The 144,179-nt window shown below is 45.6% G+C and overlaps 2 protein-coding genes across 2 annotated transcripts; one reads left to right on the top strand and one right to left on the bottom strand.

Moving 5' to 3' along the window:
- Positions 1-137: 137 nt before the first annotated feature.
- LOC311239398 (cerebellin-1-like) lies at positions 138-4,748 on the top strand (the record flags this gene model as incomplete). Its single annotated transcript, XM_084327704.1, has 3 exons — positions 138-443; positions 2,223-2,342; positions 4,551-4,748. 3 exons carry the CDS (start codon positions 138-140, stop codon positions 4,746-4,748), a joined length of 624 nt encoding a protein of 207 aa, XP_084183830.1.
- Positions 4,749-65,671: 60,923 nt separating this feature from the next.
- Positions 65,672-140,147, bottom strand: ripk3 (receptor-interacting serine-threonine kinase 3). The gene is made up of 14 exons (XM_084327236.1): positions 140,019-140,147; positions 106,551-106,714; positions 96,088-96,265; positions 89,075-89,230; positions 88,546-88,691; positions 88,409-88,458; positions 87,975-88,130; positions 86,908-86,990; positions 86,669-86,738; positions 81,174-81,226; positions 71,059-71,110; positions 68,332-68,415; positions 67,878-68,059; positions 65,672-66,488 (listed from the first exon to the last, which is right to left on the bottom strand). The coding sequence occupies exons 2-14, from the start codon at positions 106,706-106,708 to the stop codon at positions 66,273-66,275; spliced, it is 1,584 nt and encodes a 527-aa protein (XP_084183362.1). The 5' UTR covers positions 106,709-106,714; positions 140,019-140,147; the 3' UTR covers positions 65,672-66,272.
- Positions 140,148-144,179: the final 4,032 nt, after the last annotated feature.

Here is a 144,179-nt window from a genome sequence, read left to right as displayed (position 1 = left end):
GCCAAGTTGTCGTTGAGGGATTTCTACCTTATCTGACAGCCAACAGTTCCAACCTTGCGGCAGCATTGAAAGAGAGAATACCAACAAATCCCCCCCAGAAAAACACTAAACACAGAGCTGCCATCATCTGGAACACTATGGCACGCCCACATTCCTCCCACTCAACCCTCCCAGCTTTTAGCCCCGCCCTGTTCCTGGGACTGATCCTTCTCCTCCAGTGGGGGCCCCCGAGGGTCAGGGGTCAGAATGACACAGAGCCAATCGTGTTGGAGGGAAAGTGCCTGGTGGTGTGCGACTCCACCCCCTCCTCAGAGCCGTCGGGTAACGCCCTGGGCATGTCGGTGAGGTCGGGCACCGGACGGGTGGCCTTCTCGGCCATCCGCAACACCAACCATGAACCATCTGAGATGAGCAACCGCACCATGACCATCTACTTTGACCAAGTGGGTTTCTTTTGTGCAATCTGTTAATAAAACTTTCATTCAATCAATCAATCTGCACAGTGATTGATTGAATGGACATTTTATTAACAGATTACAGAATGGGTACAATACAGTACGGCTCAATACACACAATTGTTAAGGGGATGCAGACCAGGGAAAGACTTTCGTCTTGTTTACATCAGGGTCCCCCATTTTCAATTCATAATGAATTGTAAGTAAGGGTGCAACTTGCTCTGTGCAATCCATTCTTTGTGGATCTAGCCCTGTGTGTGTGTGTGTGTGTGTGTGTGTGTGTGTGTGTGTGTGTGTGTGTGTGTGTGTGTGTGTGTGTGTGTGTGTGTGTGTGTGTGTGTGTGTGTGTGTGTGTGTGTGTGTGTGTGTGTGTGTGTGTGTGTGTGTGTGTGTGTGCGTGCGCGTGTGCGTGTGTGTGTGTATGGGTAGGGGCCCTCGATAGCGATATCACGATACACAATATCTGCGATATTCAATATATTGCAAGAAATTTCATCTATGATACATCACAATATCTGTGTAACTTAAGAAGAAAAAGTACCCATAAAAAGGCAAAAAGCTGGAATTATGTATTCATTCACAGAATTGACATGAATGCGGATCAGATTATTTAGTGTGGATCACAAACTGTCCAATTGTACATGGAATAATGTACAACTAATTGCACAGTGCCTCTTTAACACACAATGACCGCAAATGTACTATTATTATTAACTATTTATTATGTCCCCAACGGAAAACATTGTTACTGTAACCGAGTGGATTTGACAATGGGACCATAGGATCCACAGGCGGCCACACTAACCAGCTGAGCTAAAGGATCTGACCCGTTAGCAGGCGCTGGTTGACTGGGACCGACTCATCTGTCGTTTACAGTCGTCTTCCCTCTGAGAAGTGCATCCTTGCGTCCACATGTGCACTTTCCCAGGGTTAAGGCACTGAGATCCCACCCCCATTGCTATGTAAACCTGGATACAGATTCACAGGGCAGTAAGATCCCACCACCGCCACCAATGTAACCGAGTGGATTTGAACCCAGGACTAGGGATGCTCGATATTGGCTTTTTTACCGATACCGATATACCGATATTGTCCAACTCTTAATTTCCGATACCGATATCAACCGATACCGATATATGCAGGGTCTCCCCCCCCCCCCCCCCCCAAAAACGGAATAATTTCAGGTAATTAACATTACATATCTCTTGTTGTGGAATTAACACAACATTATGCATACTTTTGACAATAAATAAAATCAGAATTTGTTCTTACTTGCTTGCCTGGGTAAATAAATGTTATAGAAATGTAAAAAAAAAAAAAATAATAATAATATTGGTAGGCCAATAATATCGGACATCCCTACCCAGGACCATAGGATCCACAGGCGGTCGCACTAACCAGCTGAACTAATGGATCCAGCCTGTTAGCAGGTGCTGGTTGACTGCGACCGACTCATCAGTAGTTTACATTCCCATCTGCAATACAAATATATTTATTTCTCTTTTATCTAATACGTCTGTTCACCTCATTCCAATAGTTTTTATTGCAGTCAAATGGAATTGTCAAACAAAAATAAAGTATTTTTTCTTTTTATTCAAGTATCGATAACGTGTCACAAGAGAAAGTACGGCGATATATTGCAGTACCGATCCCTTGTCCCACCCCTAGGAAACTGTCTCTTTGAGTAGAAAGGCTATGATGCTCATGATCTGATTGGAGATCTGCTTGCACACACGCCTATATCTCTCGGTCTCTCGCTCATCCCAGATCCTGGTGAACGTGGGCAGCCACTTTGACCCGGCCAGGAGTGTCTTCGTGGCCCCCAGGAAAGGGGTCTACAGCTTCAGCTTCCACGTGGTCAAGGTTTACAACCGGCAGACGATACAAGTAAGAGAAATGTGAATACGATGCTGAGGTTTGTCAATCATTTAATTTCATTTAATATATTCGTTTATTTGGAAGGGACAACATGTATTAATGGACAATACATATAATGCACTGTAAATACACAGGATTTAGCAAGAGATGCCAATTTTCATCCTCAGTCCCCAAACATAAAACAAATAAAATACAAAAACAGAGCAATACAAAAACAAAAGAACAATAATTTACAAAAACATGGCTACAAAGCTAAAAGTACAGAGACCATAAAGGTCCTATATATGGTCACATGCTTGGTGTTCTAGAAACCAAAAGTAAGTTAAAAGTAGTAAGTTAAAGTTAAAAGTAGTAAAGGTTAGACATTCTCGAATGGTGGTAGGTAAACTGTTCCACAACATACTTCCCTGCACTGACAAGACATTCTGACCGAAAGTGGTGCGTCAGCGCTGCACCTCGCAATCCTCTCTAGAGGTCGACCTAGTCCTATGACCACTATCAGACTTCTTTTTAATGAATTCTCCCAGGGGGGGGGGGGGGGGGGGGGGGACAGAGTCCATGTAATGTTTTGCAAATAATACAGACATGTGACAGAGAGTTAATATTTTTAAGAGGCTTTTGGTCGAGAACCTTGAGGGCTATTTTGAAGATTTGTTTTATGGGGTTGAGGATTGTGACACCTGTAAAAGACAGAGACGGCTTTAAATTGTTAAACAGTAATCCAGAACTATTTTATTGCACTGTAAAAAACAGTGATTTTATATGTCTGCACTTTATATGTGCTCATTTTATGTCTATTCTATTCTACTATTTTATTGCACTGCACTATTGCACAATTTTTTTACCAAAAAAAAAGGGGTGCTTAATGTCTGATTTAACTTAAATCATCATTAACACTTTGATCGCCGGGGTTAAATTCATAATTTACCATCCCTCGCCAGCCCTATTTAACATGGAGAAGTTCCCCTTCTTTGCAGGGCTATAACTTTTTAAATTGTATTGCTAAATTGACATTACTATGGCCCATTCAACGTCCTATATCTATTGTTCAGGGTGTAGCAACGTTATACTTTTTCATTCACATATTCATACTAAAATACGGTCTAAAGTATAAGTATGTTTTTATCGTTTTCTGCAGCTTTCTCCAGAACTTGATTTATAGCCCTAAATGCATTATATTGATGATCAAATACAGTTTGGTAGGAATCTGTGCGAGATAAAACATTTCAACTGGACGTGCTTCTAGGAGTTACTACGTATGATCTGATGATGACCGGATGGGGGGGGGGGTCGTTTATAATTCCGTGGGCAACGTTATATCATTCATCTAGTGTGGGTTATATGATCATTAGAGCAGTTAGTATCGAAGATGTTAGAAAATAACGCTGAAACTCACCATAGCTTCCTCGCGCCGTTGGGAGATTAGCGTGGAACAGAAATGTTTCTATTATGGGATGTCGAAATATCCGATCCATTTCCAGGTTGTATAATAGTATATACGTCCAAATCATGTTGTTTATCGAGTTATTGGTAACTGATCGACATCCATTGTGTCAAGATGGAGTCCTGCTAATGATAGCAAGTGCCCGGACGAAATATGGGTGAGCACCACTTCATCCGCATCACTTCCTGTTTGGGCGAGCGGCCGATCGGCCACCAGATGGCGCTCTTGAACCGTTTGAGAATTGAGAGGGGCTCACCAGTACATATAATGTCTCCGCGGGAGAAATATGATTTCGATCACAGATTTTTGAAATATTGATATCAAAGACGCTGTCCAGCGTCTTCGGCAGAATAAGCATGGCGGGGAAAGACGCTGAACAGTGTCTTCGGCGATTAAAGTGTTAAGCACCTCCAAATGGATTTGATTTCTTATTTATTTTTCTGCATTCGACTGAAAGATTGGCAGTCGATTACGGCTCCTTTTGATCAATTAGTCGACTATTCGACTAGTCAAGGTCAGCCCTACTAAACTCTAAAATCTCCAATCTAAACATCTGACCCAATGTTTCTCACAGCTTTATTTAAGGCAGCCCACCACAATATGAGATGAGCCCACCGCCATCACATTTCCCAAAGCCATACAATAATGTATTAAAAACATACTTAAAGACATGTGTGTCTTTACTCTTCGTGGCCAAATGATACCTGTGTGGGAACACTCTCCCGCCCCACCCCACTAACCCCTCCTACTTTTCAACCCCCCTCTCCTCCCAGGTGAGCTTGGTCCTGAACGCCTGGCCGGTGATCTCGGCCTTCGCCGGCGACCAGGACGTGACCAGGGAGGCCGCCACCAACGCGGGCCTGGTGACCATGGAGAGGGGGGACAAGGCCTACCTCAAGCTGGAGAGAGGCAACCTGATGGGAGGCTGGAAGTACTCCACCTTCTCTGGCTTCCTGGTCTTCCCTTTGTAGGGTCGATGGGAAGTGGAACGATGGAGGGAGGGAGGGAGGGAGGGAGGGAGGGAGGGAGGGAGGGAGGGAGGTAGGGAGGGAGGGAGGGAGGGAGGGAGGGCAGAAAGGAACTCCTTACAGAAAAGTTACATGAATGTCACACTTGAAAAGTCACATGCGCTTTTCCCCCCGACTGTGTCTTATTAACATGGCGTGATTTAAATGAATATGAATTGTGCGCTCAACAATCTTTGTTAAGACGCTTCCATGTGTGTAATTTTAACAGTGTGAAACTTCGAGACCTTCGAGACACGCCCGTAACTGTGTGTGTCTGTCTGTGCGTAACTGTGTGTGTCAGTCTGTACATAACTGTGTGTGTCTGTCTGTGCGTAACTGTGTGTGTCTGTCTGTGTGTAACTGTGTGTGTCTGTCTGTCTGTATGTGGCTGTGTGTGTCTGTCTGTAACTGTGTGTGTTGTCTGTACGTAACCGTGTGTCTGTCTGTGTGTAACTGTGTGTCTGTCTGTACGTAACTGTGTGTGTCTGTCTGTGCGTAACTGTGTATGTCTGTCTGTGCATAACTGTGTGTGTCTGTCTGTGTGTAACTGTGTGTGTCTGTCTGTCTGTACGTGGCTGTGTGTCTGTCTGTAACTGTGTGAGTTGTCTGTACGTAACCGTGTGTCTGTCTGTGTGTAACTGTGTGTGTCTGTCTGTGTGTAACTGTGTGTGTCTGTCTGTGCGTAACTGTGTGTGTCTGTCTGTGCGTAACTGTGTGTGTCTGTCTGTGCGTAACTGTGTGTTGGGATTACAGATTGCAGAATGGGTACAATACAGTACGGCTCAATACACACAATTGTTAAGGGGATGCAGACCTGAGAAAGACGTTTGTCTTGTTTACATCAGGGTCCCCCATTTTCAATTCATATAGAATGACTACGCCGTAACGAATAATAAAAAAAAGATACCGTTAACTGGAATATGTTGTGCCTTTACACATATGTTGGATTATGTAATTGGTTTGTCATGACAAACCAATAAAACATCGCATCGCCGGCTGTCTCTGGCTTGCTCCAGCGGACACCAGAGCTCAGCCAGCGGCGAGAATATGCTGCCGCGAGCGGCATCGCTGAGCATATTCTCGCCGCTGGCTGAGCTCTGGTGTCCGCTGGAGCAAGCCAGAGACAGCCGGCGATGCGATATTTTATTGGTTTGTCATGACAAACCAATTACATAATCCAACATATGTGTAAAGGCACAACATATTCCAGTTAACGGTATCTTTTTTTTATTATTCGTTACGGCACAATCAATACTTCCATGCATTCGGGACCTCCATGTTTTGGGGGTATTCATCAGACAAATCGGATCCGGGGATTCGGCTCCCATCAGTCGGGCAAGAACTGCGGGTTTTCAGCCTCTCTCCTCTCTCGCGGAGCTTAAGGGGGAGCTTAGTATTCCTGCCTCTGAGGAGGTGGCTACAACCATAGATATCTATAGAACACTAGATAGCTTAAGGCGGAGTCACCAGCGTCACTGAACCGCCGCCATCTTGCTCCAGTTAGCCTTGAGTGAGAGTGAGTGAGCTGCACAGACAAAAATACTCATAACTCGCTGAAATATTGACGGATTTACAAACGGGTTGGTTTGCTATAAACATCAAAGATGTAGTTATGATACTACATACTTATAAAAAAAAATGTAAGATGTTTTTTTTTTTTACAAACCGCTTGAATCATAGCCACGTTAATAATGCTTGTAATAAACCAAACCGTTTGTAAATCCGTCAATATTTCAGCGAGTTATGAGTATTTTTGTCTGTGCAGCTCACTCACTCTCACTCAAGGCTAACTGGAGCAAGATGGCGGCGGTTCAGTGACGTCGCTCTCCATTGGCCGGCAGCGCGGGCAAGCTATCTAGTGTTCTATATATATCTATGGCTACAACAACTACATGCAGTCACTGTGTGTTGTTGTAGCCAGCGGGTAAATCGCGATTTTTTTTATTTGTTTGTCATGACAAACCAATTGCATAATCCAACATATGTGTAAAGGCACAACATATTCCAGTTAACGGTATCTTTTTTTAATTATTCGTTACGGCGTAGTCAATACTTCCATGCGTATAAATTGAGGAAGGCAGGGACCTCTGCCGCTAGAGCGTGGATAAGGGGGCGGGTCACGTGGGGGTCGCGGCCAATCAGAGGAACCCGGAAACCGAACTCCTGCGGAAAGTATAGACGCCCCCGGTTCGTCCCACATAGATAATTTATGGGGTACATTTTTAAGAAACACGCCAATATTTTGGGAAATTTGCTTACCGTCGAGAGAGAGAGAGACAAGAAGATAGATACCAGTTTCCTCGCTGTGTGTTCAGTAGAAAGCTATCTGGCTGCACGTTAGCCTAGCTTAGCACAATGAATGGAAGCGGTCATGTCCATGTGCACAGGGGCGTCATTTTGGTATGGCAAGGTATGGCACTCGCCATACCTTGGCAAATTAAAAATAATTTTTTTTTTTTTTTTATAATTACAATTTTTTTATGTTGATTTAGAATTCGAATGTCAACATTATGAACGAATCTTCGAACTATTCGGTACAGCCCTAGCATGTTTTGATATTGTCAATTATCTCACTTTTACTAGGTGACTTTTACTACTAACTCAAATATGCCAAAAAAAAAAAGGAAAATGGACATACAGACGTTTTTTAATCAAAGGGCAGCAGAGACAAGTGATACAGGGACACAGGTAAGGTCTTACAATGGCTTAGTGATTATAACAGTGCAGTTCAGCATTCAGTAACCCATACTTTTTGTGAACGTGTTTTTGATATACATTCTGTTGAACACACACCTCAAAACCGTACCTAAGGAAAATTGGCTCAATTGCAAGAAAAATAATAGACAGTTATGATATTACATTCTGCATAAATTGTATGCAAAATATTGTGGTTCCCTGCTTTAGTCTGTTGACACATTTCTATACTAAAAATGCTTGTGTAGTCCTGTGTCATACCTAAATGTCATATAAGTGAATTGTATAGAAACAACTCACCAAAAGTGACTATTGCGCAACTGGGAAACCCCCCCTTCACCCCCCCCCCTCCCTAATTGCCATACCTTGGCTTTTACTGAAATGACGCCACTGCATGTGCATATACACAACACAAGACAAAAAGAGAGCAACACGGCATGCGGCACAATAATAGTTTTATCTCGATTATCTTGTTTTCATGATCGTGGGAAGACAAAAAACATAATTGAAATTGAAACTCGATTAATTACCCGGCCCTACCATATGGTCAAATTAAATCACAGATTGAGATTACGCCTTTAATCCATCAAAGTATCAGGACATGATGTTGGAATAAGAACACTATCAGAAGCCATCGCAAGTTCTGATGGCCTCCTCCAAACCACCCCTACGAACAACCTTCAGTACATCCACACCTGGCCAGTGCCGGCTACGGCTGACAGCTGTTGAACAGCCCCGCTGAGCCGAGATGCATTCAAGGAAAGGTGGCGGGTTTACACTACAAGATTATGACCAGATTAAACTCCAATTAAGCCACCCACATTCAAATCAGGTTGAAAATAACCAAGGTGATTTTTATTTATTCTCAAAGAATTTTTGAGCGAACCCTTGAAAGCGTGTCTGGGACGCATTACACATCGGCGCTGCGGCCCGGTGGCGTCTCTCTGCGGTGGATCCGGCGGCAGATGGGAGAGTTGGCAAGAGAAGGAGGGGAAGCCGGTGCCAAGGCCGCCTGCCGGGATCAACACCGGACCGCCACAACCGACTAGCCTCAGCGCCACTCCACCGCACAGCAGAGGCCTAGCGATGTTAGCACTTTGGAAACGAGTGTTTGTACCATGAGAACCCACGTGCCTGGGTTTACCGGGTGACATGACGCCATTTGACCCTTTCGGGTGGACAGTTTCTTTTTATGTTTTAGATATATATATTTTATTTTTACTTCTAATGGCCGATTGCCATTGGGACGTCATCATTTGAATGTTCGGTTCTCACAAGTCTGTGAGGTCAAACGTGTGAAGTTTCATGTGAGGCTCAAAAGACGGTGTGGTGTGTAAATAATGCCACCATTTATTGATTTATCAAGTAATAAAAAACATTTGCAAAATAAAAGGAATATAGATATTTTTTTCTTTAAATACACAAAATCTAAATTCCTTCCAAAAGTACAGTACATAACATTTGATATTCTCCCTTTCCAAATGAAGTGCAAATCTTATACAGACGTCAAATCAGTGTTCCAAATGTCAACAAAGGGGTAGCCATACATTTTGTATTCTCTAGTCGGTTAACTCAGGTCTTGATACAGGAGTTACACTAAACAATAGTTTTGTAATTGTATTTTCTGCATTTTGTAGCTGTAAAATGTTTATTTATGTTTGTAATGTAAACTATATATTTAATATTTCATTTTATGGTGAGAAAGCTTCCATCTACAGGTAAAAAGAATATATATAAATGTACATATGAATTTGATTTGTTGTTCTTATTATTTCTGGCATTTCCTCAGAGTAGCTGGCATTAACACTATAGTGTTGAATTTCTTGGTGCATTGGTCAAAATGTCATTTTACGCAGGGGAAAGACAAACAAGAGAAACAAGACTACAGTAGGTGAGCCTAGTTAAAGGGGCACTTCACCAAAAAACAATGCAGATTTTGTGTACATAATGTCAGTAATTGAGTTTGAATATGGCTACCGGTGATGTCATCTGGGACATTAATCCTTGTTTAAGTAATGTTAATTACAGCACCATGAAATCAAATCAAATCAAAGAGGGGGGGGGGGGGGAAGAGTTAGAGAGTTCCCATGTTTGTGGTGCTGTAAAGGAGCAGACATGTAGTACCCTGTAGTGCCATGTAGTACCATGTAGTACCCTGTAGTGCCATGTAGTACCCTATAGTACCCCGTAGTGCCATGTAGTACCCCGTAGTACCCTGTAGTACCCTGTAGTGCCATGTAGTACCCTGTAGTGCCCTGTGGTACCATGTAGTACCCTGTAGTGCCATGTAGTGCCATGTAGTGCCATGTAGAGCCATGTAGAGCCATGTAGTACCCTGTAGTGCCATGCAGTACCATGTAGTACTCTGTGGTACCATGTAGTACCCTGTACCCTAACTAAACTACCCTATAGTAAACTACCCAGTGGTACCATGTAGTACCCTGTACCCATGGCCGTAGCCAGCTATGAGGTCACCGAGGTCCGGACCTCGGTAACTATTTGTAACTATAAAAAAAAAAAAAAAAAAAAAAAAAAAAAAAAAAAAAAAAAATTATACTTTTTTTTTTTTTTTTTTTTTTGTCAACGACCGGCCCACTACTAGGCTGAGACATTGGCCCATTGGTACTGACTGACACTGGGCTGGCCCAATCACATCTCTTACTAAGCACCCCCCCCCCCGCCAGTCATGCAGGTATATGACTGAGAGGGGGGCTGGTACATGACTGAGATGGGGCTGTGGTACATGACTGAGAGGGGGCTGGTACATGACTGAGAGGGGCTGGTACATGACTGAGAGGGGGCTGTGGTACATGACTGAGAGGGGGCTGTGGTATATGACTGAGAGGGGGCTGTGGTACATGACTGAGAGGGGGCTGGCTGGTACATGACTGAGAGGGGGCTGGTACATGACTGAGAGGGGGCTGGTATACATGACTGAGAGGGGGGCTGGTATACATGACAGAGGGGGCTGTGGTACATTACTGAGATGGGGCTATGGTACATGACTGAGATGGGGCTGTGGTACATGACTGAGAGGAGGCTGGTACATGACTGAGAGGGGGCTGGTACATGACTGAGAGGGGGCTGGTACATGCCTGAGAGGGGGCTGGTACATGACTGAGAGGGGGCTGGTACATGACTGAGAGGGGGCTGGTACATGACTGAGAGGGGGCTGGTACATGACTGAGAGGGGGCTGGTACATGACTCAGATGGGGCTGTGGTACATGACTGAGAGGGGGCTGTGGTACATTACTGAGATGGGGCTATGGTACATGACTGAGATGGGGCTGTGGTACATGACTGAGAGGAGGCTGGTACATGACTGAGAGGGGGCTGGTACATGACTGAGAGGGGGCTGGTACATGACTGAGAGGGGGCTGGTACATGACTGAGAGGGGGCTGGTACATGACTGAGAGGGGGCTGGTACATGACTGAGAGGGGGCTGGTACATGACTGAGAGGGGGCTGGTACATGACTGAGAGGGGGCTGGTACATGACTCAGATGGGGCTGTGGTACATGACTGAGAGGGGGCTGGTAGATGACAGAGGGGGCTGGTATACATGACTGAGAGAGGGCTGGTACATGACTGAGAGGGGCTGGCTGGTACATGACTGAGAGGGGCTGGTACATGGCTGAGAGGGGGCTGGTACCATGTATTGGGCATCATTGTAGGTCAAACCATTAAAAAGTTAATTTCCACGGCAGCCATTTTGGATTTTGGTCTCTCACAAATTTCCCCCGCCTTTTTAAAAAATCCATTGAGAAACGAAGTGCCACAGATGACCCAACTACTAGGTCCATATCGTATCATCATAATATTATTTTTTAAATCATTAGGATAAGGGTTCCCTTGATAAAGATGCATGAAAAGGCTGTATAATATACAACACCAGTAGCTCAACTGCAAAAACTGCTTTTTTATTTTATTAGATTTATTTGGAAATTAAAAACACATCATAAAAACAAATGATCTTGACCAATTTGTATTCCTGAGGATATCACCTAAAAGCATTCATTAACAAGCATTAACACTTATTTCCAAGGTGGTCCTCGATGGAAGACATAAAAACACAGCACATTATAGCCTACTCAACTGCAAATTTTTCCTCAACTGCAAAAATGTATGCCTACTTATGTATTAGCCTACAGGGAAAAACACATTCACAACAGGCAGCAAAGTTTGTTTTCAGCCAAGTATGGTAATAAGGTAACTATTAGGATATATATGGTATGGATTACTTACTCTTAATAACTTATTACTATCTGTGGTAGCTCTAGTCTCCACCTACACAAATTGTTTTTGTGCTGTCCATTAATCATGCACCTTCACGTGGTAGGCACATAGGTCAAACTCCCCAAACAAACACACCATTGATTTAATTGCCATATAAGATGAATATAAAACAAGAAGGTGATCTATTAACTGTGTAAACCTTATGCAATATTCATCATTGATATTTGAATACTTGAAATCTGTATGAACTGAGTAGTTAGTATCAAATGAAATAAGATGGAACTGCTCCATGCATTCATTGAATAAACAACTATTTTCTCATTACCAGTATGGTATTGTTTAAATTGTACAGCTTTTTGCACATCTTTGTCAGGGGATTCCAACAATTCTGGACCTGAATGTACCAGTTAATTGTAATCATCTCTTTCTCCTTATGTCTAGTCAAGCCAGGTTGTGGAGAGAGACAGGGATGAACAGGCTATAGACTACATTGCCCATCCTGAGCCTGCTATGATGCAGGTGTTTTTACATCACCACCCAAAACAAGATTCAGCCAAGAGCGAGTGAGTACACTGGTCCACTTGTCCATGGCACTTACTACCCAGCTTTGTAATGGGTTGGGGGGGGGAATAGTACAGTAGGTACGCATATTTAAGGGGACCGTAAGGATGGTGTACTGGTGGGTGGTGTCCGACCGATTATAGTGGGCCGGTCTGGGCCAAAAAAATAAATGGACCTCCCTAATTTCTAAACCCTGGCTACGGCCCTGCCTGTACCATAACTAAACTACACAGATTAATCTAAAGGTCAGTCCCCGACCAGGTGAGATCAAGGTAGGTTGAAGGAGAGAGAGAAAAGATGAGTCTTAAGCAGGGATTTAAAAGCTTCGACATGAAATGATAAGGTAGCAGTCCCTATAAGACGAGGTATTGCTATTTTTTAACGCAACGCAAGGATTCAATACCCCCAGATGGCATCATATTCAAACTAATTTACTCTCAATAACTGTCAAATGAATGTGTGCAAAAGGGTTTTCGGATGTGTGTGTGAGATTATGTGCAAAATAAATCAGCGTTGTTTGCCCCTTTAAGCCTGACCCGGATACATGCCAGCTCGAGACCCACACATGCACGTTTCAACAATGGGGAGTCAGTTAGGGTCCGTGTACGTTTTGATAGTTCATTTTTTGTTTCAAACGGAAATACGAAAAAACGAAAAGAAAAAAAAATGAAATACGAGGTGTTTTCCTATTTCCGTTTGAAACCAAAAACAGGGGAAACTGGAAATTTGATAGTTCGTTTTTCGTTTTTGATGTGAAGAATGGAGAACGGAACCATGTGACAAGTACATTTTTCAATGTAAAAGCCATGCACGATCTAACGTTAACGAATATGTATAACGTTATGCATAAATACATAAATACATGCATACAGATCTATACCAGGGTAATGTTATGATACATACTTTTTTTGTTTTGTGCATTTCATTTAGACATGATATTTTATGTAATTTAAGTAATAGCCTAATAATATGGAAATAGCCTGTGTGGTCTGTCCGAAATAGTGTTGTCTAAACGCACGTTATACAGATATCCTAGTTCAGTGGTCGGCAATAGGCGGCCCGCAGGCCGAAATAGGTCCGCCAGCAATAATATCTGCCCGTCAGATTATTTTGAGAATATGATTTGTGATGAAGACTCGCTTTATTGTATTGGAATCGGGAGACTTAGGTAAAGTTAGAAAGATATTCACAGATTCGAATTTCCGCTGTCAATAATTCTTAAGCGAAATGTTTTTAAAAGGACACCTCTTTCCTAGACAATGAGCTACAACCTTATTTTCACCTAAACGAGGCGAGCCGGCCTCGGCGCTGTACATTTAATAATAATAATAATAATATTGATCTATATGTCCAGTCGGCCTTGAGGCAAGTGTGCAGCCAGGGACCGTCTAAAAAGTGCAACACCGAAAAGAGACACTACAAAAAGATTCAATAACTTCACTGTCATACAGTGTTACGACAGGGTATGGTGGTGAGGGGGGAACCCAAGGCAGCAGGACGAAAGTGAGCAGGGATATGAGGCAGGAGACGACGGTCACGATTTTAAGAACTTTTACTTAGCCACGACAAAGGTACACAAGGCACAAAATAATAGGCACAGTCGCACTGGCTCTAAATACAAACAACACCTAACCAGAAGACGGACTGAACACACGAAAACAAAAGAGCAACAAACAGAAAACTAACATACACTTACTTTAGACAGAACACAACTACAGGGCAAGGACGACGTTTGACAAAGACATCACAGGAACAGGTAAAGAGGAGGAATGACTCCACAAGCAACTCAACAAACCACAGACCATAAATACTGACACTAATTAACACTAATTAATAATGGACGACAGCTGGGGGAAGAAAGGCATAAGAACTAGAACTAATACAAATACAACACAACAGGGACAAGGCTATACAACACAGAATCAGAGATACAAACACAGAGAACAACCTAAACAGATAACAATTGTAACATCAACAATAAATGCACCGACAAAAAACTGTTTAGGAGGTTTATCACCACAGCATGCATCATCTGTAAAATATCACTAGATGGCGCCATGATACCACTATTCACATCTTTCATACTGTCTGTTCCTTGTGTGGGAAAGCGAGACCCATTGTTCACACTATGACTGTGGTGTTGACTCTCCCAGCCTTGGGCAGGTCTGGGAGTGTAACATATAGTAGGTGTAGTGTCACCAAAATCACTGCACACATCATCAGTGGTATCCTATTGGTTATACTACAACACTTAAATTTGAAAAAAATGCTTTTTCATAATTCTGGGGATTTTGTATTGGAAAAAAACATTAAATATCTTCACTCTTATCACCAAACTCACTTAACAGATCAATATCTTACTGGTTATACTACAACACTTAGATAGAAAAAGAAAAAGAAAAAAATAATAGTATATATATACATGGCCGCCTAGTTATAGTTGAAAGTGGGGGTGCAAGATTATTAAGTGACAGGCTTAGTGGTTTGGAGGGGGTCCGGCACACCCCCCTCTATGGCAGATTTTTTTTTATTTAATGAACACCTGTACGTGCAATTTCCTGCAATATAGAGCCTTCAATCTTGACCAATAAAGCTGCTCTTTTCACTATAAAACTCAGTTTATATTGCAGTATGACAGCCAATTACTATAATAATAATAATAATAATAATAATAATAATAATAATAATAATAATAATAATAATAATAATAATAATAATAATAATAATAATAATAATAATAATAATAATAATAATAATAATATATTAATATATATATACTGTATATATACTGTATATTGATTCTTCGCTCTTTTATTTGTATTATATCAATCTCCTTTCAAATAGGCCAAGTTTTTAATAAGAAAGAGAAAAAAGATATATTTCCATTACCTGTAACTCTTGTGTCTCTTTCTCTCCTTCTCTGCCTCCTCCCTGAGTCCAGGCCCGGACTGGCCATCGGGAGCACCGGGAGTTTTCCCGGTAGCCTGGCCTGCACAGATAAAAAAAAAAATAATAATTATATAAAAAAATATATATATATATTTAATTTTTTTATATATATATTTAATTTTTTTGCCAGGCCATTGTTTCTAGTTGTGGCCGCGGCGTGGCGCGATAGTTAGATAACCTAGGTGGGTGGGGAACAACCAGGATTTCACTGTCTGTGACAGAGTTGGAGAACTATCTGACTCTCTCTCTCTCCCTCACGCGGATCACACACATAGTCTATCAGTGAGCTGGATGCAATCCTACCTGGAGGGGAGAGAACAGATGGTGGAGGTAAACGGTACCCTATCCCCCCCCCCCTCACAGTGAGCTGTGGTGTTCCACAAGGAAGCATACTAGGACCGCTACTGTTCCTAATTTATGCAAATGACATGTCGTCAGCTTGTGACTGCAACTTCTTGTTCCTGTTTGCGGACGACTCAGCCCTGCTGGTCTCTGACAAGAACAAGTTACAGGTTGAAAAAACCCTCAGCTCAGAACTAGGCAAAATCTGCATATGGCTCGCTGATAACAAACTATCATTACACATGGGCAAAACAGAGTCCATTCTCTTCGGTTCAAATAACAAACTCAGCAAGACCGACGGCTTCTCAGTTACAGTGGGTGACAATATTGTCACAAGGAAAGAAGAAATTACCTACCTGGGTTCCATCCTAGAGGCAAATCTTTCCTGTGACAAAATGGCATCCAATGTAATAAAAAAAAGTCAACCAACAAACTCGATTCTTGTACCGGATCTCCTGACTGGTAAACAAGACCCTGAAGACTCTGGCAAGAGCACTCATTCAAGGGTACTACGACTATGCTTGCACCTCATGGTACGAAAGCACCTCAAAGGCGCTAAAAACTGTCAGGATGGAGGTAGGTGAGTTCCAATTGTTGTAGGCAATCACAGAGACGGAGAAGGTATACTCTTGAACAGGTTCGACTTTAATAGTAAAGAACACAAAGAGTAATACTAGGATACTATGCCAAAGGCAAGGAAACGAGAGAATAGATAATGGAGCTTAGTGGTGCGTCCAGAACTGGAACCGGCCGCGTTATCTCCGAACGCCTATAGTGAAGACCTGACGAATGACAAGCAGAGGAAAGGAATGTTAAATAGCCACCAAATACCAACATTCCACACACACCCCCGTGACAGCCAATCAGAAGCCAACCCCTAAGTGACAGCACTAAATGACAGGGAAAAACAAGTGACAGCAATCAGGTGACAGATGACAGAGAAGGTGGGTGGTTCCCGACCGTAGTCAAGAACCAGAATCGTAACAGTACCCTCCCCCGACGAACGGCACCAGACGTTCACCTGGGGGCCTCTGGATTCAGCCGCCGGAAATCAACGATCAGGCTGGGATCTATAATATCCCTTTGAGGCACCCAAGAACGCTCTTCTATCCCGTACCCCTTCCAATCCACCAAGAACTGAAACCCCCTACCCCTCCGCCTACAACCCAGTATCCTCCGCACCGTGTAAATGGGCTGACCACCCATAAACCGAGGCGGAGGAACCGTAGGCAGTGGCGGGGCCAAGGGCGATGAGAGGAACGGCTTCAACAGGGACACATGAAACGTCGGATGAACCCTAATAGAGCTCGGAAGCCGTAGCCTGTAAGCCACAGGATTCACCCGACGTACCACTTTAAAGGGCCCTATAAAGCGAGGAGCCAGCTTCCTGGATTCCACCCGGAGAGGGAGATCCCGGGTGGAAAGCCAAACCCGCTGCCCAGGATGGTAAACTGGAGCCGGACGACGCTTGCGGTTAGCCTGCCGCTGGGTAGTAACCGAAACCTTCTGCAGCGCCGCCCGGACCCGCTTCCACGTCCTGCGGCAGCGAGCCACATCCTCCGCCTCCAGCTCCTGCTCGGGAAACAGAGGAGGTTGAAAACCATACTGACACTGAAAGGGAGACATACCGGTAGAGGAGGAGAGGAGGGTATTATGCGCGTACTCAGCCCATGCCAACCTCCTACTCCACGTTGCCGGGCAACCGGCAACGTAACATCTCAAGACCCCCTCCAGGTCCTGGTTGACGCGGCGGCAAACGCCTTCCAGAACCTGGAAGCAAACTGAGGACCCCGGTCCGACACGATATCCACCGGAAGCCCGTGGACCCCAAAGACATGCTGTATCACCAGATCAGCAGTCTCTCGGGCCGATGGAAGCTTGGGGAGAGGAACAAAGTGAGCCGCCTTCGAGAACCGGTCCACCACCACCAAAATGGCGGTGAACCCGTCAGAAAGGGGGAGGCCAGAAATAAAGTCCAGGGCCCTCATTCATCAACCCGACTTACGCACAGATTTGTGCTTAACCTGTGCGTACGACCATTTCTAAGCAAAGAGTGGGATTCATCAATTTCAACTTGAACTTGACTCCGTGCTTATGTGTACGCACAGCTCGGAGCACACTTAGCTGACGCCCAGTGGTAGAACATCGTTACTACGGCATAAGCGCTCCTCAGTTCTGCATTAGTTTCAAGGCGGAAATAAGCTTCCGTGCATTAGTGTTCAACTTCTGTATGACCCGTAATTCATTATAGTTCATTATAAAATAGCGACAGTAGTGTAATTATAACGGGCTCACACGCGAACAAGAGGTTGGCCTGCTTGTTTGGCACGGGGGGGCAGATGCAAAACACCAACCTCCAAACGCGATTAAATATTGTTTCAAATAAAAAGCGAATTATTTTGTGTTTCATGTTTCCAAATAAGATTGGTCACGAAATGCTTTCTACTTCAATTTGTTGGTTAGAATAGATGACCTCCGTTGAAACTTCACTGAGACTAACAGTCTATTTGTGAGCTCCCGCTCAGATGTGATAATAATAACAATAATAATAATAGCTTCATTTTATATAGCGCCTTTCAAGAGACCCAAGGTCGCTTTACATAGATAGGGGGGGGGAATAACAAAGTAACAGACATAGTGGACAGACACACAACATATAAATATGATGATGGAATTCATTCAATATCCTCTCCACCCTCGGGTCTTTGCCACCGGCACGGTCCATCGTGATATTGGAGATGGATCGAGCAATAGACTGTTACTGTAGCTGTCAAAGCTCCATCACAAATGCAGTTATGTGAATAGAAAGGGATTCCACTAAGTCAATGTTGCGATGCGCATTTGCCTGATACATGTTGTTGCTGCATGCCGGGAGGAAGGCGATGCTGAATGTTTTCAATTCATTAAATAAAACGGATACTTTTTGCAAGGGTTTACTGACTGTCATACAAATAATCAACCAACTACATACTGTAACTTTTCAGTGCACGTTCTTATTTACATTGTGACAACAGCCTTGTGAGTTCCCGCAGTGACCCGCACACAGACATGATGGAATTCAAGTTCAAGTTTGTATTGACATGGCGTATAGCTACATCATTGGCAGTGAGATTCATTGTTCTTGTATATGCTCTCGTATTATTGTTTATATACAGTAGGCTACCCAATACTGACATCAAAATAGATTGTATGACTCTAGAAATCATATGCAGCAGGTAGAAAATTGACGGAAAATCCGTCGCGATTTGGAATAAAATTGAGGAGAACTTTAATCCCTGGGTATTAATCAAACAAAACGGGAAAAGGCAGTCATATTCCAGCACAGTCTTTATTAGTGTTTGCGCTGCCCAGGCAGCAATGGTTAATAGATATCATATCCGACATCACCGTACGTGTACACGTCTGTCAGCCTGTCACATAACACGCTTCCCTCGGCTTAGTCCATTTTTCCACATTTCATGGGGGTATTACATTACCGTATATGGTTAATCGGGGCGGTTCTGGTATGCAAATACTTAAAACAGTGCACGAGCTCAAACGTAGAATCAAAGTCATATTTATCAAGACAGGTGTGCGTAGAACCTGCGTACGCACGTGTGGTAAATCCCGTTTTCTTTGTGCGTGCACTGATTCTAAATTCTGTGCTTACGTGTGGAAATAGAACATTTTCTACGCCACGTTGATGAATGAGGGCCCAGGGATATGTGCGACCAGGGCCGTTTAGGAATAGGAAGTGGCCGGAGGAGACCTGCCGGTGCATGGCGAGAGGTCTTACTGCGCGCACACATCGGGCAGGCCGCCACAAAGGAACGCGTATCCCCCTCCACTGTCGGCCACCAGAACCTCCTACGGATAAATTCCAGGGTCCTGGTGGCCCCAGGGTGGCTGGTGAGGGATGAGGCATATGTGCCCACTGCAGCAAACGTGAGCGTGCCGCCTTGGGCACATACGACCGCCCCGGAGGGCCCCCGCCAGGGTCGGGCTCCCGCGTCAGCGCCGACCTTACCACCTTATCTATGCCCCAAGACACGGGTGCCAAAATCAAGGCCGGTGGAATAATGGGATGGGGCTGCTCCTCCCGGCCAGGAAGATCAAACTGGCGCGATAATGCGTCGGGTTTGATATTCTTGGACCCGGGCCTATAGGAGATGGTAAATCGAAATCGTGTGAAGAATAATGCCCACCTGGCCTGGCGAGCGTTAAGGCGTTTAGCCCCTTGGATGTAAGCCAAGTTCTTATGATCGGTCCAAACAATGAAAGGATGTGACGCACCCTCCAACCAATATCTCCATTCCTCCAGTGCCAATTTGATAGCCAACAACTCCCGATTACCCACGTCGTAGTTGTGCTCGGCTGGTGGCAGATGGCGAGAAAAAAAAGCACACGGGTGCACTTTCCCATCCTTTAAGCACCTCTGAGAGAGCACCCCCCCCCCCACGCGATGTCAGAGGCATCCACCTCCACAATGAACGGAACCTCCGCATCGTGGCGGATCAATACAGGAGCGGATGTAAACCGTCGTTTGAGATCGCAGAAGGCCGACTCTGCCCTAGGCGACCATTCAAAGCCAGGAAGAGAGGCTTTAGTGAGAGCTGTTAACGGATTGGCTAAGGCGCTAAAGTTGCGAATAAAGCGCCTGTAAAAATTTGCAAAGCCCAAAAAACTTTGTAACCCCTTGAGCGACGAAGGCCGTGGCCAGTCCAAGACTGCACTCACCTTGGCCGAATCCATGCGTAGATCACCCTTTGTCAACACAAAGCCCAGGAAGGAAACGGTATCAGTGTGAAACACACACTTCTCGGCCTTAACGAATAGTTGATGCTTTAGGAGACGGTCTAGCACCTCCCGAACATGCAGTTGGTGTTGCACCATATCGCGAGAAAAAATTAGGATATCATCTAGGTCAGGGGTCAGCAACCTTTTTGACATGGAGTGCCTGTTTGAAATATAGTTGTAACTAGTGTGCCTCAACAATATTCCATGCATCGTAATTTTTTTCCCTCATAATCAGGTATTTTTAATGATAATTTTTACATTATTACATCATTATTGTTATTGTTATTATTAACAATATTATTATGATGGTTGTATCAACCATAAATCTGAGTTGGGGGGGGGGGATGCAATGCAGACAAACAGCTGCATACAGTGCATCACATTTGCCCATTCATTTTTGGACGTGTGTGTACTGTACGTGTGCTGTCATAGCTCCACCTACAGGCCTAATGGAGAACACCAGGAGAACACCAGGATGTGAATGGAGGGTGAATGTGAGGTATATCGTGTAAATAAGTTTTGATTGATCGCAAGACTACACTGTAAAAAATAAAATAATAATAAGTTACTAGAACTTAAAAATATTGAGTTCAGTTACTGTGCATTAAGATTTTCAGTTTTCAAACCATAATAAGTTAACAGAAAAATAAGTACACAACCACATTATTTCAACCGAATAAAACTATGTTTATTGTCATTGTTTTAAGAACACAAGTTGACTTGGTAATACTCACACATTCTGAGTAAAAAAAATTGCTTTGTTGCAATGTTCAATGAAATAGAAAAATAAATAATACAATTTGTTGATTAATCCCACTGGTCACAATGGTGACTGTTGTGAAGGGCCAGATTAAACCGAATATATATATTTATTATATATATATATTTAATTGTATTTGTATATTCTCTAATATTCCCTGATATCCCTTGTATATTCCTTGTACAATATGCATTGAATATCCATTCTAGCCTACTGAACATCCCATAATAGTCTCCATTCTACTATTGGTCGAGACCTTGGTGCCAGGCTGCCATACCCCCCAGACCCAGTTCAAACGTACCGCTCAACATGTACGAACAAGTCCTAGTTCCGCGTAGGAATCTGGCTACCGCACCACTAATGGGACTATTTGTTCATAGTGCGTATATATACTGCGCTACTAAAGTAGGACTTCCTTTTCAGTCCAGTTTCTTACCCTCCAATAGAGTCACAGACGTAAAGCCTCCCCGCGACGCCACGTGTGGGAGTAAGGCCAAGTTCGGCCTACCATCGGTATTGAGACATCGTGTATATTAATATTTGAATAGTCATATTTGGCACTATATCGTCGAGTTGGACGTAGTCTATTAAGCTAATAATAGTCTGTTAATATATAGTGCTTCGTACGGTGAGAATACTACCGTAGTCAGCACCCCATCGTTTCGGGCAGAAAACTGGCTGTTTATCCAGGATGATCGACCCCATGTGAGATTGCACCCGAGGAGCCCCAGAGCCGACGAGCGAGTGGACCTGTATACCGGATTATTCTACCGACGACAGCCCGCCTTCCCAGGCACGGATTATGCTTTGTATACGTTGATTATTCCATGGATAAAGACCCCCGACACTGCCGTGTGTTGGAACCCCCCCCCCTGGAGAGGACGCAAGGTGAGGAGACGCTCTGCAAGACGAGGTCGCTTCACGTCTCTCCCCCGTGGACCGGAGAGAGCCGGCCCACAGAGAGTCCACCTGCTTTCATCTGTGGTCCAAGGATCGCCGGCGCATTGAACGGCACTACAGTGGGTTCACCTGGGATACCCTTGGCCGGATGAGGCAGCCGGATTCTACCCCCCCCCCTTCCTACTCCTGTCGGCTTACAAGCGACCGGATTAACCCCCCCCTAGTGTGTCCAGTCTATAATCATTGAAGTATCATTGCTGTTATTCCTTAACTATTCCAGGTCGTATATGTACCACCTGCGCCTTCAGAGATTGGACATTCTCTATTGATATACCGACGAATACTCTTGCCATAAAAGTGCATACTAATTCCCATTCATAAATGTGATTGATTTGATTAAGTGCTTGCTCTACACACCATCGCTGTGTAGAAATAAAGACCTATTTCTAATTCGTACATTTGTGTTGGATCCGTTTCATCTACGTGACAGTGTTCATCATAATATATTTATGCCGAGTACTGGGTGGCCGAATATTAAGTACAAAGGTAGTGGTAGTAAGTATCATATCTAGTAATACAGTCAGGGAATTGTACCCCTCAGTTACAATTGGTCCTTCGAGCCGGATGGTAATTAGTGTAATATTAATATAGTGTTATTAATATTGAAATGGCCTATGATGAACACTCCACGAAACGATCCTCCTAACCAACGCCCGCAGCGCGAACGACGGCTCCCTCAGTACTTAGAGGCTTACGCTGTCAGTCAACAACCTAGTCTTCTACTAACAGTAAACGCGGTAAAACTAGAAAGTAAAAGTATGTCTAACCCCAACGCCCAGACTACCCCGACCATAGAGGCCCCTACGGGTTCTAATGTAACTGACCAAGTTCACGGTGGGGACCAGTGGGAACCAGACATGACTTCACACCCCGCCAGTACTGAAGAAGTAGTCCCCGATGAGTCCCGGGAGGAATACAACGCTACCGAGAGAGAACTCGGCACGGAAGAAGACGGGGAGAGCACCGTGGAGATAGAGCTCCAAGGCTCCGCAAGGAGTACCCCGAGGGAAGGCTCCCCTATACAACCGCCTTCTCCCAGCGAGGCAGAGAGGACCCTACAGCAGGCCTTCCTCATCAGCCTGAACGCCGCTGCTGAACGCGACCGACTGCAGACCCAGCAGCGGAGCGAAGAAGAGCATATACGTCTAGAAATAAGACGCATTCAGAGGGAAGAGAATGTGGCCCGAGACCGAGCAGACAGCCAGCGAGCAGCTGCTGGTGCTCTACGGGACGCAGAGCGCGACAGACAGCAAGCGCAACTAATAGAACAGCTGATCAGACGGACAACACCCTCTCCCTCCGCCAGAGGCTCCAGGAACTCGTCTAGACACACCTCCAGGGCGGCATCCCCTAGCCGAGTAAACAACCCTGAACTTGACCAACAGACGAGGTCTATACCCCCCACAGACCACCTCCCCCCACCGGTCCAAGCGAGACCTAGCAACCGGGAAGGAGCAGCATATCCTGTGGAGAGGCTAAACCAGAGACTACAAGCACTGGATGACCTAACTGAAGACGAAGAGGAAGAGGAGGAGAACCACGCCCGACGACAGCACAGTACTCTACCGGACCAGGAGGTCCGGTACAGCCCAGGCTATACTCCCGCGGAGCTGCGCTACAGACCCCCGACTCTATACCCGGGTGAGCACGACGCACGACCCGCACCGAGGAACAGCACCTGGACAAGCGGGCCATGGTACACTGCCGGTACCAGCCCATACCAAGGAGCGGGAGGAGACTCGCCTAGGAGGCCTCTCCCCCAACGCTCGCCGATGTATCCACAGTCAGCGTCATACATTGGCACGCCTATGGTACCCGACTTCACCCAAGAGAACCGGGCCCAGTATACAGAACTCCGCATGTGTCTGGAGACCATGTTGGTGGATGTATTGGATGAACGCCACAAATACGCCATCCTACTGAAGCACTTAAAGGTACCCCGCGCACATAATATAGCGCTCGCCTACGCGACTTCCACCACCCCATACACAGCAGCGCTGGTAGCATTGGACCAGAGGTATGGGCGCATATGGGATTACGTGATCCAGGAGATCCGACACATCGACCGCTTACCCCCAGCAATAGACAATCGAGCACTGGACGACCTGTCCATCAGAGTGCAGTCCCTGGTAGGGATGTTGGGAGCGCAGAGAGAGAAGGGGAGGCATGAACTTTACGCCAACTCAAATGTGGAAAGGATCTTGGAGAAGCTGCCGCCCGCTCGACAGGAGCGTTTTAGGCGGCAGAGAGACCACCGAGACCCGAATGGCCCCGAACCGAACCTCCTCGATCTAGCAGACTTCCTGGCGAGAGAAGTCAGCAGCCTACGGCTAGATACATTCGGACGGAGCACCCCTGGCTCCAGAGAAGGAACCAGACGACTAAATGATGGAAGAAGATCGGTGACTGTGATGCACCAATCGGAGTCAGTACCGAGCAGCAGGAGCCACAGTACCCCCTCCAGAACGGAGAAGTGGAAGATAGTGTGCCCCTACTGTGAGAAAGAACACTGGCTAGCGCAATGTGACTCCTTCCCCAAGCTGAACGCGGAGGAAGCAAGTCAATGGATAAAGTCCAACAAGCGCTGTTTTCGCTGTGCGCGCTCACACATGGCAGCCGAATGCCGCTTAAAGAAAAGGTGCACCAAGTGCGATGGAGCCCATCTGGACATACTTCACGACAGTAACAGACGGCGCCCTTCACCCGCACCATCCAGCAGCAAAGCGAGCGTCATGTACATCGATCCCGCCAGCAGCAGTGGAGCCCGAGTACTCCTAAAAGTAGTGCGTGTGACACTAAGCTACCAGAATAAAGTCCTGGACACTTACGCCGTCCTCGATGACGGGTCAGAGAAGACCCTTCTGCTCGCCTCCGCTGCGGCCCAGCTAGGGCTGCGGGGAAGCGAAACCCAAATGACAATTCGGACAATAAGACGAGATTTGAAGACGATAAAGGGCGAGAATGTCTCATTCTCTATCGCAGCAAGCGGCCAGCCTGAGCGACGGTACCAGATTACAGACGCTTTCACCAGCCAAGAAATAGGACTGTTGCGGTACACATACCCCGTCGCCAAGCTGATGGAGAAATATGCACATCTGCGCAAGTTACCGATCCCGCTCATAGACAATGCTATGCCGACCCTGTTGATAGGCTCCGACCATGCAGACCTCATTGTCCCGATAGACCGGGTTCATACCGGACCCCGACGCTGTCCTGCAGCAGTCGAGACCCGTTTGGGATGGACTCTCCAAGGCCCGCTCGCCAAATCTCTCAACCGAAGTACAGCCACTAGATGTCTCCACTCCCGAGTCACGGAGGGAGAAACCGCACTCCTGCAACACGTAGAGCGGCTATGGACCTTGGAACAAATGCCCTTTAAGAACGGAAGGAAAGACATTCGCTCTAAAGATGACATTTACGCCATTCACCTCCTCGAGACAGGGACCAAGAGAGTCCCGGTCAACGGCGTGTTGAGATACGCCACGCCACTCCTGCGGCGAGAAGGAATGCCTACTTTCCACGCCAAGACAGACGCCACAGAACGGTACCTGCTGAACACGGAGCGGCGCTTAGCCAAGAACCCCGCCCAAGAGAGTGTATACCGCGCTGAGATTGAGAAGCTCATCACAGCGGGACACGTCACAAAGATGGACATTAAAGAGGCTGACCAGACCACTGAATCGTGGTACGTGCCTCACCACAAGGTCCATCACAACGGTAAAGACCGCATAGTATTTAACTGCAGCTACCAGATCGGATCCCAAAATCTGAATAAAGAGTTACTGCCCGGTCCCACACTCGGCCCCTCCCTACTCGGCGTTCTACTCCGCTTCCGCCAGGAAAAGGTGGCCATCAGCGGGGACATTAAAGGAATGTTCCTGCAGGTGAGATTAGTAGAGGAGGACAAGCCCCTGTTACGGTTCCTATGGAGAGAGAAGCCAGGAGATGAGCACCCAGCCATCTACCAATGGGAAGTCCTCCCCTTCGGAACGACGTGCAGCCCCTGCTGTGCTACATTTGCACTACAGAAACATGTAGCAGAGGACCCAGCAGCGGACGAAGAGGTCCGACACAGCGTAAAGAACAGCTTCTACGTAGACAACTGTCTACAAAGCCTTTCAACCCAGGAAGAAGCCGAGGCTCTCCTGATTAAACTCCGCGCCTCATTGATCAAAGGCGGCTTTGATCTCAGGCAGTGGGCCAGCAGCGATCCGCAAGTACTGCGCAGCTTCTCCTCCGAGGACAAGGCAGCCAGCAGCGAGACCTGGATGGCTACAATCCCGGGAGAAGCCCAGGAGATGACCCTGGGATTGGTGTGGCGATTCAAAACAGATTCGCTTCACTACAGACACAAGCCCCTGACTACGGAGCAGGGAAGGCCGGCGGCGGCGCCGACCACCAGACGGAGTGTGTACACAACACTCGCCCGACAATATGACCCGCTAGGATGTATTCTACCGTACACCACCAGGGCAAAAATGATTGTACGAGCATTGTGGGACAAGGACCAGGGCTGGGACGACCCCATTCCCGCACACCTTGCATCCACCTGGAGAGAGTGGGAGATGGAGCTCCACTCACTCCCAGGCGTTAATATGCGCCGAAGCTACTTCCCACCCACGGTGAGGCCAGAGACATGTAAAATGGACTTACACGTCTTCAGTGACGCCTCAGAGGTCGCATACGGATCAGTAGCCTACTTGCGGGCCCAAGAAAAGGGGGGAGAGATCTACACAGCATTTGTCCTCGCCCGCTCGAGAATAGCCCCACGCAAGCAACAATCTATCCCACGTCTAGAGCTCTGCGCAGCCCTAGCCGGAGCGCACCTAGCCACGCTCATCCAACGTGAGCTCACCATACCGGTGTCTAGAACAATCCTGTGGTCAGATTCCACGACAGTACTCGCCTGGATCAAATCGGACTCATGCAAGTACAAAGTCTTTGTGGGAGTCAGAGTCACCGAGATTCAAGACTTAACCGAAGAGTTAACCGGAGAAACAGAAACTAGATGACCTCACCCGTCACAATGCTTACAGTGACGGCCCCGCATTCCTAAGACTCCCGGAAGGACAGTGGCCCATGCCTATCCCGAGGGAAGCAAGTCCAGAGGAGGTGGAAAATAAGAAGTCTGTGTTCTGTGGATTGAGCACCGTAGCCTCCACCGACCCTAACATAGACGATTGCACGTCCATAGAGAGTGCACAACAAAGGACATTCCTGCGGCACCACCCGGAGTGCAAGTCCCCCGCTGATATGTCAGCAGCTAACTACGAGGAAGCAGAATTGCTTCTACTGCAGCGAGCCCAGAGAGACTCGTTCCCCGATGAATTGGCCTGTCTACAGGGAGGAAAGCCCGTCCCATCCGACAGCAGATTAATTCATCTGGCCCCCGAGAGCGCCGCTCATACCCTCATCAGAGTGGGTGGTCGCCTACGCAGAGCCCCCAATCTACCGGATGACATTAAATACCCGATCGTATTGAACAGCCGACACAAGGTCACAGAGCTGATTATAAAGAAATACGATGAGGATGTACATCACGCAGGAGCAGAAAGAGTCTTCGCGGAAATCAGACGTCGTTACTGGATCCTACAAGGAAGAGAGGCGGTACGACGCTTCCAGCGAACATGTCTAGACTGCCGCAAGTGGCGCGCGCAGCCCAGCATACCAAGGATGGCTGACCTTCCTCCATGTCGCCTCCGAATCGGTGACAAGCCATTCCACTCAACGGGTATGGACTGCTTTGGCCCGCTGCACATAAAGAAAGGAAGAGGAACCGAGAAGCGGTGGGGTATTGTATTCAAATGCATGACCACCAGAACGATACACATCGAGCTTCTCCCGACCATGAGCACAGACTCATTCCTTATGGCCTTCCGTAGATTCACATCACGGAAAGGAAGACCGTCTACCCTATTGTCCGATCATGGGACAAACTTCAAAGGCGGCGAAAGAGAGCTGAGAGAGAGCTTCCAAGCTATGGGCCCAGAACTTAAGACCCACCTCGCTCCAGCACAGGTTGATTTCCAATTCAACCCCCCAAACGCACCCCACTTCGGTGGCACTTGGGAACGAGAAGTGCGCTCCATAAAGACAGCCCTGTACGCAGTACTTGGGGCCCAGACTGTGGCGGAAGAAGTCCTAATGACAGTCCTCACGGAGATTGAGGGAGTACTTAACTCGAAGCCCCTCGGATATGTCTCCAGTGATGTGGCGGATATCGACCCAGTTACCCCCAACACACTCCTGATGGGGCGGCTAGATCCTGCATTACCCCAGACAATGTACCGGCCTGAAGAAGCGAACGGCCGACGAATGTGGAGGTACAGCCAAGTATTAGCCGACAAGTTTTGGAGCAGTTTCCTACTGCACTACCTACCGTCCCTACAGACCCGCCAGAAGTGGGTAAAGGAGAGAGACAATTTGACAGAAGGAACAGTCGTCATGATCATTGATCAATCACTGCCCAGAGCTATGTGGCCGGCCGGCCGCGTAAGCAAAGTGATCACCGGTGCCGACGGCAAGGTCCGAGCAGCTGAAGTGCTTGTCCAGGGTCGCACTTACACCCGTCCCGTGGCGAGGCTCATAGAACTGCCCCGACTCCCAGACACAATCGATGATGACCATGACCCTATAACCCTATGACTTTGTGAAGTTGACTGACCCCTACAGCAAACCCTTATGTGTAAATAGACAACGCGATTAATCTGTCTCTGCTTAACTGATTAGGTCTGGGACCAATCAGGGGGTGGCTGTTGTGAAGGGCCAGATTAAACCGAATATATATATTTATTATATATATATATTTAATTGTATTTGTATATTCTCTAATATTCCCTGATATCCCTTGTATATTCCTTGTACAATATGCATTGAATATCCATTCTAGCCTACTGAACATCCCATAATAGTCTCCATTCTACTATTGGTCGAGACCTTGGTGCCAGGCTGCCATACCCCCCAGACCCAGTTCAAACGTACCGCTCAACATGTACGAACAAGTCCTAGTTCCGCGTAGGAATCTGGCTACCGCACCACTAATGGGACTATTTGTTCATAGTGCGTATATATACTGCGCTACTAAAGTAGGACTTCCTTTTCAGTCCAGTTTCTTACCCTCCAATAGAGTCACAGACGTAAAGCCTCCCCGCGACGCCACGTGTGGGAGTAAGGCCAAGTTCGGCCTACCATCGGTATTGAGACATCGTGTATATTAATATTTGAATAGTCATATTTGGCACTATATCGTCGAGTTGGACGTAGTCTATTAAGCTAATAATAGTCTGTTAATATATAGTGCTTCGTACGGTGAGAATACTACCGTAGTCAGCACCCCATCGTTTCGGGCAGAAAACTGGCTGTTTATCCAGGATGATCGACCCCATGTGAGATTGCACCCGAGGAGCCCCAGAGCCGACGAGCGAGTGGACCTGTATACCGGATTATTCTACCGACGACAGCCCGCCTTCCCAGGCACGGATTATGCTTTGTATACGTTGATTATTCCATGGATAAAGACCCCCGACACTGCCGTGTGTTGGAACCCCCCCCCCTGGAGAGGACGCAAGGTGAGGAGACGCTCTGCAAGACGAGGTCGCTTCACGTCTCTCCCCCGTGGACCGGAGAGAGCCGGCCCACAGAGAGTCCACCTGCTTTCATCTGTGGTCCAAGGATCGCCGGCGCATTGAACGGCACTACAGTGGGTTCACCTGGGATACCCTTGGCCGGATGAGGCAGCCGGATTCTACCCCCCCCCCCTTCCTACTCCTGTCGGCTTACAAGCGACCGGATTAACCCCCCCCTAGTGTGTCCAGTCTATAATCATTGAAGTATCATTGCTGTTATTCCTTAACTATTCCAGGTCGTATATGTACCACCTGCGCCTTCAGAGATTGGACATTCTCTATTGATATACCGACGAATACTCTTGCCATAAAAGTGCATACTAATTCCCATTCATAAATGTGATTGATTTGATTAAGTGCTTGCTCTACACACCATCGCTGTGTAGAAATAAAGACCTATTTCTAATTCGTACATTTGTGTTGGATCCGTTTCATCTACGTGACAGTGTTCATCATAATATATTTATGCCGAGTACTGGGTGGCCGAATATTAAGTACAAAGGTAGTGGTAGTAAGTATCATATCTAGTAATACAGTCAGGGAATTGTACCCCTCAGTTACAGTGACCGTAATAATGTTTTTGTTATAAGGCTCTGCAAATGTTACTGAATGATGTAGCAATGTATTTCCAGCTAAATTGAAATAATAAACAAATAAAGGGTCTCAATTAAATATGTGATAGTAAAAAGAACCTGTGGGAGGATTTCAACAAGATAAATGCGACAACAGTGCAAAATATTTCACTATAATATTTTATAATATATATATATATTTTTTTACTGTTGCCCCCTGTGCCTATGAAAATGCCCCCGCGTGCCTATGCAGGCACGCGTGCCTAGGGTTGCCTACCCCTGATCTAGGTAAACAAACACCGACACCCCAATCAAGTCTCGCAGCACGTCGTTAACCAGGGCTTGGAAGACTGCCGGAGCATTAGCCAAACCAAAGGGCATGACCAAATACTCATAGTGACCATTGGGCGTATTAAATGCAGTCTTCCACTAGTCTCCTTCTCTAATCCTGACCAGATTGTATGCATTACGTAAATCAAGTTTAGAAAAGACCTGCGGCCCCTGTAAGCACTCAAAGGCTGTGTCCATGAGAGGTAAAGGATATCGGTTCTTGATGGAAACGTCATTCAATCCCCTATAATCAATGCACGGATGCTGATCCCCATCTTTTTTATCAACAAAGAAGAAACCAGCGCCGGCCGGGGATGTGGAGGGACGTATGTGCCCCGCAAGCAATGCCTCCTCAATGTAGGTGTTCATGGCCAAGGTCTCGGGGCGTGAGAGAGAGAACATTCGCCCGCAAGGCGGGGAGGTACCGGGTAGGAGATTAATGGGACAGTCGTATGATCTATGAGGCGGTAGTGCTTTAGCACGCGTCTTGCTAAAAACGTCCGCCAGGTCCCAATAGATCTCAGGAACCCCTATCAAATCGGGATTAGAGGGTGGAACAGAATCTGCGACGCTCCCCACCATCCTGGAGAGAGAAGAAGGAGAAAAAAGAGAAGAGGGGAAGGGAGACAAGGGAGTGGACAAACTCTCGCCGACGACCGACTTCACGTCGACCTCCGTTGAGAGCTTGCCCGTGCTCCAATTAATATTCCGTACACATGAAGACAACCAGGGATGACCCAACACCATTACAGAATAGGGGGAGACAATGACAAATAATTGAACCCACTCCCACCCCCCACCCGCCACCCGGATGTGTATAGGAACAGTGCGTTGAGTGACGCTCCCACTGCCCAGGGGCTGACCGTCCAGGGCGTAGACCGGAATGGGAACCCCCAACTCTTCTACCGGGATTCCCCATTCTCTCACCAACCCCAAGTGAATGAAATTGCCCGCCGCCCCTGAGTCAATGAGAGCCTTTGTTCCCCTAACGTTACCCCCACAGTTAACCGCCACCTCCAGAAATGTACGTGAGTCAGATGGTAGTGCTGGGGTGAGCCCACCTGCTGGCGCCCTCTCGAGGCCCGGCGGAGCACCTCCTCTTCCCGACTGGCGCCGAGTTGAGCCAGCCTGTTCCCGACAGCTGCCGAAACGATGACCGGTGCGGCCGCGCCGGAAGCAGCGTCGCTCCTCGATGAAGCGATGCCGCTCGTCGTCTGAGAGCGACAGTTCCCCAAGCTGCATGGATTCATCACCCAGTGGCCCACTCGTGTAATGCGGGAAGATATCAACAATGGGAGGAGAAAGGACACGCGCCTGGGTAGTATCTTCACGCTCCCTCTCTCTCTCCCGATGTCGGTTGTCCATCCGTATGGCGGTGTTGATGAGCGTTTCCATCTGCTCAGGGATCTCACGCACGGAGAACTCGTCCCTCATCCGTGCGGAGAGTCCCTTGAGGAACAGGACCACACAAGGAATCTCCGGCCAAGCTGCCTCCCGAGCCACGATCCGAAATTCGATGGCGTATTCTGAGACCGTGCGGAGGCCCTGTCGGCAGGCGAGAAGCCGCCCACCGGCCTCGAAGATCGAGAGTACTTGGGAAGTGTCGAATACCCTTCTCAACTCCCCGGTGAAGTCGTCCACACAGTCGCAGATAGACGAACCGCTCTCTAATTCGGCCGTAGCCCAGGAGTGCTTGACCGGTGAGGAGGGTGATAATATATGCGACTTGTGCTCTGGAAGAGGGAAATGAGCGTGGCTGCAGCTGGAACACGAGTGAGCACTGGGTGATGAACTCCCTGCATCCCTCCGGTGCTCCCGCGTAGCGGCCTGGTGCGGGTAGCCGTGGCTCCTGGTTCCGATCCTGGTGCCCAAGAGCTCCCCGACTCTCCTCGGTGTTGAACGTGGTGTTGAAAGCCGCCTCTCCTGCCGCCGTCTCTCCCACCGTCGTCCTTACCCCCGCCACCTCGACTTGTGCCTGCTGGGCTGTGAGGAGCACCGACTGCGCCGTCTCCTGCGACGCGCTGACGATCCCGCCCAGCCGAACCAACTCGGCGCTGACCAGATGTTGGTGTTCCTCCATGATTTCGCAATTATGCCACATCAATGTGGAATGCCCTACCCAAAGCTGTAAAGGAATGTGAATCACTACCCACTAAACCACTCTCAAAGAACACCTACGGAAGACTGCAATTCGAAACTGGACCCTGTAAATGTCCTAACACAACCCCCTCCAATGTACAGTAAATTACCAAGTATGGTTTTGTCAATATGCCAATGTACAGTTTTGCTTGTACAGTTGTACAGTGTGTGTCGCACGCCCACCCCTCCTACCCAACCCATCCCCCCACCCCACCAACCACCTCCAATGTACAGTCCCCCCCCCCCACCTACCCAACCTCCTCCAATGTACAGTTTCTACGTCAAATGTATATACTCTCTTTTCTGGACTATTTTTATATCACAAACAGTAATGTATTTGCAAGTCTGGTATGTCATAAATGTATAGATGTAGCAGTACTGTCTATCTGTATGTCATGTATGTCATATATGTTATGATGAATTGAAAATGGGGGACCCTGATGTAAACAAGACGAAAGTCTTTCTCTGGTCTGCATCCCCTTAACAATTGTATGTATTGAGCTGTACTGTACTGTACCCATTCTGCAATCTGTTAATAAAGTTTTCAATCAATTCAATCAATCAATCAAACAATGGAGCCGTGCTGCCGCTTGTGATTGGTGGAAGCGGGACCAGGCGATACAACTGATTGACAGCGGAGGCGGCGAATGGAATGGCAGATGAATGAATGAATGAAAACTTTATTTAACAGATTGCAGAATGGGTACAATACTAGATGGCACTCAGATGCAGAATAACAGCCAGGCACTGAGCCAGGTAGTGAGGGACTCGGGAGAGATACAGTAGAGCGAAAGTCAATTAACGTTGATGTCAAGATGGACAGTGGAAGAAAGAGAAAGGGTGGAGGAGAGAGGGATAAAACAAAGAAAAAGAGAGATGCTGCTGAATCCGGCAACATTTATCAAATGTTTTCTTGCACCAAGGTCAAGGAACCAGCAGGTTAGTCAGTGATAAAACATAAACATGTAGCTAACGTTACCATGCAATGCATCATCTCCCCTGTCAAAAGCCCAATGTTAAATCTGCCAAGAAACAAATAAATAATTGAACCCTTGTGTCTGAAAACTAAAGTGTTATACTCTTACCATATTAGGGGACTAAATTGAAAAACGCCATAAAAAGATTATATGTTGAAATAATTTCCCACTTTCTTTCCCATAAATATTTTATTCAACTTCAGATTAAAAATGAAATACTCCCACTTTTCTGAAAGGAGTTGTTAAATCTGACATTACAAAAAACAATATGTGGTGAGAGAGAGTATTAGTACCCGCATCCTGTCTCATTATGCAAAACACGCCCATTTTAGTTTGATTGATTGAAGCCACGCCCCCTTTGGGATGATTTATGACCCTAAGCCCTGCCCCATTTTCTGATTGGTCGAGGGGCTCAAGGAGGCGGGACTTCCGGTTTAGGAAGGGGCGGGGCTATAGGAGGAGGGACATCCGGAGACGGGACAAAATGGAGACGGGATTTTCAGAATAAATCAGCCGAAAACTTCTGTCAGTACCAGGGTAAGTGTAGATTTATGACCCTGTGTGTGTATGTGTGTATGTGTGTGTGTGTGTGTGTGTGTGTGTGTGTGTGTGTGTGTGTGTGTGTGTGTGTGTGTGTGTGTGTGTGTGTGTGTGTGTGTGTTTCTTGGAGAATGTCACAATCTTTAGACAAGTATCTTGTAGATATCTTTTTTATGGATTATAATGTATATGTGTAAATAAAGAAATACACAAATGTATGTTTCGTAGAAACCTGTGTGATTCCCCTCTGAAGGCTGTCAAAGTGCACCTTCTCAGTAGACTGGATGACTCTCTGTCAAACTGAGTCCCCTTCGCTGTGACAGTCACACTAGGAGGAGGGGGCATTAGGAGGCAGTACAAATGGAAGAGGATAGCAAATCAGGGAAGTCTAAAGCTTCTGTCAATACCAGGGTAAGTGTTGATTTATGACCTTGTATGTGTGGGTGGGTGTGTGTGTGTGTATGTGTGTGTGTGTGTGTGTGTGTGTGTCTGTTTGTGTGTGTGTGTGTGTGTGTATGTGTTGAATGTCGGATATTGCGTATTGGCTAGACATCATAACCTGGACTATACAGTATAGAGAGAAGGAATAAAACGCTGAGAGACAGAATCCGTGTATCAAGGAAGCAACATTTTTATTTGTGAAGGTCGCTCTTATATATACACACACTCAGCTGGTATTAATGAGTCCATCACTCAGCTGGTGTCAATTCAATCACTATGAATGGATGATGGGAGAGCACACTCATTATTGTCAACACCCCACACTTGCTATCTACTGACCTATCTAAACTGGAGAAAGAAAAATAATAACAAAAAAAAACTATTTAATAACAATCAGTTATTGTAACACTTTTACATTCCATTAATCAAACGAAGGCTGTCATTGATATGGTTCCTCTCCTGAGTGAAACAAGAACATAAATCATTAGATTTCATTATTTACACAGTATTTACCACTTGGTCACTACTCACACTGATGTGGTTTCTCTCCCAAACATAACCTTTGTGAACCTATTTAGTTTGTCCTTAGTTGCTGGTTTGGTAAATACATCAGCCACCATTTGATCTGTGGGACAGTATCGCAAACAGATCTGTCCATTTAGTACTGTAGATCTGATAAAATGGTACTTTATGTCTATGTGTTTGCATCTTTGTCTGCGGACTGGGTTCTTAGTTAATGCTATGGTTCCCCGATTGTCCTCATGGACAATGGGTGGTGCATACTTACATGCATCCATATGTGTCAGCAGTTGTACCAGGTGTAAACACTCTTGGGTGGTTGCAGCTAGTGCCATGTACTCTGCTTCACATGTGGACAATGCCACCGTCTGTTGCTTTTTGGTCTTCCATGAGACCAATGGACCAGTCTCATGTAGACTAACACAGTACCCTGTTGTGCTGCGTCGGTCTGTGACATCTGCTGTCCAGTCCGCATCACTGTAAGCCTGTAACCTCAAATCAGAATTACACTTCTTGTAACACAACATTTTATCACTGGTGCCCTTTAAGAACCTCAATACATGTTTGACAGTAGCCCAATGTTCCTCAGTTGGTTTGTTAAAATACTGAGACAGTTTACTCACTATGAAACACAGATCTGGCCTAGTACACATAGTAAGATAGATTAGGCTACCGACCACCTCTCTGTACCGGGTGACATCATTCATTAGTCCTGCCCCTTCAGTGTAATCGAGTGCCCGCTCACATGGTGTTGATCTGGGTTTACAGTCCTGCATGTCAAACCTCTCTAGCATGTTCTTTACACACTGCTTCTGTGACATTGTCACACATCCATCGCACTGTTCAAAGTCGATTCCTAGGAAGTGTGTCAATCTGCCCATATCCTTCATCTGAAATTTCCTTGTGAGCATCTCTTTTACAGCCTTCATTGCATTCTCATTACTGGCTGCAAGAACCAAATCATCAACCCATATAATCATGATTACCTTCTCATGCTCAGTTTCTCTTGTATATACACAGTGATCAGCAGGGTTTTGCACAAATTCATTCACAATTAGATAGTCATGTAACATGTTGTTCCAATTCCGGCCAGACTGTTTTAGACCATACAGTGACTTCTCTAGTTTACACACCAATGTCTCTGTGCCAGATGTCTGTTCATAACCCTCTGGCTGTTCCATGTATATCTCATAATCTATCGGTGCATGTAGGTAGGCAGTTTTAACGTCCATCTGATTTAAAATCAAAATTTCTTGTGCAGCTTTCTGCATCAGCACTCTGACACTTGTCAGGTCGGCTGTGGGAGAAAAAGTCTCTCCATAGTCAACACCCCTTCTCTGACTGTAGCCTTTAGCAACATATCGTGCCTTGTATTTATCTATACCATATATATACCACTATATCTTGATAGCATACACCCATCGACCCCCCACTGCAACTTTGCCCTGTGGCAAGTTGGTCAAAGTAAATGTACCGTTCTCTCTCAGTGATTGCATTTCATCCTCCATGGCACTGACCCATTCCTTTGATTCGGGTGACTTCACTGCATCACTGTAAGTTAAAGGTATGTTACACAACATTTTGTAACAATAATCAACATTAACCTGTGTCTGGTCTTGACTTACTTCATATACACTATCACCAAAATAATCTGGCTTCTTCCGGTCCCTAGAAGGATAGCGTGGAGACTCCTGTTTGACCTCCTGTTCCTCTCTAGCCTGATCCTGGCTGTTCTCTGGCCTGGTCACAGGAATCTGCTGTTTAGCAGTCTCTGGACTAGCATCCATTTGTTTGCTTGTGCTAGCCCTAAGTGGCCCACCAAAATCCTCATCATCTATGGATATCTCAGTCTGTGTCTGCTGCTCACCTACTGTTTTTGGCATAAATCTGACCAGCCTGTGCTTCCTCACCTTTCCACTGTCTGGGTAGAAAACCAGGTAAACTGGGCTCTTCTTGTCATGCCCGACAAAGAAGCCCTTCTCACTCCTAGGGTCTAACTTTTTCTTGTGCTGTCTGTAGGCATAACACAGAGTTCCAAACTTCTGCATCCTAGACATATTAGGATGTTTCCCTGTCAGCAGCATGTGAGGTGTCTGTTTAGTGCGATTGTTAAAACATCTATTCCTTACTTGAGATGCAGTCTGTACTGCATAAGGCCATAATGCTTTTGGGAGCTTGCTCTCTAATAGCATGCATCTAGCCATGTCGAAAAGAGTCCTAAACTGGCGTTCTGCAGTACCATTCTGATGTGGCGAATATGGTGATGACGTCTCATGCTTTATACCATTTTTCCTCAGTAGCCCTTGGTACTCTTTACCAGTGTATTCTGTACCATTATCAGACCGGATGCGTCTGATCCTCCCATATGAGGCGGTGTCAGCTATGAACTGCTCTGTTGCTTGCACAGTATCACTCTTATGCTTCAGATGATAGATAAACACAGTACTTGAGTAGTCGTCAGTAAATGTAAGTGTAAATCTATGCCCATCTATGGACACTGGGTCAATAGGACCCGCTAGGTCTGTGTGCACCAACTCTAGAACCTTTTTGGCTCTCACATCAGGCTTCCTGTTGAAGCTTTGTACAAACTTTCCCTGAGTGCACACTTCACAGTTCAGTTTAGACTTGTCAATTTTCCCTTTAATAGTCATACCATCAACAATAGGCTGGAGTTTCTCAACATCAGCATAATTGCAGTGTCCTAGAATTTCATGCCATGTCTGTATATCAAAACAGCCCTTGCTCTGATCACATTGGTCATCTACTATGGGCAAATAATACAGCCTATTATGCTCATGGATGTGAAATTCAGTACTGTCTCTGTGCTGTAGGACGTCTTCTCCTTGTCTGAAGATCACAGTGGCTCCAGTGTCAGTGGTGGCTGCTCTCACAGAGAAGATGTCCTGCGGGAATGAGGGGATGTACAGCGCCCCTCTCAGTGTTGTAGTCAGTCGCCTCCCTCTGCTGTCAATCAAGCACACCTCTGCGTCCCCTCTGCGCTCTGCGACCCCGTTGCTCCTCGTGCCGTCAGCCAACTCCACGCAGTGAGACTCGGCCTGGAATCCGTCATCGAACACTTTGAACTTGGCCAGGTCGGTGATTATATGCGCAGTCGCACCGGTGTCCACCATCAGGCCCTTCTTCTTAACACCGCGTCCTGGATCGCCTTCCCTCGTCAGAAACGCATATGTGTTGTTGTCATGACAACTCACTTGCACAGACACGCCTCGCGCATCGTTCTGCTCCGGTCTCCGTCTGCAGGTCGCCCCTTGATGTGTGGAGCTCCTACAGTGGTGACACCACAGCTTGCGTCGACAGGTCCTTCTCATATGCCCACTTTGGCCACATCTGTAGCATATAATGTCTGTATGCTGTGCGCTCTGAATGCGCGCGCTCTGGGCATTCTGGGCATTGTTATTATTATTACCCCGGTCAGACAGGGCTTGGGCTCGCATAACATTGTCATCCGATGCGGTAACGCGCATTTTCTCAGTGTCCTCAAAACTCCTGAGCTTAGTCTTAAACTCAGAAAACACTATAGTCTCATCACTCTGTGTGACATGTATCGCAAAGGGTTTAAATGCCTCGGGCAGTCCTTTTAATACCATAGCCACGAGTAGACTCAAAGTCTCATTTGCGTTTCTCAGTGCAGTTATTGCCCTTTCTGCCCGAATTACATAGTCAGTCACCGTTTCACTGCTAGACTTGTGCAGTGTAGTCAGCTCTATATAGAGACTGATAATCCTTGGCTTCCCTGAACCCGCATAATAATTGCGCAATATTCCGATGGCTTTCCGTCCATCATCAGACGCTTCTCGCATTACCAGCGATAAACTCTTATCGTCCAGAAACTGGATGAGCTCTGCGTATATCAATGCGTTTTTCTCACCATCTTCTCTCAACTCGTCAGCAGACGCCTCGTCAGGGAGATCCGTTTCGAGAGTGTCCTTTAGTCTCCGTAGCCGGAGATGGCCCATGAACTTAGTCTCCCACAGTTCATACTTTTGTTCATCTCCGTCAAACGCTAGACGAGACCAACGCGAACTCCCTTCCGATTGTCTGGTCGTCATGATTCTAGCGCTCTGGGCCCATAACCTGTTGAATGTCGGATATTGCGTATTGGCTAGACATCATAACCTGGACTATACAGTATAGAGAGAAGGAATAAAACGCTGAGAGACAGAATCCGTGTATCAAGGAAGCAAACATTTTATTTGTGAAGGTCGCTCTTATATATACACACACTCAGCTGGTATTAATGAGTCCATCACTCAGCTGGTGTCAATTCAATCACTTTGAATGGATGACGGGAGAGCACACTCATTATTGTCAACAGTATGTGTGTGTGTGTGCAGGGGTTATTTTTAAGAGAAATACAAATGGTCTATAATGTGGCTTCATGGAGAATGTCACAATCTTTAGACAATTATCCTGCACATATCTTTTATGTATTATATTGTATATGTGTAGATAAAGAGACAAAAGTATCATAGAAACCTGTTTGGCTGTCAAAGTGAAACATCTCAGTAGGCTGGATGTCTCTCTGTCAAACTGTGCCCCTATGCTGCTTTCAGCACAGGAGACGTTACAAATGGATGAGGACGGCGAATCAGGGAAGTCGAAAGCTTCTGTCAATACCAGGGTAAGTATTGATTTACGACCCTAAGCTGTGTACATTGGTCTTCTGTAGAGGAACGGTCTGAAACCTGAACTTTTGAGGTGTGACTTCCCTTTTCTGAGGAAAACAGAAAGCTTATGTCACTGAGCCTATAAGGGGCATAGTTCTTGAATAATGTATGGCCCCTAAACTGTGTGTGGGTGTGTGTGTAAAGGGTAGGATTATTTTTGTTATATTGATGTAATATGTCTATAATTTTGATTCTTGGAGAATATCACAATCTTTAGGTACTTCTCCTTCACATTTCTTTGTGGATTATATTGTATTATATATATACTTGTTTTTTTATATGTGTAAATAAAAGAAAATACAATTGGCTTCAATACTATAAGCCTTAGGCACCAAGTGCTCACACTCCATAAGACAGATTAAAGTGCTGCCCACGTCTGGGCTAGTATCAATACCAATACCCTCCCTTAAGGGTTTACATATATTGTATTATTGTTCACATTAAATTATTACAGTTAAAGATATGAATAGGTATAAAAGTTATACGTGATAGTTTCGAGTTGTGCTGAAAATATAAAGTTCAGAAAATATGTGTCTGTGAGGGTCTGTGTGTGTGTGGGGGTGTGTGAATTGGGGCCCCCTTTAGGTGTTAAAACACCCCATGGTGGCGTGAAGTTTAACAGTTTAGGGGACATGCAGAGTTAGAGCAAAACTCTGTAGAACATTATAGTCATATCATAATTTTAGTTCACACAATGGATGGGTTCACATGAACACAATTTAAACCAGGTACTAAAAATGTACGGATTAGATTCCAAGTCCAGTGTAACCTCAGACCTACTCATAATGGCTAAGGATAATAAAACATTCTATTATTCTAACCTATATGGGCTGATGTAACCCTAACTAACCTTACAGTCATGCATTTGTCCTAATAAACTAACCTACACTATAACATGTAACACTTTGATGAATATTGTTACACAGGTGATAGAGTTGTATTCTCCTATCGTACAGAACTTGTAAGTAGTTTTGGATAAAAGCGTCAGCTAAATGACTAAATGTAAATGTAAATGGTATCCAGGGCTAGGGGTGTCTGTCTGTTGACAGTTTGGGACACAGTGGTGACCATGCAATAGAGATAACTGTAGTTATTATTTCTTATTTCCTATTTCGTAAAAAGGAATACATTGTATTAAGATATAAATGTACCCTATATTAGAGTCTTTTGACAAGGTTAAGAGAATACATACCATAGAAAGACTTTTGTCTTGTTTACATCAGAGACCCCCATTTTCAATTCACCAGGACATATATGACATACATGACATACAGATAGACAGTACTGCTACATCCATACATTTAGGACATACCAGATTGCAAATACACCAGTGTTTGTGATACAAAACAAAAGAAAAAAGAGTGGTAACTTGTAAGTGTGTGTCTGTGTGTGTGTGTATGTATGTGTCTGTCCAAGCTGTTTTAACTGTTTCAATAGGGTATTTCATATGTCTTAAATTAATAAATTAAGACTTATTTCTGGATATAGATCACATCAAAGCACTCTGTATGCTAAAGTTAACTAGCTATCCATGACTGACCCTAGACTGGTTCAATGGTACACCTGTATTTATAAAGCATTTATAGGTCAACTACCGTTTTTACCACGGTTCAAACCTCACCATCACATCAAACCCAATTTATATGTCTCAATACCCCTGAAAATAGCACAGAGTTTGGGGAAAAGGCCTACATGTTCTCTGCTAGCTATGTCTGTAAAGGATTTTAAAAAAAAACTTTGAAACTGCATCCCTTCACCACCCTATCTGATTCTAAAGTTCAAATTAACACTTTGAGTGCCACGCCAGGTTTTCCTTTTTACCCCCTTGATGCCACCATCCACTTCAATGTTAACGTTAATATCGCCTAATCTATGTTTTAAATTATGGCTATGTGTCTAATCTGCCCGTCGCTTATCAAAGACTATTTTCCAGTCAGTGCTGTCAAGGCAGATTGGTTTTTTATATCTTCATTTCCGTTTCAGAGCATTTAGAAAAGCACCCGTTTTGAGATAAAAAACAGTTAATTCTGGACCATTCTATGAAAATCGTCTTTTACTGGAATATTCCACAACGTTGATATTCGTCGGCCTATTTATGAATCGTTTTCAAATAAACGCTAGATGATCAATATTATACGTGCACGCAAGCACATTCGGGCCGCGCACGGATAATCGCCGCGTTGATTTCCTCTTGGACTTTTACAGTGAAACCGAAAGAGCCCATTTCACAAAACAGCTTATAACTTCATCAAAATTAGTCTGATTATCCTAACACTGATAACATAGATTCCTTACCTGACATCAGATGGTATCCAACTGGTATATTCCAATTCCTGATCACCATTCGAAAAAATCGATAAGTGTATAGATCCACCGTGTGTACAGTGCAGTATATGATTCCGCGCGTCTCATAGGCTCCAGAATTTTTTCCACATATGATCGCCGGCGGTGCTCGGGTATACTCGGGTAGGCTCACGTGATGCAATATGATTTCAGATTGCTAAAAAAAAAAAAAAAATCCGAGAAATCTTGTGAGTGGCTTTCAACCACATATTAATAAACCCGAGATATCTCATGTGTGGCAGTTAAAGTGTTAAGGGCATTTAAAGAATGAGAAGGGTTAATGTCCCTGCTTCACTGCATAACGTGGTTATATTTTATATTTATGACCTGACCATCTCTCCCATACCAACCTCCTGCAAATCATTACGTTCCATCCTCTTTTTACCCCCGAAAAACCCATTCAATATAGTTTGCTGTACCTCAAATGTAACCCCAGGGCCCACTTTGCCTTTTGTATGTCTCAGTCTGCGTTCTGTGTATTTTTAGGTCTTTGTTGTTGCTGTCATTTGGAGCCAGGTCTAGCTAAGAAAGGGGTCAAGGATCTCAAATGACTACCTGGTAAAAGGTATAGCATCTTTCATGCAGGAATTGCAACTCTAACTCTAAACAGAGTATTACAAAATCTTTTTATCTACTATAGACAATTTGCAGTTATATCATTGTCACCTGAAAACATGTTGCAGGATATTTAGTAGAAACTACAATGGTAAATGTAAAAAACATGAGTTTCAAGTTTCTTTAATAGTTGTCATACAGAAGTACAGAATACTTTTATACAAAATGCTTCTTTCTGCTACGCTCCAGAGACTGTGCTAGGCAAGAGATAAGTATGAAATAAAATAGTATAGCATGTAAAATAGAAGTAAAACTAGAAGTCACGTATATACATATGTACAATGTTCGATGCAGAATAGAAGTAACTGAGTTACCATACAATATACAATATACTATGCAATACTAATATACAATACTATATAGTGCAAAGCAGAAATGGGGGTGAGGTACAATTTAGGCACAATTTACAGTAAGGTGTACACAGGTATGGGGTGTAGTGTAAATCCATTACCAATAAATATAAAGTGTGTTTAGGTGTTCTAAAGTGTGGAGAGTGGGTGCTGCAGTGTGTTGTTTGTTTAAAGTGAGTGTGTGCATTTGGATGTGTGTGTTGTGAGTGCATTTGATGGTTGTTGCATAGTGTTATTGTTTGTTATGTGATAACACATAATCCTATTGAATTCTGAATTTTTGTTTATTGGTTGAGTGTCAATTATACACATAAATTATAAACATATCAAATCATGAAACAGGTTGATACATGTAAAATAGACGTTTACACAATGATAAGAAAAAAGGTTAAATAAAAAAAGTGTTTCATTACAGATGTATTTTAGAAGTTTAGTAAGATCAAGCCCCAAAGATCTCCTACATCTTTTCTTTAAGCTGTTCTAAGATACAGTATACAACAAATACATTTCTGAAGTACTTTACAGAACAGCGTCTAGTTAAAATAGTTTTTTCAGGTGCAATAAGAAAGCCCCTGCAACTTTAAGCTCTCAATATTTTGGACCTGTATTACAAACTACAGTTACACACAGCATGAAATATTCAATCAACACAAAAGTGACAGTCGACGGAAACTCAAGATATTGTATGAGGTGTTTTTAAAAGGGCGAATTAACTATTTATACTAGATTGAATCAATAGTCAGAAGGATCTCTGCATGTAGGAGGATAATGCTAATTTGTCAGGGGTTGACATATATCAACCCCCCATGACACCTCCCTCCTTTGTAAAACAAGCAGCCTGGTGTTGTAATTACAGTGATTACACTCGTTTGCCTGTTTCCATTTTTATCAGGATGTATGGGGATACAAAATCTATATAATAATAAGCTGTATATGTATACCAACTGTCATGCAAGAATTGCAACTCTAAAGTGCTACACAGGAGTAAAACAGACTATTTGCAAACAGTATTGTTCTAAACAGAGCAATGTAAAAACCTTTTATCTTTTTATCCAGTATAGACAATTTGTATTTATATCTTTGTTATATGAAAACATGGATGCATCAGATTTAGCAGAAACTACTTGTAAAAAACATGATATCACATAATCTGTGAGGTTTTGTCCGCTGCCCACCCACTCGCTCCGTTCCTTTAAGGTATTTTGTTAATTAATTGCATTCCGCGCCTCACGCTTCTTTCCTGTAAGATGCCGTTTGATTGGTGCTCTCCCAACCACACGCTTCTGGAGCAATGATCAATTTCATCCTGCAGCTGTCACAGCTTGTCATTTAGCGCCCCGTGGCTTTAAATACCCTGATCTCCCTAATACCGATGTTGGATCGTTTTGAATATTCCCTGCATCTGCCTTTCTTTCCCGTTCGCTGTCTGTTGCTCTCCAGGACTCTCGTGAAGTATCCCTTGGAGAACCTGATTTCCCGTACGAAGCTACGCCTCGTTTATCTGCCCGCTTTACGCGTTGCGCTTTGGTGAGTTTTTGAAACAGTCTTTTTGGATCACCAGTTTTTTGTGTGTTTGTGAAACACCGAAGAGATCCCGTTTTTGTTATACTGTTCTCACCTATTTTTTGTTGTTGGATTTACTCTTTGGATTACCGTATTGTTTTTTCTCTGGACTCTGCTAACTGTGTGTATCACACCGAAGATCAAGTCACTTGGATATTAATTGGGATCAGTCACCTCTCTGTTATCTGTTGTGCGCTGAGCTAACTGGGATTCTCTCTCTCCCTCCGTGTTCCATCTGGAGTGTATGCTGGGGGGATCTGCAGAGCGTCTCAGACGTCACAAGCAAATTCCTCACCAACACCGTCTGGGAGAATCTGCAGAGCCGCAAGACATTCTTCACATGCCAGATTCCCCGTTTGTTCTGTTTTCCACCTAATTCAATCTTGTGACTCTGAGAATATACACGCCCTTGTTTTTGGCTAACTCTGAAAACAACTCTCTCTGTGCCGTTGCGTTTGGGGTCGGTTACAAACCATAACATTACGATCCAACCATGACGACCCCAGCCGACACAGAGAGAGTCAGAACAGCATTGGCAGTCCAGATAGAGTTAACCAAGGAACACAGCCAACAGCTAGACAGGGCTGCGGCTGCTGTACAGGAACTCCGAGAGCAGGTCCTGCCTATTCAGGGCCCCCCTGGGCGCTCTGGCTAGCCAGCAGTCAAGTATTCTCCTCCACTTACACACGCTGAGTGACACCGTTAACACCTTGCTTGTAACCCCACTTCCTTCAGGAGCCTTGGCCGGAGCATCACCCGCAGCCCTGGCAGGCCCCGCGCCTCCCGATCCCGCACCTCGGGAGCCCCGTCTCTCCGAACCACGGCTGTTCGACGGTAACTTCGAGGATTGTGCCACATTCATCATGCAATGTGAGTTGGTTTTTCGTCATCAACCCAGTCGTTTCACTTCAAGGGGAGCCCAAGTGGCCTACATGACTAACTTGCTCTCAGGCCGGGCAGCCCAGTGGGTCACTGCCTCCTGGGCAATGGAGGCAGACTTCTGTTTCTCCTACCCAGACTTCGTGGCTGAGCTCCGCAGGGTTTTCCACCATCCAGCCCGTGGTCTGGACCCTGGAGCCCGGTTGGGTACCTTCCGGCAGGGCAGCGGCGGGGTTACCGACTACGTGCTGGAGTTCAGACTGGCGGCTACGGAGAGCGGTTGGAACGACCAAGCACTTCGTCTTACCCTCATGAGGGGGCTCACCGACGCAGTCAGGGACCAGCTCGCGACCCGTGAGGAACCTGAGTCCCTCGAGGACCCGTTCAGCCTCGCCATTCGCATCGACGGACGCCTCCAGGAGAGAAGACGTGAGAGAACCCGACAGGGACCTCCAGAGGTACTCCGGACCCCCCGTACTCGTGACGGTACTGCTGGTCGCCCTGCTCCCAACACGACTGGTGGTTTTTTTCCCTCCCGTTCGGTACCCGAGGAGGAACCCATGCAGCTGGGACATTCTCATCTGAGCCAAGCTGAACGGGAGGCGAGGTTCAGGTCCGGCCTTTGCCTCTACTGCGGTCGGGAGGGACACCGTATCGCCAACTGCCCCACCCGGCCAAAAGACCAGGCTCGCCGGGACCCCGGGAGATCCTGGTGAGCCGTTTTTCTCGTTCCCAGAGCCGTGCACCACCTGGCCATCTGATGAGCGTCACCCTGGCCTGGGCGGACCAACGGGCCACGGTGGAGGCACTCATTGACTCGGGGGCAGACGAGAGTTTCCTAGACTTCGAGTTTGCTACCCGGGCCAACATTCCACTTGAGGACCTAGTGAGGCCATTGGAGGTATTCGCATTGGACCAACACCGCCTGGCTGACATCACTCAACGCACCTGCCCTGTCCTGCTGACCATTGCTGGTAACCACGTTGAGAGACTCCAGTTCCTTATCACCAGATCCCCTCTTGTCCCAGTAGTCCTGGGCCGGCCCTGGCTCGTGCTGCACGAGCCCCACATCGCCTGGTCCTCCGGTACCATCAAGGGCTGGAGCTCCTCCTGTCATGCCCAGTGTCTTCAGGCGGCGTCCTGTCCCCCGCCCCGGAGATCCGTTGGTGAGCCGCCTCCGGACCTTTCGACCATACCCCCCGAGTACCACGACCTCATGGAGGTTTTCAGTAAGTCCAGGGCTCAGACCCTTCCGCCCCACTGGCCTTACGACTGTGCCATCGACCTCCGCTCAGGGGCTCCCCTTCCCGGCAGCCGCCTCTACAGTCTGACCGTCCCGGAGAAGGCGGCGATGGATCAATACATCTCTGAGTCCTTGGAAGCAGGACTCATTCGGCCTTCCTCCTCTCCTGTGGCGGCCGGTTTCTTCTTTGTTGGGAAGAAGGACGGGGACCTTCGACCCTGCATCGACTATCGCCAGCTCAACGAGATCACCATTAAGAACAAGTATCCTCTACCTCTCATGAACTCCACTTTCGAGCCTCTCACCCAGGCTACCGTCTTTACCAAGCTGGACCTCCGGAGTGCCTACCATCTAGTCCGTATCCGTGAGGGCGATGAATGGAAGACCGCCTTCAAGACTCCCAGGGGCCACTACGAGTACCTGGTGATGCCGTTCGGCCTCACCAACGCTCCGGCGGTATTCCAGGCGCTCATGAACGACGTCCTTCGTGACATGCTGGAGGAGTTTGTGGTAGTGTACCTAGACGACATCCTCATCTTCTCCAAGACCCTCGAGGAACACATCCAGCATGTCCGCCGTGTGCTGGAGCGCCTCCTCCACAATCGGCTCTTCGTCAAGGCGGAGAAGTGCCGATTCCACTCCGACTCCGTCGATTACCTGGGCTTCATCGTGGAGAAGGGCTTGACCCGAGCTGATCCTCGCAAGATACAGGCCGTGGAGGAATGGCCTGAACCCACCTCTCGGAAGGAGTTACAGAGCTTCCTCGGGTTCGCCAACTTCTACCGAAGGTTCATCCGGAACTACAGTCAAGTGGCGGAACCGCTTACCAGACTGACCTCTCCCGCCCTGCCGTTCGACTGGTCCCCAGCGGCGTGTGCTGCGTTCCGCTCCCTCAAGAAGAGGTTCACTTCCGCCCCGATCTTGCTCCATCCAGACCCCAAGAGACAGTTCATCGTTGAGGTGGACGCCTCGGATACTGGACTGGGAGCTATCTTATCCCAGCGGTCGGCAACGGACCAGAAGGTACATCCGTGCGCCCTCTACTCACGTCGGTTCCTCCCTGCCGAGAGGAACTATGACATCGGCAATCGGGAGCTGCTGGCGGTTGTGGCTGCCTTGGAGGAGTGGCGTCATTGGCTAGAGGGGGCCGAGGAGCCGTTTACCATTTGGACGGACCACAAGAATCTGACGTACATCCGTGCTTCCAAGCGCCTCAACGGCCGGCAGGCAAGATGGGCCAGCTTCCTCAGTCGGTTCGACTTCTCGCTGACGTTTCGCCCTGGTTCCCGCAACACGAAGGCCGACTCCCTGTCCCGGTTACACTCCAAGGGGGCTCCAACCACTGAGGACCCAACTCCCATCCTCCCGGAGGCCAGGGTGGTAGGAGTCGTCACCTTGGGCATCAAGGGGGTGGTAAGGCGTGCCCTACGCTTCCATCGCGCTCCAGGCAATGTACCGGTTCATCGTCTCTTCGTCCCCGACTCAGTCCGGTCCCGGGTCCTCCAGTGGGGCCATACCAGCCGGTTCGCCTGCCACCCGGGCGTTCATCGCACGTTCTCCTTCCTGGCTCGTCGATTCTGGTGGCCCACCATGAGGAAAGACGTCAAGGAGTTCGTACTGGCCTGCGCGGTCTGCGCCCGCAGCAAGGCCTCCCACCAGGCACCCTCCGGGCTATTACAGCCGCTTCCCATTCCGAGCCGTCCTTGGTCACATGTGGCGCTGGACTTCGTCACAGGTCTTCCCTCCTCCCAGGGGAACACGTGCCTTCTGACCGTGGTGGATCGGTTCAGCAAGGGGGTTCACCTCGTGGCCCTTCCCAAACTTCCCTCTGCGGCCGAGACGGCGGACCTCCTGACACACCACGTGTTTCGCCTCCATGGTTTTCCCCAGGACGTTGTCTCGGACCGGGGGCCCCAGTTCACTTCCCAGGTATGGCGGGCTTTTTGCAAGGGATTGGGGGCAACGGTCAGTCTTTCCTCTGGTTATCATCCCCAGACTAACGGACAAACGGAGAGGATGAACCAGAGCGTGGAGTCTGCTCTTCGGTGTGTGGCTGCCGAGAGACCAGCTTCTTGGAGCCGTTTCCTTCCCTGGGTCGAGTACTCCATCAACTCCATGGTCAGTTCCGCCACCGGCCTCTCACCCTTTGAGGTATCCCTGGGCTACCAACCCCCTCTTTTCCCTGCACAGGAGACGGAGGTGGCAGTTCCCTCCGTGCAGGACCACCTCGACCGGTGCCGTCGGGTCTGGGAGATCGCCAGGACCGCGCTGCTCCGGTCATCAGAGCGCGCCTGTCGTGGGGCTGACCGGCGCCGGGTTCCTGCGCCGACGTACCACCCTGGGCAGAGGGTGTGGCTTTCCGCGAGGGACCTCCCACTTCGGTCCTTGGCCAAGAGACTTAACCCCCGGTTTGTCGGGCCTTTCGAGGTTCTGAAGGTACTCAGTCCGGCGGCGGTGCGTCTTAAGCTTCCTGCGTCCATGCACATTCACCCCGTTTTCCATGTGTCCCGGGTTAAGCCTGTCTCTCTCAGTCCCCTGATGCCTCCTGCTCCGGATCCACCTCCTCCCAAGATGGTGGACGGTCACCCCCAGTGGCAGGTCCGCCGGTTGATGGGCGTTCGACGGCAGGGTCGGGGGTTCCAGTACCTGGTGGACTGGGAGGGGTACGGCCCGGAGGAACGGAGCTGGGTCTCCCGCCAGCTCATCGTGGATCCCGGCCTGATCACCGACTTCCATCGTGCCCATCCGGGCGAGCCGGGTCGGCCTGGTCGCCGGGTGGCTCCCGTGGAGGGGGGGGTACTGTGAGGTTTTGTCCGCTGCCCACCCACTCGCTCCGTTCCTTTAAGGTATTTTGTTAATTAATTGCATTCCGCGCCTCACGCTTCTTTCCTGTAAGATGCCGTTTGATTGGTGCTATCCCAACCACACGCTTCTGGAGCAATGATCAATTTCATCCCGCAGCTGTCACAGCTTGTCATTTAGCGCCCCGTGGCTTTAAATACCCTGATCTCCCTAATACCGATGTTGGATCGTTTTGAATATTCCCTGCATCTGCCTTTCTTTCCCGTTCGCTGTCTGTTGCTCTCCAGGACTCTCGTGAAGTATCCCTTGGAGAACCTGATTTCCCGTACGAAGCTACGCCTCGTTTATCTGCCCGCTTTACGCATTGCGCTTTGGTGAGTTTTTGAAACAGTCTTTTTGGATCACCAGTTTTTTGTGTGTTTGTGAAACACCGAAGAGATCCCGTTTTTGTTATACTGTTCTCACCTATTTTTTGTTGTTGGATTTACTCTTTGGATTACCGTATTGTTTTTTCTCTGGACTCTGCTAACTGTGTGTATCACACCGAAGATCAAGTCACTTGGCTATTCATTTGGATCAGTCACCTCTCTGTTATCTGTTGTGCGCTGAGCTAACTGGGATTCTGGGAGTGTATGCTGGGGGGATCTGCAGAGCGGCTCAGACGTCACAAGCAAATTCCTCACCAACACCGTCTGGGAGAATCTGCAGAGCCGCAAGACATTCTTCACATGCCAGATTCCCCGTTTGTTCTGTTCTCCACCTAATTTAATCTTGTGACTCTGAGAATAAACACGCCCTTGTTTTTGGCTAACTCTGAAAACAACTCTCTCTGTGCCGTTGCGTTTGGGGTCGGTTACAAACCATAACATTATCCTAGTGAATTCTGAATTTTTTGTTGATTGTTTGAGTGTCAATGATACATTTAAAACAGACATGTCAACCTAGTTTTTTACCTGTTTACACAATGATAATAAAATGGTCAAATAAAAAAGTGTTTCAATACAGATCTACTTTTAGAAGTTTAGTACGATCAAGCCCCAAAGGTCTCTCTCATATGACTGATCTAAGGTATATTATACAACTAGCACATTTCTGAATTACTATGCAGAACAGCATCTAGTTAAAATTGTTTTTTAGCCACAATAAATAATAAGAAAGCCCCCTGAGTACTATTTTATACTCTCAATATTTCGATATGCATTAAATCCTACAGTTACACATGATAGGATATATTCAAACAGCTCAAAGATGACAGTTCTAAGGCAAATAAAAATGTAACTCACCATAGCTGAGTTAGTGTGTAGTATGGTTAACATGTATGAAAGTAACATAAAGCCGTTATTAGAGTTGTTGATGTGTAACAATACTTCACATACCAATAAAATATTTATTAATTTTGCAGAAAAAAGCAAAATGCAGAGTATTACCAGAGGAGGTTGTTTTATCCTTGACCGCAGATGATTGAAGGAAATTCACTTTAAGAACCATTTAGCATGAAACACCTTAAAACAAAGATGAGTTTTATTCATTATAACCAGGAAAATAATACAATGTTAGGTGTTGTCATGATTATAGTGTTCACAGATAGGAATGTATCCAGGAGGGGGTCCTTTATACATCAGTAACCATGGACAGAGTTGTGAAGACAGAGACCATGATGTATCATTCACATTAATTTATCCAAATATACAGGATGTGTCAGATGCGTGTGCGAAATTTACCAGCACTATGCAGGGTTTTACATAGGCTACTAACAAAAAATGTCATATTGTTTCAGTGATGGCCTGGTTGATAGGTCTATTGTTGACTTGTCTTATTTGTACCTGAAAGTTTTGCTTCGTTCACACAATAAAGATGCTGTTTGTGTAAAAATAATGTATAATATCTGGACTGATTCACTGTGCCCCAGGTATCGAAACACTGTACCCCGTTACAGGGGGTATAGTGGATCGATTATATTTTGTATGAAACACCTTAAAACAATGAGGCATTTCATTTATAATATCAAAACATAGAACTCTTATGTAGAATGATGTAAAAAAAGTTCTACTAATATATTTCACTTTAAAAACGTGTACAGAAAGATAAATATCCGACCCTGGAGCCCCGTCTGAGTGTAAACAGGTTTTGTACAGTATACCACATGAAATCCCATATGGTCTAGCGGTAAGGATTCCCTGGTTTCAACAGGGCGGCACGGGTTCGACTCCTGCTATGGGAATTACACCTTTCTATACATAACAAATGTGATGGTATGTTTTATTGTAATTGTTTGACTGTTTGGTTGTTTTAGTGCAACACTGCTGTCAGCATCATCTAAGAAGGGAGACCCCCTTGAAAGGGTCTTGGTTATCTCCTCAACACTAGGTCTGAGGTGCATTTTCTTCCTATTGATAGGTTTTTACATACCTTTGCAAGGATATGTATGACTGTGTTGCATTCATTTATTTTAAATGTGTTGTACTTTATGGTATTTTTGTCTTATTCATGATTTATTGTGATACATCTTCTTGAAGTGTTTAAAGAAGATGTGTTTGTCCCAAGGGGACATCATTGTGTGTTGCAGGGTCTTACAAATAAATATGATCTGATTTGATCATGGTCCTAACAAATGTTAAAATGTTTGCATGCATTACATTTAACAGACAGTGGTGACATTTCGAAGTTTTAAAGGGACCCCATTCATAGAGCTGAAGATAGTTACACAACTGGATAATATTTCTATTATTACTAGGATGAACTTAAAATCATACAAAGCTATTATTACACCTTGAGGTAGAAAAAACGCAGTTGGGTATATTATAAAAATGTATTAAAGAATATTGCAGATCATGCTGTAAACTTTTTTATCTATAATATAAGCATGCATAACATCAATAATATGGTTAATATCTAAAGTTTCTAAACACTTATGATTTTTTAGTTTAAAAGCCGTAACATCCACTATTACAGTGTATAAGCATAACAGGTGTGCTTAAAATTACCCATCATATGATCTAAATAGAAATAAGTCTTAATTTAGTAATTTAAGACATATGAAATACCCTATTGAAACAGTTAAAACAGCTTGGACAGACACATACATACACACACACACAGACACACACTTACAAGTTACCACTCTTTTTTCTTTTGTTTTGGTGTATTTGCAATCTGGTATGTCCTAAATGTATGGATGTAGCAGTACTGTCTATCTGTATGTCATGTATGTCATATATGTCCTGGTGAATTGAAAATGGGGGTCTCTGATGTAAACAAGACAAAAGTCTTTCTATGGTATGTATTCTCTTAACCTTGTCAAAAGACTCTAATATAGGGTACATTTATATCTTAATACATTGTATTCGTTTTACGAAATAGGAAATAAGAAATAATAACTACAGTTATCTCTATTGCATGGTCACCACTGTGTCCCAAACTGTCAACAGACACACACCCCTAGCCCTGGATACCATTTACATTTACATTTAGTCATTTAGCTGACGCTTTTATCCAAAACTACTTACAAGTTCTGTACGATAGGTGATCAGGGAGAATACAACTCTATCACCTGTGTAACAATATTCATCAAAGTGTTACATGTTATAGTGTAGGTTAGTTTATTAGGACAAATGCATGACTGTAAGGTTAGTTAGGGTTACATCAGCCCATATAGGTTAGAATAATAGAATGTTTTATTATCCTTAGCCATTATGAGTAGGTCTGAGGTTACACTGGACTTGGAATCTAATCCGTACATTTTTAGTACCTGGTTTAAATTGTGTTCATGTGAACCCATCCATTGTGTGAACTAAAATTATGATATGACTATAATGTTCTACAGAGTTTTGCTCTAACTCTGCATGTCCCCTAAACTGTTAAACTTCACGCCACCATGGGGTGTTTTAACACCTAAAGGGGGCCCCAATTCACCCCCCCCCACACACACACAGACCCTCACAGACACATATTTTCTGAACTTTATATTTTCAGCACAACTCTAAACTATCACGTATAACTTTTATACCTATTCATATCTTTAACTGTAATAATTTAATGTGAACAATAATACAATATATGTAAACCCTTAAGGGAGGGTATTGGTATTGATACTAGCCCAGACGTGGGCAGCACTTTAATCTGTCTTATGGAGTGTGAGCACTTGGTGCCTAAGGCTTATAGCATTGAAGCCAATTGTATTTTCTTTTATTTACACATATAAAAAAAACAAGTATATATATAATACAATATAATCCACAAAGAAATGTGAAGGAGAAGTGCCTAAAGATTGTGACATTCTCCAAGAATTACAATTATAGACATATTACATCAATATAACAAAAATAATCCTAACCTTTACACACACAGACACACACACACACACCCACACACACACACCCACACACAGCTTAGGGGCCATAAATCATTCAAGAACTATGCCCCTTATAGGCTCAGTGACATAAGCTTTCTGTTTTCCTCAGAAAAGGGAAGTCACACCTCAAAAGTTCAGGTTTCAGACCGTTCCTCTACAGAAGACCAATGTACACAGCTTAGGGTCGTAAATCAATACTTACCCTGGTATTGACAGAAGCTTTCGACTTCCCTGATTCGCCGTCCTCATCCATTTGTAACGCCTCCTGTGCTGAAAGCAGCATAGGGGCACAGTTTGACAGAGAGACATCCAGCCTACTGAGATGTTTCACTTTGACAGCCAAACAGGTTTCTATGATACTTTTTTCTCTTTATCTACACATATACAATATAATACATAAAAGATATGTGCAGGATAATTGTCTAAAGATTGTGACATTCTCCATGAAGCCACATTATAGACCATTTGTATTTTTCTTAAAAATAACCCCTGCACACACACACATACACACACACAGACACACACACACACATACACACACACACACACGCACCCACACATACAAGGTCATAAATCAACACTTACCCTGGTATTGACAGAAGCTTTAGAGTTCCCTGATTTGCTATCCTCTTCCATTTGTACCGCCTCCTAATGCCCCCTCCTCCTAGTGTGACTGTCACAGCGAAGGGGACTCAGTTTGACAGAGAGTCATCCAGTCTACTGAGAAGGTGCACTTTGACAGCCTTCAGAGGGGAATCACACAGGTTTCTACGAAACATACATTTGTTTATTTCTTTATTTACACATATACATTATAATCCATAAAAAGATATCTACAAGATACTTGTCTAAAGATTGTGACATTCTCCAAGAAAACACACACACACACACACACAGACACACACACACACACACAGGGTCATAAATCTACACTTACCCTGGTACTGACAGAAGTTTTCGGCAGATTTATTCTGAAAATCCCACTTCCATTTTGTCCCGCCTCCGGATGTCCCTCCTCCTATAGCCCCGCCCCTTCCTAAACCGGAAGATGAATAAATCATCTCAAATGGGGGGCGTGGCTTCAATCAATCAAACTAAAGGGGGCGTCTTTTGCATAATGAGACAGGATGCGGGTACTAATACTCTCTCTGTGGTGGTTATGATTGGGGCTGAAGTTGAATAAACAATTTATGAAAGAGAAAGTCAAAATAATTCCAAGATCATTCAAAGATTACACACCTTTGCCACATATATTGGCTACAAACATAATCACTGCAAAGTTATCAAAAAATAAGAATCTGATCAGACACAAGGGTTAAGTTGTTGTTCCCTTTCTAATTTCCTCAAAAACATCTAGTCTAGTTAATGTGATCAATATTATTTGACAATTGATGCTTTTTGTTGGAAATTTCAGTCAGTGAGCTCATACTTTGAGCTCATTTTATAGTTAAAATGATTGAGACAATGCAATCTTCTGTCTTCGTTGTGCATGCATGCGTGTGCTCACCACACACGATATATGTATTCTGGCAGTGGCTACTGTTATTATAGTATTGTAATGAAAGGTCTGTTATTTAATGTTTGTGTATGGGGTAAGGGCTATTTTAACTGTTGATGGGTAGTGCATCAGTAAAGTGAATATGGTATTGTGCTCTTGCTCTGTTTGAATAGGGGGAGAGAGTGGTTAACTGTATTATAATAGTAAATAGAAAAATATGTTATGCTCTTGCTTTTTCTTTTTGAAGGTGGAGAGAGTAGCATAGTTTTATTTGATGTTCATAACAGTACATTGTACTAAGCAATTGTTGGCTCATTCGTTTGTGATTCACATGCACTAAAATTCACCAGAATGCAGCAAATTAAGTCTTTGTAACAAAAAATTTCCTGGTGGGGGACCCCCAGACCCCTGCTTAAAAAGTGGCCTGATTGGGGCTATATTTCGCGCTATATCTCCCGGTATGAATTATTTCCCCAGTCCGGCCCTGCCTGAGTCTGCACAGTCACCATATCATTCTACATTAAGGAGAGCAATACACTTATGAATAGACTGAACTGGTTTGAATACACAATCTACTACAGCTACTCTGTAAAGAAAGGAAGAGAGGGGGGGGATATATGATCCAAGTATTTGTGTCTTAATTTGTTATGTTATCCTACACTTTAAGCTGACTGTCTGATATTTCCATTATCTGTAACTCTTGTGTCTCTTTCTCTCCTTCCTGAGTCTGCACAGTCACCATATCATTCTACATTAAGGAGAGCAATACACTTATGAATACACTGAACATCATTATGAAACATTTCTATTAGCATTTCACCTCTTTCTTATGAACATTTTTCAACTAGTCTAAGGGCGGGATCCACAAAGAATGGATTGCACGGTGCTTATTGCACCCTTACTTACATGAAAATGGGGGAACCTGATGTAAACAAGACGAAAGTCTTTCTCTGGTCTGCATCCCCTTAACAATCATGTGTATATTATCCTGTCTCAAGATGCACAATGAGATCTTCTTCTTTCTTTTTGGAATTTCCGGCAGTGTAGACGCATCGTGGCGTATTACTGCCCTCCGCAATTCTTTTGATGGGCTCTTCTTCTTCTTCTTCTTTTCCCGCAGTCTACTGGAACCCGTCATCCCCTACATTGTCCATTGGAGTGCAGCTAATGCTGCTACTTCCTGTCTGAGCCCCCCTCCGCGGGACCCTCCTTGCCCCCTGCGATCTTATTCTGGGCTGCTTGGTCCCTCTCAGCCCCCTCACACAATGAGATCTTCTTCTTCTTCTTCTTTAGAATTTCCGGCAGTGTAGACGCATCGTGGCGTATTACTGCCCTCCGCAGTTCTTTTGATGAGCTCTTCTTCTTCTTTCTTCTTTTGAATTTCCCGCAGGCGTATTACTGCCCTCCTCAGTTCTTATACTACGCTAGTGGTGTGCCATAGTTAGGCCTCTGGTAAACCAACTTTTGATTGTTTACCCTCTTCTTCTTCTCATCTTCAAAACACATTACTATCAACTCTATCTCCTTCTTCTCTGCTCCTCTTGCCTGTCCAATACTAATAAATACACTAACGCTATATCCTCTGGTACAACTCTGAAGCATGCAGAAATGTCAGCACTGCCTCTGTGATCAGCCGATGGTTCTCATTATCCATGCCAAAGAAAGATTTAAGAGAGAAGGAGGAGACTCCCAACTCTACCAGACATTTATAAAAGATTTCCCTCTCTTTCCTATACCTTTCACATTCTAGGAAAACATGCCCGACAGTTTCAGTCTCTCCACATTCACACCGCCCATCTGGCTGTTTTCCCACAATGCACAAGGTACTGTTCAACCCAGTGTCCCAGCCTCAATCTACACATCTTCACCCTATCACTCCTAGACCCATATCCATCCACCTTGATTTTGACCCGAGGCTGCAGAGAGAAATAGTGCCTTCCCTTGGTCCCCCTTTCCCACTCAGCCTGCCACTCAGCCTCAACTTCTACTCTTCCCATTGAAATGCCTATCTCTTCCTCCCTTCCCAGGCTCTGTTTGGCAAGGGAGTCAGCCATCTCATTTCCCGCAATCCCAGCATGCCCCGGAACCCAACAAAACTCCACTGACCAGCCTGCCTTCGCAATCCTGAGAATTGTTGAATTGGTACAATGGGACAGACATTTGTTTTATACAGCTATAACCTGCATTCTTTCAAAATATATCATTAATCAATAAAACAGATATTGGAATACATAAATAAAGGTTTTCAATTCAATAACTGAAATATACATTATTCAGACTAGTAGTTATATTACTACTACAATAGAAAATGTTTGATTTTGTATCTGATCTGTCAGAATGGCTGTCACAGCACTTAATTATGTTAATACTATTCAGGGGAGAGGTGTGGCTGGGAGGTATTGTTTACGCCCAGCAGAATCCTGGCAAAAGGTGTCAAATCTTTAAGAGCTGTTTTCTCTGCTTAGGTCTTTGGGGAAAAAAGACTGCTACAAGATTTAAAATTAGCACATCACAATAATAACATTCTCAGATTTCAAAGTATGACACATCATTTGAAAGCTTACATTCTGTACTTTCACAATCTGGAAAAATCTGGAAAATGAAAAAATAGACATGTAGGCTATAGCACTGGTCGGGGTCACATATATAGAACACAAATGTTCTAGAATGTGCTATTATGTCATCATACTGTGACATCACAAATGGTCTATTATGACATCATACTGTGCCATCACAAATGTTCTAGAATGTTTGATTATGACATCATACTGTCACATACAAATGTTCTAGAATGGTCTATTATGACATCATACTGTGACATCACAAATGTTCTAGAATGTACTATTATGACATCATACTGTGACATCACAAATGTTCTAGACTGTTCTATTATGACATCATATGGTGACATCACAAATGTTCTAGAATGTTTGATTATGACATCATACTGTGACATCACAAATGTTCTAGAATGTTTGATTATGACATCATACTGTGACATCACAAATGTTCTAGAATGTTCTATTATGACATCATATGGTGACATCACAAATGTTCTAGAATGTACTATTATGACATCATACTGTGACATCACAAATGTTCTAGAATGTTCTATTATGACATCATATGGTGACATCACAAATGTTCTAGAATGTTTGATTATGACATCATACTGTGTCATCACAAATGTTCTAGAATGGTTTATTATGACATCATACTGTGACATCACAAATGTTCTAGAATGTACTATTATGACATCATACTGTGACATCACAAATGTTCTAGAATGTTCTATTATGACATACTGTGACATCACAAATGTTCTAGTGTTCTATTATGACATCATACTGTGACATCACAAATGTTCTAGAATGTTCTATTATGACATACTGTGACATCACAAATGTTCTAGAATGTGCTATTATGACATCATACTATGACATCACAAATGTTCTAGAATGTTCTATTATGACATCATACTGTGACATCACAAATGTTCTAGAATGGTCTATTATGACATCATACTGTGACATCACAAATGTTCTAGAATGTTCTATTATGACATACTGTGACATCACAAATGTTCTAGAATGTGCTATTATGACATCATACTATGACATCACAAATGTTCTAGAATGTTCTATTATGACATCATACTGTGACATCACAACGGAACATGTTTGAGTTTCATTTGAATAATATAAATAATATGTTTGGTAAGGCTGTCCCCGAAGCCTGTCTTTGGGATTCAAACTTCGTCAGGGTTCTTCGAACGGACGTTCAAACCTTCGTTTTTAATAAAAAAAAAAGAAAAAAAAAAAAGAAAAATTAAAAAAAAAAAAGTATTATTATTATATATCCTCAAACAAAATCCTCAATTTGAATAAAGTGATTCAAACTTCGTCAGGGTTTTTCGAACGGACGTTCGAACCTTAGTTTTTAATGAACATTTTAAAATTAAAAAATATTATTCTCATTTTATTTTATACATTTTTTTTTATCCTCAAACTAAATCCTCAATTTGAATAAAGTGATTAATCTGATTAAATTAGTATTTTTTCTTTTATTATTTTGTCAGTGACGTAATAAAAAATAAAACGATAATATACGATTGGTAAACACTCTGATTAACCAAAACACTTTAAAGAAAACTGGATGAATTATTATAATAATATGTGGTTGGCACTTATTTATCGTTGCTATTCTAGATAACTGTGGCAATTCTAGCATGTAAATTTTTTTATTCATTGATAACCCAAAAAAAACATTATCTACTTGAGGAGAATGTGTATATCTGTGTTTTAACTTTGTGTACACACTTACCGCCCATAATGGGAGTAGGTATGTGTTACTCATAAATTGTTTCTGCTTGGGGAGAAGTCTTGGTTTTGGGGAGAGTAATACTTAGGGTTTCCAACCTGCTCTACTTCTAGAAACAAAACAGTGAACAAAATGTGTATTTTAGCAGCTTTAGGGGCTACAGGCGTGTAGTTCACCAGTTTGATAAGAATCTATTATTTTGGAAACAGAAAATACTCTGTTACACTATAACCACTTGTAGGGCTGGGCGATATGGCCAAAAATGATATCGCGATAACGATATTGATAACAATATCATATCACGCGATATCCATAATTATCGATATTGTTATAAGTATTAAAAAACATATATATATTTCTTTTTTAAACAACAGATGTATGTTTATTTTGCAGCAATTCTTTGTCGTTGCCGCCATCTTTAGTGTTACAGCCCCTCACACTCCAGTTCTCTGCTCGTTTCTTTTCTATCTTTTGGCGTTTTTTGGTGGACAAACCACTGCACATGTGCACCGTGACTCGTGACTGGAGACTAGCTCTGCTAGCACACATAGCCTACTCTGTGTACAGACGGTTTCTAACTGTATTTTACATTAGAAAGCAAACAAAATAAATGGACAAGAGAAAAATAAATCTCAATTTGGTCAGTATTGTCATTTGGACAAGCAAAGCCATTACTTTAAGTTGCAGGCAAGAAAGACAAGTCTGTCCACTGTCTCTGGGTTTAACGAAAAAAATATAAAAAAATCTAAAAAAAAATTCCGATATCGATTATTAAAATATATTGTGATCATTATCGTTATCGTTATATCGCCCAGCCCACTTGAATGTGTAAACACCATGTCTTATGCCTCACCATAGTGTGAACAATATGTATATATAATATATACCATCTTATATATCTTACATATTGTTTTCAAAGGCATTTTTTTTGGTCTCACGAGTGTTTTACAAAGATGTGAGAGAGAGAGAGAGAGAGAGAGAGAGAGAGAGAGAGAGAGAGAGAGAGAGAGAGAGAGAGAAACAGACACGATAGACAAATGATCAACCATATAACCTTTGCTATTTTAAGCAGTAGCGGCTGGTAGTATTGGAGCCTTGTGGGTCGCAGTTCACGTTAGGTCGAGTTGAAAATGTAATGCTCTGAGATGCTCTGGAGCATCTCAGCATGCTCCAGAGCATCTGAGATGCTCTGGAGCTCTGTCTCTCGGATCATTCCAATAAAATAATTAACACATGTATGTTGTCATTTTAAACAACTCACCATTCATTCATTATGCATCAGCAGCAGCTAAATTAATGTTATAGTTCACAACACAGCAGCGCGTTTTGAATCGCTAGCCTATTATCGTCTCAGCAAGCACAGTCAATACTTTTTTCCGTAGCCGCATTCCGCGGAGACAGCTGTGTAGCGAGAGCGAGAGAGAGAGAGAGCGAGAGAGAGAGAGACTCACTGTTTAGTTGAAACGTCCAGGGCAGGAGGGCTTGATAAAGTGTATAATCCACTGTTGATGTATTCCAGACCACTGTCCACTGTCCAGACTGCATCCGCCATATAGCTTGTTAGCCAAGTGTTAGCTGTTAGCAGTTAGCACCACACAACACAAGTACTTAATTTCTTTGTCCATTTCCGCGTCGAACAGACTGCAAACTACCTGGCGTTCTATCGCCATGCTCTAAGACAAACTCTAACCTTAACCAACTTTGAAAGAGTGCCTAAGCTTAACCGTCTAAAGAACTTGCAGTCACGCTCTAAGACAAACAGCTGCATCTCACAACAACAACAACTATCTACCACCAATCTAGAATAAGCTAGAATTGGAACGTTAGAAAGTGGATTCGGCCAATCAGAGATCGTCTCCGCGAAATGCTGCTACGGAAAAAAATACTGGCGTCGGCCAATCAGAGAGCGTCTCCGCGAAATGCGGCTACAGAAATTTTTGACGCTGCTGCCTAGACCGCTTCAAATCGTGCCCGGATTCCAACATAATAGTCATATTTCAACGCACAACGCGTTACGCACTGATTGGCTGCGACGGATACAGCGATCAACCAGTGACGCGCACTCAGAGCGCAATTGCGTCTAGCCCGGGCAGAGAAATACAAAAAAATAAAAAAAATTAAAAAAGGTATGTCACTTCCTGTTCAGGAAAACGAGTATTTTTTATTTTAGATATTAACGTTATATTGTGCATTGGAAACACAAACATACTTAAAATGAGTAAATATTATTCATTTTAAACATGTTTATATTATTTATAGGGCTATAAAACAAAAAACAAAAAAGTTTTTTTTTCTTCTTCTCTCATGGGTCTCAGGTGGGTCGGCGCCCTAGGGCCCCCGGTGGCGAGCCGCCACTGATTTTAAGCTTGTTCTAAAAGATAAAAGATCATGTCTAAATGAAATGCACAAAACAAAAAATTTATATCATAACGTTACCCTGGTATAGATCTGTATGCATGTATTTATTCATAACGTTATACATATTCGTTAACGTTAGATCGTGCATGGCTATTACATTGAAAAACATTACATTTGGTTCCGTTCTCCATTCTTCACATCAAAAACGAAAAACGAACTATCAAAACGTACATGGACCAAAATCGGCTCATTATTTACTCCTTTTTTTCATTTGATTCTGACACCAAAATACGAAAAACAGCTCCGTATTTCAGTTTTTCCCCTGTTTTTTTCGATTTTGGTTCCAAACGGAAATAGGAAAACACCTCGTATTTCCGCTTTCTTTCTTCGTTTTTTCGTATTTCCGTTTGAAACGAAAAACGAACTATCAAAACGTACACGGACCCAAAACGTACACGGACCCAGTTAGTCAGTAACCAACATCCTTGTACAGGGACGGCACCTTCCGGATCTGGACATAAAAAGGGAACTTACCCAATAGACTACACTGGCAAAATGTGATTTCCATGCTTGACAAAAGGGGAAATAACTCAAAAGTAACAAAACACTTCTGACTGAGAGCTTGTATTCTCATATTCTGCATTCACATTCACATCAACATTGTTCCACAAGAAATACTTAATTAATCTAATCTCTAATATCCTTTTAATCCCTTTCTTGCTTTTTGAACAGTACACATACTCTCAAATCATATTTCCTGTATTGAAAAAAACCTTTGCACACTGTCCGGGCGTAACTTTGCTTTAGCTCTATACTTCGCATTATTTATTTATAATAAACCAAATCATTACATTTCATAACATGATACTTTATAAACAGTGGATTTGTGTGGTCATAGTAATCAGCCGTATTAATGCTCTGAATGGCCCGCTTTTGCAGTAAGACTATTGGATATGGATACCCCCATACTTCACAGCATCACACTATGATATAAGGAAGTATAAGTGAGCATCTACAAAAATAACACATTTGAACAGTTCGATAACATCAATCAATCAAATCATATCCTTTATTTAACCAGATAAGCATAATTGAGATTAAAATCTCTTTTCAAGAGCGATCTGGCCAAGCAAGGCAGCAGAGAGTTTCAACATAAAAAAGAACATCACAATAAAATACAGATAAAACATTCACAGCAAGCTCCAATTTCAGGCAAGTTATCAAACAGGCAAATGATCAAACACAGTTGCACTTCGTAGGATTTTAAAATGGCTTTGAATTCTCCGAGGGTGACCACTGACCAGTCCTGGTAAGTTTAGGTCCTCCTGTATCTTGTTCCAGGATGAAGGAGCAGCATATTTAAAAGCCCTTTTTCCCAATTCAGTTCTCATATGGGGAACTTCCAGTGTTAGAGCAGCTTGAGAACAAAGGGCATACTTATATTGCTTCGTGCACAGAAGCACACTTAGGTACGAGGGAACCAGTTTAAGCAGAGCTTTGTGCACAAGAGAGAGCCATCGAGAAAATTGCCTTATTTGTAGAGATGGGTAACTTGCAATGGTATATAGGGTGCAATGGTGCACTCGATTTCCACATCCTGTGACAAAGCGTAAGGCAGAATGGTACACAGTATCATTGTATCATTGTGTATGTAACATTGCAAATATCATTCATATAAAGTATAAAAGGTTTTGGACCTATCACCGATCCCTGGGGTACAAGTGGCCTTCCTAAATCGTGACACAGTGTCATAGATTTGCACACATTGCTGTCTGAAGTAGCTCTTCAGCCAAGAGTTAACTATACCTTGTATCCCATACTTTTCCAATTTTCTCACTAATATGCTGTGATCTATAGTATCAAACGCCTTCTGCAGGTCAATAGAAATACCAATAGAACACTCACCATTTCAACCATCTCCATTACTACATAGGTAGTAGTTATATTTTCCCTAAATCCATACTGGTGTTCACCCAATATTTTACATTTGATAATGAAAAGATCCAGTTGTTTCAAAAATAAGTTATATTTTGGAATTTTAGTAAGGACACTCGTCTATAATTGTCCATTTGATTCTTATCTCCATTGTTTAATATTGGAATTACCTTTGCCGATTTCACATTATTAGGAAAAACACCTCTTTGAAAAGACAGATTTCATATATAGGTCAAAGGTTTTACAATAGAATCTATTACTTCTTTAATAATTACCATATCAATGAAGTTTATATCAGTTGTTGTTTTGTCTTTGAATTTTCGTACAATACACGTTTAAATGCGTGAACACTCCAAACTCATCCTGCCTGATAGTAGTTCCTATCATTATTCCTGCAGTACGTCAGGTGAATGCAGCATTATCAGGACAGTTTAAAAAAATAAAACGATTCTATTTATTTTTGGGCTTTCTGTATTTTTCACCCATCCCAATTTAGTCATTATGCCAATTCCCTTCCTGGTCGTTGCGTGCATTGCGCCACTGTCTGGCCTGGGGAGTAAAAAACTGCTCTATCTCCACTATGGTATCGGTTAGGTTTACGGTAAGGGTTAGGATTACAAACTAAAGTTAGACTTTTTGCGCCATGGCAACAACACATGCCTAGGAACATTTTGCACCACTTCCGTCCATACCTAGCCATATACATTCTAGCCGTGACCCTTCAGGACGCGTTATTTTTTTCCGTAGACGCATTTCTGGCAAGCCGCTCTCTGATTGGCCAATGCCTGTTTCTACACTGGTTAAGCTTAGGCACTCTTTTGAAGTTGGTTAAGGTTAGAGTTTGTCTTAGAGCGTGACGGCAAGTTCTTTCGACGGTTAAGCTTAGGCACTCTTTCGAAGTTGGTTAAGGTTAGAGTTTGTCTTAGAGCATGGCGATAGAACGCCAGGTAGTTTGCAGGCTGTTCGACGCGGAAATGGGCAAAGACACAGCTCGTCACGTGATTGGGCAAACATGTCAGTGGCCAATCAGAGAGCGTCAGTCAGTGACAAATCAGAGAGCGTCTGCCAGAAATGCGGCTACGGAAAAAAATAACGCCTTCAGGACGCGTGAATACTTTTGGCAACCAACATGCCCTTCCGCGTTGCTCTGATTGGCCATCGATAATGCGCATGCACGCGTTACCGGCGTAGGGGGAAAACGAGCGTAGAGGGCTGGCCGATCGCTGGCCAATCAGAGCAACGCGAAAGGCATGTTGTGGTACCAGAAAAGTCATGTGAAACACTGCAGACCACTGATTGGTCAGAAGAGAGACGCGTCACTCGTTGGAGGCTCTCCACAAAAACAGAAAGCCGCCATCTTTAATGTCTCGCATAGGATTTCATTTGCAGCAGGAACAATTGCAATAAACAAAAAAGGATACAGTCACTGTTTATTCTGCCTCATTTATTGATGAAACAAAACCGACATCAACACAATTTGCCACCGAGCGGAGAGTTTAGTCTCACAAAAAGATCGCTGACTTGTTAAGCTTGTTGTTAGGTTAGGTGCTAATGTTGTGCTAGCGTTTTAGCATGGCTATCGTACATAGCGTGATCAATATAACTCGCTATTGATTGTTTGTACTAGTAACTAATGGTTAATGCTAGTAGAATAGACACAACGTGAGGTAATCACCATCCATTTTAAACCGGTCATTACCTAATGCTAACGTTAGCAGATAGACGCGAGACTGGTGCCGTTACAGCTTGTTAGCCTAATGCTAATGCTAACGTTAACGTTAGCAGATAGACACGAGAGCCTAGGTAACGTTAAAGCAATGAGAGGTAGCGTTAGCAGAATAGACACAATGAGAGTCTCATTAATGTTATTATTGATTGATTGATTGATTGATTGATTGAAAACTGTGTTTTACTCTGGCTTGCGCCTAGCTCGCGGACATAGCTATGCTGGAGCTCTCAGCTGTACACCAGCGGCCCCCGCCTCCCCACAGGGAGACAAGTACGAAATGCGCATGCACGCGTTACCGGCGTAGGGGGAAAACGAGCGTAGAGGGCTGGCCGATCGCTGACCAATCAGAGCAACGCGGAAGGGCATGTTGGTTGCCGAAAGTATTCACGCCTTCAGGATTTGTCCCTGTGACTTCCTGATTGTGGAGGTGGGAGCTTAACACTAGGTGGCGCTGTGGGGTGGCGTCTCCTCTCGTGGCTGTCGGTGGTGTGGATGTACATGTGGTTGTTGTCACCGATCTGCAGTCCCGTCACGTTACTCATGGTTATGGTAAACCCGGCAGGAGGGTGGGAGCGTTGGGGGAAGGCCTTTGGCGCCGAAAACTGATGCTAAAAAAAATAAAAACAGCATTAAAATAATAAATAACAATATCATTCAACCTATCTGAGGGTATTTGTGGGAAGGGAGAAAGGGACATGTTTCCTGATGGATTCAAATAGGGTCCTTTTTCCAGTGATATACTATTGTTAAAGTGTCCATCTTCAGTCAAACTTTTTTTTACCCTTAAACTACTACTCCTCTTTGATAGATTTGAATACGCTCATGTTACTGATTTACAGTTCAAGTTCAAGTTTTGTTTTATTTGTCACACATAAGGTACATGTACATTACAGTGAAATGATTGGTTCTGTATGACCCTCATGAAACTGTGCTTCATACAGTAAAAAAAAAAGTTAAAGAATAAAGACAAACACTATACAAAATATACAATATACAAAACTAAAGTACAAAGCCTTTTGGTACTAGCTAGTATGAATGATAGCCTCAACCTCTGGCACATACTGTACTATATTAGCTAGTATGAATAATAGCTTCAACCCCTGGCACATACTGTACTATATTAGCTAGTATGAATAATAGCTTCAACCCCTGGCACATATTATATTAGCTAGTATGAATAATAGCTTCAACCCCTGGCACATATATTAGCTAGTATGAATGATAGTTCAGATCTATCTATTTAAGATTATAAAAAATCTATATAAATCAGTATCTTCCTTTTGAATAAAATAGGCTTTTTTTTCCTGCATCACGATTGTTAAAGATAATTAGCCTAATCCATGTTAAAAGAATATTTCAGATAGTTTTTATAGTGTAACGTTTGACTACTTAAAAACATTGAACGTATATATATAAAGAGAGACAGAGGGAGGCCTGTAGAGCCGATGTATGGGAAACAATGTATTATAATAATACTAGTGCTGTCAGGCGATTAAAAAAAGTTATCTAATTAATTACAGGATCTAATTAATCGCATAACCATTTTAGGCCTGATATTTTATATTCTATAATCATATTTCATGTGTCATGTGTCCGGATGGCAGAATTCAGTACTGTATCTACAATTCCCTTTATTCATTTGCTTAGATTTTTCAGGTCTGGTAAATTTTAGCATGGTGTTATTCACAGTCAAAATTTTTTTTAATTGATATTCTCATTTGGCTCATTACAATTTTCTCAAGCCTAGTAACAGACACAGTATTTCTGACACTGGGAATACATTCCCTGAGATCCATAGATGTCCCTAGAATCAGATACCAAGAACATGCAAATGTTCTTGGTCAAATTAAAAAACATTAAAAAAATTGTTATAATTTTTTTTGTTAATACATTTTGAGTAAATTTTCATAATGCGATAATATGCTGTGTAATTAATTAATCTAATTAACGCAATAAACTAACAGCCCTAAATAATACATAACACTACAACTACTAACCTGGTACAGTCCAAACTGGTTTTGAGTGACATGGGGAGGCTGTTTCTTCTTTGTCTCAGATGAAGAAGACGGCATCATTGGCTTCCGCTCTGGTTTGGGGAAACTGGAGGGCACCTCCGTCTTATAACTGGCCGATGCTTGGACAGGATCTGTGTAGGTCCTTGGCCGAGGAGAGGGCTGACCTGTGAGGGGACAAGCACCACAACATACTACAACATCACCGTGGAGCCACAGTGGCGTAGTGGTAACACTGTCGCCTCACAGCAAGAAGGTCCAGTGTTCGATTCCCGCTTGGGGACCAGGTTTCCGTGATGCCAGGTACCCAGGTGGGTGATCTCCCAGGCCTTTCTGTGTGGAGTTTGCATGTTCTCCCCGTGCTCGCAAGGGTCCCCCCCCCCCTCCCCCCGATAAGAGAAACCCAATGGAAAAACATGCACAACAACAGATCACTAACGCTGTCGTGTCCGTGATGAAGACGGGCAGGAGCACTTGGATGGTCCCCGGGCGCGGCTCAGGCCCTCGTCTGCTCCCGGCGACCCTTGGGGGGAAGGACGACGGAATGGGTTAAGCGCAGAGTAGTATCGCATCGGCGATCCTAAAGAGACAATGCATGATGCGTGTGTGTTCCGGTGTGTGTGCTAAAAACTAACCGCTGTGTGCCACTAAAAACATTGAGTGTCGTTGCATGCAGAATAAAGACCTCTGCAACAGGTCCTGCATTATTAATTATTATATTAAGATGATGGAGGAGTCTATATGGGACATGGGAAATATCAAATTTTGTTTATTTAAACCAGTATGAATATTACTTGTACCAGTGTGTACACATCAAAATAAAACAAATACAGAACTGGGTATTCATCTACTAATCCTATGGATTAATTTATTATTAACACTTCACTGCACCAGATCCCCAGTGGTGCTTAGCTCATGGTCACCCAAAGGATGGCTGGTAAGACTTGGCTCCTGCTCTTTCCATGAATGCAGTGATTCTACCAGCGTGGATACCAGGATTGATGGTAAGTTGCTAAATGGTGAAAATGTGATTAAATAAAGATGTTGGTGACATGGTGGAGGCAGTAGCGGCTGCTGGTTCTCTCTCCACTAGGGGCGCTATACCAAAACATTTTGCAAACATGTACAGTACCACGCAACCGACTCATGGCAAGACGTGAGCGATTCGACTCACGCTCACGGCAATGAATCGGCTCTTATGAACGAGTCGCTCAGCTGTTACTACAACAACACACAACCAGTCAAATAAAGTATAGTCTAATTCACAACTTGAAACACAATATATAAATAGAAAAGTTAGAAACAAAACTTGCTCCGTCTCCAAACACACGCAGATCTCTCCCTCTCTCTCCTTCTCTCTCTCACACACAGCGCGACGTGGAATCGATTCGTTACACAATCAGACCTAGTATAATGTAGTATTATATACCAAGAATAACTTCAGTATGAGTACAGGGCTGTACACATATTTTGCATATTGTTAAACGAGCCAAGGCTAGCTATTAAACTATCGATATTAATCGAAAATCTGGGACCCTGATGTAAACAAGACAAACGTCTTTCTCTGGTCTGCATCCCCTTAACAATTGTGTGTATTGAGCCGTACTGTATTGTACCCATTCTGCAATCTGTTAATAAAGTTTTCATTCATTCATTCAAACATAGACGATATTGAACAAGCCATAATCCACGTATTTTCAATCCAAAAGAAAGAGAGAGAGAGAGAAGCGTTATCTGAGTGGCTGAGAGAGAGAGAGAGAGAGAGAGAGAGAGAGAGAGAGAGAGAGAGAGAGAGAGCATTTTAGTAACGTTATATTTTCAACAAGATTGCTGCTATTTAAACACTTCATGGAAACGGGGTAACGTTAACCTTATGTCGACTGTAGTATTGTATGACCTCGACATAACGTTTAAACGTTAACGTTACTCCGTTTCCATGCAGTAATTATAAAAGTGGCCAGTTAGCTAACGGAGCTAACAGCTAGCAGTAGCTAACGTTAGCTGAAAGCTGTAACGTTACAACGAATCAGCTGTTGATATTATGCGGCATCAGTAGACAACGTATCATGTATTAAACTAGAGTTAAGATCGCTAATCTACCTTGTTGTTGGCTTGTTGATAAAGTATATCCACTCCATGGCATTGTCCATCCAGCCTGTGTTGATGTCCATCCATTGTCCATGCATGTCCCTCCACACTGCATCCATAATATAGCTTGTTAATAGCCAACAAGTACTGTGAGTGAGTGCCTTTGTCCATGTCCGCCTCGAACAGCCTGCAAACTACCTGGTGTTCTATCGCCATGCTCTAAGACAAACTCTAACCTTAACCAACTTTGAAAGAGTGCCTAAGCCTAACCGTTGAAAGAACTTGCCATCACGCTCCAAGACAAATATCTGCATCACACAACACAACAACAGCATAAACTCATGTTGCAAACTGCGGTTACGGAAAGTACCGCGTCGGCCAATCAGAGAGCTTTTAGACGCTCGGCTGCTTGCTAGGTCGTTTCAAACCAGCGCCCGAGTTCCATCATAATACATCATATTCAACGCAAAGCGCGTGGCTGCGACGGATACAGCGATGAACCAGTGCACGGCGGGCACGCGCACTCCAGGCGCAATTGCGCCTAGCCCAGAGAGAAATACGGGGAGGAGAAATGCCTGTGGCTACGGTAATGAAAAGGTCTATATCAGACAGAATCGTCACTTCCTGTTCAGGAAAACTATTATTAATCTTTGTAAAATTAAGTTATATTGTGCATTGGAAACACAAACGTACTTAAAATGAGTAAATATTATTCATTTTAAACATGTTTATATTATTTATAGGGCTATAAAACAAAAAACAAAAAAGTATTTTTTTCTTCTTCTCTCATTTAACAGGTGGGTCGGCGCCCTAGCGCCCCCGGTGAGCCGCCACTGGGTGGAGGCTCAGCAGGTGAAGCCGCATAACACACATACTCTGCACTCAAGCCTGTAGCATTCAAGTTCGACACTGTTTTACAAACAATGTTACTTACCCTTAGCTGCCAGAGTTGTACCCTTCCTGCTGACTTGTTGTACAGAACTTGTATGGATAAAAGCGTCAGCTAAATGACTAAATGTAAATGTACATTAAAAAACAAGCAGTCTCTAAGCAACCGCCACTCTGACTTCCTTTTTACCTTTGATGCTTGGTTTGTCTTTTTGATTTGCGGTCAAACCACCAGCCATTTCCTGCAACAAAAAGGAAGTAAAGACATTTGAGTTTTTTTATGATGTATGTACCTCTATACTGTTAGTGACGCGGGAGCCCGTACTTTGAGCACATTATCGTCACGATACTGTCGCTTATTGTACAGTTATACCTGGCTTTGTCTGTTATACTTCTAACTTTACTATCAGAGGATTATGTCTGAAATACGTCTGGTTTTTTTCTCCTTTGAGTCACACAGGCTCAGTCCAGTTTTATAAACACATTGAGAGGAACTAGATTTATATTCCAGACTTGACTGGATAGTTAACACTCTACAGCCATTTACGTTGGTCTAGTCTGAAAGTGCCTGTTCACGCCACTTCTAGAATCAGAATAGTCACAGGCAGAAGACACTATCAGAATAACAAGCTCACGATTACCCGACTCAGATTTAGTTTCACCGCCGTGTTTTTCGTGTTGTTTACATGGAAGTGATTTAGTCATCGGCTCATTGAAATGCGTTCATAACGATCTACGAAAACAAAAATGGTGGCGAGGTGAATAAGGCGAATGCCCCCCCCCCCATTTCAGCACGGACACCAGCACTCGGTGAAAGTAGAATTCACGTGATGTCAATACCATTGTGCAGCTCAGTTTTGACTCGTGAATTTTAACACATTTTATCATTAACCTTTCACTACCACACTACAGAATGTTGGCCCTTTCACTACCACACTACAGAAGGTTAACCTTTCACTACCATAATAGAGAAGGTTAACCCTTTCACTACCACACTAGAGAAGGTTAACCTTTCACTACCACATGACATAAGGTTAACGAAAGGTTATCCTATAACCTAGTTATGAATACTGGCTGAGCGTCTCGCTCTTCGCCATATTGAGATATATCTTTATCTCCAGCACCTACTGTGCTTCATTAACAAAACAATGCACCCATGCACTTGACCAGGCCCCACCCCAGTGTCCTCCTATAAGACACCGAACATGGTCACACTCCCCCTTCCTCTGGAAAAAGATTACATCATAGAAAACCCAAACAAGGGACCTCAGGGCGCTAGGAGCGAGACGCTCAGCCAGTATTCATATAACTAGGTTATAGGATAACCTTTCGTTATATAGCATTACTGGCATCGCGTCTCGCTCTTCGCCATAATGAGATATGGGGCAGAGCAGACGCGTGGCCCGACAAATGTACCCCCTGAGGACCCGCAAGCCCTACCACCAGGGGGGAGGGGAGTCCCGTCCACCCGCCCTTCCTAGTGAAGAGGGAGCGGCAGTCAACTCCACCAAAGTGCGAAAAAAGAGGGAACCAGAGACCCCTAAAAACGCACAGCACAGGCGGGACCACGTGTCACACATCACCCCGTGGCACACACCCACAAACCCCTGCTAACCCACCGACAGGCAGGACGCAGGGGAGGTCCCAGACCTCAGAACCAATTTGGAGACAGAACCCCCAGTCATGTCCATGAGGTAAAACCTAACGAAGGGACCCGGGGAGGACCAGGAGGCCGCAGCACAGATGTCCTCCACCGAGGCCCCCCCTACAAGGCGGCAGAGGCCGCCACACCACGAGTGGAGTGCGCCCTGACACCCCTAGGGGGGGCCAGCCCAGCCAATGTGTAGCAAAGGGCAATGCCCTCGCACAACCAATGTGACAGGCGCTGCTTGGACAGTGCCTTACCAGCGCGAGGGCCACCGTAACAAACAAAGAGCTGATCGGTAGCCCTGAGGTCCAGAGTCCAACTGAGGTAAACCCCCAAAGTCCGGACGGGACATGACAGGTGAAGGCTTGCCTCTAACTCACCAGCGTGAGGAGGCGGATGAAACGCCTGAATCACAATATCCCTGGAGCGAAAAGAGCTCCGGATATTCTTTGGCACGAAGACTGGATTAGGCCTCAGAGTCGCACCGCTATTGGCACGAATAGACAAGCACTCAGGCCGCACCGAGAGAGCACACAGCTCACCCACGCGCTTAGCCGAGGTGATGGCCAGTAGGAACGCAGTCTTGAAGACAGCTGCTCCAACGACGCCTGCACAAGAGGCTCAAACGGGGCCTCAGACAACCGGCCGAGGACCAGTTGGAGGTCCCACTCGGAGACAGAGAACGTTCCACAGGCTTGAGACGCCGAGCGCCAAGCAGGAACGTCCCACGAGGGTGGCTGAACAACGTTTCCGCCCCCACACTCGACCATATGCCACTCCCCAGCGTAAGCCGCGGTAGAGGACAGAGCGTGCGCGTACCGGATAGCGTCAACCACAGAATAGTCAAGACGCATCCCCACCAGATTCACACTGTCAGCAGCCAAGCCCAGAGGCTGCCCCAGAACAGGAAGGCAGAACAGAGTTCTGCGTGCCTGAGAGAGGGCCTGCGGTGACCATGGAACAGGCCACGGCGGGGCCACACAGAGCTGAATCAGGGCCGGGGACCACACAGCTGAGCCCCGGCCCGGCACGACCAGGACCAAGTCCCGCGCTCCCGACGTACCCGCCCCAACAGCTGAGCTATCAGGTGTAACGGGGGGAAAAGCGTACAGAATCCCGGACGGCCACGGAATCGGTCACAGACCTGCCCGACTATGTCTGGACGTAATCCCCACTCGTCAGGGTGAGGACTGCCCCGCAACATCACACCTGCACCCACATTCACCCTGCCGGGGATGTGGAGAGCCCTCAGGCTGCGCAGATGGAGAAACGCCCATAGCCAGAGCTCGACCGATGCCCGGTGCAGATGGGGTAGCGTACTCCTCCCTGTCTGTCGATATACGACACTGACGTCGTGTTGACCGTCCTGATCAAAACATGCTTGCCCACCACAAGGTGGCCGAGCCGTTTGAGGACCAGAAGGACTGCCTTCAATTCCAACACATTGAATGTAGTGCAGACCAGGCAGCATGGTCTTGCCAGCTGCCCCCTACTGTGTTGGCCCGACACGTCCCCCCCCACATGAGGGAGGCGTCGGTGAAGACCGTGACGTGTGACAGCTTGCTTCCCATGGGGACCCCGCTGGTAAGGGCCCCAGGCCCTCCCCAGAGAGCGAGGTCCCCCAGTACTGACATGGGAACCTTCAGTCGCTTCCACTTGCCTCTCACCGGGTCCATTTCCATACTGGAAAACCACCTCTGTATCCTCGTCATGAAGAGGAGGCCAAGAGGGACCACAGAGTGAGCAGATGCCATCATACCGAGCAGGCGCATCACGGACAGCGCCGTAACCATCCTAGGACGGAACCTCCCGAGCGTGCCGAGAACACCCACTCGCCGCCGCTCTGAGAGGGATGCCCATATAGACGTTGAGCTTAGAATAAGCCCAAGTATTCCACCCGTTGACTGGGAAGAGGAGTACTCTACTTCCAGTCTACAGCAAAACCCAGGCTGGTGAGGAATTCCACCACCTGCCTGGTATGAGACCTGACGATCTACCCTGACCGGCCAAGGACCAGAACGTCATCCAGGGCAGAATACACTTCGTAACCCCCGACGACGCAGAGGCCCCAGTGCGGTCTCCACGCACTTGGTGACGATGCGGGGAGCCAGAGAATAGCCGAACTGCAGACTCTGGTACTCATACGCTAAACCCTGCAAAGGAAGCGTAGGTAAGCCCTAGGATGGAAGATCGGGATGCGAATACGCATCCTACAGGTCTATGGAGGAGAACCAGCCCCCCACCTGACAGCGTTCAACAGGTGGGAGTTTTCTCGGGCACCACAGAATACCGGGAGGAAACGCCACGCATTGCGTCCTCCTTTGGGACCACGACGATGGCTTGCTTCGCCCACAGAGATTGGATCTCATTGGCCAGAGCTGTCACTGCTGGTGACCCTGACAATAGGGTCTGTACCAAACCTGAAAACGGGTGGGGTTGTGTAAACACAAGTCCCCGCCTCAGCGTTCTCTCCATCCACCTCGACATATGGCACTGCTGTAGCCATATGTGATGATAATCCCAAGCGCACCTGCCGCCACCCGCCACCCGCCACCGCAGCCCGACACTACCAACGAGGCAATCGCACCCAAGGGGGGACCCCGACAGAAAGGGCCGGTTTGATACGGGGGAAGCTAACATCACACTGGATGACAAAAGCTCCCCCACTGAACACCTCGCCAGCATGGATTGCTGAGGAACTGTTCTACAGCTGGACATGCAAGGTGTGAGGCCCCCACACTGCCCGATAGGTTGGGTTCCTACACACCGTAGCCCTGCAGTGATATTACTACCACCCAAATCACACGCGCCTGCCAGACCACTGCCGGTCTTCCGGGAGTGGGAGGCACTAACGTGATTCCCGGCCTGGCGAAGGCTGTTTGCCTCAAGAGGTCTTGAGCCCCCCTGCTGACAACCTTTGTAGTTGACAGACGTAACACCAGGCTCACCAAACACAGACGCAGAACGTGTGGCGTGGGAGCCGCTTGACAGCACAACATTCTCACGGACAGACCCAGTTTCAGCCATCAACTGGGTGTCAGCCCCTGTCCCCATGAGAAGCGAAACGTGGGGCTGCCTGCGCTTCATTGAAGGCACGCGACCCGCAACCAAAGGAAACAAATCAGAGCCCTTATCCCGCTGATGTTGGGGGGGGGGGGTGACCGGAGAGCGAGCTGGACACAGCTAGACGGCAACGGTTTTTTAGGGCGTGCTCATCTAATGTAGCCGATCCCTCGGCCGCCAAGGCTGTCGGCCTTGCGGTCACCTGTTTTCGTTGTGCCCAGGGTACCTCAGGCGGGGGAAACATGGCCGCTGGTTGAGGGCCTCGCCACAGCCGTTGACGAGGCCGTGTTCTCACCTCTGGCTGCATGGTGTGAGGCGGTGTGGGGCCTAGGTCAAATACCGCCCGCGCTCCTACGGAAAGACCAAAGTCCCTCTGCGGAGAGGGGAGCCCTGAGGAGGGAAAAAACTTCTCACCCCCTCAAGGGGAGACTGATCCAACCAAGATGTCTGTAAACAAGCGTTGACAGCATCCTAGCCCTCCCTGCGGTTATAGCTTGCGGCTAGGTCAAAGCTAATAACGTCAAAACCTTGCGCGATGTTTCGACGTCGGCTGGCCTTCAAGGCCCCGCCACCCGACATCATGTTTGACAGAAAAAACAGCAATTCGAACAATGTTAGTAATCGCTGCTAATTCTATACCGTGGCGGTATAGGCTTAACAGCCCACCAGCCACCTGCCGGGCCGATTCACCTCATGGCGTCGGCCGGGCGGGACACCGTTCCAACATGTCAGAGGCAAAGGACTGATGCCACCTGCTTCACAAGCACGGAGCACCAGTGGTGCTCCGCAAAAGTGGCTCCTTGTCTACTGGCGTGGTGCCCCTGGCCTTTAAATCAGCCGTCATTAAACCACTACTTAAAAAACCGAACCTCGACCCTCTAATCTTGAAAAATTACAGACCTATCTCCAATCTTCCATTCCTATCCAAAGTGTTAGAACGGATCGTCGCAACGCAACTTACTGACCATTTATCAAACAATAATCTTAATGAATCATTTCAATCTGGCTTTAGAGCCTTACACTCCACCAAAACTGCGGTTACCAAAGTCACAAATAACTTACTGCTCTCTCTTGACTCAAACCTCACTTCTGTGCTCTTATTGCTTGATCTCAGTGCAGCCTTTGACACTATCGATCACTCGATTCTTCTAGGTCGGCTTGAGAATCATGTTGGCATTCGGGGTCTCGCACTAGCTTGGTTTAAATCCTATTTAACTGATAGAACACACTGCGTGGTCTATAATGATTTAACATCTGAGACCCTCCCAGTGCAATGTGGTGTCCCACAAGGCTCTGTCCTGGGCCCTTTGCTATTTTCGATTTACATGCTACCCCTCGGCGATATCATACGCAAATTTGGCATAAACTTAAATTTTTACGCTGATGACACCCAATTATATATACCTATTAAGCCAAATGATTCCTCCCAACTACAAAACCTTGAGGCCTGCTTGCTTGCCGTCAAAAAATGGATGTCGCAAAACTTTCTACTCCTTAATGCAGATAAAACTGAGATGTTAATTGTTGGCCCCCCAAACCACAGAGGCCTGTTTCAGGACATCTCCCTCAACTTTGATACCTGTCATGTATCCCAGAGCTCCACCATAAAAAACCTCTGAGTCATTTTTGATTCCTCCCTCTCATTTAATGCACATATAAAAAATGTCACCAAAATTGCATTCTTCCATCTTCGTAATATCGCAAAAATACGCCCCATTTTAACTCTGGCTGATGCTGAAACCCTGATTCATGCTTTTGTCTCATCACGTCTGGACTACTGTAATGCACTTTTTTCAGGCCTACCTAATTCAAGCATCAAAAATCTTCAACTCGTGCAAAATGCGGCTGCACGGATACTAACTAGAACTAGAAAATTTGATCACATCACACCAGTTTTGTCCGCCCTACACTGGCTTCCTATCCAAGCCCGTTCTGACTTTAAAGTGCTACTCCTCACCTACAAAATTTTAAATGGGCTTGCACCGCTCTATCTATCCGATCTCATCTCCCGATACTCGCCCGCTCGTGCTCTGCGCTCACAAAATGCGGGGCTTCTATCGACCCCTAGGGTTAAAAAGAAATCCGCCGGCCACAGAGCCTTTGTCTTCCGCGCTCCCTACCTGTGGAACAAATTACCTGCCGTCATCAGGGGCGCCTGCTCTGTCGAAGCTTTTAAATCCCTGCTTAAGACTCATCTTTTCTCTCTCTCCTTCAACCTACCCTGATCTCACCTGGTCGGGGACTGACCTTTAGATTAATCTGTCTAGTTTAGTTAGGGTACAGGGTACTACATGGTACCACAGAGTACTCCATGGTACTACATGGCACTACAGGGTACTACATGGCTCTACATGGTACTACATGGCACTACATGGCACTACATGGCACTACATGGTACTACATGGTACTACAGGGCACTACAGGGTACTACATGGCACTACAGGGTACTACAGGGTACTACAGGGCACTACAGGGTACTACAGGGTACTACATGGCACTACAGGGACTACATGGTACTACATGGCACTACAGGGTACTACATGTCTGCTCTTTTGCAGCACCACAAACATGGGAACTCTCTAACTCTTCCCCCCCCCCTTTCCCCCCCCCCCCCCCCCCTGCCCTCCCCCTATCTCTCTGAGTGCCCGTCTCCTGGCGCTGACTAAGGTGATGGATGCCTCGGGGTCTTGGCCAAGATTGTAGTGACTGCTCTACATGCACCTCCGAGGCCTTGGATCAGTTATTCACCGTCGTCTGTCCGTGGTCCTGTCAACTGATTAACAGTATTAACAGACTGTTAACAGATTAACAGTCAACGCGGTTTCATTGCTGGGTTAAGTACTTCTATTCTATTCACATAATACGCTTACTTCATATATCTACTCCATTCACATTATATGCTTACCACTTGTATCTATTGCTATGTCCGCCCACTACAATCTCATGAGCTGTCTAACGCCTGTCCCGTCTCCCTGTCCCCCTATGACTTGCTGTCCTGGAGTGCTGACCGGAGTGTCGGACGTCCCGTGATGAAGGCCGGGAGGTTGCGACCCCCTCTGCGTGCCCCCCTGTCTCCGGAGGTCTCGTAGTGGTGACCGGAGTGCCGGATGTCCCGCGATGATGTCCGGGAGTTCGAAACCCTCTGCGCCGCCCCCTATCTCCCTGTCTCCGGCTGTCCCTGAGCAATGACCGGAGTGTTGAATGTCCCGTGACTAAGACGGGGAGGACGTGACCCTCTTTGCGCCGCCCCTGTGCCTCAAATAGATCCGCTATCAGCTCTATCTTTAATCTTTCAAAATGTTCAGTTGCTATCGCTATTAGCTCTATCTTTAATCTTTCAAAATGTTCAGTTGCTATTGCATGCACTCATCTGTGTTTCACTACACACATGAGTGCATGCTTACCAACTGTCCGTCTGCAACACTACTATCACCAACATCTAAGAAGGGAGATCCCCCCTTGAATGGCCCTTCTAAGGTTTCTCTCCTCCACACTGCCTGTGGAGCTTTTTTCCCTATTGTTAGGTTTTAGTGAGTTTTTCCTTACCTTCGCGTGGGGTATGTCTGGGAGTGCTTGCATTCTTTCATTTATTTGCATTCATCTAAAAATGTTTGGACCTTATGGTGTTCTTGTTCTGTTCTTGACTTTTTTTTTATGTTTTCTTCTTGACTTGTTTAAAGAAGACCTGTACGGCCCATGGGGACATTAACGTGTGTTGTCGGGCCTTATAAATAAATTTGATTTGATTTAATTTGATTTGCAACAAAAAACTACTACTAGTGAAGCACTGCCTCACTAGTAGGAATGCAGCAACCTCCACTGTGGTGTGCACCCATGAAGGGGTAAATGAATAAATGAACGAAAACTCCACCAACACACTGAAGAATGGGCTAGCCCATACACACAATGTTAAGGGGATGCAGACCAGAGAAACACCAGTCCTGCACACAATTCATAGATTCACAAAAAGCACACCAGCCCTAGGCCTCAGCCCATCCACCCATGAAATGGTAAACAAGCCCCCGTCAAAACTCCCAACAGTAGACACCGATTGACCGTCAGCATGAATGGTTAAGAGGAGGGAAGACCTTTCTAAAAAGACAGCCCTTGGTGGGGAACAAGAAACGGAGACCCAGCATTGTAGCATAGCATTAGCCGCGCGCACTAGGATAGCTGGGAAAAACACCCATAACAGAGTCATGACGACCATGTTTTCCCAAATATCCTGCCCCTCGCGCCAATACACAACTCGGCTGGTGCCTGGTGGCGCAGGCCCTACCTGTGCGCGACCTAGCCAACAGCTACCCGCCGCGCGACGTCCCTCGATCCGCTGTCAGAAGACGAGGAAACCCCAGGACAGGCCCGATGCGCTGTTAGAATGTGCCGAGAAGATTCCAGGGGCTGGCAAATCTCCGGCGAAAACCCAACATTGTTCAATTTCCTTCTGCACTTCATAACTACTAGTTCATGGCGTGCACTGCAGCGTCCATGATGAAAACAAAAAAGAGGAAGGGGGAGTGTGATCACGTCCGGTGTCTTATAGGAGGACACTGGGGCGGGGCCTGGTCAAGTGCATGGGTGCATTGTTTTGTTAATGAAGCACAGTAGGTGCTGGAGATAAAGATATATCTCAATAGGGCGAAGAGCGAGACGCAATGCCAGTAATGCTATATAACTCTTTCACTACCACACTACAGAAGATTAACCTTTCACTACCACACTACAGAAGGTTAACCTTTCACTACCACACTACAGAAGGTTAACCTTTCACTACCACACTACAGAAGGTTAACCTTTCACTACCACACTACAGAAGGTTAACCCTTTCACTACCACATTACAGAAGGTTAACCATTTCACTACCACACTAGAGAAGGTTAACCTTTCGCTACCACATGACAGAAGGTTAACCCTTTCACTACCACACTACAAAATGTTAACCTTTCACTACCACATGACAGACGGTTAACCCTTTCACTACCACACTACAGAAGGTTAACCTTTCCCTACCACACTACAGAAGGTTAACCTTTCACTACCACATGACAGATGGTTAACCCTTTCACTACCACACTCATCATCATCATCATCAGGTGGCTTCTTTGTTCCGAAGGTTGCCTATCACTCTCCAACCCATTCTGTCATCACTTCTTCTCTCCAACTCCGTGACTCTGCCTCTCACTCTGCTCCAATCACAGACGTCGTCTACCCAGCCTCTTCTTGATCTTCCACTTCCTCTCTTTCCATCCACCTTCCCCATCACCTTCTTGAACATCTCCCCGCTGGATCCTCTCAGCACGTGCCTGCACAACTCCATATTTCTCTTTTTCAACCTCTCCAGCAGCTGTCCTCCTTGCATACCCGCTCTTCTCAGTACCTCCTCATTCTTGATCTTATCCTTCCATGTTATCTTCAGCATCTTCCTCAGCGTCCACATTTTAAAACCCTTTCACTACCACACTGCAGAAGGTTAACCCTTTCACTACCACACCATCTATAGTGTGGTAGTGAAAGGGTTAAGAGTGCTGGTGTCAGTGCTGAAGTGGCTATCGAGTGTTAACTGTCCCGTCAAGGAATATTTCTGTCGTTACTACCTGAACTGGTGGAGGACCGGTCAACATGTTATTAGATACTCTCACAGGTTGGTCTTTGTCAGGGAGAGAGAGAGAGAGAGAGAGAGAGAGAGAGAGAGAGAGAGAGAGAGAGAGAGAGAGAGAGAGAGAGAGAGAGAGAGAGAGAGAGAGAGAGAGAGAGAGAGAGAGGGGGGAGCGAGAAAACATTTTAATCAAAACATTGTTATGTAATACATTGGGTTAAGTAGTATGTACACAAATAAAGTACCAAAGACATGCATTTTCGCTGGAACTTTGCTAACAAAACCATTTCCGGATAAATGCTGCCTTCAAATGGGGTTGTGTTTACCGTGTTCACGAGAAGAGTCCATATGAATGACCCACTGTTGTGGTATTCACAACATTCTACTCTAAATGGAAGTTTTGCCACATTTTTGCGAAAATTTGTGTGTTTGGGAAGTCAGGGGCATTAACTTCCATCCAATTGTCGCAGTGAAAGGGTTAACCCTTTGGTAGTGTGGTAGTGAAAGGGTTAAGGCAACACAGGATGAGCAATATGATATACAAATGATAAAGGTCTGGGGTGAAGTGCTCCTTTAAGAACCATTACGGCGGCTGTACTATCATAGTTATATTACCGTATAGCTTACGCTCTGCTCTCTTGGAACTATCCCTTTATCCAATCTAATAATGAATAATTTTTCTCCACATGCACACACCCATCCGCCTGGCCACACCCACATCCGCTCCTCTACATAAGCGGGGTAGTGGCCACACCAACAGTTTCTCTATTTTCACCACCGTAAAGTGCCTGTATACACCACTTTAAGTGTAGTGCCGAAATAGTTGTTGGAAAGGAGCTACGTTGACATTGTATCTTTGTTCTTTTCTCTCTCGCAAAATTTACGAAAAAAACTACGAGATAATGTCTTCACCATCGGAGGTTCTAGACACTCACAACGTTACCCTCCACCAGCGCTTCACTATCGCAGCGTCCTCCGTGCGCCGTGGGGCGTCTCTGGCTCCGCGGCCGTGGCAGCCAGGTGCGCCTGGGCGGCACCCGGTGGTGAGTTTGCCTCGCAGAGGGGCTGTTGAGCCTCCATCTCCTGTGAGATGGCCGGGTTCTCCTGCCAGTGGACAGTCGGCCGAGAGGCCGACAGCTCCTCTGGTGGCCGAGGATTTGCGTCGCAGACTCTTTGCCTCGGCTCGCTCTTGTCGTAAGGCGGCGAGCAGCAGGGGTGAACGGCCTGGTTTTAGTGTTGTGCTGGAGCCGGACGAGAGTTCTCTTGCCTCTTCTCCATTTCCGATGGAAACTGAGGATTACATGGAGGGGGCGGGAGCTCTCTTGTTCGAAGCCCCAGTAGAGACGTATCACTCTCCCCCTCGGGGAGTGGCAGGGAGTGCTGCGTCTCCTTGGGGTCCCTTGTACTCGAGAGTTGGGTTAGAACCTCCGACCCGAGACAAGATACCCAGCTATCTGCCACGTCGGACGTTGGCGCCCGAGGCAGCCTCCCGTATGTGAGGGACGCGAGTGACGGGGAGGGTGGTATGCAAGGGGAGTTGCTTGCCTTGTTCGCCGAGCTCATGGTGGCCGCCGCAGCCGCTAATGGCGTGGCGTTGCCGCAGCCACTGCCGGCACCTGTTCCTGATGACATGATAGGTCATCTCTGGCAACGTCGTCCTGTGAGAGAGACGGGCGTTGTCTGCCCATTCTTCCCAGCCATTGAGGCCTACGTGGCACAGGGACAGGTAATCTCCTGCATCGTTGGCCTTACCCCCGCCTACATGCCAGTCACAGGGTGGTGGGTTTGGTCCAGGGGCTTAAGGATGGGGTGCCTCGGCTTGATAGGCCGATGGCATCCATACTTTGCCCCGAAATGGTGTGGGAGCCGTTAAGAAAGCCGGTTCCCCAGGGGAAATCGGCTAGGCAGTTGGCAACGTGGAGTGACCAGGTGTACATCGCCTCAACTCAGAGCCTCCAACATTGTGTAGTATTGTGGGGGTGTAGCCTCTGTGGAGTGCTTCAGGGCGGCGTGCCATAGGGGGGAAGAGCCTGCTCTTGGATTGGGCCCTGTCCGATACGCTGGCGAGGTGGGGGGTGGTGTCACTGGTGGGGTCTCGATGCTACGGCATCGTTGGCCTCACCGGGCCCTCTTTTTTCGGGGTGTCCTGGCCCTCGGGCTGTTCCTGGTTCTGGGTCCTCCTCCGCGCTCTGCTGCTACGGCCTTGCCACGGGGTTTGTTTCTTGACCTTTGACCCCGTGATGTTGGGGGCTGTGACGGGGGTGTTTTGCTTCCCGTCCGTCCCCTGGTGGCATGTGGGATGCGCACCTGAGTGGTCGTGGGTCCTTCTGTGTGAAGGTAAGTCCCACGATCTGCTCACCCTGTGTGTTTGAGGTGCTAAACCCTCTTCGCACAGTCGGATCCGATTCCCTCCTGTCCCCCTCTAGGGGGGTCCGGGGGCTCGGGTCCTCCGCGGTTCTGATGGTTGTGGGGGGCCTCAGCAGGTACATCTGTCGAGCTACATCTGGCTGATACATGACTGAGAGGGGGCTGGTAGATGACTGAGAGGGGGCTGGTACATGACAGAGGGGGGCTGGTACATGACTGAGAGGGGGCTGTGGTACATGACTGAGAGGGGGCTGGTAGATGACTGAGAGGGGGCTGGTACATGACAGATGGGGGCTGGTACATGACTGAGATGGGGCTGTGGTACATGACTGAGAGGGGGCTGTGGTACATGACTGAGAGGGGGCTGTGGTACATGACTGAGAGGGGGCTGTGGTACATGACTGAGAGGGGGCTGTGGTACATGACTGAGAGTGGGGCTGTGGTACATGACTGAGAGGGGGCTGTGGTACATGACTGAGAGGGGGCTGGTACATGACTGAGAGGGGGGCTGGTACATGACTGAGAGGGGGCTGGTATACATGACTGAGAGGGGGCTGTGGTACATGACTGAGAGGGGGCTGGTATACATGACTGAGAGGGGGCTGGTATACATGACTGAGAGGAGGCTGGTACATGACTGAGAGGGGGCTGGTATACAGGACTGAGAGGGGGCTGGTATACATGACTGAGAGGAGGCTGGTACATGACTGAGAGGGGGCTGGCTGGTAGATGACTGAGAGGGGGCTGGTACATGACAGAGGGGGGCTGGTACATGACTGAGATGGGGCTGTGGTACATGACTGAGAGGGGGCTGTGGTACATGACTGAGAGGGGGCTGTGGTACATGACTGAGAGGGGGCTGTGGTACATGACTGAGAGTGGGGCTGTGGTACATGACTGAGAGGGGGCTGTGGTACATGACTGAGAGGGGGCTGGTACATGACTGAGAGGGGGGCTGGTACATGACTGAGAGGGGGCTGGTATACATGACTGAGAGGGGGCTGTGGTACATGACTGAGAGGGGGCTGGTATACATGACTGAGAGGGGGCTGGTATACATGACTGAGAGGAGGCTGGTACATGACTGAGAGGGGGCTGGTATACAGGACTGAGAGGGGGCTGGTATACATGACTGAGAGGAGGCTGGTACATGACTGAGAGGGGGCTGGCTGGTACATGACTGAGAGGGGGCTGGTACATGACTGAGAGGGGGCTGGTACCATGTATTGTGCATCATTGTAGGTCAAACCATTAAAATTTTAACTTCCACGGCAGCCATTTTGGATTTTGGTCTCTCACAAATTGTCCCGCTTTTCTTTTTTTTTTTTAAATACACCCAGCTAAATTTGTTTATTAACCCTCCTAGATGACAAATCCATTGAGAAACGAAGTGCCACAGATGACCATATCGTATCATCATAATATTATTTAAAAAATCATTAGGATAAGGGTTCCCTTGATAAAGATGCATGAAAAGGCTGTATAATATACAACACCTGTAGTTCAACTGCAAAAACTGCTTTTTTGATTTGATTTGATTTGTATTTGGAAATTTAAAACACATCATAAAAACAAATTATCTTGACCAATTTGTATTCCTGAGGATATCACCTAAAAGCATTCATTAAAACACTTATTTCCAAGGTGGTCCTCGATGGAAGACATAAAAACACAGCACACACATATAGCCTACTCAACTGCTAATTTTTGTTCAACTGCAAAAATGTATGCCTACTTATGTATTAGCCTACAGGGAAAAACACATTCACAACAGGCAGCAAAGTTTAATTTCAGCCAAGTATGATAATAAGGTAACTATTAGGATATATATGGTATGGATCACTTACTCTTATAACTTATTACTATCTGTGGTAGCTCTAGTCTCCACCTACACAAATAGTTTTTGTGCTGTCCATTGAGCATGCACCTTCACGTGGTAGGCACATTAACTGTAGGTCAAACTCCCGAAACAAACAAACACACCATTGATTTAATTGCTATATAAATCACACATACAAAGATCTAACTATTACTCCTCTCTGAACATGAATATAAAACAAAAAGGTGATCAATTAACTGTGTAAACCTTATGCAATATTCATCATTGATATTTGCATACTTGAAATCTGTATGAACTGAGTAGTTATTATCAAATGAAATAAGATGGAACAGCTCCATACATTAATTGAATAAACAACTATTTGCTCATTACCAGTATGGTATTGCTTAAATTGTACAGCTTTTTCTTTGTCAGGGAATTCCAACAATTCTGGACCTGAATGTACCAGTTAATTGTAATCATCTCTCTCCTTATGTCTAGTCAAGCCAGGTTGTGGAGGAGAGAGACAGGGATGAACAGGCTATAGACTACTTTGCCCATCCTGAGCCTGCTATGATGCAGGTGTTTTACATCACCACCCAAAACAAGATTCAGCCAAGAGCGAGTGAGTACACTGGTCCACTTGCACTGGTCCACTTGTCCATGGCACTTACTACCCAGCTTTGTAGTGGTTTGGGGGACTAGTACAGTAGGTACGCATATTTAAGGGGACCGCAAGGATGGTGTACTGGTGGGTGGTGTCCGACCGATTATGGTGGGCCGGTCTAGGCCAAAAAAATAAATGGACCTCCCTAATTTCTAAACCCTGGCTACGGCCCTGCTCCCTACCATACCTGTGAAGTAACGGGCAAGAGAAAACAGGACATTGGAAAGGGAAAATTGCTGTTACATAAAGGATTTGTGTACTTCTATGTCCTATGCAGTAGGAAAGTATATTTTTGGGGTATACTAAGGAGAATGAAAATGTGTTTGGAAAATATAATTTCAGTGGTCTTAAATATGGGAGAACATTAATGTAATGGGCCTAATAATAATAAGAATAATAACAACAACAACAACAACAACAACAACAACAACAACAACAACAGTAATAATAATAATAATAATAATAATAATAATAATAATAATAATAATAATAATAATAATAATAATAATAATAATAATAATAATAATAATAATAATAATAATAATAATAATAATAATAATAATAATAATAATAATAATAATAATAATAATAATAATAATAATAATAATAATAATAATAATAATAATAGAAAAATATGAACCTGGTGGCCGAGTGATGTGGGCCATTGTAACCCCTTCTGTTATCTTTCTCTCTTCTTCCTTTTTTTGGTCCTGAAAAGAGGAAGATGGAGTGAGAGAGAGAGAGAGAGAGAGAGAGAGAGAGAGAGAGAGAGAGAGAGAGAGAGAGAGAGAGAAGCACAGAGAAAAAGTGTTGCTGCATCACAGATCTTTCTGAATAAATGGTCAAGATGAACATTTTGTTGAACCGTGTATTAATTACCAGTTGTTCAAGGACTCGATGGAGGGTGTTGTTAATCGCAGGCTTATGCATCTCATACAGTGCCTCTGTCACAGCAATGCACTCTTAGGAATTAACACATGAAACACATTACAGTCATGATCAACGCATTCGACTGAGCCATAACCACATGCTCCTGTCCTGTCCTGTCCTGTCCTGTCCTGTCCTGTCCTGTCTGTCCTGTCCTGTCCTGTCCTGTCCTGTCCTGTCCTGTCCTGTCCTGTCCTGTCCTGTCCTGTCCTGTCCTGTCCTGTCCTGTCCTGTCCTGTCCTGTCCTGTCCTGTCCTGTCCTGTCCTGTCCTGTCCTGTCCTGTCCTGTCCTGTCCTGTCCTGTCCTGTCCTGTCCTGTCCTGTCCTGTCCTGTCCTGTCCTGTCCTGTCCTGTCCTGTCCTGTCCTGTCCTGTCCTGTCCTGTCCTGTCCTGTCCTGTCCTGTTATGCTCTGCTCTGCTCTGTTCTGTTCTGTTAATATAATAATAATGGATTGGATTTATATAGCGCTCTTCTCTGACTCAGAGCGCTTCACAGAGTCCATTATTCGTTTATACACAGTCATACCGGTGGTGGTAAGCTACAATTGCAGCCAGAGCTGCCCTGAGGCAGACTCACAGAAGCGTGGCGAATAATCATCGCCTACGGCCCCTCCGACCACCACCAACATTCATTCACATGCATACACATTCATACGAGGCAAGTAGGTTAAGTGTCTTGCCCAAGGACACAACGGCAATGGGATGGACATGGGCTTGAGCGGGATTCAAACCACGAACCCTTCGATCATTGGACGCCCCGCTCTACCCTGAGCCATAGCCGCCCCACTGTTCTGTTCTGTTCTGTTCTGTTCTGTTCTGCTCTGTTCTGTTCTGTTCTGTTCTGTTCTGTTCTGTTCTGTTCTGTTCTGTTCTGTTCTGTTCTGTTCTGTTCTGTTCTGTTCTGTTCTGTTCTGTTTTGTTCCATTCTATTCTGCTCTATACTCGTTTCTAACACAGGACGGTCAATTCCTCCAGTTTCATCCAGGTAATTTCTACCCACCACTGCTGCAGATTCTCACCTAGGAAGTGGGGTCTTTGGTCGGGTAGCGAGACCCAGCACCTTTCCATGAGCTCCACCAGGTCCCCCAGCCCTGGGGTCTGCTCGCGGTCCACCGTATCCAGGGAGGGTCTGTCGCCCTGGGGTATACGGAACCGCACGATACAGGACATGGCATCTACAGTGGAGGAAGAGGGGAGTGAGGAAGGAGAGATTAGGAATGATGGTAGTGGGATTGAGATGGTTTGCAGGCTTGAGGGGTGGGGGAAGGGGGGTGAGGGAAATAGAGAAATAGATAGAGAGAAGGAAATAGAGACAAGGGGAGAGAGAGAAAGAGAGAGAAAGATAGTTAGATAGAGAGATAAAGATAGAGAGAGAAATAACTAGAGACAAGGAGACAGAGAGAGGGAGAGACAAATAGAGAGAGATGTGAGTAGTAACTCAAATATCACTCACTACAATATGGTTGTTCACCCGTGACAATGGACCACAGCAGAATCCCATAGCTAAAGATAAAAGACTGGTGATCAGGAACTGGATCAATCAATCAATCAATCAATCAATCACTTCTCCCATTTCTAGATTTCTCACACCTATAGATGTCAGAGGCACGGGTAGGTTTGTACGATATGGTGAAGGCCTCTGGTGGCATGTAGCTGATCGTACCACCTTCCTCTCCTCTGTCCTTCTTGGTAAGCGTGACGCTGAGAAAATACTTGGCCAGACCAAAATCAGTGAGCTGGGAACAGAGAGAGAGAGAGAGAGAGAGAGAGAGAGAGAGAGAGAGAGAGAGAGAGAGAGAGAGAGAGAGAGAGAGAGAGAGAGAGAGAGAGAGAGAGAGAGAGAGAGAGAGAGAGAGAGGGAGAGAGAGAGAGAGAGAGAGAGAGAGAGAGAGGTGAAGTGAGAGAGGAAGGGGAAGAGAGAGCGGGATATATGATGAAGTGAGAGAGGGAGGGGAAGAGAGAGAGAGAGAGAGCGAGAAAGCAGGAGTGAATGACGTCGCAATTATTCTGTATCTTAGTTCAACAGTAGAGATGCAATGCATATAACCAGTGCACAGCGATAACCTCAGCACAACTCAGGCGTACTAGCAACCCATGTGCCTTATTTCCCAGCGCTCACCTTGGCATTGAGGCTGGTGTCCAGCAGGACGTTGCTGGGCTTCAAGTCGAGGTGGAGGAGGGGAGGCGAGAGGCTGTGGAGGAAGTTCATGCCTAAAGCCACTTGGTGGGCCAGCCTGAATGCCAGGGGCCAGGGTGGGGGGCCCCGGAGGGACTCCTGGAACACGAAAAAGGTGGAAGAGCTTCACGGACCAATGTCGTATTCACCATTTGAAAATAGAATCAAATAAAATGTATTAGTAAAGCCCGCAATCACAGGTTAATGTCCCAATGGGCTGGACAAGTCTTCTTTAAACAAGTCAAGAAGAAACATCACAATAAATCAAGAACAAAGAAAAAACATCATGAAATACAAAACAACACTCCCAGACATACCCCAGCGAAGGTAAGGAAAAACTACAGTAGCAATAGGAAAAAACAAGCACCATAAGCAATGTGGAGGAGTGCTTGTGCAACCTTAGAAGGGCCGTAGAAGTACTAATTTTGGACTGTTTATACAGTACGTCTAGGAAGGGCCGCCTGGGAGAAATGCGAGGCCCTGTGCAAGATTTAAACACGAGCCCCCCCCCCCCCTAAAAGGTAAAAAAAATATATATATATATATAGATATATATATATAATTTTTTTTTTTTTTTTTTTTCATACAGTCAACATATTCTTAAATAATAGCGCTGCCCGAGGCTGGGCATGATACAGTCAACATATAGCAAGAGAGAGAGCGAGAGAGAGCTCCCGTTCTACAGTCAATATACAGTGTTATCGCTGCACAGACCCGGCAATGCCCCTGACCCTCCACCAGAGCAAGGCCAGAGAGAGAGAGATAGAGAGAGAGCATGTCTGTTTGTGTGTGTGTGTTAGAGAGAGAGCATGTATATGTGTGTTAGAAAGAGAGAGAAATATATAGAGAGAGAGCATGTCATTTTGTGTGTTAGAGAGATATAGAGCATCTGTGTGTTAGAAAGAGAGAGAGAGAGAGAGAGAGAGAGAGCATGTGTGTTTGTGTGTTAGAGAGAGAGAGCATGTCTGTGTGTGTGTGTGTTAGAGAGAGAGCATGTATGAGAGAGATAAGCAAAGATGAGCCCCTAAAGGATATTCAACTTTTAATGGAAGAACAAAACAGAAGGAAAAGATAACTTCACAAAGGCAACATGAATATACATAGATCCAAAAGGACAAAGATCAACACTTAAATCCAAAGAGAAGAGGGTCTATACCAGAGAAAACAAAGTAGCAAGGAGCCAATGGCCGACATCAGCTAAATAGGCTAACTGCAAATAGAGTAGCCAGGTACTGACACCAGGCCACACACAGCTTTGGCCAACGCTACCCAAGCTACACAAACGACCAAGACAATTCACACACAGCACATGTCGTATCTCCAAATGTTGTGAAGTAACATATGTTTTGCCTGGAAAAAAACATCGTTATTAACAAAACATTCGGGAGGGGAAGGAAGGAAGAGTGGGGTAATGTCCAATGGACATCTTACCTGCACCAAGGAACGCAGGGCGAAAGGCCGCAACACAGGTCTCCACGTTGACGAAAGGCCTCTCGCTGGCGGGACAAAAAGAAGCTATGGCCGGAGCCTTGTCATGGTGCAGGCCCGACTACATCTTCTGTCAAAGATGATGTCGTAGTCAGAGTGCCATGGCCTGCTATTCTCACGGCTAATGTCAATGGTCGTAGCACAAGCTAACAGCTAACTCTAGGCTAACTGATAGCATCAAGCTAACGTTCCCAGCCGAGCAAAAACGAGCAGCTAACGTCGTAGCTAAACAGCTAACTGGCTAACAGTTAGCTCAACCCGGCTATCGCTAACCACTAGCTAACGCAGAAGCAAGCTATGCGGCTACCACTGAAAAACTGTACAACGTGAGAAAAGCAATACAGGCCAACACTTCAGACAGCCGCTGTGTTTTCCTCTTCTCATCCGAAGAGGGAAGGGAAAAAAGAAGGCAATACACGTCCCACTACAGAGTGGTGTTTACCATAGCGGTGCCGGCAACAAGTCCCTCGCGGACTATAGCCGACTTGAGCATGGAGATATTCTCATAATGAAACACCAAGCTCACCTCCCTCGCACCAGGTGCTGACACCAGGCCACACACCGTTAGCTACTACAACAGCTAGCCGGCCCGTTTGGCTCCCGAGAGAGAGAGAGAGAGATATATATCCACGGCGGGAATAGAATAGAGTGCATTAAAAACTCACCAAACGTCCAAGAGGATGGAGACAACCGCGTGGAGTTGACGAAGTTCATCTGCCGAATGACCGTCCTCTTCATCTTGGCATAACGATGCTGCACGCGCTCTCTCTAGGTTAGCTAACGCTAGTTAGCCTTTAGCTAAGCTAGCTACTAGCCGACATCATCATGGCTATCCCGACTGAACCACACGTTAGCACTCAATATTATAACGTAGCTAAAGCTAACTAGCTGTCCCTGCCTTTAGCCGGGATGGCTAGCCTGACTGAACTGTCTAACATGCAACAACTTTCATCTTCAGTCCATCTGCCGAATGACCGTCCTCTTCGTTTTGGCTGGCATAACTAAGCATAACCTCCAAAGCTGCACGCGCGAAATAGTCAAACGCAGCTGACGCACGCCGGCATACACATGATGTAACCCCTCCCTTCTTGAAACCAATCTGCAGAGCCCCAGAGCTCCAATAGAGAATAGTGCAGAGCCGCAGAACCAGGAACATTCTACAAACGTGTCTAATGTGAAATATATAAGCATATAAGCAAAACTAGATTTTAGGTCTGTGATGAAAAAGGGCCTCGCGGGAAGGGGGGCCTCGCAATAAAAAAATAAAAATAAAAAAAATAGATAGATTTTTTTTTTTTTTTTTTTTTTGCGAGGCCCCCCTTCCCGCGAGGCCCTGTGCGACCGCACTGCTCGCACACCCCCTGAGGCGGCCCTGCGTCTGGGTTCCCCCACAAGAGAATGCCGACAGTATATATAAGAGAACTGTCAGAATATCCGGACAGAACTGATTTGTTACTGTCTCTGAGGCAAAGCGTGTAATCAAGCGGCCCACGATTACACACAGAGAGCAAGGCTCATTTATCTTGCTTACACACACACACACACACACACACACACACACACACACACACACACACACACACACACACACACACACACACACACACACACACACACACACACACACACACACACACACACACACACACGGTCTTGCCTGCACTGCATGCGCACCCGTATACAATAAATATACATTAATTTATTACCTTTAAAGTATTATTTTTACTCATAACGATACATCATCTTATTTACTCATAGGTTACTTAACCAAAAGGATTCCTCGACACCACCTAGCTGTTGATGTCTCACAGAGGATGGGTGAGTTAGTGTCAGAGATATAGAGGGTTATTCATCCAGAATTATAGAGCATGTTCATCTCTGAAAATTGTATTGGCACCAATGGAAACAAGTTTTTCTTGACGGTTGTGTTATATATTATTATGATGCGACTTGGAGGGACTTCTACTTTAAATAAGAATTTAAAAAAGAAAAGAAATAGCTAGAATACTGGGGCAGGTTGTCGGGGACTATGATGGACGGTTCCCCCCCCCACCGGTGTCAGGAGAGCCGGTCTGCCAGTCTCACGCTAGCCCAGTGGGTAGGATCACATAAGATCCTGTAACCATTAGACTGTGACTGGACGAGGACACGATCACTGTGTTATACAGGAGGAGGCCACGGGGGGTGACTAGGGCTGACCCCTATTAGTAGAATAGTCGACTAATCGATCGAAAAGAGCCGTAGTCGATTGCCAACCTCTTAGTCGAATGCAAAAAAACTAAAAAAAAAGATTTTTTATAATATTATTATTATTATTATTATTATTATTATTATTATTATTATTATTATTATTATTATTATTATTATTATTATTATTATTATTATTATTATTATTATTATTATTATTATTATTATTATTATTATTATTATTATTATTATTATTATTATTATTATTATTATTATTATTATTATTATTATTATTATTATTATTATTATTATTATTATTATTATTATTATTATTATTATTATTATTATTATTATTATTATTATTATTATTATTATTATTATTATTATTATTATTATTATTATTATTATTATTATTATATTTTTTTTAAGCAAAGAGGTCTAGACGTGTGGCTAACGCTAATGGCGCACATACCAGCGAGGCTAACTGCATAAGAAAACAGGCACAGAGGCACAGAAAGAGGATTTCACCCATCTAATGAACACACTGACTAGACAATATCAAGATGTATCCATCAGTGGACCAATTGCATGCTTTTGCAGAGGACAAGGGGCCTTCAGTCGACTCCTTCAGACTCCCCCACAGCCCAAATGGAATGATAAAAAAATTATAATTAAAAAGAAAGATTATATATTTTTTGGGGTTCTTTTTCTTTTTTTCTTTTTTTCTTAATGGGGGTAGTCGACTACCAGTCAACTATTGGCACATTTCGGCCAATCAAAGTCGACTATCCAAATGCTTAGTCGGGGAAAGCCCTAGTGGTGACCGGACCAGAACACGATCACGTGTCCATTTGCTCCGTGAGCTCCACAGGCAGTAGATTAATGAACGTGCCGTCGCCTGCGGGCAAGTCTCAGTTTAAGTTGCCGCTTCTGAGAGCGTCCCGCTTTAAGAATAAATTCCTGTCACGTTTAGCAATCGTGGACTCGCATCAGCGCACATTCATTTAGTTTGACAGTTAGGAGGACCTTTAAGAAAGTGAATATCAGGAAGGCAGCAGGACCGGACGGCATCCCCGGCCGCATCCTAAAAGTCACTGCCGACCAACTGGCCCCGGTATTCACTGACATATTTAACCTGTCCTTAGAACAGGCTGTCATCCCCACCTGTCTGAAGAACTCAGGGCAGCTCTGGCTGCAATTGTAGCTTACCACCACCGGTATGACTGTGTATGAACGAATAATGGACTCTGTGAAGCGCTCTGAGTCAGAGCAACAGTCAGTCAGAGAAGAGCGCTATATAAATCCAATCCATTATTATTATTATTATTATCCCTGTACCCAAAAAATCTACGCCTGCTTGCCTCAACGACTACCGCCCTGTAGCTCTCACCTCCATAGCCATGAAGTGCTTTGAGAAGCTAGTGAAGGGCTACATCTGTTCCTCCCTTCCCATCAACCTGGACCCCCTGCAATTTGCATATCACCCCAACAGGTCCACGGAGGACGCCATAGCCCATGTGCTGCACACAGCAGCATCACACCTGGACAAGAGGCAGGGGAACTATGTGAGAATGCTGTTCATCGACTACAGCTCAGCATTCAATACCATAGTCCCCTCCAAACTCATAGCCAAGCTCAGGGACCTGGGCTTGAACTATGACCTCTGCCAGTGGGTCTTGGACTTCCTGACGGGTAGACCCCAGTTGGTGAGAGCAGGCAACTGCACCTACTCATCCATCATGCTCAACATAGGGGCCCCCCAGGGCTGTGTTCTGAGTCCCCTCCTCTACTCGCTGTACACACAGGACTGTGTGGCACAGTGGAACAACAACACAATCATCAAATTTGCTGACGACACAGTAGTGGTGGGCCTGATCTCTGCCAACGATGAGAGCGCCTATCTGGAAGAGGTAAAGAATCTGTCGCAGTGGTGTCAGGAGAACTGCCTCTCCCTGAACGTCAGCAAAACAAAAGAGATGATTGTGGACTTTAGGAGGTCGGGGGTCAGGGACTACAGCCCCCTCAGCATCGACGGGGCACCGGTTGAGAGAGTGAACAGTTTTAAGTACCTCGGAGTCCACATATCCGAGGACTTGACGTGGACCACACACATTGACAGTGTTGTGAAGAAGGCACGGCAACGCCTCTACTTCCTTAGGCGCCTAAGGAAGTTCCAAGTCAGTCAGAAGATCCTTAAGAACTTCTACTCATGCACAATAGAGAGCATCCTGACTGGCAATATCACCTCCTGGTTTGGGAATAGCACGGCACAAGACCGTAGCAGACTACAGAGAGTGGCCCGTTCAGCCGAATGCACAATTGGAGGTGGCCTTCCCACTCTCCAAGACATTTACAACAAGCGGTGCATGGGTAAGGCAAAGACTCCAGCCACTCAAACAACTGCCTCTTTGAACTGCTGCGGTCAGGCAAACGATACCGGAGTCTCATGGCAAGCACAGAGAGACCCAGAAGAAGCTTCTATCCTCAGGCCATCAGGATGCTAAATGACAATAACACTATGTAACAATCATCAAATGCACTCACAGCACACACATCCACATGCACACACTCACTTTAAACAAACAACTCACTGCAGCACCCACTTTACCCACTTTAGACACCTAAACACACTTTATATTTATTGGTAAAGAATTTGCACTACAACCCATACCTCATTATACCTTACTGTATATTGTACCTAAATTGTACCTCATCCCATTTCTGCATTGTACTGTATAGTATATAGTATATTGTATTGTAACTCAGTTACTTTTCTACTCTGCATTGTACATTGTACAGTATGTATATATTGAACACTTTTGTCTACTTACTTGACTTCTATTTTAAACTTACTATACTTATTTTATACTTATCTATTTTGATCTAGCACAATCTCTGGAGCAAAACAGAAAGAAGCATTTTATATAAAAGTATTCTGTACTTCTGCATGACAACTAAGAAAGAAACTTGAAACTTGAAACTTGAGTTATTGAGAGTAAATGAGTGATGTCATCGGGGACATTGAATCCTTGAGTTGTGTTCATTACAGCTCAATGAAATGATAAGGCAACAGTCCCTATAAGACTAGGTATAGCTATTCTTTTTTATCTACATAATTTCATGGTGCTGTAATAATTAACACAACACAAGGGTTCAATGTCCCCGATGACATCACTGGTGGCCATATTCAAACAAATGTACTCTCAATAATTATCAAACTCAATGAGTGTGTGCAAAATCTTTGGAAGTTGGTCTTGGTTAAAGGTTTAGCAATGCGTTACCTGCAGGGAGGCCAGGCAACCTCTCTCCATGAACTCCATGACCAGGCCCAGTTGAATGCCGCAGCTAGATGGGCCACCGGTGGGTGGTCGGCCCTGGTAAACTCCCAGGACCCTGAGGACATGGGGACTGCTTCCTCGGCGCATCAGGTTAGCCTCAACCAGCAAGGAGGAGCTAGAGCTGGTGGGGGGGGGGTTAGTGTGCATTATAATAATAATAATAATAATAATAATAATAATAATAATAATAATAATAATAATAATAATAATAATAATAATAATAATAATAATAATAATAATAATAATAATAATAATAATAATAATAATGATAATGATAATAATGATAGCAATAATAATACTAATAATAATAATAATAATAATAATAATAATAATAATAATAATAATAATAATAATAATAATAATAATAATAATAATGATGATGATGATGATGATGATGATGATGATGATGATGATGATGATGATGATGATGATGATGATTGTTACAAAGGGTCAGATTAAACCGAATATATATATTTATTACTTGAGATATATTGTATAATATTTGTATATCGTCTGATATCCCTTGTATATTCTTTGTACATATACACGGAATATCCCTTTACCTAGGTACAGGCCAGACCATAATATTCGTTCTCCTATTGGACAGCGACCCCTAGGCGCCAACGGCCATACCCCCAATGGCAAGTTCAAAGCTACCGCTAAGACATGTCTCAACATGTCCAGGTTTGCGCAGTAATACGAGACAGAACTGAGGTTGGCACTAGATTATTCACCTTACGTATAAATACGGCGCAGGTGGATACAGCAGCACTTAGCCTTAGTAACTTAGACCAAAACGTTGAAGCCTTCACCACGATACAACGTGCCGTGAAGTGGGCCCTTTTTGCCCCTAAATAGAGCCTTGAGAACCGCGTGCGAATTGATAGCTAAAGTGTCAGAGTTTAACGCTGTATCGTCGAGTTCGACTTATTCTATTGTAAAGTAATAGTCTATTATTTATAGTGTATCGTGCGGCTACCGTTCTACCGTGACCAGCATTACCACCGGTTCGTCGTACCGAGCTAGTGCACTTATCCAGGCTGGGCGGCCTAAACTCGTGCCGCCATCCGAGGAGTCCTAGACGAGAACCGTTGGATATGTACACCGGAGAACCTACACCGACGAATGCAGAGCCTTTTCCGGCTGGATTATATTGCTTTGGTACTGTGGCTGCTGGAGCAGAGAACCGTCTACCCCACGGCTGTGTGGGTTCTACCCTGTGAGGAGCACCGTCGAGCCTACCTCTAGGACCCACAGAGGCTGGCTAGCTTTCATCCATGCTGTTTTGCATACCGGAGTATAGCTGTTGCACTTGCTTTGTCTACGGACCAAAGGATTATTGCACTGTCTCCTGTATCTGGAGTCTCTTTATTCCTTGTTGATCCAGACTTTGCTCCCGACCATTCCTCTCCCCTGCTGGCTTACAACCGGAGGGAACCCCCTTAGTATCTCCAGCTGACTACGAGTGTGCCTTATGTAATTCTTATGCTACAGGTGGTGTCAATTATACCCATCTTAATATGCTCATGGACTTACGCTCTTGACCTACTTAAGTGTTCTTCGCCATATAAGCGCAATTCATAATTCTCAATATTGTAACCTATTGTTGCTGCTCTGATAATAAATACTTCTAAATATAACTTTCTTTGTTAAGCCGTATTCTTGTGTGGGTGTTCACCATATATACCGTGTACTGTATGGCCAGTAATTAAAGTACATAACTAAGTAGTGGTTTAATGATACCATACTCTGAATACAGTCAGGGAATTGTACCCCTCAGTTACAATTGGTCCTTCGAGCCGGAGGAATATCAGTGTAATATCTAAATATAATATTGATATTAACCATGGCCAGCGGTGAACACTCCACAAACGGCTCTCCTAAGCTAGAACGCCCGCAGCGCAGACGTCAGCCACCTCCTTACCTAGAGGACTACGCTGCCAGTCTAATACCTAGCTTTATACAGACGTTAAATGCGGGAAAAGCGGATAGTAAAAGCATGTCAAACCCTACCGACCAGGCGACCTTGCCAGTAGAGACCCTAGTGGGTTCTAACGTAACTGACAAAGCTCACAGGGGGGACCAGGAGGGACATGACATGACTATACCCCCCGACAACGTCAATGGGACGGTCCCCGGAGAGCTCCAGGATAAAGAAAACGCTCCAGGGACGGAACCCGACCCACTACCAGAAGAGAAGCGCGCCCAGGAGATAGACCTCCTCGGAGCGCGCCAGGAGAACGAATCTCCAACGAGCACTGTCAGAAGCCCATCACCTCCATCAGTGTCTTCCCCCAGCGAGGCGGACAAGATGCTGGCGCAGGCATTCATCGCCACCCTGGCAGCCTCCACTGAACGCGATCGACTCCAAGCACAGACGCTTAGCGAGCGCGAACATTCTTCCATGGAACAAGAGCGCCTCCGGGCGCAACAGCTAAGTGAGCGCGAACACTCTACCATGGAAAGAGAACGCCTGCAGGCTCAACAACTGAGTGAGCGCGAACAATCTGCAGACCAAAGAGAGCGCCTTCACGCGCAACTCCAAGCGCAAGCCCTTAGTGAACGCGAACACTCTGCGACCCAGCGAGAGCGCTTCCAGGCGCAGCAAAGGAGTGAAGACGACCGCATACGCCTGGAGACCAGACGCCTCCAGACGGAAGAGAATATTGAAAGAGACCGTGCCGATGCCCAGCGCGCCGCCGCCGATGCACAGCGCGCCGCCGCCAATGCACAGCGCGACGCAGCCCAAGCCCAGCGCGAAGCAGAGCGCGACCTCGCTCACATCAAGCGCGAAGCAGATTGCTTATCATTATTGCTAATCATCAGATTGCGTCATGCTTATCTGATACAAGCGCAGATAATGGAGCAATTGATTGCCAGGGCGACACCCCCTCTCTCCGCACGGAGCTCCAGGGCATCATCAAGACAAGGGTCTAGGGCACCTTCCCCTACCCGACCAAGCGACCCGGAGCCCGGCCAACAGAAAGAGCCTATCCACGTCTCCGAACCCCCTCCCCGACCGGTCCATGCGAGACCCAGCAACCGGGAAGAACCGGCCTATGCCGCCGAGAGACTGAATAGACGACTTCAAGATCTAGAAGATCTAGCAGAGGAAGAAGAAGAGGAGGAAGGTCAAGCCCACCAGCAGCATCGTACTCCACAGGACCAGGAGGTCCAGTACAGCCCAGACTTTACCCCCGAGGCCCTGCGCTACAGACCCCCGACTCAACTCAGGGGTGAGTTTGACGCACAGCCAGCCCCGAGGAACAGCCCCTGGGTAACCGGGCTTTGGTACCCGTCAAGTACCAGCCCACGACCACACGTACGGGGAGACTCGCCCAGGAGGCCTCTCCCCCAACGCTCACCGATGTGCCAGCCACCCATGGCATCGTACCTTGGCACACCGACGTTCCCGGATTTTACGCACGAGGACAGAGCACAGTACACGGAATTACGGATGTGCTTAGAGACTATGATGTCCGACGTCCCTGATGAGTCGTACAAATATGCTATCCTCCTCAAGCACCTGAAGGTGCCCAGAGCGCATAATATAGCGCTGGCATATTCCAACTCAAGTACCCCATACACCGCGGCTCTAGTAGCCCTCGACCAGCGTTATGGACGCATATGGGACTATGTGATACAAGAGATAAGGAATATTGACCGTCTCCCCCCAGCCACAGACAATCGCTCATTGGATGACCTCTCTATCAAGGTACAATCCCTGGTAGGGATGCTGGGGGCCCAAAAGGAAAAGGGTAGACACGAACTGTACGCTAACTCTAATGTAGAAAGGATATTAGAGAAGCTCCCTGCAGCCCGACAAGAGCGATTCAGGCGGCAAAGAGACCACCGTGATCCCGACGGTCCCGAGCCATCCCTCCTAGACCTGGCCGACTTCCTCGCGAGAGAAGTCAGCAGCCTACGACTGGATACGTTCGTGCGGAGTGTACCAAGCCCCAGAGATGGACCTCGGAGATCCAACGATAACCGCAGGCTGGTGACCGTCATGCACCAAGCCGAATCAGTACCGCGGAACAAGAACCACAACACCCCCTCGACGAAAGAGAAGTGGAAGATTGTATGCCAGTACTGCGAGAAAGAACATTGGCTGTCACAATGTGACACGTTCAAGAAGATGACCGCCGAAGAGGTGAGTCAATGGATAAAGTCCAACCGCCGCTGTTACCGCTGTGCGCGCAGCCATATGGCAGCCGAGTGACGCTTGAAGAAGAGGTGCAGCCGGTGTGACGGCGCCCACTTGGACGTCTTGCATGACAGCAACAGGAAGAAACTCGCACCCCCAAGCAGCACCAGAGTAAGCGTCATGTATATTGACCCCGCCAGCAGCGGGAGCTCCCGAGTGCTCTTGAAAGTGGTCCGAGTGACATTAAGCTACGAGGACAAGGTCATGGACACTTACGCCGTCCTTGACGACGGGTCAGAAAAGACTCTCCTCCTCGCATCCGCTGCAGCCCAGCTGGGTCTGCGGGGGAGCGAAGAAACGATGACAATTCGTACTATAAGAAGAGACCTGAAGACAATAAAGGGTGAGAACGTCTCCTTCACTATCGCAGCAAGCGGGCAGCCAGAGAGGCGGTATAGGATCACTAACGCTTTCACCAGCCAAGACATAGGCCTGTCGCGGTACACCTACCCCATCTACAAGCTGATGGAAAAATACGTGCACCTGCGTCAACTACCTATACCGCTCATCGACGGCGCCACCCCGACCCTGCTCATAGGATCCGACCATGCACACCTCATCGTCCCAACGGACCGGGTCCACATTGGGCCCAGAGGCTGTCCAGCAGCAGTCGAGACCCGCCTAGGATGGACACTACAAGGCGCCCTCTCCAGGTCTCCCAACCGACCAGCAGCTACTCGCTGCCTCCACTCCAGAGTGACAGAAGAAGACACCACCCTCTTACAGCACGTCGAGAGGCTATGGACACTAGAGACAATGCCCTTTAAGAACGAAAAGAAACACATTCGTTCCAAGGAAGACATTTATGCCATAGCCCTCCTCGAGCAGAGGACAAAGAGAGTCGAGGTCAATGGAGTGATGAGATACGCAACTCCACTCTTGAGGCGAGAGGGTATGCCCACCTTCCACGCCTCAAAAGAAGCGACGGAGCGATATCTACTGAACACCGAGCGCCGCCTAGCCAGAGACCCCGCTCAAGCCACTGTGTACCGCGCTGAGATTGACAAGCTAATCACAGCGGGACACATAAAGAAAATTGATATTCAAGAGGCCGATCAGACGACCGAATCATGGTACGTGCCCCACCACAAGGTCCACCACAACGGCAAGGATCGTATTGTGTTTAACTGCAGCTACCAGATCGGATTACAAAATCTGAATAAAGAACTCTTGCCCGGCCCAACACTCGGCCCCTCTCTACTAGGCGTGTTGCTACGTTTCCGCCAGAACAAGGTGGCCATCAGCGGCGACATCAAAGGGATGTTCCTGCAGGTGCAACTAGTGGAAGAGGACAAGCCCCTGCTGCGGTTCTTATGGAGAGAGAGGATCGGGGATGAGCAACCATCCATCTATCAATGGGAAGTCCTCCCTTTCGGAACCACATGCAGCCCATGCTGTGCTACGTTCGCACTGCAAAAACATGTCGCAGAGGACCCAGCAGCTGACGAGGAGGTCCGACAAAGTGTAGAGAAGAGTTTCTACGTGGACAACTGTCTGCAAAGCGTCTCGACGCCAGAAGAGGCTGAGGCCCTCCTACTCAAGCTCCGCGCCTCCCTGATCAAAGGCGGCTTTGATCTCCGGCAGTGGGCCAGTAGCGACCCTCAAGTACTGCGCAGCCTCTCCCCAGAGGACAAGGCAGCAAGCAGCGAGACCTGGATGGCGACCATCCCAGGTGAAGCCCAAGAAATGACATTAGGACTAGTCTGGCGCTTCAAAACAGACTCGCTCCATTATAGACACACACCCCTGACCAAGGAGCAGGAAAGGTCGATTTCACTACCGACCACCAGACGGAGTGTATACAGAACACTCGCCAGACAATATGACCCGTTGGGATGTATTCTACCTTACACCACCAGGGCAAAAATGATTGTGCGAGAGCTGTGGGACAAGGACCAGGGCTGGGATGACCCCATACCCGACCACCTTGCTTCCACATGGAGAGAGTGGGAAACAGAACTCAACTCGCTCCCAGGTGTCAACATACGCCGCAGCTACTTCCCACCCACAGTGCGGCTGGAGACGTGTCAGATGGACCTGCACGTCTTCAGCGACGCCTCCGAAGTAGCCTAAGGTTCGGTGGCCTACTTGCGGGCCCGAGAGGAGGGAGGAGAAACACCAACCGCCTTCATCCTGGCTCGTTCAAGGATAGCCCCCCGCAAGCAACAATCGATCCCGCGTCTAGAGCTCTGCGCAGCCCTAGTAGGAGCGCAACTCGCCACGTTAATCCAACGTGAACCCACCATCCCGGTGCAAAGAACAATCCTGTGGTCAGACTCCATGACCGTACTCACATGGATCCAGTCCGATTCGTGTAGATACAAGGTCTTCGTGGGAGTCAGAATCACAGAGATCCAAGATTTAACAGAATCAGCATGCTGGAGGTACGTGGACACAAAACAGAACCCAGCAGACGTCATCACACGGGGAATGTCCCTGAATGACCTCACACGTCACAATATCTACAGTGACGGTCCCGAGTTCCTCAAGCTCCCGGAAGAAGAGTGGCCTAACCCCACCCCACGGGAGGCTAGTCAAGAGGAGGCAGAGATGAAGAAATCTATGTTCTGTGGGTTGACGCACACACCAGTCCCCACAGACCCCAACATAGACGACTGCCCCACCCTTGAGAGTGCACAGTTAAAGACATTCCTGTGGCACCACCCTGAGGTTCCCTCCACTACTGACATTAATGCAGCTAATTACGAAGAAGCAGAACTCCTTCTGCTACAGCGAGCCCAAAGAGACTCGTTCCCCGACGAGCTAGACTGTCTGCAGGGATCAAAGCCAGTCCCGTCAGACAGCAGACTGCTCCACTTGGCCCCTGAGCGCGACGCCCATGATCTCATCAGAGTGGGTGGTCGTCTGAGAAGGGCCCCGGACTTAACGGATGACGTCAAGTTCCCTATAGCTCTCAACAGCCGACACAAGGTCACAGAGCTCATCATAAAGAAATACGACGAGGACGTGCACCACGCTGGGGCAGAGAGAGTCTTCGCTGAGATCAGACGTCGCTATTGGATACTGCAAGGAAGAGAAGCAGTACGACGCTTCCAGCGGACCTGTCTAGACTGTCGCAAGTGGCGAGCACAGCCCAGTATACCCAGGATGGCTGACCTACCCCCCTGTCGCCTCCGACTCAGCGACAAGCCCTTTCACTCCACCGGTATGGACTGCTTCGGCCCGCTGTATGTGAAGAAAGGAAGAGGGATGGAGAAGAGGTGGGGTATTGTATTCAAATGCATGACCACCCGAGCGATACACATAGAACTCCTTCCAACCATGAGTACGGACTCATTCCTTATGGCCTTCCGGAGATTCACAGCGCGGAAAGGAAAACCGTCTATATTATTGTCTGATCACGGGACAAACTTCAAAGGCGGAGAAAGAGAGCTGAGAGAGAGCTTCCAAGCTATGGGCCCAGAACTTAAGACCCACCTCGCTCCCTCTCAGATTGATTTCCAGTTTAACCCCCCGAACGCCCCTCACTTCGGGGGAACCTGGGAACGAGAAGTACGTTCAATAAAGACAGCCCTGTACGCCGTGCTTGGGGCCCAGACCGTGGCGGAAGAAGTCCTCACGACAGTCCTCACAGAGATCGAGGGAGTATTGAACTCAAAGCCCCTCGGTTACGTCTCAAGTGATGTAGCAGATGTCGACCCAGTCACCCCCAACACTCTCTTGATGGAGCGGCTGGACCCCGCGCTCCCACAGACAGTGTACAGACCTGAGGAAGCGAACGGCCGAAGAATGTGGAGGTACAGTCAAGTATTGGCTGACAAGTTTTGGAACAGTTTCCTCCTCCACTATCTACCGTCTCTACAGACCCGCCAGAAATGGGTAAAAGAAAGAGACAATTTGACGGAGGGCACAGTCGTCATGATTATAGACCAGTCACTACCCCGAGCTATGTGGCCGGCCGGCCGCGTAAGCAAAGTGATCACTGGTGCCGACGGAAAGGTCAGAGCGGCAGAAGTGCTCGTCCAGGGACGGACATACACCCGACCCGTGGCGAGGCTGATAAAGTTGCCAAGGCTACCTGACTCCCTACCTGACGACCATGACCCACTGACTTTGTGAATTGCCCTACTCCTCACAACGGACATTGAATAGTGGACAAGACGGTTAATCTGTCTCTGCTTATCTAATTAGGTGCAGACTAATTAGGAGGCGGCTGTTACAAAGGGTCAGATTAAACCGAATATATATATTTATTACTTGAGATATATTGTATAATATTTGTATATCGTCTGATATCCCTTGTATATTCTTTGTACATATACACGGAATATCCCTTTACCTAGGTACAGGCCAGACCATAATATTCGTTCTCCTATTGGACAGCGACCCCTAGGCGCCAACGGCCATACCCCCTATGGCAAGTTCAAAGCTACCGCTAAGACATGTCTCAACATGTCCAGGTTTGCGCAGTAATACGAGACAGAACTGAGGTTGGCACTAGATTATTCACCTTACGTATAAATACGGCGCAGGTGGATACAGCAGCACTTAGCCTTAGTAACTTAGACCAAAACGTTGAAGCCTTCACCACGATACAACGTGCCGTGAAGTGGGCCCTTTTTGCCCCTAAATAGAGCCTTGAGAACCGCGTGCGAATTGATAGCTAAAGTGTCAGAGTTTAACGCTGTATCGTCGAGTTCGATTTATTCTATTGTAAAGTAATAGTCTATTATTTATAGTGTATCGTGCGGCTACCGTTCTACCGTGACCAGCATTACCACCGGTTCGTCGTACCGAGCTAGTGCACTTATCCAGGCTGGGCGGCCTAAACTCGTGCCACCATCCGAGGAGTCCTAGACGAGAACCGTTGGATATGTACACCGGAGAACCTACACCGACGAATGCAGAGCCTTTTCCGGCTGGATTATATTGCTTTGGTACTGTGGCTTCTGGAGCAGAGAACCGTCTACCCCACGGCTGTGTGGGATCTACCCTGTGAGGAGCACCGTCGAGCCCGCCTCTAGGACCCACAGAGGCTGGCTAGCTTTCATCCATGCTGTTTTGCATACCGGAGTATAGCTGTTGCTTTGTCTACGGACCAAAGGATTATTGCACTGTCTCCTGTATCTGGAGTCTCTTTATTCCTCGTTGATCCAGACTTTGCTTCCGACCATTCCTCTCCCCTGCTGGCTTACAACCGGAGGGAACCCCCTTAGTATCTCCAGCTGACTACGAGTGTGCCTTATGTAATTCTTATGCTACAGGTGGTGTCAATTATACCCATCTTAATATGCTCATGGACTTACGCTCTTGACCTACTTAAGTGTTCTTCGCCATATAAGCGCAATTCATAATTCTCAATATTGTAACCTATTGTTGCTGCTCTGATAATAAATACTTCTAAATATAACTTTCTTTGTTAAGCCGTATTCTTGTGTGGGTGTTCACCATATATACCGTGTACTGTATGGCCAGTAATTAAAGTACATAACTAAGTAGTGGTTTAATGATACCATACTCTCAATACAGTCAGGGAATTGTACCCCTCAGTTACAATGATGATGATGATGATGATGATGATGATGATGATGATGATGATGATGATGATGATGATGATGATAATAATAATAATAATAATAATAATAATAATAATAATAATAATAATAATAATAATAATAATAATAATAATAATAATAATAATAATAATAATAATAATAATAATAATAATAATAATAATAATAATAATAATAATAATAATAATAATAATAATAATAATAATAATAATACATTCAATTTGTAGTGGAAACAAAATCTCAGAGTGCTACAGGGTAAAAACATATAGGCTTTAAAAACATAGGCAATTAAAAAGCAAGGCATAAAAACCTACCAAACACACAAAGGCATGTATAAAAAGTTTAAAACTAAGAGAAGGCTTTTGTGAAGAGGTATGTTTTTAGTCTAGTCTGGTCTGTGGTGCTCTGAGGTAGTCAGGGAGGGCATTCCACAGGCGAGGAGCAGCCCAGCAGAAGGCCCGGTCGCCCATGGTGTGGAGCTTGGTCCTGGGTGCATGTGTGTATGCGTGCGTGTGCGTGTGCGTGTGCATGTGCGTGTGCATGTGCGTGTGTGTGTGTGTGTGTGTGTGTATGTGTGTGTGTGTGTGTGTGTGTGTGTGTGTGTGTTACATTCAAGTAATTTGTAGTCAAAAGTTTTTAAAGAAAATACCCTCACTCCTACTTACCCGTCGTCGTGGTGAAGTAATTTGACGGCAACGTCCAACCCCCAATGAAGATGCCTGGACTTATAGATCTGTCCGAACCCCCCTGAGCCAATCACCTTCCAGTGCTGCAGGCTGGCATCACGAATCAACACTGGGGCTTTGCAGCTAGACAGTGCCATGATTCACTGAGGGGGGGGGGGGGGGGGGGTGACAGTAGGTTAGATGGTGGAGTCTTACAAGTTCCTTGGAGTTCACCTGAACAAAAAACTAGACTGGTCGGACAACACTGAGGCCCTCAACAGGAAGGGACAGAGTAGGCTGTTCTTCCTCAGGAGACTCAGGTTGGTCGACGTGTGCAACCGACTGCTGCTATCTTTGTCGGTTGTAGCCAGCGCCCAGCGTCCTCTTTTTTGCTGTGGTGTGCTGGGGGGGCAACATCAACTCGAGGGACTCCCGCAAGCTGAACCAGCTGGTGAAGAAGGCTAGCTCAGTAGTGGGTGGTGAGCTGGATAACCTAGAGGTGGTGGCTGAGAGGAGGATGAGGAAAAAGCTAGAAGCCATCCTGGAGAACCCCTCTCACCCCCTCTAGGAGGAGCTAGTCAGAATGAAGAGCACGTTCAGCCTAAGACTCATCCCCCCCGACACACCACAAACCGCCTGGGCCGGCAGCTAGAGACTCACATCACCGTACCGACTATCTTGTTTCTTTGCACTAGAGACTCATATCACTGGACTCTAACCACTGGACTATCTTGTGTTCGTACTTTTTATAGTGTATTGTATCTATACCTTAAGTGTATCTATAGTGTATATAGATACTTGACTGTATAGGACTGTGAAGCTATGCATCCCCCACCCTTTTAGGTACCGTGAAAGCCTAGACTAGTAACAGAATTGCGGGCCAGCCCCCTTTGTAAACCACAGCAACGAAATAGTATCTTGTCAGGTAGCTTTCTAGCTTCAAACAGTGTTCCAGGGATCCCCTTCTTCTCCAAGGACTGTTTGTCTATTCAGTTATGAAAATATACCTTAGAAATTATTCCCTTCTCTGACTCTCACAAAAACGACATTGTGCACCTTTAATAGCCAGTTGTGTCCAGTCTTTCAGTGAACTCCAGTATCTGCAACAGTATACAGTACCTACAACTACAGTATCTTCAACAGGCATACATACTGTAGTATAACAGATAAGATAGAAAACCCATTACAACAAGCTTTGTAAATCCAGTTAACCACTTTCAATGTGTCCATCTGTCATTTTAAAATTGGCTAGTATAGTGTTGTGATGAGGTTGGACAGGCTGTGGCTGGGTGTAGTCGAGGTAATTCAGCACAGTCGATTAATGAAAGTGGTCTACATTATTATACATTTAAAATGCATTTTCCCGTTCAGGCTCCATACTCACAAAGCATGCCGGAGTGGGAGTACTGACCCAGAGTCAGCTTCAGTCTGCTACTGTAGTTTGAATAAGACAAGTGTCGTATATTTCTAAATGAAAACATGAATAAAGCAACTGTACAAAATGATACTGGACGAAAATGCTGTTGGTAAAACTGTAAAGGAGCGACCGGGGCTCCAGGAGAAAATGGTGTCCGTTAGCACCAGGCCTACAGAGGGTAGAGGCAGGTTGACTCCCCAGAAACAGATGGCTGACCTTAAGACAATTACTGACCCCTCCAGGCTATCTTGAAGGAAGCCAGGACAGAGGTCTTGTAGATAATAGCTGACCAGCCGTGTGACCCAGGCCATGCAACGGCAGCTGCTGACGAAGACCCAGAGGTCAGAAAGGTGACACAGACTATTTGGAAATCTCCCCTTACACAGTAGAATGCCACCAGTTATATCGTTTGTTAATTAATGTTAATACTGAACAAAATACTTAGTGATCAAAATAGAGCTACAACCTAGATTACAGATTACTTTAGAATAGGAAAAACAAACAGTAAGATAAATAGTTCAATCAAATAAAGTAAAAAGTGGACCCAACTGAATACAAGACAGTGAGTCACTGGCTAGACAATAAAGAATTATCTTAGTATTCTAAAATGCAATTACAGAATGGTAAAGAGTTTGTAGATGGAAATAGCTCATGTTTTATTATCTATGCATCAAGAGCCAGTCTGTCTCCCCATAGACTATGAAAACTGTTGTCACAAGAAGCATGAAGAGATGGCACGCATTAAACTAATCAATGATTAAACAGCCCGGCAAGGTTCTATGGTGAAACGGTTGTGTCAGCAGAAAATGTGTAACTTGTCACAAGAGACAACAAGACAAGCCGGCTACAAGGAATATGGCCAAATATAGGCAGGCAGGGACTCTCTCTCTCCCCCTCCCCTCTCTCTCTCTCTCTCTCTCTCTCTCTCTCTCTCTCTCTCTCTCTCTCTCTCTCTCTCTCTCTCTCTCTCTCTCTCTCTCTCTCTGATAAAAAGGGCTGATGGCGACACACAAAAAGAGACACGCCACACACACAGGGAACAGGCCCTGGGAGGCAGAGCCACACAGAACTCGAGAGCCGAGCAAGACACTCAGGGGAGACGGAGAAGGATCCCTGGAGAGCAGAGCCATGGACACAGACGATGACAGAGATCGCATCGCAGCTGGAGCGCTGAAAACCTCCACCGACAGAGGGAGACTTGCCAAGCCGGCTACTGAAGAGCCGATGACACAGAGAGCCATTTGACACTAGATGACAGCGCCAAGGCTCATAGCAGACTCCGCCGATACGAAAGCACGCGCTCCCTGCCTGATCGGCGAGGAGACCAGGTTGCCTTGACAACCAGACCAGTGAACCACGAGAGAGAAGGCGCGTGTTGGCCTGGAAACCAAGACAACAACCAGAGAACCGCACCGGCAGAAGAAAACTCTGATCACCCTAGCTGATCCGAGCATTGACAACAGCCACATGAAAGAGACAATTAGATTGAACCAAAGAGACGATGTACTTGTTGATTCCTAAGCTGTGGTATTAATAAACACCGCAGTTATTTTGACCACTTTGTCAGCAGTCTCTCCTTACTTGAACCGAACATCTGAGAACTACCTAACCAATGCAGGAGAAGGGTGATATAGAAAACTATACGATCAATGAACTTAGATAGAGATAAATGAAGAAAAGAGAGATACTTCAATTGGTGCGGTGACCCGTGCTGCATTCGACCGGAACCGGTTGGAGACGACTGAAAGCTACTTCTGGAAGATGGACCTCGTCGACGCCTCTACGACTGAAATAAAATAATCATCACCACTTTGACAGGCCAGCGGAACTAGGTAAGTAGTGATGGCGTTTAAGATTGGTAATGGTCGAAGCAGTCTCGCATTTTGGGGTTGCTATTGCATTAGGTAGAAATGAGATGGACCAGGATAAAGTTGGTGTTGGAGGGGATCGGGGTTCAGGGTTCACAACCTGACTCTGGTCTCAGCCACACGCCGGCGCTGCACTTAGGAAGCGTAGGGGATAGGGGATGTTCGGTTAGGATGAGGATATAGATCTCTATGTTTAGTTAGCTTAGGAGGATAGGCTAGGGATAGGAAAAATATTTGAGGGGACCGGCGTGGAAGCAGTAGAACGGGGATTGGTCACAGATAGCGGGACGAGAGACTGTGAGTGACGAGGTGGTTCATTAGAGGGTAAGGTAAAGAGTTTAATGAGAGAACCGTGGTGTAGTACAGGGATAGCCTGGTTCCGCGAAGAGAACAGAGAACGGAGTGTAGAGTACTGAGAACCGTGGTGTAGTACAGGGATAGCCTGGTTCCACGAAGAGAACAGAGGACGAAGTGTAGGGTATACTGAGAACAGAGTGATGAGAAGAGGATAGGGTTCGGGCTAGGATGCTATAGAGGCCACACTTAGAATCGGTACGACGGAGTAATGGACTTTGGAAGACGTTCCATAAGCGAATTATCAATTCTAATCCGACGTCATTTAGGCTCAGATTGGCTAAGGTCGATATCTGAAGAACATCAGCCGCGTGGAGGAATGAGGGAATTTAGAAGAAATCAAGCCGACAAGGGGCTCTACGGGTAGCGGGGAGTACGGTCGAACACACGATTTGGCCATATAACACTCCGATACAAGCCGACAATGGGCGCTACTAAAACTCTTCACGGGCTACGATACATGAATGGAGTGGGTTTCTCGGGGGTATAGCAGCGCGGACTCAGTAGATATATGAAGCACTTTGGAAGTAGATACTGCACATGTGATTAGAACATAGGAGAATATTGTGTGAAAAAAGGCGAGATAGGAAATGCGTTTAGGATGAATGTGTGCATAAATGAATGGTATGCTTATGAATGGGACATTGTTTTGCTAAGTATATGTGTTTGAATGGATGAATGTTAGGAGCTCTGAGTGAATGCCAAGGTATTTTTTTTGTATTATTATAAACACTGGTGGTCAAGGCGGCAGCAGGAGAAACCGCACCCCTGTCCGGAAGAAGAGAGGCGTTTGTTTAGCTGCCGGCGTTAGCCGAGGGCAACGCGACTAACGTGTGGACGCTGTGTTGCGTTGTCGAGTGAATTGAATGAATGGCAAGTGTGATGGAACCTAGATGATGTGTAATGTTTGTTGAAATTTTTCAAAACGGTGGGGATAAAGTCTAAAAGTAATGTAGTAGCGATCAAAGGGAACGGAGATTTTGGAGCTGATGACGTCACTGGGAGCGTCGGAGCTTGGGGAGCGTTGGGTATAAAATACTGTGTATTTCGGTCAGGCGGGGCCAATCGGGCGAGCGTAGTAGGATAAAGATAATGATATATGTTCTGTGAACGGGGGCTAAATAGGATTAAAGTTATGTTATGGTAAATGGTAAATGGCTGCTTTTTTATATAGCGCTTTTATCCAAAGCGCTTCACAATTTGTTACTTACATATTACCCATTCACACACCGACGGTGGAGGCAACCATGCAAGGTGCCAACCTGCTCATCGGGAGCAATTAGGGGTTAAGTGTCTTGCTCAAGGACACATCGACACGCTGCCCAGGAGTGGGAATCGAACCGGGAACCTCCGGATTGCCAGACGACTGCTCTACCTCCTGAGCCACTGTCGCCCCTATGTTACAGGGGAAAGCAGGGGTTGTGTAAACGTCGCGATGTGTTGTGCCGCTCGGATCAACAGGAGACTGGGCCGTTTAGGAGGAGTGATGTTGGATGCTAAGCTAAGCTAGTAGGAGCTAGCGGTACTGAGCTAACGAAGCTAAGATGCTAAGCTACCTGTGCTAACAATATAGCATGATTGGACTCTCGGAGAATCTCGCGTGTTGCTACTCTTTGGTGGCTGGGCGGGATCTTAGAGGGGCGGAGGACAGGAGCTTCCGGTGTAGGGGATTCTGGGAGTTGTTGTTTTGTGGTTGAGGTGGAACGTCGAGTTCCCGTCTTGGTGTGGTACGGCGTGATGACGCACTTGCGGGGGAGGCGTGGGCGCCTCCTGCAGGACGTGGTGAGAACTGTGGTGCAATAAGGGTGATGAGCGTACGTTCCAGTGGAGGGCAGTGTTGCCTCTTTGATAGTTACACCTCTCTTTTACAGGTAAAACGAGGTGCAGTAGGCAACGGCAGAACGTTTGTGGTTATTATAGGTTTTGAGTAGCGACCATCTGTGGAGATTTGTAAATTCTTTATATTCGGTTTTTTCAGTTATTGATGATGGATGTGTATACTTGTTTGATTATAAATCGGTATTTGTTATGGGCCAAGTATGGTTGAAGTGAGAGCAGCGGCGTTTTGTGATGGGATTTGGCAGCAGATGATGGTGATGTGTTTGGAGTCCTGTGGGTAAACAGGACCAGGCAATACGGGATATTCTGCTGATTGAGTGTAGACGGTTTTGGTAATAGTTAATGTTGCGTTGTGTGCCCCCCCCCCCCCCTTTCCTCCCCTCAGTCCCTGTATCCCTGTATCCCTCCCTCCTTTTTTCTCTTCCCCCCGCCCCCCCCTCTGTCTCTCCTTGTATTTCGCCCTGTGGTTCTCCATCCCTGGCTTTGCGGCGTGTTGTGGTTATTGGTTTGTAGGTTTATTTGGACTGCGTTGTTATTGTGTATGTGAAGTAGGTACCGGATGGGCGCTGGCCTGTCTAGGTGCAGGTGGTGGTAGGTTGAGTTGTGATATTCCTTGGTAGGAAGTTTGGGGTGTTTCCGTTCAGGTTCGGAACTGAAGGGAGGACGCTTTGGGCTGTAGGTTGACGGTTCTTTGTGTATTCAAGGGTCTGAGGAATATTGCGGTGGCATAGTGCGAGTGTCCATGAATTTATTAACGTGGCCAGCTGTACTATGTGTCGGTCAGGGTTTTAGTGATCTAAGTTGCTAAAAGTTTATTGTGTTCCCTGATTGGTGGTTGGTAGCAGTAACAACACTAATTGATTTTTATTAAGTGTTGTGGGGGGTAATGGTTGTGTATGAGGAGTGTGGATGAAATTGATGTTGTATGAGGAGTGTGAAGCAAAAGCGAATAATACATTTAGTCGATACGCTAATCGGGCATTTAAAGTAAGGAATAAGATTAGGATGAACAGATTCATCAAGCAAAGAGAGATTGGAACGGATGAAAGGCCAGGTTTACAGGATTATTAGACAAATTGATAGACATGGGACTAATGATTATATTTCCCAGAAAATCAGGTGGAGAGAACACACAGGGGATTGGAAACCTCCAGTGTTCCTGTTGAAGGAACGGACAATCAAGATAAGCTGTATCGTTATTATTCAAACAGATCACACTGTGTCTCTCTAAATATTTTAGTATAGTGTTGCCCGACATTTCCAATGCATAACGAATAGTGGAAATAATAGGGAAATGCCACTGTATTAAGTCTGGATGTTTTTGCTTTCTTTCTGTACAGGTGCTCGGCCGGACAGGAGCTCTAACAATTTCCATAAGCCAACTAGGGAAACGGCTGTAATGAGCCTTGGTATAAGTATGAATGATAAGCCAATTATCAATCCTTGTCTGCACAGTAAAATTTTGACAGTGTGAGTGTTTTAACTCAAGTAAGTAGAAATAGTGAAGGACAGAGAAACTTGTTTTTTCAAACGGTGATTACAAAAGTGTTTGAAAGGGGAATGAATGACAGTAACATAGGAAGTTCACCTTAGTGGAACATTGATAGGAACAACTGAAGCGTTAAATGCAATAACAATAGAATAACAACAACAACAATATGGAAAAGGGCCTTAGTGATCAGGCCATTGGGGGGAGAAGGCCGAGAGCCTCTGCAGACATTTCCCAGATAGACTTTACCAGTGATAATCTGATTGATTGGGACTTCTCTCATGTGACCAGTACGACAGAAGGACTTGAAATGTTGACTTTGGTTCCAATACAGGGGAGTGAACCAGTGACAACGGTGTTACTCCAACCAGAACCGATTCAAGCTGGAGTGTCCATTGCAGGCGACTGCGGTTTAACCAAGGGGCAGAAAAAGAGACTGAGGTTACAGCAGTCCCACGAAGTCCACTCTGGCCGGATGGCTGGAACTGAGACCGACAGCAGGTATGGAATACACGAACAGTTTCTACAGCCCACCCGTTTCCCATGTCCACCCTGCCCTCAGCACCAAAGCCAAGATGAGAGGCGGAGCCCAGCGATGGAAAGTCAAACCGCCAGTGCTGAGATGGGGGAAGAGGCAGCATACTATAGACAACAGAGAGCGTTTGTGACAGCGTTCGAACAACACGAGGCAGTTCATCGAGATCTGATGAAGACACAGCTGGAGAGCGGTCAAGCCGCACACAAGACTCAGAGATTGGAACGAGAACTGGCAAGAAAGGCTGCGCTACTAGAAGCGACAGCTGTTGAGATCATGCTTCGGGCGTCTGACCTAGGCCGCCGTGATCAAAGAGTGCCCTGTGCTCCGTTGCCCGGACAGGGAACTGGGCCGCGACAGGGTGAACAGAACCGCAGGAGGGGTGAGTTTCTAGGCCCCTCCCAACAAGAGAAGGCCCGAGGAGAGGCAGCAGAAAAGGACAGGTATGCCCCTCTCTCCTCCAGGCAACAGGACATGCGACCAGAGGACAGGAGAGGGGTGGACCTGGCGAGGACTGTGGGATGCCAGCCGAGAGACTGTGGGAGTCGTGGTAAACTGGAACCCCTGGGATGGCCGGCGTCGGCTGTGTGCTGGGATTGTGGGGAGGTTGGCCATTTCGCTCGGTCATGTGACAAAGGGTGGAGGGCTCAGCAAAAGTCCAGTAGAAGGCGAGAGTCCATCAGAAAACAGAGTTGCTGGAAATGTGGAGAGTTGGGACATTTTCAGAGGGGGTGTCTGCATAGGTCATAGGTTGATTAAGAGCGAAGCGGAAATGCACAAACAAAGCCTATTGGGTGCTCGAGTAAATAGAGTTATTGATAAATTGAAATGGATAATGAGACTGATTAGAATAAAGATAGAGACGCAGATACATAGATAAGGTTTGATTAGGTGTGCAAGTTACTGAAATGGTTTGGAAGACTAACCAGGGTAAGTTGGGGCTATAGAGGGATGACGTAACTGAATTGCATGGGCTAATCAAACTAACAAGATTGATGGTTTTAGACAGGAACAATGGAACATTTAATATTGGACAGAGTTAAAAACAAAGGAATATTTATAGTGGTGATTGCATCCTTGATCAAAGGGTGGTCCAGTAGACTTAAAAAAAAAAAAAAAAAAAAAAAACGCACATTATTATTTCATTACTTATTTTATTTCTTTTTGAATTTTTAATTTGGCTGTCTTAGTTTTTGCGGGGTATTTATGCCTCTAGATGATAGTTAAGTTCTGTTGGATGGGTGTGTAGCATGTAGGCACTCACAACTTTTTTGTTTATTTACAATTTTCTTTGTTTTTGTTTGACTATATTTTTTTAGGAACTGGCTGGCTGGGAGGGATCTCTCGCCGGTCAGGGATAGCAGGTGGTGGTGACACAGCGAGACTGGTAGGAGGTCTGTATAATGAGCTGGAAACTGGGAATGGACGGGAGCTGGTTCATGGTTTGTTTCCCGCTCATTAAGAGTCCAGATGTAGAATCTGGGCGGTTGTGTCACTTTTTGGGTTATGGTAAGGGTTGGGGAAACATATTTCTCTGTCTATAGAAAGCTCTGTAGGTTTTTGGTCGCAAATTGGCCGAAATAGTGTTCATGTAGGGTGCAGACATGTGAATTTGATGATTGACTTATGGAAGACTCTGCACCGGCTTGTTGAAAGCTGGCGGAGTGTGTGTGATGTGTGTTTAAAGGGACTGTGGTTTGTTGACCATGCACATAGGTTCTGTTGGTGATTGGCCTCGTCTAGAGCTGGCTGTCCGGACCGAGGAGCTGTCGGGAAACAAGGTATTTGATAGTGAAATAATGGATTCCACTTTCAAGGGTGGAAGTGGTAGTTGTGTTGATTTTGAGATATTTGATCTAGTAAAACAGTACAGCACAAAAAGAAATGAGACAAAGGTGATTTGATTGAATGCTAACGTAAGAAGCTGTGAAATACATAGATAATTAATTTGGAGAAAAAGGTATTGTCAAAATGCAGAACAGTAAAGATGTATCTGCGAAAATAAAAGTTTCCAATCTATTGTGTGTTTTGTAAATAATAATCCAAAATGCAAAAAGGACAGAGGGAAAATCGTTTCCTTCTGTGGAGAATCGGAGCAGTACCGAGACCTGCATACAACGAAGAAGAGGCGGTGATTAGCACAAAATACAACAAGAAGAAACAAAACGGTCAAAAACAAGTTAGCAGTAAAGGCCTCAGGAGGTTGAAATAGGGATAACTGACAGGGAGGTAATTGAGGCCTCAGTGGGCTTTTCAAGGAGAAAAAATGATTTATGTTGCTTGTTTGAATTTCCCTCGAATGTTTAGAACTGTTAGTCTTATATTGGTGTGAGGTAAATCTTTTCTTGCAGAGTCCATTACACAAATAGACACAGGTGGTAATTACATGGATAAATATAGTCTTAAACGAAAAGAAGCTGAGAATGGTACGATCATCTCTTTGCATAGAGAGACGGACCTAGACTGGATGTCATAATAATAACTGATAATGTGTATAAACTGTGAAAGGAGTAAAAGGTAGGTGAAATGATGATTTTGTAACTGTACAGATGGAAAGGGGTTTTGTAGTTCGATTTGGGTCAATTTTGGATTTTTTTTGAAATTTTTGAAAATATTAGCAAAAATTATGAGTATGATTTTAACATGTTTAAATTTAGAATATTGATGCTGTATAGGAGGTTATTAAACCCCCTAAGGGTGGATTGTCGTATATTTCTAAATGAAAACATGAATAAAGCAACTGTACAAAATGATACTGGACGAAAATGCTGTTGGTAAAACTGTAAAGGAGCGACCGGGGCTCCAGGAGAAAATGGTGTCCGTTAGCACCAGGCCTACAGAGGGTAGAGGCAGGTTGACTCCCCAGAAACAGATGGCTGACCTTAAGACAATTACTGACCCCTCCAGGCTATCTTGAAGGAAGCCAGGACAGAGGTCTTGTAGATAATAGCTGACCAGCCGTGTGACCCAGGCCATGCAACGGCAGCTGCTGACGAAGACCCAGAGGTCAGAAATGTGACACAGACTATTTGGAAATCTCCCCTTACACAGTAGAATGCCACCAGTTATATCGTTTGTTAATTAATGTTAATACTGAACAAAATACTTAGTGATCAAAATAGAGCTACAACCTAGATTACAGATTACTTTAGAATAGGAAAAACAAACAGTAAGATAAATAGTTCAATCAAATAAAGTAAAAAGTGGACCCAACTGAATACAAGACAGTGAGTCACTGGCTAGACAATAAAGAATTATCTTAGTATTCTAAAATGCAATTACAGAATGGTAAAGAGTTTGTAGATGGAAATAGCTCATGTTTTATTATCTATGCATCAAGAGCCAGTCTGTCTCCCCATAGACTATGAAAACTGTTGTCACAAGAAGCATGAAGAGATGGCACGCATTAAACTAATCAATGATTAAACAGCCCGGCAAGGTTCTATGGTGAAACGGTTGTGTCAGCAGAAAATGTGTAACTTGTCACAAGAGACAACAAGACAAGCCGGCTACAAGGAATATGGCCAAATATAGGCAGGCAGGGACTCTCTCTCTCCCCCTCCCCCTCTCTCTCTCTCTCTCTCTCTCTCTCTCTCTCTCTCTCTCTCTCTCTCTCTCTCTGATAAAAAGGGCTGATGGCGACACACAAAAAGAGACACGCCACACACACAGGGAACAGGCCCTGGGAGGCAGAGCCACACAGAACTCGAGAGCCGAGCAAGACACTCAGGGGAGACGGAGAAGGATCCCTGGAGAGCAGAGCCATGGACACAGACGATGACAGAGATCGCATCGCAGCTGGAGCGCTGAAAACCTCCACCGACAGAGGGAGACTCGCCAAGCCGGCTACTGAAGAGCCGATGACACAGAGAGCCATTTGACACTAGATGACAGCGCCAAGGCTCATAGCAGACTCCGCCGATACGAAAGCACGCGCTCCCTGCCTGATCGGCGAGGAGACCAGGTTGCCTTGACAACCAGACCAGCGAACCACGAGAGAGAAGGCGCGTGTTGGCCTGGAAACCAAGACAACAACCAGAGAACCGCACCGGCAGAAGAAAACTCTGATCACCCTAGCTGATCCGAGCATTGACAACAGCCACATGAAAGAGACAATTAGATTGAACCAAAGAGACGATGTACTTGTTGATTCCTAAGCTGTGGTATTAATAAACACCGCAGTTATTTTGACCACTTTGTCAGCAGTCTCTCCTTACTTGAACCGAACATCTGAGAACTACCTAACCAATGCAGGAGAAGGGTGATATAGAAAACTATACGATCAATGAACTTAGATAGAGATAAATGAAGAAAAGAGAGATACTTCACAAGTCTTCCTGGTCACTGATCTAGAGTCAACTTCTGTCTCCTACGCTTTGAATATCAGCCTCTATAGCCTCTCTCTTTCTCTCTCTCACACACACACACACACACACACACACACACACACACACACACACACACACACACACACACACACACACACATACACACACACACACACACACACACACACACACACAGACACACATGATGACACGACACACAAGAGTAATAATTATTTGTATTTTCAGGCTGTATCGGCGCCTATACAGTCTGAAAATACAAATAATTATTACCCTTGTGTGTCGTGTCATCATCACCAGTGGCGGAACTTTGGTCCCAGCGGTGGGGGGGACATATTAGGGGGCGTGGTCAGTGACGTCGCAGGGGGGGGCGCCCCCCCTTCCCAATTTTTTTTTTCTAATACCAGGTGTGCAATACGCATTTTCCCAGGCGGTGGCGCCTCTTGTAAGAAGTGGTCATCGTGGAGCCAGGGCTTGTCCAGCTGCACGTCCGCTAATTTAATATAATGATACTAGTGAACATTTTTTAACTCTGTCAAAATAAACGAGCTGCATAGGCATAATAAACTGTAAGCGACATATACATGTTTGCACTGTCTTTTTTCTATTATAAAGTGCCTCTCGAGACTCTGGTCCATAACACATAACAGATCAGTCATTTGATTGTAATGCAGGTGCTCGCATTATAAATCGAATGTATGCAAGACAAACAATGTAATCGTTTTGATGCATAAATCTCTGCCCAGCCTACCCCACCTGTTGCTGTTGCGCCCCCGCACAGAGACCCATATCCCCGCACCAGAACGCTACGACGGGGACGTCTCTAAATGTCATGCCTTTATTTTTCAATATTCACTAGTATTCGGACAACAGCCGCACACTTAAAGTGATACATCTAAAATCGCTTACCTTACCTGTCGGGGGTCCAGGACTCCTGCGTTAGAATGGGCGACAGGCAGCTCAATTCGTTCCCTGCATACATCGCAAAAGGTATTCGATTTCGACCACCCTCCCGGGGCTCGGATTATGATAGTTCTTGTAACTGCCTCCGTGTTCAAGTTTAAGTTAAGTATGATGTCATAGACTATGTCAAATGTCATGACTCATAGTAGAATCGTCTGGCTTTTTTCGCCATCCGCCAGGGAAACCGCAGATATATATTCCTTTACTGCGAATTGAGACGAGAGCGTCCCAAAAATTATTCCAGGCCGCTATTTCTTTACCAACGGATTTCCAGTTCCAACTGGTTCATGCCTCGGCTACACACTGCTTTAATAACACTGCATTATCGAAACAGCGCCCCTATGTATGACTTTGAGGAACTGGCAATGAATTCCAAGAGTAGGGTAAATCTGCAGTGCCGGCACTGTGTAGTAGCGAGTCACAGTGCTGGCCGCCAGGCTGCGCAGTTGCAGCGGTTTGGAAAACATGGGGGGGACAAATACTGCATTCTGAAATCATGCGGGGGACATTTTCCGGGGACCCCCCCGCAAGTTACGCCCCTGATCATCACATACCGCAATATACTGAGCACACATTAGGAACAAATGTAACGTTAGCGCCCACCACATCAAGTATGTCTACACAACATATAAGAGTTGTTTGTAGGTCGGAAATGGTGGAATAGATTTACCAACAAAAAAGGTGTTTAACCTGCTTGTAACTGAGGGGTTACAAAACCCTGACTGTATTAAAGATTGTGATAGATTAAACCACTGCTAGTTATGTACTTTAATTACTGGCCAGACAGTACATCAAATATAGATGGTGAACACCCACAAGAACACGGCATTGACACAGAAATACTATTGGAGGGTAATTTATTATTATTAGGCAACGTTAGGTTACAGAATGAGAATTAGGGTCGCGCTTGTATGGCGAAGAATATACGTAAAGTCAGTCAAGAGCATAAGTCACTAAGAATAGCAGGAATCCTACGATGGGTCTAAGCTGACGCCACCTGTTGTATAGTAGCAATTATATAGGGCAACACTGGTACCAACTGGAGACAATGGGTTCCCTCCGGGGTGTAAGGCCTGGAGGGTAGAGGAATGTTCGGGTACTCCGTCTGATTCAATGGGGAATAAAGAGACTCCAGGTACAGGAGTCGGTGCTTGTAAACTCCCTTGATCAGCAGCAAAAGCAATAATTGTAATCCAAAATGCTCGACAGCATTGATGACAGCTATCCAGCCCCGTCCACGAGGCAGGCCCGAGTTGTAATCCTCACGAGGTTGAATCCCAAACGATAGTGGAAATCAACGATGCTCTTCTCCGGTAGTCACGTCCCAAATCAATATAATCCAACCAGGAATGGTTCTGCAATCGCCGGCGCCGATTCTCCTGTGTACATGTCCAACGGTTCTCCGCCTAGGACTCCTCGGGTGTGGGCGACGTATTTAGGCCACACAGCCTGGTTAAGTGCACTAGCTAAAGACACGACGAACCGATGGGTAATGCTACACACGGAAGAACTGTGGCCGCACGATATACAATAAATGATCGACTATTTACTTCACATTAGATTAAGTCGAACTCAACGTTACTTCATTAAACTCTGACACTTTAACATTCTATTCGCACGCGGTTCTCAATGCTCTATTTAGACGCAAGGTTGCTCACTTCACTGCACGTTGACTCGTGGTGAAGGTGGGTAAGGGTACTGCTGTTTACACCTGCGCCAATATATATACTTAAGTGAATATCTAGTCCCAACCTCAGTCCTTGTCTCGTATTACTACGCTGACTCTGGGCATGTTCTGACATGCCTGCAGTTGTCTTTGAACTTGCCATTGGGGGCTTGCGCGCTGGCGCCTGGGGGCGCTGTCCAATAGGAGAGCGAATATTACTCTGGTCTGAACGCAGGTAAAGGGATATTCCGTGTATATATATAAATAATATACAAAGTATATCAAACGATACATATATATATTCAGTTTAATCTGGCCCTTCACAACACTGCTTGTAACTGAGGGGTACAATTCCCTGACTGTATTGAATAAGTATGGTATCATTAAACCACTACTGAGTTATGTACATGTGTACTACTGGCCATACAGTACACATGTATATGAGATGAACACCCACACAATAACACGGCTTAACAAGAAAGTACTGTTTATAATATTTATTAGAAGAGCACCAAGATTATCTTACATTTATTAAGATTGAGAGTTGCGCTTGTAAGGCGAAGAATGTGCATGAATAGGTCAAGAGCGTAAGTCCATGAGCATATTACGAAGGGGATAATTAATACCACCTGTAGCATAAGAATTATATATGGTACACTAGTAGGTCAGCTGGAGATACTAAGGGGGTTCCCTCCGGTTGTAAGCCAGCAGGGGAGAGGATTTGTCGGTAGCAAAAGTCTGGATCAACGAGGAATAAGGAGACTCCAGGTACAGGAGACGGTGCAATAATCCCTTGATCCGTAGACAAAGCAACAGCTATTCTCCGGTGTGCAGTGCCGCATGGAGGAAAGCTAGCCAGCCTCAGAGTCCTAGAGGCGGGCTCGACGGTGCTCCTCACAGGGTAAATCCCACACGGTAGTGGGGGTAGACGATTCTCTGCTCCAACAGCCACAGGACCAAAGCAATATAATCCAGCCGAAAAGGGCTCTGTAGTCGTCGGTGTAGGTTATCCAGTGTACATATCCACACGGTCCTCGTCTAGGGCTCCTCGGATGACGGCACAAGGTTAGGCCGCCTAGCCTGGATAAGCACACTAGCTCGGTACGATGAAACGTTGGTAATGCTGGTCACAGTAGAACGGTAGCCGCACGATACACTATACATAATAGACTATTACTTAATAATAGAATAGGTCGAACTCAACGATACAGCGTTAAACTCTGACACTTCAGCTATCAATTCGCACGCGGTCTCAAGGCTCTATTTCGGGGCAAAACGGGCCCACTTCACAGCACGTTGTATCGTGGTGTGAGGCTTCAACTTGTTGGGGTAACATGTTTCGGGTAACTAACTGCTGTATCCACCTGCAACGTATTTATACGTAAGGTGAATAATCTAGTACCAGCCTTATTTCTGTCTCATATTACTGCGCAGAACCGGGCATGTTCAGGCATGTCTTAGCGGTGTCTTTGAACTAGACATTGGGGGTATGGCCGTGGCGCCTGGGGGGTCGCTGTCCAATAGGAGAACGAATATTATGGTCTGGCCTGTACTAGGTAAAGGGATATTCCGTGTATATGTACAAAGAATATACAAGGGATATCAGACGATATACAAATACTATACAATATATCTCAAGTAATAAATATATATATAGATAGATATATAGACTTCCGGTTTAGCTGCAATATGTAGCGCACGCAATTGGTTACAGCTCCGCTCCCGTTATCGTTAATTTCGTTTAAAAACCTTATTTGGACAATACCAAAAGAGATTAGACCACATCGTATGTATTGATAAGACCTTCTACTAACTATATCAAAAGACAACATGGTTAAGGATAAGGAAAGGATGGGAAAGAAACAAGAAACGGCAAATCTAACGGCGCCGATTGAAACACGATCAAAGAAAATGACAGGCGACGCTGTGGCAGATCCGTTGGTGAGCCCCGACGCGGGGAATATAGAGGAGAATACACAGGGACCAAAGACAACTGGCCCCGAGAGGGAGACAATAGATGACAACATAACAGGAACATCAGAAAAAAATACCGTGAAGGAAAAAGCAGGCGATTTTGAGAAGATAATAGCAAAAACATCCATCGGATCCCTCACTGCTCCAACAACATCAACTGACACAAGCAGTTCAATTACACAACCCGACTTCAACTCCCTGACTATCCTGATAAAAGAACAGATGGTCGCTTTCAAAGCACACGTAAAAGAACAGATGGTCGCTTTCAAAGCACACGTTGAACACATCGATACTAAATTCGAAGAGGTTATGAGAGCGGGCGCTTTACAGTCCATGCGAATCACGACAGTGGAGAATACGGTGACAGAAATCACAAAGGCAGTCAAGGCGAACGAAGGTGGCATGACAGAGATGGGAAAAGAGATGGAAAGAGTGAAAGAAGAATATCGGAGGGAAATACAAGGGCTTAAAAACGAAGCGACGGAGAGGCTACTAGAAACCCAACGCTACCACAGGCGGAATAACATCCGCATTGTAGGGCTTGATGAAGCAGTAAACTGCGAAGATCCCAACTTTCCAACAGTGTTATCAACGATTTTGAGTAACATCGATCCAAACAAAGTGCCAGAAGTGGACCAAGTTTACAGAATCGGTTCTCGGGGGCAAAGAATCAACGGGCCAAGAGTCATCATTGTCACCCTGCGGAAGACTACAACAAGGGATGACATCATCAAATTTGCTCGCAACCAACGTGGGAATCTGAATTATGGTGGTAAACCAATATTTATCTACGAAGATTTGAGCAAAGATGCCATCATCCGACGTCTACCATACAAAGAGGTGATGCAAAAGCTGTTCAAAGCCGGTTACAAGCCAAGGCTATCATACCCAGCGCTGTTATCATTCTTGGGCAGTGACGGTCGCAGGTCAGGTATACACACACCTATTGAAGCTGAGGATTTTCTGAATCGAAATGGAGCAAATAACCCAAGGCATGACGAAAATGCCGGAAACATATAAGCCTCTTTCTCAATGTATACCAGTGTTAGAATGACTTTATTGTGTTCATCAAGGTAGCAGACGATATGCAAGCCGTCTATAACAATGTGTACTGTGTATAATACGATTCATAATACATTATAATTTCAGACTCTGGTCTCTGAGGAGACAAATACATATCATTGCAAAAAGATCTATCTGGAATATTCTGGGTTTATCGCTCAAATGCCCTGGGTCTCTTAGATCATTCTGGAACATAAAATAGTCTAGGCACTAGTATACTCTACAACCTTCTAGAATATAAGGCACCATGACAACGAAGCCTACAACTCTAACTATAAACATCCGGTGTGTATACACATAGCAGATAATAAATTAAATGAAGTTCTATCAGTCTTTAATAATATTTTAAAAATTAACCACACTTAAACGTATGAACACTACAAGGTTATTCTAACAATTTAAGTAATCACTCCATTGAAGGCACATTGAAGCTCTAAAAGGCGCTGCTTTTCTATCTTATCTAATCTGTTAATTCGATTCTAGTGGCTTCTCCACGTTGATAATTATTCTATCTCTCATTCCTTATCTATATCTTTCCATTGATTTTTATTTTATTTAATTTTTTCTTCTCATTACTCTATATTTTTTAAAATATATTTTAACTTACATTGTTCTTTTCCAATGTTCTTCACATTAAGGTGTCAATATTGCTCTACAATCTTTTCCCTTTTTCCTTTTTTCCACACGTTAGTAGAGGGTTCAAATGAATATGTCGATAAAAGTTTATTCTCTTTTTTTATTTTTTATTTAATTTTTTCTGTCATTTATCACAACACTTCATTACAGTAAGGGAAGGTGCAAGACCAAAAGCGACATTCTATTGCAATAGAATGGAAATGTTAGATCCTATGGCAATTAGCATAGGTAGATTAAGATTACAATGCTCAGTTTGGGCAATCCGGTGGACTATGGGAGAAAGTCAATTGCGGAGGATGTGTTCTTGGAACACAGGCCTGTACGACTTTCTGGGTGAGGGGAAATTAGGGGATTTTTATTTGTATATATATATGTTTTTAAGCTCAGCTCTCAACGGGACCTCATTAATTGGATGTACATCTATTGTAGCTTCACACTCCAGAAACATTACCAAAAACTACACAAAAACATGCATAGATTATGGCTAGTTTGAATATAATGGTATGGAACACCGGTGGGATAAACAAACAACACAAACGCAAAAGCGTGCTCACACTGATGAAAAAAGAACATGTGGACGTGGCTCTATTAAGCGAAACGCACATTTTAGAGGAAGACATAAATACGTTAGCGGATAACATATACCATAATATTAGTCACTCTTCTTTTGTTACGAGAACTAGAGGGGTAGCCATAGTCGTCAGACGCAAATTAAATATCGAATTGAAAGGGGTATGGTCGGATGCTGAGGGGCGCATAACTATAGCTAGGATTATACACAATAACAGGAAAATTGCATTGGCAGCGGTATATGCCCCAAATTTGTACGAAGTGGGTTTCTTCACTTCACTAACCGGAGAAATGTTAAACCATCCCGAATACTCATATATAATAGGTGCGGATTTTAATGCCATTTGGAACCCAAGGATGGACAAAACTTACCTTACCTTTTCCAGCGAACAAAAAAATTCATCTAAAGCATTAAAAGATTGGTCGAAATCAACAGGGGTAACTGATTTATGGCGTTCACTTAACCCCATGACCCGCAAGTACTCCTGTCGTTCGTCGAGACACAACACACTATCCAGAATTGATTACGTCTTTGCATCCCCGAGAATATTTGATAAATATGAAGTGGAAATGACACCCAATGCGCTATCAGATCACTGCTACTTAATCCTGAAAGCAACATTTGGTACACTATCTTCCCGGGCCCCAAGATGGCGTTTTAATTCTATGCTGCTTAACAACAATGAATTCATTACACAAATTAAAGAAGCTCTCACAATATTCCTACGGGATAATGCTAACTCGGTGCAAGATCCCAGAATATTATGGATGTCGGTAAAGACTATGATTAAGGATTTCTCGGATAGATTTTCCTCCATATTGCGCAAAAATCAAAACACAAAACTATCTGAAATGGAAACGCTTTACTCAATGCTTTTTAATTCTTTAAAATACAACAACTCTACTAGACTAGAAAACCAAGTAAACATTCTAAAGACAGAGATCAAAGCAATATACAGACAAAAATCGGAATTGCAAATACGCAGCACAAGACAACAGCAGTACTTCCAAGGCTCTAAACCTAGTCACCTATTAGCCATGCGACTAAGAATTAATGCAAAATTTGCAGATATAACTGCCATTAGGAAACAACAAGCTCTAGTAACAGAACCCAAAATAATAAACGATACATTCAAAGAATTCTACTCCGATTTATATAATTCAGAAACGACCTTTGATCAAGACAAATTAGACACATATCTTAATCAAATGACTCTCCCTAAACTTACGGAGGACGACGCTAAACAGTTAGAAGTACCGATCACATTAGAAGAACTCAAGAAGGCCATATCCGGAATGAAAAACGGCAAGGCTCCGGGAATTGACGGTATCCCATCAGAAATGTACATTTCTTGCTGGGACATATTTGGACCCTTATTACTAAATATGATCTTATACTCAGTCAAAGAGGGAAGCTTCCATAAACACCAAAATACCGCACTCATTTCAGTTCTTCACAAAAAAGACAAAGACCCCACTGAGTGCGGTAGTTACCGTCCTTTAAGCCTCCTCGGAACCGATGTCAAACTGTACTCTAAGATATTAGCCATCAGATTGCAAAAGCATATGACGTCTCTAGTTCATCCGGACCAAACAGGCTTCATAAAAGGTCGCCTGATCAATGATAACATAAGGCGAATACTGCACGTACTAGATGCAGACAAAGAGGACACCACACCTAAGGCGATACTATCCCTGGATGCTATGAAAGCATTTGACAGGTTGGAATGGTCGTTTCTATGGGCAGTATTAGAAAGGATGGGGTTAGGAAAAGGATTCATTGATATGATTAAAGTACTATACAAGGACCCATCGGCCAGGATTACAACAGGCACATTCATCTCCGATATCTTTCCGGTATCACGCTCAGCCAGACAGGGTTGCCCTCTTAGTCCCGGACTATTCGATCTATCATTAGAACCTTTAGCACAATTTATAAGACAATCCCAACACATAGAACCAATAGTAATCAAGGGCACACATCTTAAAATTAGTTTATATGCGGACGACGTAATATTGTTCATGCAAAACCCCAACAACACATTGCCGCATATACTCAAGTTGATAGAAAACTTTGGTGATTTATCGGGATTTAAAATAAATTGGCCTAAGTCGGCTTTTCTTCCTCTTAACACCAGTGCAAAAAAAGACACAACCCTCCCAGGTGCGATACCCATGGTCAAACATTTCAGATGCTTGGGTGTGGAAATATTTCCCACCATAAGACAAACGGTGAAGCACAATTACACAAAAATACAGAACAAAATCAAAGACGACCTGGACAGGTGGGCAAAACTTAAAAACTCAGTACAGGCAAGGGTATCAATAGTTAAGATGGATGTATTACCAAGAATCAATTTCTTCAGCTCAATGCTTCCGTTACCTCCTCCAGAGGGCTACTGGAAAAGATTACAAACCTCCACATACAAATTTATTTGGAATAACAAACCACCTCGCATAAAAAGATCCACCGCACAGAGAAATAAAGCAGACGGTGGCATGGCAGTCCCAGATTTTTTACAATATTTTAAGGCCTTCACATTAAGACCAGTGAAGATATGGTTTGACCCCCAGGCTTTGGTATCTTGGAGAGAATTAGAAGAAAACATGGTAGCCCCACAGAGACTGAAAGACATAGCACACACTAAACTTTCAATCAAGCATTGTGAGCGAGAATTTGGCCCAATAATTACCCATGCAATCAGAACATGGCGGGAAACACAAAAGAAATATCCTAACCCTCAAGAATGGCATAATCACACTCCCATATTCAATAACAATGCACTCTTAATGGGAAAACGACCTATAAGATTCCCTATATGGGAAGAGAAAGGCATACACTCATTAGGGGATATTTTTAATAACAAGGGCCTCTGTAGTTATGTCGAAATATGCATAAAGTTTAACCTCACCGAGTCCACATGGCTTTTTTACATACAGTTACGACTTTGTATGAGATCTCACGGTGTTCCATTACTCGTACCAATTGAACACCACAGATACCACAAATTTTTCTATGAAAGAGATACATTGGGAGGTTTTGTATCAAGTTTTTATTATCAATTACTAACGTCCTCGTATGAAACCCTTCAAATAGACACTGTCTGGAGGAGGGATATACCAGACCTGGAATATGACTTTGATTGGCAAGGAGCCTGGGCAAATGTCCGACTTACATCAAGGAACCCGGATCATCAACAAATCATTCTGAACTATATTCACAGGACATACTTGACTCCTATAAGGCTGTGCAAAATGGGGCTTATACAAGACTCCAAATGCTCCCAATGTACAAATGGGGACGAAGGAACATTTATGCACATGTATTGGGACTGCCCACCAGTTAAGGCATTCTGGAAAGATGTGTCCCAACAATTATCAACACTCGTATTTTGGAATATACCTGTACACCCCGCGGTATTACTATTGAATGATGTTTTTGAGTTTGCAGTGAATCCACAACTAAAAAGATTGGTTTTATCGGGTATCACAGTAGCTAAAAAACTGATCGCATCACGTTGGTTTCAACCGGAAAAAATGTGCCGAAAAGTGTGGTTTCTTACATATCTTGATGTGATATATCAAGAAATATCTACAGCAAGAATTCTGGGGCTCAATGAATCCAAAATGTCAATGTGGTTAGAAGTGGTGGAGAGAATAAAAGCTAGCTTATAATGGTGGTGTCTGGTTAGGAGTGAGGGATAATGGAGGTACTATCCAAGAGGGGGTCCGGGAGGGGGGGGTTTGAGCTGGAGCATATGTGTGTAGGGTTTTAGAAAATAGGTATTAGGGGTATATTATATACTAACATTTATATAATTGTAATTTCGCTGGATATACACTGTATACGGCTAAAATGTTATTATAGACTATTTTTGTTTTATCCTGTTTCTGTACTTGCATATATTATAACCACCTTTACTGAAAGTTTCATTATGCATTGTGTGTTGAGTACTGACTTTTAATAATTTTTTGTTTTGCAATAATAAAAAATATATAAAAAAAAAATATATATATATATATATATTCGGTTTAATCTGACCCTTTGTAACAGCCGCCTCCTAATTAGTCTGCACCTAATTAGATAAGCAGAGACAGATTAACCGCACTGTCCACTACTCAATGTCCGTTGTGAGGAGTAGGGCAATTCACAAAGTCAGGGGGTCATGGTCGTCATCAAGAGAGTCGGGGAGCCTTGGCAACTCTATCAGCCTCGCCACGGGTCGGGTGTATGTCCGCCCCTGGACGAGCACTTCTGCCGCTCTGACCTTTCTGTCGGCACCAGTGATCACTTTGCTTATGCGGCCGGCCGGCCACATAGCTTGGGGTAGTGACTGGTCGATAATCATGACGACTGTGCCCTCCGTCAAATTGTCTCTTTCTTTTACCCATTTCTGGCGGGTCTGTAGAGACGGTAGATAGTGGAGGAGGAAACTGTTCCAAAACTTGTCAGCCAATACTTGACTGTACCTCCACATTCTTCGTCCGTTCGCTTCCTCAGGTCTGTACACTGTCTGTGGGAGCGCAGGGTCCAGCCGCCCCATCAAGAGTGTTGGGGGTGACTGGGTCGACATCTGCTACATCACTTGAGACGTAACCGAGGAGCTTTGAGTTCAATACTCCCTCGATCTCCGTGAGGACTGTCGTGAGGACTTCTTCCGCCACGGTCTGGGCCCCAAGCACGGCGTACAGGGCTGTCTTTATTGAACGTACTTCTCGTTCCCAAGTTCCACCGAAGTGAGGTGCATTCGGGGGGTTAAACTGGAAATCAATCTGAGAGGGAGCGAGGTGGGTCTTAAGTTCTGGGCCCATAGCTTGGAAGCTCTCTCTCAGCTCTCTTTCTCCGCCTTTGAAGTTTGTCCCGTGATCAGACAATAATATAGACGGTTTTCCTTTCCGCGCTGTGAATCTCCGGAAGGCCATAAGGAATGAGTCCGTACTCATGGTTGGAAGGAGTTCTATGTGTATCGCTCGGGTGGTCATGCATTTGAATACAATACCCCACCGTTTCTCCGTCCCTCTTCCTTTCTTCACATACAGCGGGCCGAAACAGTCCATACTGGTGGAGTGAAAGGCTTGTCGCCGAGTCGGAGGCGACAGGGGGGTAGGTCAGCCATCCGGGGTATACTGGGCTGTGCTCGCCACTTACGACAGTCTAGACAGGTCCGCTGGAAGCGTCGTACTGCTTCTCTTCCTTGCAGTATCCAATAGCGACGTCTGATCTCAGCGAAGACTCTCTCTGCCCCGGCGTGGTGCACGTCCTCGTCGTATTTCTTTATGATGAGCTCTGTGACCTTGTGTCGGCTGTTTAAGACTATCGGGAACTTGACGTCATCCGTTAAGTCTGGGGCCCTCCTCAGACGACCACCCACTCTGATGAGATTATGGGCGTCGCTCTCAGGGGCCAAGTGGAGCAGTCTGCTGTCTGACGGGACTGGCTTTGATCCCTGCAGACAGTCTAGCTCGTCGGGAAACGAGTCTCTTTGGGCTCGCTGTAGCAGAAGGAGTTCTGCTTATTCGTAGTTAGCTGCATTAATGTCAGTAGTGGACGGAACCTCAGGGTGGTGCCACAGGAATGTCTTTAACTGCGCACTCTCAAGGGTGGGGCAGTCGTCTATGTTGGGATCTGTGGGGACTAGTGTGTGTGTCAACCCACAGAACATATATTTCTTCTTCTCTGCCTCCTCTTCACTCGCCTCCCGTGGGGTGGGTGTAGGCCACTCTTCTTTCGGGAGCTTGAGGAACTCGGGACCGTCACTATAGAGATTGTGACGTGTGAGGTCATCCAGGGACATTCCCCGTGTGATGACGTCGGCTGGGTTCTGCTTTGTGTCCACATACCTCCAGCATGCTGCTTCTGTTAAATCTTGGATCTCTGTGATTCTGACTCCCACGAAGACCTTGTATCTACACGAATCGGACTGGATCCATGTGAGTACGGTCATGGAGTCTGACCACAGGATTGTTCTTTGCACCGGGATGGTGAGTTCACGTTGGATTAACGTGGCGAGTTGCGCTCCTACTAGGGCTGCGCAGAGCTCTAGACGCGGGATAGATTGTTGCTTGCGGGGGGCTATTCTTGAGCGAGCCAGGATGAAGGCAGTATGTATTTCTCCTCCCTCCTCTCGGGCCCGCAAGTAGGCCACCGAACCGTAGGCTACTTCGGAGGTGTCGCTGAAGACGTGTAGGTCCATCTGACACGTCTCCGGCCTCACTGTGGGTGGGAAGTAGCTGCGGCGTATGTTGACACCTGGGAGCGAGCTGAGTTCTGTCTCCCACTCTCTCCATGTGGAAGCAAGGTGGTCGGGTATGGGGTCGTCCCAGCCCTGGTCCTTGTCCCATAGCGCTCGTACAATCATCTTTGCCCTGGTGGTGTAAGGTAGAATACATCCCAACGGGTCATATTGTCTGGCGAGTGTTCTGTATACACTCCGTCTTGTGGTCGGTAGTGAAATCGACCTTCCCTGCTCCTTGGTCAGGGGTGTGTGTCTATAATGGAGCGAGTCTGTTTTGAAGCGCCAGACTAGTCCTAATGTCATTTCTTGGGCTTCTCCTGGGATGGTCGCCATCCAGGTCTCGCTGCTTGCTGCCTTGTCCTCTGGGGAGAGGCTGCGCAATACTTGAGGGTCGCTGCTGGCCCACTGCCGGAGATCAAAGCCGCCTTTGATCAGAGAGGCGCGGAGCTTGAGTAGGAGGGCCTCGGCTTCTTCTGGCGTCGAGACGCTTTGCAGACAGTTGTCCACGTAGAAACTATTTCCTACACTTTGTCGGACCTCTTCATCAGCTGCTGGGTCCTCTGCGACGTGTTTTTGCAGTGCGAACGTAGCACAGCATGGGCTGCATGTGGTTCCGAAAGGGAGGACTTCCCATTGATAGATGGATGGTTGCTCATCCCCGATCCTCTCTCTCCATAAGAACCGCAGCAGGGGCTTATCCTCTTCCACTAGTCGCACCTGCAGGAACATCCCTTTGATGTCGCCGCTGATGGCCACCTTGTTCTGGCGGAAACGTAGCAACACGCCTAGTAGAGAGGGGCCGAGTGTTGGGCCGGGCAAGAGCTCTTTATTCAGATTTTGTGATCCGATCTGGTAGCTGCAGTTAAACACAATACGATCCTTGCCGTTGTGGTGGACCTTGTGGTGCGGCACGTACCATGATTCGGTCGTCTGATCGGCCTCTTTAATGTCAATTCTCTTTATGTGTCCCGCTGTGATTAGCTTGTCAATCTCAGCGCGGTACACAGTAGCTTGAGCGGGGTCTCTGGCTAGGCGCCGCTCTGTGTTCAATAGATACCGCTCCGTCGCTTCTTTTGGGGCGTGGAAGGTAGGCATACCCTCTCGCCTCAGGAGTGGAGTTGCGTATCTCATCACTCCGTTGACTTTGACTCTCTTTGTCCCCTGCTCGAGGAGGGCTATGGTCTTCCTTGGAACGAATGTGTTTCTTTTCGTTCTTAAAGGGCATTGTCTCTAGTGTCCATAGCCTCTCGATGTGCTGTAAGAGGGCGGTGTCTTCTTCTGTCACTCTGGAGTGGAGGCAGCGAGTGGCTGCTGTTCGGTTGGGAGACCTGGAGAGGGGGCCTTGTAGTGTCCATCCTAGGCGGGTCTCGACTGCTGCAGGACAGCCTCTGGGCCCAGTGTGGACCCGGTCCATCGGGACGATGAGGTGTGCGTGGTCGGATCCTATCAGCAGGGTCGGGGTGGCGCCGTCTATGAGAGGTATAGGTAGTTGACGCAGGTGCACGTATTTGTCCATCAGCTTGGCGATGGGGTAGGTGTACCGTGACAAGCCTATGTCTTGGCTGGTGAAAGCGTTAGTGATCCTATACCGTCTCTCTGGCTGCCCGCTTGCTGCGATAGTGAAGGAGACGTTCTCACCCTTGATCGTCTTCAGGTCTCTTCTTATAGTCCGAATCGCCATCGTTTCTTCGCTCCCCCGCAGCCCCAGCTGGGCCGCAGCGGATGCGAGGAGGAGGGTCTTTTCTGACCCGTCGTCAAGGACGGCGTAGGTGTCCATGACCTTGTCCTCGTAGCTCAATGTTACGCGGACCACCTTCAAGAGCACCCGGGCGCCCCCGCTGCTGGCGGGGTCAATGTACATAACACTTGCCTTTGTGCTGCTTGAGGGTGCGGGCTTTCTTCTGTTACTGTCATGGAAAACGTCCAAGTGGGCTCCGTCACACCGACTACACCTCTTCTTTAAGCGGCACTCGGCTGCCATGTGACTGCGCGCACAGCGGTAACAGCGGCGGTTGGACTTTATCCATTGACTCACCTCGTCGGCGGTCATCTTCTTGAACGTGTCACAGTGTGACAGCCAGTGTTCCTTTTCGCAGTACTGGCATACAATCTTCCACTTCTCTTTCGTCGAGGGGGTGCTGTGGTTCTTGTTACGCGGTACTGATTCGGCTTGGTGCATGACGGTCACCAGCCTGCGGTTATCGTTTGATCTCCTAGGTCCCTCTCTGGAGCTTGGTACGCTCCGCACGAACGTATCCAGTCGTAGGCTGCTGACTTCTCTCGCCAGGAAGTCGGCCAGGTCTAGGAGGGATGGCTCGGGACGGTTGGGATCACGGTGGTCTCTTTGCCGCCTGAAGCGCTCTTGTCGGGCGGGCGGGAGCTTCTCTAATATTCTTTCAACATTAGAGTTCGCGTACAGTTCGTGCCTACCCTTTTCCTTTTGTGCCCCCAGCATCCCTACCAGGGATTGTACCTTGATAGAGAGGTCATCTAATGAGCGATTGTCTGTGGCTGGGGGTAGACGGTCAATATTCCTTATCTCTTGTATTACGTAGTCCCATATGCGTCCATAACGTTGGTCGAGGGCTGCTAGAGCCGCGGTGTATGGGGTACTTGAGTTGGAATATGCCAGCGCTATATTATGCGCTCTGGGCACCTTCAGGTGCTTGAGTAGGATAGCATACTTGTACGTCTCATCGGGGACATCGGACATCATTGTCTCTAAGCACATTCGTAGCTCTGTGTACTGTGCTCTGTTCTCGTGTGTGAAGTCCGGGAACGTCGGTGTGCCAAGGTACGATGCCATGGATGGCTGGCCCATCGATGAGCGTTGGGGGAGAGGCCTCCTAGGCGAGTCTCCCCTTCCGTGTCGTTGTGGGCTGGTACCTGGTGGGTACCAAGGCCCGGGTACCCAGGTGCTGTTCCTCGGGGCTGGTCGTGCGTCAAGCTCACCCTTGAGTTGAGTCGGGGGTCTGTAACGCAGGGCCTCGGGGGTAAAGTCTGGGCTGTACTGGACCTCCTGGTCCTGTGGAGTACGATGCTGCTGTTGGGCTTGACTTTCCTCCTCTTCCTCTTCTTCTTCCTCTGCCAGGTCTTCTAGATCCTGTAATCGTCTATTTAGTCTCTCGGCGGCGTAGGCCGGTTCTTCCCTGTTGCTGGGTCTCGCATGGACCGGTCGGGGAGGAGGTTCGGAGACGTGTATAGGCTCTTTCTGTTGGCCGGGCTCCGGGTCGCTTGATCGGGTAGGGGAGGGTGCCCTAGACCCTTGTCTTGACGAGGCCCTGGAGCTCCGTGCGGAGGGAGGGGGGGTTGCCCTGGCTATCAGTTGCTCCATTATCTGCGCTTGTAATCGGTCGCGCTCGGCTTCGCGCTTGATGTGAGCGAGGTCGCGCTCTGCTTCGCGCTGGGCTTGGGCTGCGTCGCGCTGTGCATTGGCGGCTTCGCGCTGTGCATCGGCGGCGGCGCGCTGGGCTTCGGCGCGGTCTCTTTCAATATTCTCTTCCGTCTGGAGGCGTCTGGTCTCCAGGCGTATGCGGTCGTCTTCACTCCTTTGCTGCGCCTGGAAGCGCTCTCGCTGGGTCGCAGAGTGTTCGCGTTCACTAAGGGCTTGCGCTTGGAGTTGCGCGTGGAAGCGTTCTCTTTGGTCTGCAGATTGTTCGCGCTCACTCAGTTGTTGAGCCTGCAGGCGGTCTCTTTCCATGGTAGAGTGTTCGCGCTCACTTTGGTGTTGCGTGCGGAGGCGCTCTTGTTCCATGGAAGAATGTTCGCGCTCGCTAAGCGTCTGTGCTTGGAGTCGATCGCGTTCAGTGGAGGCTGCCAGGGTGGCGATAAATGCCTGCGCCAGCATCTTGTCCGCCTCGCTGGGGGAAGACACTGATGGAGGTGATCGGCTTCTGGCAGTGCTCGTTGGAGATCTGTTCTCCTGTCGCGCTCCGAGGAGGTCCATCTCCTGGGTGCGCGTCTCTTCTGGTGGTGGGTCGGGTTCCGTCCCTGGAGGGCTTTCTTTATCCTGGAGCTCTCCGGGGACTATCCCGTTGACGTTGTCGGGGGGTAAAGTCATGTCATGTCCCTCCTGGTCCCCCCCGTGAGCTTGGTCAGTTACGTTAGAACCCACTAGTGTCTCTACTGGCAGGGTCGCCTGGTCGGTAGGGTTTGACATACTTTTACTATCCGCTTTTTCCGCGTTTAACGTCTGTATAAAGCTAGGTAGTAGACTGGCAGCGTAGTCCTCTAGGTAAGGAGGTGGCTGCCGTCTGCGCTGCGGGCGATCTAGCTTAGGAGAACCGTTTGTGGAGTGTTCATCGCTGGCCATGTCAATATTAATATTATATTAATATTACGCTAATTACCATCCGGCTCGAAGGACCAATTGTAACTGAGGGGTACAATTCCCTGACTGTATTGAATAAGTATGGTATCATTAAACCACTACTGAGTTATGTACATTACTACTGGCCATACAGTACACATGTATATGAGATGAACACCCACACAATAACACGGCTTAACAAGAAAGTACTGTTTATAATATTTATTAGAAGAGCACCAAGATTATCTTACATTTATTAAGATTGAGAGTTGCGCTTGTAAGGCGAAGAATGTGCATGAATAGGTCAAGAGCGTAAATCCATGAGCATATTACGAAGGGGATAATTAATACCACCTGTAGCATAAGAATTATATATGGTACACTAGTAGGTCAGCTGGAGATACTAAGGGGGTTCCCTCCGGTTGTAAGCCAGCAGGGGAGAGGATTTGTCGGTAGCAAAAGTCTGGATCAACGAGGAATAAGGAGACTCCAGGTACAGGAGACGGTGCAATAATCCCTTGATCCGTAGACAAAGCAACAGCTATTCTCCGGTGTGCAGTGCCGCATGGAGGAAAGCTAGCCAGCCTCAGAGTCCTAGAGGCGGGCTTGACGGTGCTCCTCACAGGGTAAATCCCACACGGTAGTGGGGGTAGACGATTCTCTGCTCCAACAGCCACAGGACCAAAGCAATATAATCCAGCCGAAAAGGGATCTGTAGTCGTCGGTGTAGGTTATCCAGTGTACATATCCACACGGTCCTCGTCTAGGGCTCCTCGGATGACGGCACAAGGTTAGGCCGCCTAGCCTGGATAAGCACACTAGCTCGGTACGATGAAACGTTGGTAATGCTGGTCACAGTAGAACGGTAGCCGCACGATACACTATACATAATAGACTATTACTTAATAATAGAATAGGTCGAACTCGACGATACAGCGTTAAACTCTGACACTTCAGCTATCAATTCGCACGCGGTCTCAAGGCTCTATTTCGGGGCAAAACGGGCCCACTTCACAGCACGTTGTATCGTGGTGTGAGGCTTCAACTTGTTGGGGTAACACCTTTCGGGTAACTAACTGCTGTATCCACCTGCAACGTATTTATACGTAAGGTGAATAATCTAGTACCAGCCTTATTTCTGTCTCATATTACTGCGCAGAACCGGGCATGTTCAGGCATGTCTTAGCGGTGACTTTGAACTAGACATTGGGGGTATGGCCGTGGCGCCTGGGGGGTCGCTGTCCAATAGGAGAACGAATATTATGGTCTGGCCTGTACTAGGTAAAGGGATATTCCGTGTATATGTACAAAGAATATACAAGGGATATCAGACGATATACAAATACTATACAATATATCTCAAGTAATAAATATATATATTCGGTTTAATCTGACCCTTTGTAACACTGCTCATACCTTATTAAAAGCGTGGGGCAGGAGCAGTATGGATAACTTGGTTCTGCATGTATCGTGCTTCCATTCAAACAGACGACAACACACGTGAAGTCAAGTCTCACTCTCGTGAGACTTCCTCTCTAGATACTCTACCTGGCCAGGGTGCACCTATGCCTTCTACAACGCTGTTCGGTTTCCGGGTTCCTCTGATTGGCCACTAAGCCCACGTGACCCTACGCTAGCACGCCCCAGTTATCGCTTACGCCGCGCATGCGCATGAGCCGCGCCAAGCTCCTCAGCCTCCTCATATTTGCAAATGCATAAACTATATCTTAAATTATGGCTATGTGTCTAATATGGCCGTCGATTATCAATTGACAGAGCTCTCATATTTGCGAATGCATAAACTATATCTTAAATTATGGCTATGTGTCTAATATGGCCGTCGCTTATCAATGACTTGTTTTGTTTACATCAGGGTGAACGCTGTTGCGAATGACAGAGCTCTCATATTTGCGAATGCATAAACTATATTTTAAATTATGGCTATGTGTCTAATATGGCCGTCGCTTATCAATTACTTGTTTTGTTTACATCAGGGTGAACGCTGTTGTATTCGCAAATATGAGAGCCAGCAATACGCAGCTCCAGTTAACCTAATTTATACCGTAATGAATCATTAAAAAAATATACCGTTAACTGGAATATGTTGTTTCTTTACACATATGTTGGATTATGTAATTGGTTTGTCATGACAAACCAATAAAAAAACGCTACTTTACATCAGGGTGAACGCTGTTACGCTGCCACCACCCACTTCAATGACAGAGCTCTCATATTTGCGAATGCATAAACTATATCTTAAATTATGGCTATGTGTCTAATATGGCCGTTGCTTATCAATTGACAGAGCTCTCATATTTGCGAATGCAACAGCGTTCACCCTGATGTAAACAAAACAAGTCATTGATAAGCGACGGCCATATTAGACACATAGCCATAATTTAAGATATAGTTTATGCATTCGCAAATATGAGAGCTCTGTCATTGAAGTGGGTGGTGGCACCAACAGCGTTCACCCTGATGTAAAGTAGCGATTTTTTATTGGTTTGTCATGACAAACCTGATGTAAACAAAACAAGTCATTGATAAGCGACGGCCATATTAGACACATAGCCATAATTTAAGATATAGTTTATGCATTCGCAAATATGAGAGATCTGTCATTCGCAACAGCGTTCACCCTGATGTAAACAAAACAAGTCATTGATAAGCGACGGCCATATTAGACACATAGCCATAATTTAAGATATAGTTTATGCATTCGCAAATATGAGGAGGCTGAGGAGCTTGGCGCGGCTCATGCGCGGCGTAAGCGATAACTGGCGGCGATAAGGGGGGCGTGCTAGCGTAGGGTCACGTGGGCTTAGTGGCCAATCAGAGGAACCCGGAAACCGAACAGCGTTGTAGAAGGCATAGGCTCGGCCAGGGTACTCCTGGGTCCTAGTGCCCCCCCATGTTACACTATGTCATGCACATGTATTTTATATGTTAATACAATTGCATTTATCTTTAGTCCTAATTCTGTCACTGTTTGATGTCACAAAGAAGGGTGTATCCGAAAGCTGTCTACAACATTTGTAACATGTGATGAAAAAGTAAACAAATAATTAACTGTATTAGACATTTGTTAATGATGAATAGGCTTCACTTCAGATTGGCCCCCACAATAGCATCTGCAAATGATTTATAGATGTTTTATGAATGTCTTAACAAATCATTTGTTGAACATGAAAAAAAATTGAGATACAGTATGGTCGTTTTTTCATATCCATTTTTCAAAGCATCTACAAATGTGTTACTACACATTAAACAACATTATTTAATGATGAACAAATCAAGTACAAACAATGTTCATAATGAGGCGGCTTTGGCTCAGGGGTAGAGCGGGTCGTCCAATGATCGAAGGGTTGGTGGTTCCAATCCCGCTCAAGCCCATGTCCATCCCATTGCCGTTGTGTCCTTGGGCAAGACACTTAACTTGCCTCGTATGAATGTGTATGCATGTGAATGAATGTTGGTGGTGGTCGGAGGGGCCGTAGGCGATAATTATTCGCCACGCTTCCGTGAGTCTGCCTCAGGGCAGCTCTGGCTGCAATTGTAGCTTACCACCACCGGTATGACTGTGTATGAACGAATAATGGACTCTGTGAAGCGCTCTGGGTGTCATGAAGAGCGCTATATAAATCCAAGCCATTATTATTATTATAAATAATGTAGAACTAATCTGTAAATGTTATACAAATATAGTTATAAATGATTTAATAATCATTTATGAATGTATATAAATGGTTTGTTCATGATTAGTCCATTATCCACTAATGCGTTATAAATACCTTGTAAATGTTATACAAATATAGTTATAAATGATTTAATAATCATTTATGAATGTATATAAATGGTTTGTTCATGATTAGTTCATTATCTACAAATACCTTATAAATGCATTATAACAGGGTGTTATTATAAAGTGCTACCCAAAATGTAATACGTCTAATAGAAATAAAGGAGCATTGATTACACCTACTTTAGTTAATTCCTTAAATACTCAAGTGTTATCTCACAGGCTACAGCAGATGAAGTCAGAGAAAACACCAACGGTCAATAGTAGTATATAATAATAGTATAGTATTTATGTGTATCTACCCTCTGCACAGCACTTTGGTTGACATGTGTCATGTTTAAAGTGCTCTATAAATAAATCTGATTGATTGATTACCTTCTCTACCATTCAGCGGAAACAACTCACCCGCAGGAAGACAGGCATCTTCACCTTCAAGAGCAGCTGTCATTCAATTATGAATTAATTAAAAAGACTGGATAATCCCCTGTCAGTTCATTCAGCGAGTTGGTCTCACAAACCATCCATGAACACTGTTCATGCAGTTTTAAGCAGAAGTGAAATGATATTGCCCCAGTTAAAGCATTTCACTTCTGCTTCTTGGTGTACACAGCGAACAGACAAGTCAGCCAATCTAGTCTACCTGTGTGTTATGTGGTTTGCTGTTTGCTGACGACAGCTGTTCTCAAGCGATGAGAGGGCCTACCTGGGAGAGGTGGAGAACCTGGCGCTGTGTGGTGCCAGGAGAACAGCCTCTCCCTGAAAACGTCAACAAAACCAAATAACTGATTGTGGATTTTAGGAGGTCGGGGGGCTAGGGACTACAGCCCCCTCAGCATCTACGGGGCACCTGTTGAAAGAGTGAACAATTTCAAGTACCTCAGAGTCCACATATCCGAAGACTTGACATGGACCACACACATAGACATACAGTGTAGTGAAGAAGGCACGGCAGTGCTTCTACTTCCTTAGGCGCCTAAGGAAGTTCAAAGTGAGTCAGAGGATACTTTTAAGAATTTCTGCACAATAGAGAGCTGGTAACATCACCTCCTGGTTTGGGAATAGCACCGCACACGACCGCAGCAGACTGCAGAGTGGCCCGATCAGCCGAACGCACAATTGGAGTAGGGATCAGGGTGCGATCCACGGGGGAGCTGGGTGAGCCATAGCTCCCCTATGTCAGGCACCAGCTCCCCTGAAAACATGATTTGTGAATTTTTGGGGGGTCTCTAAATTACTGAAAATAAATGCTACTTTTGCCATGCATTTCTAATTTGTCTGTAATTTTCTGTATCATCATTGTGTATAATAATAAACGTATGCTATTTTGATGTATGATTAATGATTTGCGCACTAATTCACACACGTAATATGGCAACATGCATGCTATTCTTGCAATTACCATTCGGAGCGCGGTTACTGAAACTGATTGAATATATGACAGGATTCAAGAGGTTTATTTGTCACATACATGGGTCAATGACGTGACGCCTATTTTTTCTGTCCCACTGAATTTCTTACCTTAAAAAAAAACTTTAAAATTCATAAAAAGATTACATGTATCTCTAATACCTTCCCCATATACAGACCCACTCTAACTCCTCCAAACATTTGAGTTATTGGTAATTTTTCTGCTATCTGAAGTGTCAAATATCCATGTGGGGCGACCGTCCAGCATTGACTTCTATTTGGACAACAGGCTTAAAATCACTTTAAATCTATTTAAATATTTCCCTTGCCCTATTTGGCATAATTTCAAACATGTTTTGCATTCATTGACAAAATTATGAAGCATTTGCACATATACTTCCATCATAATATACAAACGAATGTTGTCCGCATATGTTAATTTTATGAAATATCATCTGGGGCTACCATCAAGAAAACACAATTGTGGGACTTTTATTTTGAAACCACCTCAAGGACAGGATGTTGCATCAGCCAGTCACATGTGAGGGACCCAGAGAAACAACTAGCAGGTTAGTAAGTCTCTTTCATATTGACAAATAAATCTCTTTTTTAACTGCTGTAATGTACTTGCCACTTTTGGATGTCTTGTGGGACGACCGCCCCAAAACTGTGAATAATACGTTTTATCTGAAAATCTATATTTTGATGATGAATTTGATAGTGACATGTGGTAAGAGCTAGCTAGTTTGGTTTCTGTAGCTAATGGTTAGCCTGTAATATTTGACTGACCTTAAAAACATCATCTGGGCGACCGAGTATCATGTGGGGCGACCACTGCTGAGTGTTTTAGATGATAGATATATGTCCTGTATTTGTAGTTTCTGTATATTTATATTTTATTCATGTTTTATATACATAAAGTTCTTTGTTTTAGCATAACTCTTTGTATACTTTAACATATATTTTTCAACATTTCTGTCATTTTTCATTCCTATTTAGGAATTAACGTTTCTTTTTGAGTATTGTATCATCTTATGAGAAATTTTAAAACGGTATAGCATGACATTCCATTTAGGTAATAGTACATGTATTAGTCATGTTTAACTAGTTTAACCTATTTTCTAGATGGCACAAACAAGCAAACAGAAGACTGCTCACTACAGACAGCGGGTCAATGCAGACTATCTTGCCAGGAAAAGAGAGAGGTAAAAAAAACTATAGGTAACATGCAGTATATCTTTCTCTGGTGTATTTCAAACTGTCATGTTAGTAGGATTAGGAATGACCTTTTCTGTAATATCTTGAACTTAAGTTTGTATGTAATTTAGCCCACCAGAATTAGTATCACATTATACACTATTGTTTCAGCAAGAAGAAAACAACAGGGCAAGATTCCATGTGAAGTCAGATGAGCTATCGGAGAGGGAGAAGGCTGCATCCAGAGGTTACAGGGAGAAGGAAAAAGATGGAAAAGGCAATGCTGGACCTGACACCACCATCCATGGAGAACACTCCACCAGTTCTGGCTGGTGTAGAAGTAGAGAAGAGCAGCAGGGCAAGCAAGATCCCCTACCTCTAAATGAGGATTTGAATCACTAACATTTACTTTGATTCTACAGTAGGTTTAACATCCCTTGAAACCATAGGTTATATAGGCTATCCAGCTCATGATCAACAGTGACATATTTCAACAATAGAGATGGCACCGCAACGAACGGCTGCCTGTCTGTGCGCTCCGTCGAGACTGTGTTTACTTTTGTTAATATTTATAGTTTTTAGAGTTTTGTTTGTACCAACTGTTGGTGCATTTAATGTATATGACCGTCAGTCACTCATAGACATTGGATTACGGGAAACTTACCAACTGGATTACTCACTGGACCAGCTTTCCGAACCGCAACAATGGCCTGAAGAAATTCTCCGGAGATTAGGACCAGATCCTTTGTTCCTTGATCCCAGGAAAAGAGGACCCAGACGACGAGGAAAGAGGGCTGGGATCCGTAACAGGCTGAGATCCAGACGCCACCGTACACCACTGCCCAGTATATTGCTAGCCAATGTACAATCAATTGACAATAAACTGGATGACATCCGAGCAAGGATTCAATATCAAAGAGACGTTAGGGACTGCAACGTCCTCTGCTTCACCGAAACATGGCTCACACCGGAGGTTCCAGACCACGCAATTCAACCAGCAGATCACTTCTTTATCCATCGCAAGGATCGGACATCAGCAGAGTCCGGTAAACAACGTGGAGGAGGTATTGCCTTCATGTTTAACAAAAATTGGAGCGATCCAACTAACGTGAAGGAATTATCCAACCACTGCTCCCCAGAACTGGAATATATAACCATCAAGTGTCGTCCTTTCTTCCTCCCGAGGGAGTTAACGGCGATCGTCCTGATCGGAGTGTATATTCCACCGCAAGCCAGCAACAAGGTTGCGCTCTCCAGACTCCACGACGAGGTAAACAGAATACAAGTGGCGAATGTTAACGCCGCCATTTTAGTGCTGGGAGATTTCAATAGCGCCAATCTGAGAAAGGTATTGCCTGACTTCTATCAGCATGTGACTTGCAACACCAGAGGCGGTAACATCCTAGATCACTGTTACACGCAATTTAAAGGTGGCTACAAGGCTCATTCTGATAGTGGCTTTGGTAAATCAGATCACGCGTCCATCTTTCTTTCACCAAAGTACAAACAGAGAATTAAAAGTACTCCTGTAGTCTCGCGAGAGGTGCAGAAATGGGATTTGACGTCAGAGGAGACGCTCCGGTCCGTGTTTCACTACACAGACTGGAATGTGTTCCGCGACACAGATAACATTAATGTCTACACGGAAACAGTGCTGGACTATGTTTGTACTAGGGTGGAAGAAACAATCCCCACTACCAAAATGAAAGTTTACCCAAATCAAAAACCCTGGGTAGACAAATCCGTCCGTGAAGCTCTGAGAGAGCGCACCAAAGCATACAACGACGGCCTAGTGGCAGGCAACATGAATGACCACAAGGTGGCGCGATACAACGTAAGGAGGACAGTGTCAGAGGCCAAACGGCGCTACAGGGATAAAATTGAACTCCAGTTTGAACAAGCTGACTCTAGAGCTATGTGGCAGGGGCTCAAAACGATGACAGACTACAAAGGCGCCTCCCT

This window comes from Notolepis coatsorum (genome assembly GCF_963971535.1).
Source record: "Notolepis coatsorum genome assembly, chromosome: 13".
Classification (NCBI taxonomy): Eukaryota; Metazoa; Chordata; class Actinopteri; order Aulopiformes; family Paralepididae; genus Notolepis; species Notolepis coatsorum.
The sequence above is the reverse complement of the archived record's forward strand: the minus strand, read 5'-3'. Positions and strand labels throughout refer to the sequence as shown.

Coding starts and splice junctions, on each gene's coding strand:
- ripk3 (XM_084327236.1), bottom strand. CDS start 106,708: ATGGCACTGTCTAGCTGCAAAGCCCCAGTGTTGATTCGTGATGCCAGC. Junction 88,692..89,074: donor ACACCAGCCTCAATGCCAAG/GTGAGCGCTGGG, acceptor CTCTGTTCCCAG/CTCACTGATTTTGGTCTGGC. Junction 86,991..87,974: donor CCAAAGACCCCACTTCCTAG/GTGAGAATCTGC, acceptor TTAATTCCTAAG/AGTGCATTGCTGTGACAGAG.